Here is a 144,179-nt window from a genome sequence, read left to right as displayed (position 1 = left end):
CCCAAAAAAAAAAAAACAAAAAAACAAACAAACAAACAAACAAACAAACAAACCAAAAAAGCATGTACTGATCAACCCATGAATCACAAAAATCACCTTTCCCTCCTGAATCCGATCCCGGGCACGCACCGCAGACCTCTTCGGCGCGGAGCCAACTGCACCCACCTCCGCAAAGGGCCTCTCCCGCAGCAATCCGAGTGGGGAACTCCATCTCTCCACCAAACGAGATCGAGAGACGTCAGACAGATTGTTCCCAACCAAGACTCTTAATTCTCCCACTCTATGCTTAACCCGGTGCACCTTCACCAACACCCACAAAACAACAACTCGGCCCTCTCACTACACTCACCACTCTAAACTCAAAACCTGAATCAATCATGCCATGTATTGTATCAACAAAAAAGAACAGCTTCCGCGGTTTGAACACCAACATAAACAAGCCCAATGATCCAAAAAGAGAGGTACCCACAAGCGTGGAACAACATAAGAGAGGTACAGACACTCACATTGATTCGATGAAATCGACCACAATCGTTCCGGAGACGCATGCCCCAAACATCAAACAGATTAACCTCCAAAATTAACAAAAGCACGAAAAAGAGATGGTGATGGAATTGGACGAAGGGGGAAACCAAAAGATGCCTCGGGGAAAAGGCAAGAACGAGAGAGAGAGAAGGAGAAAAGGACGTAAAGACCCCTCCTCTTTTGAATATGACCCGTATCCCCCTCAAAATCCTACCCTAGATAGGCCAGTATACGGGTCGGAGTTTTGATCCAGATCCGAACAGAATACCATCCAGATTGTTGGTTCTGGATGGTATATATCCGAATTTGGGTCGGATTCAGAACAGATATGGCCATGGCAAGATTTATTCGGTTCTGCATCCAAACTGGGAAAATTTAAATTATAGGAACTGCTTTTTTTGAGAGAGAGAATAGGAAACATTTAATTAATCATGGATATATACAGCTCAATTAGGTGGAAGAGAAGGTGACCGTGAGTGAATAAAAAAGCAAGGGACAAGAAACCAAGAGTGGACCCAGCCACTTGCAGTCCGAAAAGCTCCATTTACAACTGACCTCAAGAAGCACATAAAAAGAATTATGGGTGTCAATGGGTAAGGTTTGACCCAGACCGGACTCCTACCAAACCCTACAGGGTCAGGGTTTGGTGATAAATAAGAAGGTCCGACTACAATCGGGGGCGACCCAAAGGGTCCGATTAATATATGGACCCAGGTGTGGTTTGTGAAATTTCATACCAAAGTTGGCCCCGATCTGAGTTCCGACAAAGATCTGAAAATTTTCAATGTAAAAAGGAAAAAAAAGTATTATTTTACTGGGTATTATCCGGGTCTGATTCATGTATCCGATTGGACCCAGGTCCGGACCTAGTAATATCATCTTAAATCAGGTTTGGGTCTGGTTCCACCTAAGTCCAAACCAAACCTGACACGTTGACACCCTAGAAAGAATCCTGCCAAGGACGAGAAGAGATCTGAGTTGGGAACAGATTTTCAATTCAATATGTTTCAGCTTTTCTACATGAAAATCAACGGATTCATGCATCTCTATTCAATAGTATCTTATCAGTATACCTATGGTGCAGACTGTGCATCTCCAAACCTTAGTGGGGTTGGGGATTATCCAAATTCCTTATGCGCAGGGCATACTTCATTCCTTTAGTGGTGGTTGCATATGTAATGCAACCAGACCACATCATATGAATATCTTTTCACTCTTTCTGTTCCAAGATTCTATGTGAAAAAGCTTCTGCTTTATGCTTGATATGTTTGTCAAAAGATGATGACAGGGTCATCACCTCCCCAACTTGAGGCACCATATATTCCCAAGATCGAGAGCTTTATTCCAATCATATTAGAAATTCAAGGATGTCCAATATGTTCTTGAAAATCTAAATTCCTAACCTCCTTGGGAGTTTCAACTTCTTCAAAACAAAATTCTCTCTCAGGTGAAAATTTGGTACACAGCAGGCTGTTAATATTTTTTAACCCTTGAAAATCCAACATATATGTTAGAAAGACGTGACAATGGCTCGTTTATGCTAATCCATGTTAAATATTTTGTGTGAGCCTAAGTATGTACATTATAAACTATTTAATGTATGTGCTCATTTAAAGTAATCTTATGCGCACTTAATGTGTTCATATGTTAATTTTTTATTTTATGATAGGCTGAATTGAAAAGAAGACAAGGTTACAAATGGGTTATGGTCCCAAAACCATATATAATAATGTTTTTTTTTCCACTTTCCTCAAGAAATAGATTGTTCCTCTCTCATGTAGATTAGAGAAGAAGAAAAAGTATTAATAGAAGTTTTGAAAGATCAAAACCCATCAAGATCTATTGACACAATGATGAATTTGAGTAGGCTTCTGCACTATGCTTTATTTTCATTTTTCCTTTTTCAATGATTCAACATCAACAAATTAAGGATAAATAAGAATTATTTTCTTAAGTTTTTCGACAATTCAAACACAGATATGATCTGGAAGGTGAAATGGGCAATGTATATAGTCACAAGAATATGTTTTTGGAATATGAATAGAGATTTGGTATGTTTTTGTTTTCCTTAAGTGTCACCATATATATGTGACCTACATGCTCGTTTTACCGCGGCTACCAGATTGGCCAATTACAATGCATTAAACAGGATCTTTTAATGCTTGAAAATTGACAGGTTAGACTTCTCATAAATATTAGAGCATCCAAAAATCTCATTTTCCCCATAAAAATATACAATCGTCTCTCGATTCCTAGCAAAAGGACCATGCCTAATGCATCAAATATGGTTCCATTTGTGAAATAAAAATCACAAATACCTAGTTCACACTCCCCTAACATATTTCCAGTAAACATATTACAGTGCCTCATATCTCTCTCTCTCTATCTCTATCTAAACTGCTATAAACATATGAAATTTCAACGTTTCACTTGGCATCAATTATAAAATGAGAACAAAAAAGGGAAATCTGAAGTGCAAACAAGTACACCAAATTCTGAAAATGACAACGTACCAATCGTCCTCTTTAGAAGGTCCTATTTTTCCTTGAAAATTTCCAGACGTATAACCTTCAGATATCCTGGTGCGTCTCTGCTCTGGAAAAAAGGAAGGCAATGAAAGTAGATACTTCCAACAAAACATAATTGGGATCTTTTCCAGTGGATTCAATACACAATTCCTGCATCATTTTTCCCTGCAACTTGCCCTCATCACATTTGGTGCGGATTCTAAATTCCTTCAAAGGTTCTGTTGAAGTTGACATGATCTCAGGACTGATCTTGTCAACTTGAAGTGATCCGTTTTGCAGCCTTGGATCCATTAATTGGTTATACAACTGATCTTGTTTCATTAGTTAAAAATAAAAACCATAGTTTTGGTATTAAATCAAGTCATAAAAATTTAAGTTGTCTCAGATGAGATAGCATAAGATAAATCCAACCTAAATGAATGTTTTACTGTTAAATTAACCTCTATCAGACAATAAAAACCTTAAGAAATATGGGCAATTACGTAAATGGCACTGACTTTGGCCCAATACCGAGATTGACCGCAAGCTAGATAATATGGCAAATCTAGCCAATTTACTGTTTACTTGACACTTTTGCCCTTTTCTGCCTGAAAGTTCAGGCACCTTGTTGGAATTCAATCATTATATGTTTTAAACTTTGTTCATCGTTTCAACCACTCTTAACTCGCTGTTCTGCCTTCAAAACATGGAATTGTGCCAAAAGAGAGTCATCTACGCTTTTGTCCATAAGAAATGTAATAGCAATAAACAAACTAAGAAAACTGCTTCCAAGCTTCTCATTAAGAAAATAAAACAAAGATTAACATAAAATGGAGTTTGGTATTTTAAAACATTACTTTCTGGCCTTGCTGAATCTGGAAGAGAACATTATCACAGCAATAAGGATTAACAAGATGGACAGGGCATATTGTAGCTTGCTGATATTTTACAACTTAATTGAAATGCAATTTAAATTTCTTTCAGTTGAACAATGGAACGAGTATCTCAAGTGCACCGCCTTTGTCATCACAACGCTTTTGGGGTGCATATGGTCTTCAAATATCTCCCATCCAGAGAGATTCTGATTCCTCCAATCTCTTCCTTGCGTTCAACTCCTTATTCCTATATCCTCAGAAGCAGCCCTTCACCTTTCTATAAATACCATCATCATGCAATCCTCTGTTGTGCAAGAAAACCACCACTTCTACTGTTTCATTCTAAAACTCTTGTTAGTGTCCTCACTCTCTTCACAAAGCAATGGCTTCCAGTTCCCTGAGCTCATCCTCATGGACACCAAAGCAGAACAAGTCCTTCGAGAGGGCGCTCGCCGTGTTCGACAAGGACACGCCTGATCGATGGAAGAATGTGGCAGCCATGGTTGGAGGAAAGACTGCAGAGGAGGTGAAGCGTCACTATGACCTCTTAATGGAGGATGTAAGCCGTATTGAATCAGGTCAGTGGTCATCCCCAAGCTACAAGTCCTCTGCAGCCAACAAGGCAAAGAACTCTGGTTTAACAGCTGATGATTGCAGGTAAACCTTTTTTTAACTCTACTCATTTCCTAACATCATGAATTCAGTTGGGTGGATGAGTCTGCTTTCCTTGCCATGGTGGCATGTATGAACATGTTATAATTCTGTTTTTGGCTTTTCATGTTACAGGCATCTGATGCAACTGAAACTGCAACGTCAATGAAAGTTGACGCTAGAAGAAGACAGTTTATATGATAAAGTGTATGGCTCCCTCTACCATCCGGTGGTTTAGATGTGTAGTTTCATGGTATGGTATAGTAAATATAGTTTGTATCGAAACCCCGTTGTCTCCCATGAGAAATGGGGTCTGTGCTTTAATGTTGTTTAGATAAGTTTGAACTTTGAACTGTAATGGTTCAACATAGACGTTATTATATATAAGTGGGAAAGTACTGTTGTTCTGGATGCCTAGAGAATTTAAGGCTTCCTTTAGTTGTATAATCTCTCTTTCTCACTCTCATGATGTGACAATCGAGTGATCGACCTTCAGCTTGTGTAACTATCATAGTACTAAATGCAACTTTCTTTTTCAATAATTATATCATGCAACACATGGATCGTGTGTATGCTTTTTATTTTTCCTTCTACCCGACTGACCATCCTTGGATTACAGGCAAATAATATCGCATAAACGACTGTGGTGTTTCGTGCCATTCATTATTTAATGTATTATCCATGCCAACAGCCGCACACAACGACCTACTGCTCTTTTATCTTTTTGAATACTGAAATCAGAAAGTATGAGTCTAACATTTAAAAACTGCAGACGGGTTTTACTCTTACCTGAAATAATTGCTAGTTGTAGTGAATGGAGAGATAGAGAGAGAGGTTTCATGATTATGGCTGCCTTTACTGTAGCTTGCAATCAATCTCCAACAGTTCCATGTGGTCTGTCCTAACTTATGGAACAAGTTTCAGTGAGGCCAAGTGAGCCACCTGATTCATAATGATTTCAGAAAGGAGAGCAAAGATGGATACAACAAGATTTCGAAATCGGTATGGACCGAGAAGGTATGCTCATACAATTAGTGAAATAAGAGGCACACTTTTGCATACATTGGCAAAAATATTTTAAAAGATTTTCAAAAGATTGAGGAGTGGACAAACTAAAAGCATACTAGAGTCAAAAGCATACCGCAGTCACACCATGCATGGTTCAAAGTAGCAGAATGGCCATGTCATTAAAAGTCAGCATTGTGGTCAAAATGTGTATCATCATCAAATAAGAGCCTTAGGCGATCTGGCTGATAAGATAATCAAAATCCGGGATCAAGTAGAAAAGAACATGAAAGACAAGAAAAAGAAAGAAAGAACAGAATCACAGAAATATATTTGGCAAATATCTAAAAAAAGAAATGCCCGATTAATTCCTAAATGAAACTCTTTTATGAAATCTTTCATTGAAAGAATATACATGGGTATCCTTCAATGTATCACTAACATTTACAACATCAGTGTACAAATTTTCTTGACTCAACGCTTGACTCAACAAAAAAGATTCTAAAAATACTTACATGCCTCGATTTGGGATAAGCCTTTGCTCAGCCCTAGCTTTGCCACTCCCTATGGTCAAGGGTTCCGCTATGAGTTTACACCGTCGTCAGCAACCATAAGTATGGCAGGCTTAGTCAGCACCACTAGGGGGCGTTTGCATGTCACGAAAAGGGGTGCCAAATCCACTGCCGCGGAAAGAGAATTGGACTCACCCTCCACGGAAACCATTTTCGCAGAAAAGGGGGGTCCCACATGCATTTTGGCTTGCTCATCGAGGGAATTCCACAGTACCATGTTTGTTTTAAAATTTTGGGCACTGCAAAAATGCATGCCCAAAATGCCCATTTTCCGTGACATGCAAACACCCCCTAAGTCTTTGATCCCGAGGGTGGTTTCTCCATCCTTCACGAAAAAATAAGCATTGACTGCTAAGTTATTTATATCTTATTTTCTAATACCATAATTGCAGAGATTATTATTAAAGTGACAGCTACAAGCAAGACCCTATCCCGGATCACCAGTGGTTAGAGCTATTCTTAAAAAGACGGTGGGACCTTGTTTTTCTCAAGATTGATACCTCATGGGATCATTACTGATGGCTTGCCCAATGTATATCCTTAGCGAATTAGGGCACTCATCTAGAGTTTGTAGGGCTGGTAAATGAGCCAAATGAACTGAACAGAGCATGTTTGGGCTGGACTCATTTACTAGTTGACCAAACTCGTGACTCGTCTCATATTCGTGTTTAGCTGAGCTAAGTTCAAGCTCAGCTTGGCTCAGTCTTGAAGGAGACAAGCCTAACACGGGCTGGCTTGTGTAAAAAAATCATGTTTTTCATACATGGAATATAAATAATTTCTATATATTATACTTGAAATATATACTTTTTATATATTAAACATAATAGTTGATATTTTATATGTATGTTTTTCATACATCATTTTCTTTATATATATATATATATATATATATATATATATATATATATATATATATATATATATATAGAGAGAGAGAGAGAGAGAGAGAGAGAGAGTAATGGGCCGGTGCTAAACCCATTTTGTGCTAAACCGCGTGCTAAATAGGTTTTTCAGGATTTTTTCATTTCATTTTTAAATTCTGACAGTACAGATGTGATCAATGTACTTGATTTTATAGGGATCTACACTTAAAGCATTTGATTCCAACACATGGGTGGGTTTTTATAAAGTTCTAAAAATCAAGGTCCAAAATCTTTGTAAATTTTTGAGGCTCCTTACATCATTTTTTTCCATCAGAATCACATGATCCAGGTGTGGATTCTTAGTAAATCGACCATGCCCAACACATTTATTGGGCCGGAACTGTGTAAAAAGCACCAGAGAAGCTCAAAAACCCATTTAGCATGCAGTTTAACACCAAAATGGGTTTAGCAAAGACTCATTTTCGTGTATATATATATATATATATACACACACACGCGCGAGCTTTTACCCAAGCTGAGCCAAACAGTCTCGACTCATTTAAAACAAACAAGCTTCTCATGGCACTCTCCAGCTATGCAAGCTGATCACGGATGAGTTCACTACAAGCCGAATTGAGCTGAGTCACGAGCTGTTTGATTCATTTACCAGCCCTAGCCGGACAGCGTATAATCAATTTTAGTTGGAGGGGGTGCTTAAATTCAGAATTGACATCCTCGTTAAGTTGGACGGGCACGAAAAAAGTTGTTTCAATCATCAACTTTACAGAGAAATGTCCTGTTTGTTTCATTCCCTTGAGATGGGAAAAGGCTGAGTTGGCAGAAAAGCTCAGTCCGACTCCTTGGATGAAACAAACATGAATAATACAAAGATGGGAATGTGGTAAGCTGACATAATTAGGTTTCACTCATCCCCTATGCCACTCCTATCTTCATACCCTCCTTATAATTTCATTGATGCAAGTTGTTTTAATCAAATCATACTTCAAGGATGTGATCTATATCATTCATTTGTTGAAGATTAGCATTTAAATTGCTAAAATCTGACTTGTGTACAGAATTTTTTAGTGATTAAAAAAATAACAGTTGACAAAAAACAACTGCGACTAAAAAAAAGTCATATTTTTTTGTTAAAAATTGCAATCCAATGGTTGAATCGACCGTGTTGAATCAATATAAGGTCAGATTTAATCAAAACAATTTGCACCATAAGATGTAAGAAGGTTATGAATATGGGGGATGACAAAGGGATGAGTGGAACCCACCACTGGCAGCTTTTCCCTCCACCCTCTTTTCATGTCATTTTTCATTCACATCTCTTCCCATCCCTCATCTATATGCTGACAGCTGTGTGGCCTCCAAGAAGGGAAAAGGTGCCTTTTCTTATTCTCATCCCTAGAGGGGCATAAGTACTCATGACGTGTATATATATATATATACCTTATTGTGTTACACACTCTTGTTTACATAAATTTAGCTTGATTTATTTTAGTATATTACAAAGTTAAGGTTTTATCATGTTTAGTACACCATAAAATTTTATTTTTATGATGGTGAAAATCAACAACTCACAATTTATGAAAATAAGGATAGTTTAAAAATAATTTAAAATGTTATATTTGAGTCAGCTTTAACGCATGAAAATAATAAATAGAACATGTTAAGTATGATCCAATGGTTAGATTTTGCTTTTGAAGCTTAGATACACGTACAATATTATCATAGAAGCATTATATATATTGAGAGAGAGAGAAATGTGTATCTTCCATATTATTTACTTCCTAAACCTCTTTAAAAGGCATATTTGTGCAAAATTTTTTTTACTTAATCCAAACCCTATAGATATGTTTATCGTTGTTTATTCATTTGAAAACTATGTTTTGGATCAAATCAATTTAACAAAAATTCTTGATTTTAGTTAATCAAATTTTTGATGCAATATATAGGGACGACAGGGGATCGAGGTGGAGGCTGGAGACAAGGTCTCCACCATCACCCCGTCTCAAAATTTTGCCCTCCATTATCAGCTTTATCCTAGCACAAGTTTTGATTTTTGTAACGACCCCAGCTCATACTATTGAAAATGCAAATTTTTTTTAGTGCGGAAAACTTTCCAGAGACCCGGGGTCCTTATAGTTTCAATTCCAACTAGATAGCCAAACACCACAAATGGACTTACAATTATCATCCAAAAGAACCAAAGCAAACATCTTTATTTATAAATCAAGAATCAATTCCAGAGACAATGTTTTACTCAACTGAAATTAAAGTAGCAACTAACTGAAACAAAAGAACTGAAAAGAACAATAGAACTAAAAGACAAAAAAAGAGTTACTCTATCCACTAGTGAAACTGTTAAGAACCAAGTGTGGCCCTTGTGGCCTTCCAGTAGCTGTCGACTTCACTGATCATCTATTCCTGTGAAAAACCAATAAAGTAGGGTATCAGAATCGAAATCCTAAGCACAACTACTTCTTAGTGAAATAGGTGAGACAAAGGGTTAATATAAGATATCATGCAATATTTTGAGAGAAATGCAACATGACATTTTATAACATTTAAGAAATTTTTTATGCATCAGTTATAAGTGTTAGGTATGTACAAACATTAAACCAGCAACAAGTAACAAAACTTCAACATGCAATAAGAAGTAAATATTACATACTCACCATCATGTAATGATTGTGGGAACATGTGATCATTGCAAAAATTTTCTGCTTTGTTCCCTCTTTTCCTTCTCTTTGCCTTTCTAGCCTCTATTCCCTTTTTGAAGGAGAAATAAAAGATAAAAAAGAAGAGAGAAGAGAAAAGAAAAGAAGAGAGAAGAAAAAAATTAGATATTAAAAAGCATATTTCATTCTTTAAATGAATTGAAATAAGATTGAAGATATAATACATTTCTAACTATGATCATAAAATATATTATAAATAATTTATATTTAAATTCAGATAAAGAATAAAACACATTTTGGTGCCTTTATAGAGTTTGAAATGAAATTAACTCTCAATATATCCTGACTATGGCCATTGATATATATTTTGAGTTAATTTCAAGTTAAACTCTGATAAAGAAAGAAAATTTCAGAAAATATGATGATTTTGAAAAGAGATCCAGTGTGGATCCAATGTTATTCCATAAAAGATAAAAATCCTAAGCATTGTCTACATTTTAACTATGGCTATCAATGTAAATCATTTGCTTAGGATTAGTTACCTCTTATTAGAATGGTGCATGTGCCATTCGTGTTTTACCATTTGTGAAATTTTTAAAATAAGAGCAAAAATGATATGAAACAAGTATTTTTATGCTCATACATTCTATTCTAATGTTGAAAAATATTTTCATTAGTATCTAATTATTACATTATTGAAATTGAAATTAAAATGATAGAATCCTAATCTAAGAAGGAATTTGATATATTACATCTTTTCTGCAAAACAGAGTTAGCACAAAGTGGAAAATCACTAAAAAACATGCATATGACTATAGTTGTCATAATGAAGAATACATGTGCAAAGTATCATCATATTTATGTTGAAATGGAAAAATGCATGTACTTAAGTATAATGCCTATATATTCTATCTATACATGGATGGAGATATTCTTACTAAAATGTGTGTAAAATGTATTTTCTGAAATGAGAATGCAAATATGCTTCTGAGCATGATGAAGCATGCAGAGGAAGGTATATAGTGAATGCATATGTTGCAAAGAATAAAACACATATATTACAGAAAAGGGAATGTAAATGTTGCATATAGTAGGTACAAAGACAGTAATAGGAGTGCTTGCTCCGATGCAAATATGGTTCCAAGATTGAATAGTAGGGGAACCATTAGGACACAAGCATATGCATACACATGGGATATTCACAACCTTTCATTGAACCAGGGCAATCCATCTTCAAATAATAAGATATCACATGGGGAATGTATATGTTGAAATTAGAGGGGCATTCATACCACTGTCATCCCAGCAGTCACTGTTTGTAAAGCTTATACCAGTGGTTCACCCATCCTGAGAGTCCTTCCTCTGTCTAAAATCAGAACCAAACTTTTATTTGGATCAACCTCTCTTGGGTAAACAATCTCAGTAGACTCTTTAGCTACAATTTGTCCACTTGCATCAGAGTTTTGTTGACATTGGATGTAATGTACTCCTGCTGTAACTATTACTTGATTTTATTTGCAACTTCGCATTTGAATTTCTGTTGGTCATTGGTGAGAACTCATATTCTGTATCTTGCGAACCAACCTTGTTACACCAATTGCCTCACTGAGACGTTTCAGAAGGATGCTGCCAATTGAAAGGTAGTTGAAAGCTTTTATAGAAAAATAGTTGAAGAAGATTGAAAGAAAAGAGCAAGATGATCCTTTCCTGCATTCTAGCAAAATTTTTAACTGACGTAATCCCTAGCATTACATTTTTAGTCGGGAGGTGCATGCTGAACCAGTAGAACCCTGTGATGCTAAAGATGCAAAGGTATACAAGATGACAAGATGCGCGGATGAAGTACTATGTTGTGATTTGTGCAAGATGCAAAAATTTTAACTTATGGCATTATAAGGTGAACTTTACAACCAAATATGTTGTATCAACGTATAGGACTTTACAGAATGCATATACAAAACTGGAATTAACAGAAAGGAATAAAAAAAAATGTGATGCAACAGTGATACTTATAACATATACACGATGACAGAAATGCAAAAGTCCAGTTAGTCGAACCCTGCATATGAGATGATTCCAGCTAATTGGATTCTTGTGGCACCATTAGCTATCATTCACGCCCCATATTACAGAGATTCTGATTCATGCTTCAGCAGACCGTGATGACTAGCATGAGACAATGCTAAACAACGTGAAGAGGATAAGAATATAGCAAGGAAAACCCTCCTAATTCTGAATAGTAATTACAGATTTTATTGCATCTAGGTTATGCTGGTATGTAACATGTGATAAAATCAGAACGAAAGACAAGATTCAAGCTATAGCAAGCAGAACACAGGAGAAGAAGCTAACACTGGGATCTAAAGATGCTAACACATAGATGGGGGTGAAGACATGAGTATACGCATACCTGGCATAATTGAATGATCAAATGATACAACAGTTGTCGTAATGATGCTGGAAATACTTGTTTGTTATCCCAATGATGAAGATCGTTGAGGTTGTTGATATGGTTGCAGCAGATGGTGTATGCTGAAGCGTATCAACCGAAATTGATATAACTTTGAAACTATCATTAAATTAGCAAGAGTCACATCCATTGGCAAATGATACATACTTTCATTCACTACAGCAGTCAGTCAATTGAACCTGCTGAGTAGGCATCAGATACATGGTTTTCTCTAAAACTTGATATGCCGATAAAGCACATTCTAGCCAACTTAACTCGTGTTCTTGTGTTGTTCCTCTTTTGAGATATCAATCTCAGATGCTTTGTTAGCCTTAATAAAGGTGCTACCTTCTGTATAGAGGGTCCTGATCGGGACACTCGAGACATATGGCAAGATCTTCATATAGTATTGGCTCACCTTCATATCAACAAAAAAGCCTCTCATTCTTGCAATTAAGAAAGCACCATTCCTTCCCCGAATGTTATTATTATATCACTCAAAGTCTTCATGGTCACTCAAAGTGTGAATGGTGACATATATGAATGTTATATAGGTAGCATACAAATGCAGTAAATGAAGATGAATGCACAACCGTATGACAACACACTTGACCAACTTCCTTCACTAACTTGGAAACTGTCAATTTTCAATAGCATGCATAGATTAGGCTAAGTTATACTTTCTGACAATGTATCAGTTAAGTCCGGTTGACTTTAAAAATATGTAAAATCTAGATGAACAACTCTATACCAGGCTAAACATATAAAGAACTAAAAGAAGAATAAGGAAATGAATGCCACAACCAGTGTTCTTATAAATTCACCTGTTCTACAGAAGCATTAAGGTCTAATGCTATGAAATCCCTCTAACAATTTTAGAAGCTTTCAGGTTTATGAAGATGATCCACCAACACATAAAGAATCAATAAAGTCTTGCTTTTGACCACGACAGAGATCATCTGCCATCGACTACTGATTTATGCCCAATATCAAGAAGCACAAGAAACACTTACCCAGTTAGCACTTTACTTAGAACACACACTCACTTCAGCAGAGTGAAATCAAGCGGTTTTGCTGGAGACACGTATTCATAATGAATGACCATAGGCATTGTATTGAAATGAAGTGTAAAAATGCATAAGATCAGATGGTAAAACATACCTGTGACCTGAGATGCAGGAAGGGCAGTGAAGGCAGGGTCTCATACTATTAATTTGGCAACAACTAGAGTCTTTTAAGTTATTTTGTGCTAGTATGTTTTCCCTAGTTCCATCTGGGTGACACTACGATATTCACAAACTTCATTGTCCAACCTATACAATGAGAAATTAGTGCTCAGTTCTGATGCAAGGACCAAACCATAATCACCCTTGGAGTCTCCCTTTTCATAGCCTGCTCTGGAGTTGTGTGTCAACATTTGGCAAATCGACCAAAAGAGAGTGGAATCGAGGGCTAAGAATGTACTACTATCAAAGGGACCGATCTTGGCAGCTAAACAAGTATAGTTCATACCATTGTGTGCATTATGCATGACATGAGAACTCTCAGTAGTTGTAGCCCACCGCCGCAGGATTCCAGCAAGGACAAAGACAAAAATTGCAATCACATAGAACATGAGAAGAGTGGTACTCTGAAACAAGCCTACAATTGGAATTGACTTCCCTTTATAAGGGTGGAACACAATGATGAAGCCGAGAATAGTTGAAAAGAAATATAAATCAACAGACGAACTGCCCCAAAGCAACTGTATGATCGCCGAGAAATTTGCAAATCACAAGATCCCTTAATATGGTTACTTCTCTAACTGTTGGCTTCTCGTTCTCTGCAATTACTCCAAGTATGAATGCAAGAGAGACAACTAATGCCATCGAAATAGCGATACGCACAGGATTTGGAGCCATTATGCCACGATTTTGTTTAGCACCATAACCTTTCTTATGCAAAAGGGGGCTATGGCTCCCATATTAACGCACAGATTCAGCAGAATGCACAAAGGTTCCTCCAGAAATATGTTAAGGGAGAGGCAGAGAGGGGATAGTTTCCAAATGGCAACACTCTCTTTGATTATTGGTTGGGAGTAATCATACCATGACAATGTTGGCGGATATTACTGAGTGGTCTACCAAATAGTATGGGATGCAAGGAAGATCAATAACACAATGAAGCAATGATGCAGCTGCAAGCAAAAATGAAATGCATTACAAATCTATACAATAATCCACAGAAGTAAATATACCTAACAGGATGCATTAAAGAGTGAGGGGAAAAGAAAAAAAAAGAGGAAGGTAACATAACAAAGGAAATGTTGTGAAGAACTAATAATCAAGCTATCGTGCAAACGTAAATGGAACAAAAATTTTATGCTAATGCTCATGAGAACGTGAAACACAAGGAGTGAATTTAGCATAGTATATGCTGATGGAAACAGAAGTAGGCAAATCAATAACATGAATCAATGAAACAAAATGGGATGTGATAGGCCCTTTAATCAAATCATGGAGACTGTTCTGCCCTGAGACTACTCTCAGATGCTATGTTCTAGTATGAACCAGTCAAATATCCTAAACAACTTTGATTTGGTGAAACAAAGATGAATTAAAATATACATGATCTATAAACAAAAAAAAATGATCAAATAGTATTAAAACAAGGGATCGGATGTAACAAACAATCAAAGGGGAAATGTGAAATCAGATGTAAATATGGAAATTCAAAGCAAATTGAAATATAAAAATGGAAAAAGAAAGAGAGAAAAGAAGAATGAAGCAAAGAAAAAGAACATAACAGAAAATGATATCAAATAAGGAGAGTAAGCAAAATCAACTTGATAGAATGAATCAGATGAGTGACATCAAGCGGATGTCTACGGTGATATTGCTATAGAGGATCAACTGTGATGTAAAACGAGGGGATGAAAGCAAGAAATAAAAAATATAAACAAGAAATCAAGATAAAAAAGGATAAGAAAACGAAAACCAAAGAAGATTACAAACAAAAAATGAAAGAAAGAAAAAAAAAAAAAAGAAACAGGAAATTAGATGTTGAAATACAATCATTCTTTTGATATTGCACTACTGTGGGTCGATTTGCTATAAGCAGATCGACATCACAACGGGTGCTTGAAGGGGGAAATGAGTAAAACTAGGAAGAATAGAACAAAAGGGAGGAGAAGGAAAGTCCTTACCGTAGCCTCAATTGTAGAATTGCTAGCTTCTTCAATCGGATGAGAAAGGAACAAAAGAAGAAAGAGAGGGGAGAAGAAGAATAAAACAAAATGATGCATAGAAGGGGGAGGGGTGAAGGCGATCCGTGAAAGAGGAAGGAAGGTGCGGGGGTGAAAAGAGGTGAGGAGGAAGAGACCTTGCAGCTTTCCTTTATAACGGAAAGTCGTTAGGAGTTTTTCAAAGGGGGTCCTTCAACTTTCAAAAATTTTGATAAAGGTGATTTTTAAAAAAAGAATTTTTCAAAGAGGGTTTTTGGTTAAAAACAAAGGATTTTAAAAGCTATCTTTTTCCGAGTTTTTGAAAGGAAAAACCTCTAAAGCAAAAAGGGAACATGAGAATTTTCTTAAAATGAGGTATTTGAAGTATTTTTGCATAAACTTTTATTTTGAGACATAAGGATTTTCAAAATGAGGCTTTTATGGAAAATACATGATTTATTTCATAAAATGAACTCTAAAATGGATCTGGATCCAAGATTTTCAGAAAATATTGGTTTTGGATCTCAAATTGAGATCAGATGCAGATAAAACATTCGATAAAATTCAAAGAATTGATTTTTTTGATTTTTTGAACAATAAGAGATCTGGGATCAGAATTGAATTTGGATATTCGATTTGGATCAGAAATTGGGTTAGAAATAAGAATTGAATATGGATTCTAGTTAAACCGAGAAATGAATGGATTTTTTTATCAGAAGTTGACCCGATTATTCAGAAGATGTGAGTCAAGGGCAAAAGGAGAATTTTTGGATTTTTTTTTAAAATTTGGGGTGTTCACAGATGCCCCTCTTTGCTGCTGAGCCGGTTGTAAGTCGAACTTAGCGGCAAATAAAACACACCAAATTTTTTTCTAAAAAAAATGCCCCAGTCAGGAGGTCTGAACTGGGTGTGAAAGAATTGTTTTTGTAAAACATTATTCTCAGGTTTGATACCTTATCCTGAAAGGTTTTGAGAAGAAACAAAATCCTCGAGAATGAAAATAGTTTGAAAAGAAGAAAATGAGGAAATCGTGATGGGACTTGGGATGAATATCCCTAAATGGTAAAAAGGAGAGATTTTGAAGAAGTCTCATGGCTGAGACAAAAAATAAGAATTTTTGAAAAGACTCAGGTTTAACCCTTAACATGGATGGGACGAAGATATTTAAAAAACTGCAATGAGACATTTTTGAAAAATACCTCGTGAGACGAGCTTCAGGCATAATCTTTTATTTGAATTGATACACAAAGCATGGATTCCTTGATGGGGGAAAACCATGATGGGACTGAGAGAAATACCTCACCAGAATGAGGCAACTCTCTCTTTTTGAAAATATAACAACGCTAGGTTGCATCAAAATAGATATTGAGCATTTATTTCATATTTTGGATAACCAAAAAATTTTGCCAATAAGATGAAATTGTAATTGATTCAAATGCTTGAAAGTGTGCATGTATGTGCAAAAGATTTTCCCTCTTTTTACCTAAAGTATTTCCTCCAAAATGAGGTTAACTTCCAGGATTCCATAGTCAGATTCAAAATTTTATGTTGTTGAGTTTCTTCAAGGAAGTTATCCATTTCCTTAATATGAATAGAGAAGAAATACTCTTAATTTCATAAAAGCAAGCAGTGAAGAGATATTGATGAAAGAATTTTGCATAAGAAAATATGATTTCTGACAATTTTGGCAGTTTGATATTTTGAGGCTTTTCCCATAATGATCTTTCTGACACTCTTTTTGAGACATTTAGCTTTCTTGGGCTTTTGGCGAGGAGTTTATTACACCATCCTTCATTTTGAAGATGTTCTGACTTTTCTTTTTTTCTGGGAAGGGTACGTCACAAACTCCTTCATCTTGGAGATGCTCTGATCCTTATTTGTCTCAGAAATTATACTAATGATATTGACTCATTGGTCAAAAAAATCTCTTGATGATAGCAGAATTCAAATATCTTTTAAGGTTTGTCGGGAGGTTCATCACAATCACCTTCATCTTGACGGTGATCTGAACTTTCCCTGGAAGGATCCGTCACAAACTCCTTTATCTTGAAGATGATCCAAATATTCTTTGACCCCGGAGGTCTAGCTCGCATATTCGTCTTCAACTTGACAACAGTTGAGAGATCTCTTTTGCAAATATTTGATTGCAGCTTAAATGAATGAGGAGATATGGATTGAGTGGATTCTTTTTTATCCCTCAGGATATTTCCACTGCCTGATTGCCAGAAAATCATCTTTAAACATGTGCCATAACTATGATCAATATTGATTCGCTTCTAGCTTTTCAACATCATTGAATATTTCTTTCGCTAATCATACCAAGGATATTTCTTACATCCTTTTGGTTGATCAACAGAGAGAAGATTTGAATTTTATCCTTTTTTGCAAAAAAAATATCACCCTTTTGAAAAGAATACTAGAGGTAATCTGAGGTGATTCTTTTGTGCAGTAAAATATTGGCCTTAACACACATTTTTAGCAAATTGGCAAATTTTTCGAGAATCCTTTGTGAAATAATTACTCAATATAGATTTTGATAGGACCTTGAGCTGAATTTCGGAAGAAATAATGTAAGACTTTTAGACTTTGAAAAACTTGACCAGTAAAAACTGGATTTGGCAGGACCAACTAAATGGATTTGGGTAAAAAGGATTTGGTAAAAGATTTTGGTGAAGGACAAGTGTTAAACTGGAATTTGAAGGACCAATTTGAGAAAATAGGAATTTTGAATGACCAATGTAAACATTGGAATTTTGAAAGACCAGTGTAAAACTAAAATTTTGAAGGACCAATTTGAGAAAATTGGAATTTTGAAGGACCAATGTAACCATTGAAATTTTGAAGGACCAATTTGAGAAAATTGAAATTTTGAAAAACCAATGTAAACATTGGAATTTTGAAGGACCAATTGGAATTTGAAGGATCAGTGTAAAACTGGAATTTTAAAGGACCAATTTGAGAAAATTGGAATTTTGAAGGACCAATATAAACATTAGAATTTTGAAGGACCAATTGGAATTTGAAGGACCAGTGCAAAACTGGAATTTTAAAGGACCAATTTGAGAAAATTGGATTTTTGAAGGACCAATGTAAACATTGAAATTTTGAAGGACCAATTGGAATTTGAAGGACTAGTGTAAAACTGGAATTTTGAAGGACCAATTTGAGAAACTTGGAATTTTGAAGGACCAATTGGAATTTGAAGGACCAATGTAAAACTGGAATTTTGAAGGACCATTTTGAGAAAATTAGAATTTTGAAGGACCAATGTAAACATTGGAATTTTGAAGGACCAGTGTAAAAACTGGATTTTAAAGACCAGTGTAAAAACTGAGATTTAGAAGACCAGTGTAAAACTGGAATTTGAAAGACCAGTGTGAAAACAGGAATTTTGAAGGAACCAACGTGAGAATTGGATTTGATGAAGGACCAGTGTTAAACTGGATTTCGAAGGACCAACGTGAGAATTGGATTTGATGAAAAACTAGTGTTAAACTGGATTTGGAGGGACCAACATGAGAATTGGATTTGATGGAAGACTAGTGTTAAACTGGATTTGGAAGGACCAACGTGAGAATTATATTTGATGAAGAACCAGTGTTAAACTGGATTTAGAAGGACCAACATGAGAATTGGATTTGATGAAGGACCAATGTTAAACTGGATTTGGAAGGACCAACATGAGAATTGGATTTGATGAAGGACCAATGTTTAACTGGACCTTGGAAGGACCAACGCGATAATTGGATTTGATGAAGGACCAGTGTTAAACTGGATTTGGAAGGACCAACATGAGAATTGGATTTTATGAAGGACCAGTGTTAAACTGGATTTGGTAGGACCAACGTGAGAATTGGATTTGATGAAGGACCAGTGTTAAACTGGATTTGGAAGGACCAATGTGAGATTTGGAATTTGTGAAGGACCAGTGTTAAATTGAATTTGGACGGACCAATGTGAGAATTAGATTTGATGAAGGACCAGTGTTAAACTGGATTTAGAAGGACCAACATGAGAATTGGATTTGATGAAGGACTAGTGTTAAATTGAATTTGGATTTGATGAAAGACCAGTGTTAAACTGGATTTGGAAGGACCAACGTGAGAATTAGATTTGATGAAGGGCCAGTGTTAAACTGGATTTAGAAGGACCAACGTGAGAATTGGATTTGATGAAGGACCAGTGTTAAACTGGATTTGGAAAGACCAACGTGAGAATTGGATTTGATGAAGGACTAGTGTTAAACAGGATTTAGAAGAACCAATGTGAGAATTGGATTTTGTGAAGGACCAGTGTTAAACTGGATTTGGAAGGACCAACGTGAGAATTGTATTTGATGAAGGACCAATGTTAAACTGGATTTGGAAAGACCAACGTGAGAATTGGATTTGATGAAGGACCAGTGTTAAACTGGATTTGAAAGGACCAACGTGAGAATTGGATTTGATGAAGGACCAGTGTTAAACTGGATTTGGAAGGACCAACGTGAGAATTGGATTTGATGAAGGACCAGTGTTAAAGTGGATTTGGAAGGACCAACGTGAGAATTGGATTTGATGAAGGACCAGTGTTTGAACTGGATTTAGAAGAACCATTATAGAAGACTACGCTGCTTCTATAAATGGTTTCATGATTATCCCTTATCCTAAGTGGGAATGAGAACCTGAGTCGGAACCCAGATTTTCGGAAGGGAAATAGTCCAACTCGAGCATTGGATCTAAAAGGGAAGTCCGAGTCGGAACCCGAGATTTCAAAAGAAAAAAGATAAAAAGGAAAAACCCGATTTTGGAAGTCAAATTTTTAAAGAAACGATTAGTTCCAACATGAGCATTGGATCCAAAAGGAAGTCCGAGTTGGAACTCGAAACTTCAAACGAAAGATGAAAGGGGAAAACCTGAGTTGGAACTCAGATCTTCAAAATAAAAGATAAAAGAAAAACCCGAGTTTGAAAACTCAAATTTTCGAAGCAACGATTGGTTCCAACTTGAGCATTGGATCCAAAAGGAAGTCCGAGTTGGAACTCGGAACTTCAAACGAAAGATAAAAGGGGAAAACCTGAGTCAAAAATGAGATCTTCAAAATAAAAGATAAAAGGAGAAAATTGAGTTTGAAAACTCGAATTTTCGGCGTAACAATTGGTCCAATGCGAGCATTAGATCCAAAAGAAAGCCCGAGTATGAACTCGGGACTCCGAAGATGAGAGATAAAAAGGAAAACCCAAGTCGAAACCTGGATTTTCAAAAGAAAAGATAAAAGGGGAAAATTGAGTTTGAAAACTCGAATTTTTGATGTAACAATTGGTCCAATGCGATCATTGGATCCAAAAGGAAGCCCGCATCGGAACTCGAAACTCCGAAGATGAAAGATTAAGGGAAAACCCGAGTCGAAACTCGGATCTCCAAAATAAAAGATAAAAAGGGGAAAATCGAGTTTGAAAACTTAACTTTTTGACGTAACAATTGGTCCAATGCGATCATTGGATCCAAAAGGAAGCCTGAGTCGAAACTCGAAACTTCGAAGATGAAAGATAAAGGGAAAAACCCGAGTCAGAACCTGGATCTTCAAAATAAAAGATAAAAGGGGAAAATTGAGTTTGAAAACTCAAATTTTTGAGGTAACAATTGGTCCAATGCGATCATTCGCTCTAAAAGAAAGCTCGAGTCGGAACTCGAAACTTTGAAAATGGAAGATTAAAAGGGAGACCTGAGTCGGAACTCGGATCTTTAAAAGAAAAGATAAAAAGGAAATTAAAAATTGATGAGAATTTAAAGAAATTATGGAAGATGATTGAGGTTTATCCCTTAACCTGAAAGGGAAGATTCAGGTTTATCGCTTAACCTGAGTGAGAAAAGATAAAATTGAGGAGAATTAACGAAATTGATAAAAGATTGATAACAATTGATGAGATTCGAGAGAATTGTGAAAAATGACTCAGGTTTGTCCATTAACCTGAAAGGGAATACTTCGAAGAATGAGCTTCAGGTTTATCCCTTAACCTGAACGGGGGAAAGAATAGAATAAAGATTGACAAAAATTGAAAGAATTAATGAAAAATCGATAAAAACTGATAAAATTAATAAATAAGGATAAAAATTAATAAGATTGACAAAAGATTAAATGAAAATTGATAAAAAATTGAGAAAAGAAAAAGTGTATTTGATCCTGCCTGCAAACAGGTTTTCAGAAAAATGAATTTTCATAAAATAATAATAAAAAATGTCCCAGTATAGCTGAGAAGGAAGAATAATATTTAAAGAAGGCTATTTGAGAAAAAATAGAAGAACTTAAAAATGGGATATTAAAAAAAAAACTTTGAAAAATTTTTTAACAAAAGAAGGAATCAGGTTGACAAAAATGATATCCCATTGCTAGGGATTGGGTCGTCACAGAAAATTGCGACAATCACATTGTTTTTCTGTGAGAAAGAATAAACGATTAGAATGTAAAAAAAATGTATTTTGAAAAGGACATCTCTTGACAAAAGAGATTTTATTGCAAAAAATGCAAAGAATAGAATCAAAAGATACACTGAAAGATAGGAAGAAATTAAAACTCGAGCTTCCTTTTGGCTCAAATTTTGCTTGAATTTAAAAGTCAAAATTAAAACTCTTTACTACGTTTCGATTGGCTCGCCTCGACTTTGTCGATGAAACTTGGGTCAAACCCAAACTCTAAGACATTGGTCTAAAAATTGAACTTCAAACGATTTTTCTACCAGTCTTAGCTGAATTTCAAAAATCTCATGAATTGACTAAAGACCAAAAATATGCGATCTTACAATTTTAAGCTTCATCCTCGGTCCAAATTGGGCGAGGCAGGGCTCTGTTTTTTCGATCATTTTGCTGCTACCGCCTTCCGTTGTTAAAAGAATGAGATGAAGAAGATGAAAGAAATGAGAACTCACACAACTTGTTAGGAGAAATAGATGAAAGATTCGAGAAAGGGTTTATGTTAGAGTTAGAAATATATAAAACATTTTATAATATGTATAAGAATATAATAATAATTTCTTTAACAGAGATCGGGGATGGGGCAGGGTGAGGTGTGGGCAAGAGTAAGTCCATCCCCACCTCCATCCTCGCACGGGTTTTGATTTTAACCATCATCCTCGAATCATTCCCTGTTTCATATCCTCCATCCATGGTTCAAATGGGGCTACGCGCGATGGGCCCCATTTTTTCCGAGTACACTGCCATCTCAAAATATATACCATTGTTTTCTTCATTGAGCTAATAATACATCTAAACATAAAAAATGCATAGAGATTAGGGTTTTCTACTAAATAATACATGTCTACTAAATAATGCATAGAGATTACGGTTTAGATTAAACAAAAAAAACTCAAGCAAATATGTTTTCTGAAGGGATCTAATATGATCTAGAACATGGTTTGTTGGTTTGCATTAAAAGGAGTTGCCGACCTCATCAGACGGTTCATGTGTAACCCATCCTTTTTCCTTTCCTTTTTTCTCCTTCCCCTCCCACCACCTCCACCTCCACCACCCACTGGTCGGGATTCCGGCAACGGGGTGGCAGCAGTGGCCATAGGGGAAGAGGAGACGACAGTGGCCTCAGAGAGAGAGAGAGAGAGAGAGAGAGAGAGAGAGAGAGAGAGAGAGAGAGAGAGAGAGAGAGAGAGAGAGAGAGAGAGAGTTGAGCCTCTTGAGTTCTGTTGGCTGATGGTGAAGATGACGTAGGAGGTGGGGAGGCCATCCATCAAAGAAGGGAGGGTGGTGTATGTTCACCCCCGATGATTCACTGAATCCCACGTCTGTGTTCAGGGGTCCCAAAAAGCACCACGTATATAAGCACATGGGGGGCGTATTCCCATGTATGTTGACATCACTCAGCATTGGAGTCTGGTTCGGTTGCAAAGACTTAAGTACCCTTTCTTGCTATTTTTGCCATAAAACGATGGTTTGAGAAAATGACAAAAATGTCCTTTATTCAAAAAAGGAAAACAAACGGTTCAAAAAAAGAACAAACATGTCTGTGATCATCGCAAAATTTTTCCTCTCGTAATGTTCTTTCTCTTTTTTCTCTTTTCCTTTCCAACCTCTATTTTCCTCCTTTTTGAAGGGAGAAAAATAAAAGAGAGAAAAGAAGAGAAAAGAGAAAAGAAAGAAGAGAAGAGAAGAGGAATTCTTTTACGGGTCTCACTTGACCTTAATTTTGAAAATATTTGAAAATAACTCGCCTCCATTTTGAAATATTTGCGGGAAAAATGGGAGACGGGATTCGCTCGTCGGTACGAGGTTCGACCGTTCCTGGCGCCTTTACCAGGGGTAATCGAACCAAGGGTCGAATTTATGCCTTTGGTTTTGCTAAGAATTTATCTAAGAAATTATTCTAAGTCTAAATGCACAAAGAATCACGCTTGTGCAAATGCAAAAATGCATGCTCTTTTGAAAGTGTTTTTGAAGAATTCCCAAGTGTTTGAGATGAATCTGATAAAGTGAAGAAATGATTTCTATCTTAGAACTTAAGATTGAAGTTCTAAGTTTTTAGAATAATCAAGAGCTTGGGAATATGAATCTGGATTTGGAAAAATGATTTTTTTTGAAGTTTTGAGATAAAAGGAATTTTCAAAGTCATAAATGGACTTTGAATTAGAAGAAAAATGGAATTGAATCACAAGGAAAGATAGAATTGGGAACTTTGATCAAAATTTAAAAAATGGAATTGATTTAAAAGTTGGATTTTCAAGATGAAATTTGAGTCCAAGATAAGGTTCAAAGTTGAATTTTTGGACTTAGGATCCGAAATGGGAACTTGATCTTGAAATCTGAATGAAGTGGAATTGGTTTGAGAAGTTGATTTAAAATATGGGATTCAAGATGGGATTTGAATCTGGAATTTTTGGAATGGAATTGGATTCAAGGTTTTGAATCCAAGATGGTTTTTGGATATGAAAATAGAGTTGGACTCTGGATCCTAATATGGAATTGGATCTGAAGTTTGAGATCCAAAGTAGAATTGGATCATGGATCCTAAGTTGGAATTGGATCTGAAATCTGAGATCCACAATAGAATTGGGTTCTGGATCCTAGAGTGGATTTGGATATGAAGTCTGAGATCCAAAGTGAAGTTTTGAGTCTGGATCCTAAGATAAATTTGGATCTGAAGTCTGAGATCCAATGTAGAGTTGGGCTCTGGATCCTAAGATGGATTTGGATCTGAAATCAGAGATCCAAAGTGAAGTTTGAGTCTGGATCCTAAGATAAATTTGGATCTGAAGTCTGAGATCCAATGTAGAGTTGGGCTCTGGATCCTAAGATGGATTTGGATCTGAAATCAGAGATCCAAAGAGAAGTTTGAGTCTGGATCCTAAGATAAATTTGGATCTGAAGTCTGAGATCCAATGTAGAGTTGGATTCTGGACCCTAAGAGTTGGAATTTGGATCTGAATCTGAGATCTCATGATAAAATGAGGGTCTGGATCCTAAATGAAGTTTGGATCTGTGATTGGAGATCCAAAGTAGAATAAGGATTTGGATACTAAATGGAATTTGGATCTATGATGGGAGATCCAAAATGGAATAGATTTTACACTTGGAAATCTGGGTCCAAGTTGAGATTAACTTTGTTTTTTTGGGTTTTGAAAGTCCAAATATGACTTTTGAAGATGGATCTGGGTTTTGAAAACCCAGATTGAACTTTAGGAAGGTTTGGATTTTGAGATTCAGAGTCAATCTCAACTTTGATTTAAAACTTGAAGAAAACTTGATTTTGAATCAAAAGATGAATCAAAAACTTCAAAGTTAGATTGAGCTTTGAAATTGGATTTTGAATTGAGTTGGAAATTTGAAGTTTTGAATATGAAATGGTTTTGGAGCTTCAAAGTCAAATTGGACTTTGAAATTGAACTTTTGAATCTTGAAATGAGATAGAATTGGATTTGAATAAGATCTGATGAAGAAGAAGAAACACTTGGGATTTTAAAAGAAGTTTTTTTTAAAAATATGATGCAATTCTATCCTATATGATGAATGAATTTGAATAAGTTTGAAATTGGAATTTTGAAAAGCTATTCCATTCTTTGAATGAATTAAAATAAGATTAAAAATATAATAAATCCTTGACTATGGTCATTGAATGTATTATATGATAATCTATATTTAAATTCAAAAGAAGAATAAAATACATTTTAGTGTTTTTATAGAATTTAAAATGAAATTAACTCTCAATATACCCTGACTATGGCCATTGGTATATGTTTTGAGTTAACCCTAAGTTAGATTCTGATAAAAGAAAGAAAATATTTTGAGAAAATATGATGAATTTTGAAAGTGGATCTAGTGTGGACCTAGTGTTATTTCGTAAAAGATAAAAAATGCTAAGTTTTGTCCACACCCTGACTATGGCCATTGATGTGGATCATCAACTTAGTATCTATTATCTTTTATGAAATGGTGCACGTGCCATTCGTGTTTTGCCATAGTGAGAATTTTTTGAGAAATAAAGAAAAATGCATGAAAACAAACAATTCATGATATTTTGCCATGCTCATTCATTCTACCTAAAACGGGAAATATAATTTCTCATTCAAATCTAGCTATTACAAGATGTGAATTTAATTTTACAACTTCAAATGATAACTTTATCCACATATTTCCTGCAAAGATTGAGTTGGTACAAGGCAACAAACAACTACAGAAAGATTTTGCAAATATTGAATTTAAGCGACAAAATATTCATGCATACAGTGTATCATGCTGATGGGAAATCAGATATTTTGAGTGCATAAGTGATGCTCTAAACTAATGAGGAAATGGATACTAAAATGCATGTTTAATATCCTAAACTAATGAGAAAATGGATATTATAATATATTAAGCTAATGAGAAGATCTATACATTTATGTATATGCATGCTACTCCTTAGGCTAATAAAAATCTGCCTGAGAATGCATATGCCATGATATCATGCCATGTATTGCATCAAAACTGTACATTTTGCAGCGAATCAGATACTGATTTTTCTTGAATTAGCATATCAACTACTTCACGTCATATCAGAAGACTGACATATAAACCGATGAACCACAGTCTTATAACAAACTCTACTAACCTTATAGAAAGATGTGAATGAAGTGGCAATTCTGGTGGACTGTCAGCAGTTGAATCAGTTTCCGCCATCCAAAAGTTTCAGACCCCTATCTCTGTTGGCCATGGATAAGGATCCTCGCCCTGTATGGAAACAAAGTTGTTAAAGGTTGTAATGTATAGTAACGAACATAGAAGTCATCTTCATTTTGAAAGAAGATCAGAGTTTATCAAAGCCAGTTGAACTTCATTCCAGCTGGGTCAACTGGGGTCAAGACACCTATAAGGGTTTTGAGTACCCATCGAACTCTTTGGTGATTCAAACTGTAACTTGAGTTGCCAAGTCCTGGTGTGGTACTCGATCTGGTACAGATCCTTTATATTTTCAGAGAGCTGCTATATGAGAGATCCGATGATTCGGTTTGGCCCAAGCTTCCCAGAGACCTTGAACAGGGGTCACCAAGATGGTTCCTAGAGATGTTCAGTGCCATAGGGCCTTTTCGTATCTCTTCCCCTTCTAGAATTTCATCTTTGGGTGTGTCAGCTGTGTATTACATCAATCAGATCACTATCACCTGTGGCAGCACATCATACATTAATATAATAAGCAATGAAAATCAGTGACAACAAAATTCTTGTATGAACCATCAATTCAAAGGATGTCTGCAGTTTGACTGGCGATGATGAAGCTTTAAGAGCATCTGTGGCCGCAGCCACTGTCTTCTTGCAGGGAAGATGTGGGGAGGTGGCAGCTGAGTCCTCGAGTGATGCATTCATCCATGTCCGATACCATCAGTGAATTTTCTAATAGAAAATATGATTTTGATGTCCTGTACGCAGATGTAAATGTGGACATGCAACTATGCCTGTGTAGGCGTCTGCAGGTGTTGGGGAGCAATCTAAACACATAAATAGCTCAACCATTTCTCCAAAATGTCATTTTGCCGATTACAAAGGAAAAGATCATCAGATTTCGCTGGAGGATACAGGATCCAGCTCGGCTATCAATACCCAATGAACTATGCAAGACCCATCGATCCTTAAAACGCACCATCCTGCCTAGCATAACTCTTGTTTGTATGAGATCGGGGTCTTATTACATGCATCTCTGGAATGCTGCTGGAATTGCTGGCAGATCTACTCTTTGTTTCAGCAACAGGGGTCATTTGCCATCATAAGCCAGGGCGGCCACATTGTCCACCATCGAGCCCAAAGGTATACGAATTTCTTGAACTAGACACTTGTGCTGCAACAAATATGTCTCCACAAGGGGATTCAGAATATTTTCCATCACATACTTATCTAGATTCGGCACCATCACCCAGGAAAGGTCAGGAAGCATCATTCTTGATTCATGAGTAAAACCTCAGAAGATCCGATTTTACAGGCCATCTCATATTGTAGACAATGTAAAACAATAAAACCACCAAACAAAGAATACAAATCCAGCCTTGTGAGATAGCATCAAATAAGCAAAGACTCTCAGGCTTGTGAATATATGATTAACACTTGATCGATGATGGATTTATCAAGTTCATGCAATCTTGTATACACAGATGTGAGGATATTACATCAAATATTAGGAATTATCATGTCAATTTACTCACCGTAACTGGATCTCATCATGAGATCAGCCCCTACCTGAGATCAAAATCTTAACGACTGACATTTCTATCAGGCAATGAAGACATAATGTTATATAAACTAATAAATGAAAACAAAAGAAATGATGAATTGAATATTTATAAAACGAGAAAGGGGTGTTGCTGATAATCTGAAGGCATGGATCCTTCAAAAATGCAGATTATGGATTTATGACAGAGCAAGGGCCATTTTCAAGGTAAATCCAATTCTGCTTTCAGAGCAATGGTAAATCAACTTTTCACGATGACTCAAAACACAGAGTCATTGACTAAAGAATCGACAAACATTTCGCAAACGAGATGAGCGACTCCCGCAAATCCGATTAATCTTCCATAGCTAAGCACATATTCGGTTTTTCATGGCTCAATAAAATACCCTTTTGCGATTCAGATGCCAACATGAAGATATTACATCAACAACGATTATATGATAGATCCAGATCAACACAAGCACGCAATGGGTTTTTGGCAGATAAATAACACATGACGCAGAGGTTTTGCATTGAGGCAACTCAAAGTTTCATGAAATCTAATGGGCAGGTTAATGAAAAAAAAAAGTTTAACAGTTCCTGCTAAATGAGCTCGATTCGATCAGACCGGTTATTATTATAAGAACCATTCCCATTATACAATCTGGGCAGAATTGTCATGAGAGAAAGAAATCTGATCACACATCGTCAAAGCAAGAAATCAACTTAAAATCAGAAAATGGGAAATCAAGAAATAAAAAAAAGGGAGGGAAACACGATATTGAAATATCTTGGATAATCCTGGTTAGAAAGGCGGTACAAAAGCAATAGGAACCCACGTAAAAAATCAGAGAAAGATCAGAAATGAGGTATCTACAGATAGGGATGTAAATGATAGAAATCAATTAAACAAAACAATAATGCATTGTAAAATATTGAATAAGAGGAGATAACGAACTCAAAATTTGTAGGAATCTACACATTCCATCGATGTTGCATGGGGGTGGGTCGATTTGTTATAGGCAAATTGATTTCACCTCGTTGCTTTACGAAAGAAAGAAAAAGAAAAGTAAAAAAATGAAGATCGAATGAAAAACAAGATGATGTTATGAGAAGGAAAAAGGGGTTTCTAGAGAGAAAAAAAAATCAAAGGGACAGGAGTTACTTACCTGTAAACGCATGTGATTCGTGGTCGACCTTCTTCGATAAAATGAACTGAAACTTAGGAAATAAGGAGAAGAAGAAGAGGAGGAAGAAGCATGAAAGAGTGGTAGAGTGGAAAACGGGTGCAGAGAGAAAGAGGGTGCCGGGGTGAGAGACGGATACCAGAGAGAAGAGATTGAGAGAATGAGGAAAAATTGAGAGGAAGAAGAAGAAGAAGTCATGCGGGGGTGAAGAGCGATGGTCTAAGCTTCTCCTCCGTGCCCTCTTTTAAAGAGAGAGAAGGAGATTCGAGAAGTTTGTTAGGGTTTGTGGCCGTTGGAGATGGGCGGCGACGGAGAGAGGGTGCGCCATGGTGAGAGAGGGTTTGGAGGATGTAGGGTTTCGGTGAGAAGAAGGTCAGGTGCGTGCAGGAGGGGTTTTTTCCCCTTTTCCTTTCTTACGAAGGATTTTACAAAACCCTAAAAAGAAAAAGTTTACCGAGGAGCCCCTTTGTTTTTCAAGATTTTATAAAGAGGGGGCTTCCGAGGCTTTTAGCAAAAAATTGATTTTTTAAGAGGTTAAACTCATTCGTTTTTCTTAAAATTGTTCCAATTTTTTGGTTTTTGTGTTATTTTTCAATTTTTTTTTGTATTTTTAGAATAAAATTCTAAAATTTTATGAGAAATCAAAGATTTAAAACTAATTTTTTTGTGTTTTTGTAAAATATTTACAAAAGAGAATTTTCTGAGAGTTTTAAAGCTATTTTGAGAAAATTTCTTCAGAAATGAGTTTGGATCCGGGTTTTGAGGAAATTTGGATTTGAAATGCTGGATTCAGATCCGGAATTGATTTTGAATACATTAATATGGAATTTAATTCAGAAAATCTGAAGAATGTCTGAAATTTAGCTTTGAAATTGTTTTGATTTTCTCAGAAAATGGAATCAGGGGCAAAAGGGTCATTTTTACAAAACTTTGAAAAATTTGGGGTGTTCATAGATGCCCCTCTTTGCTACTAAGCCGGTTGAGATCCGAGCTTAGTGGCAAAGACAACACTCCAAATTTTGAAAATGCCCCAGTCAGCAGGTCTGAACTGGGTGTGGAAGAATTATTTTGAAAATATGGTTTTTCAGGCTTAGAACCTTATCCTGAATGGTTTTGGGAAGACAAAATCCTCGAAGATGATATGATTGAGTAAAAAATGAGGAAATCGTGATGGGACTTTAGATGAAAATTCTGAAATGGTGGGAAATGAGAATTTTGACCAGGTCTCGTGGGTGAGACAAGATACTCTTTTTGGAATGATTCAGGTTTAGCCCTTAACCTGAATGGGACGAAGATATATCAAAAATGAATTTGGAAATGAGGAAAGGAATACATGAGTACCTTGATGGGACATTTTGGGAAAGGCCTTGTGAAATGAAGCTCGAGTATGGTCCTTTCTTGGAGGAATATATGAAGCATGGGTTTTTAGTGTTGTCGGGTCTCCAACGAGCCCCACAGTGATTTATAGTGTTGTCTGGTCTTCCAACAACAATTTGTAGTATTGTCGGGCCTTTCTACAGTGATTTATAGTGTTTTCGGGTTTCCTACGAGCCCCACAACGATATATAGTGTTATCCGATCTTTCAACCATGATTTGTAGTATTTTTGAGCTTTCCTACAACAATTTGTAGTATTTTTGGGTCTCCAACGAGCCCCACAACGATTTATAGTGTTATCCGGCCTTTCAACGACGATTTGTAGTGTCTTGCGCAAATCATTATAGCGATTTATAGTATTTTGGGGTCTTCAACGAGCCCCACAATGATTTATAGTGTTGTTGGATCTTACTATAGTAATTTGTAGTGTCTTCCACAAATCACTATAGCGATTTGTAGTGTTATTCAGTAAGCAAATCGTTGTAAATCGCTACCCGAATTAGGACCAACTTGTGAGGGTCATATCTCCCTAACCGGAGGTCATATTCCAAATATGTAAAAAGTGGTGTCTTCGTTATTGAGTCTAGTTTATTCCTTAAATTTTCAGCGATTTCTATTGTCATTTCATTCCCCATTTTAACAAAAAACCAGACCCCTATTATTCTGTGTTATTTGAGTTGCACAACATAGGACCCGCGTCGGGGGGGGGGAGCCCCCGGACCCCCCTCCTGCAAGAGCAAAAACTCTAAATCAGGTTCCACAACGAATCAAGTTGAACGATGCTACCCACGCTGGGAGGAGCCCCCAAACCCCCTTTCTGTAAGGGCAAAAACTCTTAATCAGGCTCCACAACGAATCAAGTTGAACGATGCTATCCACGCTGGGAGGAACCCCCAAACCCCCCTCCTGTAAGGGCAAAAACTCTGAATCAAGCCTCACAATGAATCAAGTTGAATAATGCTACCCACGCTGGGAGGAACCCTCAGACCCCCCTTCTATAAGGGTAAAAACTCTGAATCAGACTCCATAACTCTTCAAGTTGAATGATGCTACCCATGCTGGGAGGAGCCCCCAAACCCCTCTCCTGTAAGGGTAAAAACTCTGAATCAGGATCCATAACTCATTTAGTTGAATGATGCTACCCACGCTGGGATGAGCCCCCAAACCCTCCTCTTGTAAGAGTAAAACTCTTAATCAGGCTCCACAATAGTCAATGTGCAGGTCAGTGTTATCATCGCAAAATTTTTACTTTTGCGAGTCAAACTGACCTTTGAAAAAGATTTTGAAAATAACTCACCTCCATTTTAAAATGTGAGAAAATTCCGAAGAATGAGACTCGCCTGTCGGTACGAGGTTCAACCGTTCTTGGCGCCTTTACCAGGGGTAATTGAACCAATGATCAAATGTATGCTTAACTTTGATGAACTTGTCTAAATCAAGTTCTATTTCCTAAATGCACAAAGAATCAGGCATGTGCTATAAATTTCTAAAAATGCATATTTGAAAACATGATATTTGCTTCAAAGATTGGAAAATATTTGGAGATTTTTGGAAAATATAACACTTGGAAAATCGTGAACCATGGTTGAGATACTATATCTGAGAAAATGAAAATCTATTTCTGCAGAATCTAGAGGTTTTTGTGAAAATCGATTTTGAGAAATGTGAAATAACTTTGGAAAACTTGATTTCTTTGAATTCAAACTTTGAAATTGGAAATATAACTTAAAAAATCAAATTTGGAACTTGGGAAATACTTGAAATATCATGGGAAAATCAATGTTTTGAGAAAATCGATTTTTGAATAAGACTTAGAAAAATTTTGAGAAAATTGATTTTTCTGAATTGAAATTGGAATTTGCAAATGAATGAAATGAATGAATATGAATTTGAAAGACTTGATTTTGAGGATTTGAGAAAATCCTTTTTGTATTTTTGAGAAATGCAGTGCATTTTTGAAGTTAGCCTAAGAGTGTAGGTTGAATGTGGCTAATACGAAGATTACAAATCTAGGTATCATTCGTATTCTGACTATGGCCATAAATACAAATTCCACCAAGTTTGTCAACTCTATAAGAGCTATTGCACGTGTCATTCGTGTAAACCATAGTGAATTGGTAAAAATATGCATGAATTGGCATACATAGCAGTTATATATCAAAGCTTAAAACTATATGCAATGCAAATCCTAATCTATGCAGGAATTGAAATTCTTATTCCAAAATCAATTACAATTTACATCACTAATCAAATTTAAATACAGAAATTTAAAAGAAAGTAAAGTCTTCAATGTTCCTGCAAAACTAGAAAAACTGGTTAGTGAAAATATGTTGGCTTTTCTAGATTTATCCAGTAATATCTAGAAATTATTGGATTTTGCTAGACATAAGCCATTTTCCACGATTCCTTGATATAAACTTAATAAAATATGAAATAAAATAGAAGAAATATAAAAATGATGTTTGAAATTTCGAAATTAGGGTCAAAATGACCAAAATATCCCTCATAGCAAGACTATGACCTTGAAATCAAGGTTTTCAGAAAGATATTTTGTAAAATGCAAGTTTCAAAATTAAAATGAAGATAAATTAAACCAAATATGATGTTACATGATTAAAAATATGAAAACTAGGGTTTAGAATTTCGAAATTTAGGTCAAATGACCAAAATGCCCCCGATAGCAAGACTATGGCCTTGAAATCAGGGTTTTCTGAAATAGATTTTGGTAAAAACTTGAGATTTGTGATTGAAATAAACATAAAATCAAACATGAAACATCCTAATATGATTATAAACATGAACAAACCCTAAAAACACATACTTATGCACAAAAATCAAGAAATATCACAAAAAATGTGATTTTGGCAGTGTTTCAGGATCCTGCGGGGCCCTGTTTTGCAATTTGATCAATTTAGGCATCATACGGATTCCAAATTTCATACAAATTAGTACCTGCACTTGTTATGTCTTTGAAATCATATTGAAATCATAAAATTAATTTTTTGACGTTATTTTAATTCGAAAATTGCATTAAAACCCTAAAATAAGCTATTTTTAACCTAGGCCACAAACCAGTTTCAGAGTTAGACCCGAATCAGGGGTCAATCCTCCATGAAAACTTTTGAATTTTTACAAAGATAAACTAAGAAAAAAAACAAAGATTTCCCAATTTACAGATTGGAAAAAGCATCTTCGGTTAGAGAGAAACTCTTCCGGCAATATGAACTAAAATCTAACACATCTAACAGGAGTTAAAACAATTACTTAGGATTGAAAATACAGAAATAAATATCAAGCCTACTCAAAAATTCCTGAAATTTTATCAGTGAATAGTGAACAGAAAAATAATAATACTCACTTTTTACAAATCATGAATCGGATCTGTGATTTAGGATCTATGCATAACACAAATCTGATTAGGGTTTTGGTAAACTCTAACGAGTTTTAAATTTAAAATCAGATTATCTGACAAAGGAAAAATACTAAACAGATATCCAAAATTTACAAAATTTTACAGTAAATAGATCTCATCAATATGAATCCATGGCACTTTACAGATCTTGAATCGGACATCGGATAAGAAAACCCACACAAGTGCAAGTTACCCTTCTAATTTTAACAACGATTTTAAAGTTTTAAAAACCCGATTTGATGTCTGATTTTTCTGACAAAGTTCCCGAATTTCAAAACCTCTGATTTTTTTACAGTAGTTCAATTACCCATGCATGTATCACATATAAAAAAATCAGAAATTAATAGTGAATATTTTAATCCGAAACAACATGCTCTTTTATGTTCTAAACTAAGAACACACATAAATCTAATAAAATCTAATAAAACATGCATTAACTAATAAAAACAATAAAAGAAATACTAAAACAGTAAAATAAAAATTATTTCTATGTTGTAAAACATATAATAAACATGAATAAACACATAAATAAATAAAACTTAGGGAATCATTGGCTGAAATTTGATGTTACCTTTAAAAGCATGGATTTAACCCATTAAAAGGGTAAATCACATGTTTTATTGGTTAATAATGTAAAAACCAATACTAAAATTGATTCTAATGGATTAGAATCCCTGCAAACACCATAAAACAGAGTTAGATCACTTTCTTGAACCTCTCTTGAGGTTCTTGGGCTTGAATCCATGGTTTAATCCATTGAATAGATGATATTAATGGCTAAGATTGATTTAAAACTATTAAAAACCTTAAATAAAAGCTAAAAATTAAAGGAAATATTACCTTGAGGTTGCTGCAATGGAGGGAGGGCTGGAGAGGAGAGAGAAGCTCCAAGAAACCAATAGGAGAGAGATGGGGAAATCGACCCCCTATGGGTCTCTATTTATAGAATTTTTTTAGGTTTTGAAAATTGACAATTTTGAAATTTTTGGACTCTTCTAAGGGGGGCAATTTTGGGGTGGAGTTACCTATCTACCCCTAGTCTAAATTATCCTAAATAATGCCTAATTAACCCCTAACCTATCCTAGAAAATCCTCAAATGTGATGCCATTTGACATTTTCCACATTTGGTTTTTTAAAGTTCTTTAAAAACCTTTAAAAACCTTTAAAAACCTTTAAAAACACTAGTTTTAAAATCCAAACTTCAAAATGAGTTTTTAAAATAGCTTTTGACTCTTCTAAACCTCTAACACTAACCAAGGCACTGACTAACACTCGTCTAGCCCTGACTTACTCGAATATGACACCACCCCGAGTGGGCCCTACTTGAGTTTTTTCAAAAAAAAATGATTTTAAAACTTGAAATTGAGAGAGTTTTCAAAAGATTTTCAAAAGTAAACTTTGAAATTAAAATTTTTGAAATGGCATAGGGTCCTAACTGGGTCAGAACTCCTCCGGATATGGTGCCAACTGAGTGGGCCCACATCAATTTTTGAAAACTTTGAAATAAACACTGAAAACAACTTTGAAAAGGGATTAAAATCAATAATTGAATTTCAAGATTTTTGAAAATAGAGTCTCAAGCGAATTGGAACTCCGGGTTAGAGTCCTGAACTCTTAGGACTCTGAGATTTCGGATTTTAAAAGCTGAATAAAAGAGTTTTTGAAAGAATTTATCAGAAATTGGTAAAACAAGTCAAAAAAATACAGTCAGGGTTAGACTCCTAACTCGACCGAAACTATGAACTAGAGTCCTGAATTAACAAGACTCTATAAAATGACCTAAATTTTGAAAACGAATGGAAGAGATTGAAAATGGAAGTAAAACAGAACTTCAAAACAGACTCCCGACTGGATTAGGACTCTGGGACAGAGTCCTGATCGGACTGAAACTCTAGAATTTTGAGAAATTTGATAAATAAAGGAATTCAGAAGCGATACCACTTAAATGGTTCTCATCTGAAAATTGAAATCAATTGAAATTTGAATTTAAAATGAATCCAGATTGTTTTCTAAGAAAATATTTCGAAATATAAAGTCCTGGGGTTGGAAAATGATAGAACATTGAATAAAAACCCAGGTTTTAAAAATTGATTCTGAAAGAAAAGCTTTAAAATAGAATCTGGATTAAATGTTTTGAAAACAAGAGTGCTGGATCTCGATAATGAGATGTGATGACATGCAATGCTATGCAATGTGATGAAATGATATGCCGAATGCATGCAGTGATATACAACAACACATGAAATGCATGAACACTGGACGAGGGTAAAAATTTGGGGTGTTTACAGTCAGTCGTTGCTTGATGGAGCAATGTAGGATCTTCTGCTGGTTGTGCACAGAAGCAGAAAGAGAAGGGAGAGAGAGAGTGAGAGGGTTGATGTTCATGGCCTCCTCCAGGAGAGATTTCTTTCTCGGATAATCCTACAGTGCAGAGACTGAGTCTTAAATAATCATCTTCGGGGCACTTAAGTCTTTACAATCACTCCTTTTCTAGAATCCATGGAGGAGAGGGTACTTAAGTCTTTACAATCGCATCAAACTCCAATGCTAATTAATGCTGACAAACATGGCGATACGAGACGCACAAGCTTAAATACGTGGTGCTTTTTGGGACCCCCGAGCATGAGATTCCTGTTCGAGGGGGTTGGGGGGGGGGGGGGGACATATAACCTGCTTCGGATGCAGAGGAAGGGCCTGGGATTGTGGGTGGATGCAGGAGGGGATCTGCCTTGGGTGGTGATTGTAGAGGTCCGGGAAGGGACGACGAGTGGGAAGGAAAGGCGGCGGGGAGGCCGGTGGTGGCGTGGTGGTGAAGGTGGAAAGGGGAAAGGGGAAAGGGGAAAGAAGGAAGGTTGGTGTTCTCGGAGAGGTTATTCGAATTTCGCCCATTCTAGAAGAACTCTGAACGGCCAGCGGTGGCTGGGTGCAAGGTGGTGGGAGGAGGGGAAAGGGAAAAGAAGGAAAAGGAAAAAGTGGTTATATAGGAGACGTCTGGTCTCTCTTGTTGGTTCAAAATAGTTTATAGTTTACATATTTTAGTTTTCATATACACAAAAGGGTACCATTGAACCCACAGTCAGGTTATATGTGCACCCTTGGAACATGCATTGTAGCTATAATGCGTGTTCTGGGGTCCCGACTGAGCGTCGCGTGGTGCTCAATCGGGTGTACGAGGGTGCCGTATACCCGCCATACATCAGCCTGTGGGATATACGATGGTGTACGACACAGGAGGGTGGTGTATGTTCTCCCTCTATGATTCACTGAATCCCACGTCCGTGTTTGGGGGTCCGAATGAGCGCCACGTATGTAAGCACATGGGGCTCGTATTCTCGTATATGTTGACATCACATAGCATCAGAGTTTAGTGCGGTTGCAAAGACTTAAGTACCCTTTATTGTTATTCTTGCCATAAAACGACGGTTTGAGAAAATGACAAAAATGTCTTTCGTTCAAAAAAAAGGAAAACAAACGGTTCAAAAAAAGGTCAAACATGTCTTCTATCCAGAAAGTCAAGGATGATGTTGACTCTTCAAAGTCTACATAGCGAAACGAACCTTAACCGGCGATCCGATGGTGATCCGGTGAAACGAACCTGAGCCATAAAAAATGTCTGTTTGAACTTTTCGTTGTCATCTTCTTCTTCTTCCTTCTCCGTAAAACACTGTAAAACCCTTTCTCTCTCTAGAGAAGAAATCAAGGGAGGCAAAGAGCCAGCAATCAGATGGTGATCGTCATCCTCTTTCTACTAGCAGTGGCCGGAATGCTGCTCTCATCCAGCGAGCAACCGACTACGGCGGCTCCTCCTCCACCTTCGACGGACAACTACAACGAAATCTTCCTCCAGTACACCTACAACTGAGTACAACCTCCGGATTCTCCATCATGAACCTCAAGACTGCCATCAGGATGGCTGGCGACTACAGCCTGATCACGACGAAGATCATGCTCAAGGGGGCGGTGTTCGGCATCATGATTTATGAAAATAGCGTTGCGAAAAAAAAATGGCAAATCGCAAAATCGAGTAGCGATTTATGAAAATCGAGTAGCAAAAAAATAAATAAATGGCAAATCGCTATGTGATTTTCGTAAATCGCTATATTGAATAGCGATTTACAAAAAACGCGTAGAAAAAAAATGGCAAATCACTATGTGATTTTCATAAATCGCTATATCGAGTAGCGATTTACGAAAATCACGTAGCAAAAAAATGGCAAATCGCAAAATCGAGCAGCGATTTATGAAAATCGCGTAGCAAAAAAATAAATAAATGGCAAATTGCTATGTGATTTTTGTAAATCGCTATATCGAGTAGCGATTTACGAAAATCACGTAGCAACAAAAAATAAATGGCAAATCACTATGTGATTTTTGTAAATCGCTATATCGAGTAGCGATTTATGAAAATGACGTAGCGAAAAAAAATGACAAATCGCTAAATCGATTATCCATTTATGAAAATTGCGCAGCGAAAAAAATGGCAAATCGAGTAGCGATTTACGAAAATCGCAAAGCGACCCCCCCTAGAAAAAACATGGGAAAGGGTGTTACGAAAACCTCGAGCAAGAAACAACCGAAGGAAACATGAGCACCACGATTAAACAAAACACTTTATTGCTCTTTTTCGATAGTTACAAGAGGGAAAGAAAAGAAAAAATGTATACAAGGCCACAAAACTCTGAATCATGATCCACAACTCATCAAGTTGAACGATGCTACTCACGCCGGGGGGAGCCCCCAGACCCCCCTCCTGTAAGGGCAAAAACTCTGAATCAAGCTCTACAACTCATCAAGTTGAACGATGCTACAGTCAGTGTCTGCTGGATGTGCACAGAAGCAAAAAGAGAAGGGAGAGAGAGTGAGACGGTTGATTTTCATAGCCTTCTCCAGGGGGGATTCCTTTCTCGGATAATCTTGCAGTGCAAGGACTGGGTCTTAGATAACCATCTTCGAGGTACTTAAGTCTTTACAACCACTCCTTTTCTAGAATCATCATTTTTTTTGGCACCAATAGAGGAAAGGGTACTTAAGTCATTGCAATCGCATCAAACTCCAACGCTAAGTGATGCTGACAAACATGGGGATACGAGATGCACATGCTTACATACGTGGTGCTCTTTGGGACCCCCGAACATGAGATGTAGCTACCTGCCCTGTTCGGGGGGGAGGACATATAACCTGCTTCGGTACGGCACCCCTACACCCGACTGAGCGCCACACAATGCTCAGTCGGGACTCTGGAACATGCATTGTAGCTACAGTGCGTGTTCCGGGGGTGCACATGCAACACCCTCTCATTGACCCCCCTTTCCTTGGATATCAGACGTGCAGCTCTACGTTGCATGTCAACAAAATTTTGCTTTTTTTGGATTCAATGGCGGTTAAGAACCATGCTAAATACTGTTAAAGCACAAATTAATCTGATTTTACATCAGATTTTTTTGGAGTGCTCTCTCTCTCTCTCTCTATATATATATATATATATATATATATATATATATATATGAGATCTGAACCATTATATGTGTTTTAACATGCTTGATGTAGAGAAAATCGACTTTTGAATTATGTTTTTTCATGAAAAAAACATGTTTTATGAGTTAGGAAAAACTGATACCTTCATAGCCATTGTATTTAGATCACCAAAAAACCTTATCCAAAAACCGGTTCTCACTAAACAAAACCTATGGTGTTAGATGTGAGAAAAATGTCAAAAATGATAATTTTTGAGGGTGTAGAAGGAACACATTACTCTCTCTCTCTCTTCAATGTTTGTTGACTCTTTTAGTAATGTTGATGTTTATAGTTTGACTCTCTTTATATATATATATATATATATATATATATATAGAGAGAGAGAGAGAGAGAGAGAGAGAGAACCAAGCATATTAAGCATCATTTTTCCTTCTGCCCATAGGTTTTAAGTGTTTTATGATAGATCTGAACTGCTAGATATGTTTTGCATGCTCAATTTAGTGGGAATCGACTCTCGGATCATGTTTTTTCAATGAAAAAACATATTTTTTCTGAGCCAAAAAAACTGATACATGGCCATTTATTTTGGATAACCAAAAAAGACCTCTATACAGGTTAGGTTCCGGCAATCCAAAAGTCGGTTTCTACTAAACAAAGCATATAAATCACAACTACGGTGTTAGATGTGAGAGAAAATCATAAAGCTACGATTTTTAAAGGAGCCTAATCAAACCTAAGGAAAAAGGGGCCTGGATGGCATTATATACATGGTCTTATGGTCATGTGGACCGGATAGATTCTTCTATAAAGCTAATGATGACCATGTTTTGTGCTTTGACCATGGGCTTCCCCGACTGGAAGCAGATCAGGTCATGCTGAAAATGAGCGTTTTCGCTCATGCTGACATCGTGGCCATCCGATTTGCATTTTAAAAAGCTCAAAAGTCAACAAAACCACGTGGCATTCATCCAAAATGCAAACAGACGGTCACGATGTCCGACGCTCATTTTCAGCATGACCTGCTCTGCTTCCTCCGCGGCTGGTATCAGAATGAATGCAGTGTTTGTCTCCCTTTACTTTTGTACATTCCATATTCAGGCCTTTCTCGAATTTGACACTTATGCCTTAGGATGCCTATCAGCATCTCTTGCCTTTCCGTACAACTGTAAACAAAAGGTTCTCCCTTACAAGTTGACTAAAAATTCATTTTATATCGACCTCCCCATACGTCCTTTTTCAGCTAGATTAGATGCCCTTATTTTAGCTAAGGGTATCAAAGAAACTCCATCTTGCAGCAAGCTTGACACCAAGAACCACATTGAGCTGTACCAGGGCGTTCAAAATTCTCAAGGCATGGTTGCTGTTATTCAATCACTTGCACCGTTGCAACCACAGTGATGGCTTTTTTTTCTTTGATAATTGAGGAAACCCACTTCACTCATTCGCAGAACCCCATTGCCCACCAGGGAGTACACCTAGCTTTGGTCTCGCAAGGGACACACCTGTGTGTTTCAAACTGATGACATCTCGTCGACTTGGTGACATTCACGAGTCATCCCTATCAGATGAGCTGGCCCCATCTGGGCTGATGATGGTCTACGTTAGCAAAGTTGTATGCTCTTTGTTTCTCCTTGAGTATCAGTACAAGTAATACAGTTTGTCTACAAATATCCATGATTCGTGATAACAGCGACCTAGATAACAGTATCGAGTCACACAAACAGCAGACAATAGGAAGCACAATAGTGTCCATATGCACCTGGAGTAGGTTGCTCTTAAGCTTTTCGCATCCGCTCCTCTCATGGGGCGGTGCAACCATATATAGCAGCATGATGGCATTCATGGTCACACAAACAGCGTTGTATCTTCATTTTCTCCTCTCAATCTTTGTCGAGTTCTCCTCCGTTCATGTGGAATGTGTCCTTACTGATTTACACAATTTTTAATGAATCCAGTCAATTGCCAATCTAATCTAGCAGAAGTTCAATTTTATATAAAGAAACGTACCTGACAAATTTTATTGAACCCAGCCAATCACCATTCTGCTCTAGCAGTTCAAATATAAATATAAATCAAACCAACCTGAATTACACGAATTTTACTGAATCCAGACAATTACCATTATGATGTAGCAGAAGTTTATACATATATATGAACCTGTGTTGGTAAGACATTCAGACCAAGCCGGTTAACGTTAACATTCCCCTGGAAAGCAATGGTATTACCATGATAGACCTAGAAACAGCTGAGAGTCCTCTTTTCCTCATTATTTTTCACTTTTCGAATAGTGTAATACAGACCATGGGAGGCATTTTTGTTAACCGAGGGGGCAGATAAATTCTGGTGTGCAAAGGAACAAATAATTGACAAGCACTAAAATTGGATTCAACTCAGACTTATCACATAATTGAGATCCCTGCAAAGTAGACAAACACGAAAATCTTTGCTATGTCGTTCTATACAAAAATTATTAACCACCAAGATGGCACGATAAAATTTTCAAATTTGGTTTCAGAATACAAACTCTTCCTCTGATACCATGGATGGAAGCCCTGTTTCTCGCAAAGCTACAGCCGCTGTATCACTGATCCCCAGGAGATACTGCAAACGTGAAACTTCATCTGCAGGTGCATCACTGTTCAGGTAAACGCAGAAAAGATCAGCAAGCTCCTCAGGCACAGACCATGGCAGAGGTTCAGAAGGCACAGCCTTGTCACATGCTAGCATGTCATTAAGTGATGCAACCTGAAAGGAAGGGGGCAATGTGGTTAACACCTGAGATTACTTCGGAATAGCCATCACTTGTCAATCATGATGAACAAAATATTTTTACCAAAGTAAATATTTTTCTACAAGTAAATAAAGTCATGACAGTTAGAGAATAGCTAATCTGCTATAGAGAATGCCTGTCATAGTCAACCCAACTAGTGCTTTTGAGTATCAAGACTAGAATAAGTAGCCGATCCATGCTGCAATCAAATATGGGTTGCCCGCAGATGCATCTTAAATCCTAATCATAGGAGCCAACCGACAGAAGCCGTTTGAGTACCAGGTCTGACTCAAGCCTGTAATGAAATGAGAAATAGCATGCAAGAGAATGCCTCTTATAGGCTTAAAAGAACATAGTATCAAATAACACCAAGACCACTTATGGTTCAACACAAAAGCACATAAACATAGGCCACACAAGGGCCAAGAACACTTAAAATGTAGGATTTTTGTAGAAAATGCTTGATAAAACATTAGAATTACAAAAGGGAGAATACCCACACAACAAAGGAGCATAGAGCCCATGGGACACTCCCAAACGGCTAGAAATAGAGCTGTTGGGAGATCCCAACAACCCTATGGAGGGATTCCCTTAATGCCTTCAAGTCAAACTAATTTCCCAGTTTGTATAATAAAATAGAAAAAGACTGTTGCGCCCCTAATGGGCACAACCTATTACAAGATTGAAAAGATGAAAATACCCATACTGGGTATTTACCTATGTCACACGGACTCGGCTAGGATGTCAATGCACCCGTGTCGACACGCCCCGACACGGGTGCGGACACGGGGCAGACTCGGTCAACGCACCGGGCCAAGTCCATCCACTTTATAGACTCGGTCAACTTTGATCAAGCCTATTGTTGTCCATATTTAAAATTTATTTTGGATTCGGGTCGGGTCCAGATTCGGACCCGACCCGGATCCAAAATGTTTATTGGGGTCGGGGTTGAACCCTAAAGAGGCTACGGAGGGGGAGGGGCTTACGACAGACCCCTCCCCGCCGATCTTTCCCTCACTCCTTGTCCCCTTCAGTCTCGTCGGCGACCCAGACACCAGCGACCGTAGCCGCAGGCGATGCCAACCACCGGCAACCCCAGCCACTGGACCTCTCAGGTATGCCCTCCTCCCTCTTTCGTTCTTCTTCCTCTTCGTTCAGCAGAGGACGGAGCCCCCTGCCTCATTCGTGTTTTCCGGCAAGGGGCTCCCCCTGCCTCAGATTTGTTTTCCGGCAGGGGGCTGCCCCCTGCATCAGATCTATTTTCCGGTAGGGGGCTCTGCCCCCTGCCTCAGTTCTCATTCGTGTTTTCCGACAGGGGGCGAAGCCCCCTGCCTCAGTTTATTTTTCGGCAGGGGGCTCCCCTGCCTTAGATCTGTTTTCCAGTAGGGGGATGCCCCATGTGTCGGATTTGTTTTCCGGTAGGGGGCTCCGCCCCCTACCTCAGTTTATTTTTCGGCAAGGGGCGAAGCTCCCTGCCTCGTTCGTGTTTTCCGACAGGGGGCTCCCCTGCCTCAGATTTGATTTCCGGCAGGGAGCTGCCCCCTGCATCGGATATGTTTTTCGGTAGGGGGCCCCACCCCCTGCCTAAGTTTATTTTTCTACCGGGGGCGGAGCCCCCTGCCTCATTCGTGTTTTCCGACAGGGGGCGGAGGCCCCTGCCTCAGTTTATTTTCCGGCAGGGGGCTCCACCCCCTACCTCAGTCGCAGATTTTTGACTCCGCCCCCGATCTGTTTTCTGATAGGGGGCTCTCCCCCTACCTCAATTTATTTTTCTGGTAGGGGGCTGCCCCCAACCTCAATCGCAGTTTTTCGGCAGGGGGTGGAGCCCCCTACCTCTGTTATTTTCTTTCAAGCATACAGTTAGAGGGGTGGAGCTCTTGTTACTATTTTTTTGAAGTGTTTATTAACTTTATTTACATATAATTTTCTATTCAGTTTTCACTTTTCAGATATAATGACGAGTTCTAGTGGCAGCGTCAATACAGTTGGTTCAAGTTCTAACTCTGAATTAAAAGTTTCTCAACCACTTTGGAGGCTTGTGACAAAAGGGATAAAAGCTAGTGATGGTGGTGGGAATGTGTAATTTTATTGTAATCTATGTACGATTGTTTTCACGGGTTCTTATACGCGTGTGAAAGCACATATTTTGCATATTCGTGGTCAAGGAATTAGGCCATGATCTAGGGTTGACAAAGACTTGTTAAAGCAATTAAAGAAAGAACAAGAAGAAGCTGAAAAGAAGAAATTGCAGAGATGAGAAGTGATTCGATTAATCTGCCTTTTGCTATTGCTAGTGATAAATAAGAAGAGCTTTTGAAAAAAAGAAAGATGAAAGGCAATAAAACAATACAAGGATAATTCAAAAATATGGCAAGAGCAGAAATTGATAAAAAGATTGATCGATTCTTTTACTCAAGCTCAATTCCTTTTAATGTAGCTAGAAGTTCATACTGGAAAGATATGATTACATCTTTGGCAAATTCTAATTTAAGTGGTTATGTGCCTCCTAGTTCAGAAAAACTAAGAACAGTTGTTCTTGCAGAGAAAAAAAATAGAATGAAAGACTTGTTAGAGACCCAAAAATTTGCATGAAAACGACATGGAGTGTCTATTGTTTCTGATGGATGGACTGATATACAAAGGCGACCACTGATAAACTTCATTGCTTACTCACTTAATGAGTCAATCTTTTTGAAGACTGTTGACGCATCTGGAGAGTATAAGGATGCTGAATATTTAAAGAGATTATTTGTTGAAGTGATAAAAGAAGTGGGTGAAGAAAGTGTGGTGCAAATCATTACTGACAACCCTCCAGTTTGCAGTCGTGCATGAATGAATTTGACAAGTGAAGATACGTATTCACATATTTTTTGGACTTCTTGTGTAGCACTCGGTTTAAATTTGACACTTAAGAGTATATGCAATCCATCAAAAGATGATGCACATGCACGTAAAATGTGTTTATGGATTGAGAAAATAGAGCATGATGTTTGAAATATTAGAAATTTTGTTGTAAACCATCATCATCCCCTTTCTATACTTAATAGGCATTCTGATCTAAAGTTACTGAAAGTTGTTGAAACTCGTTTTGCTTCTCTCATTGTTATAATGAAAAGAATTAAGCAACTCAAGAATGCATTGATGATGATGGTGGCTGATAAAGATTGAGATTAGTATCTTACTGAAGATTATGTTAAGGCTCAAGCTATCAAAAAATGCATCTGTGATGATTTTTGGTGGGATAAAATTACATATTTTGTTGAATTTACAGAGCCTATTTGTGAAATGTTGAGAGAAGTTGACAGAGATGTACCCATGTTTCATAGAATTTATGAAATGTGGGACAATATGATTGAAAAAGTTCAAAGTATTATTTTTAAATATGAGAAGAAAGATGTTGCACTTGATGATTCAGAATTTTACAATCATGTACATTCAGTTTTAATGAGAAGATGGGATAAAAGCAATACAGCTTTGCATTGCACGGCACACTCCCTCAATCAAAAATATTATGCAAAAAAATGGTTGATAGCATGTGTTGGTCGTGTTTGTCCAAATAAAGTCCTGAGATATCAAGGAACAAAATGATATGTTTGGAAAGACTTTTTAATGATCCTCACATGTTTAAGGTTGTAAATAGTAAGTTTAGAAAGTTCTCTACTGGGAGATTTGATTCTTTAGCAACACTCATGGCAAGGGACGAAGAAGATCCCCTTAATTGGTGGGCAACATATAAATCAGAGACCAAATCTGCAACGTCTTGCAATGAAGTTGTTATCCTAACCTGCTACATCATCGTGTTGTGAAAGAAATTGGAGTACATATGCTTAAATTCACAACATTAAAAGAAACAAACTCACTAGTAAAAGAGCAGAGGATTTGGTGTATGTTCACTCTAATCTACGATTAATTTCTCGTCGCACTAAAGATAAGTATATGTACTTTTTTTTCTTTTGTATTCAAAGTTCGTATTTAAATATTTGTGTTAAAAGTTTGAAGTTAGATACTAAGTTAGTCATATTTTGATGCAGTTGTGGATCATCCAAGTATTGAGATGTAAATCCAAAAGATTTTGACTTGGAGGGAGAACATGATTTGTATCATGTTCTTCCCTCTAATTCAGATGATGAGGCAGATTTATGATAAGTTTTGTTGTTATCACACTCACAAGCTTCTTTATGTGTTATATTTTGGTAAGTTTGTATTATTACTTCAATAAAATTACTTTTTTTATTTTTGCTTTAAAATTTACAATCTTATTATTAATTTATTGTTATATATGAAATTATATATATTTTTAATATATATATATATATATATATATATATATGTATATATATATACAGCAGAGTCCCCATGTCCAAAATTTTTGAAATTGTGCCGCACCCGTACCCGCACCCATGTGACAGGTATTTACCTATTACAATGAATATATATATATATATATATATATATATATATATATATATATAAAATCTTAACAAAGCCAACCGATTGAAATTGCTCAAATGCCATTAGAACCAATCAAACCTATCTGCTCATACACTTCCCAAGGGCCCCAAGTACATGAGCTTCAACAAGTTGAGTAAAACAATGAAAAGCTCCCAGGATTCCAGCACTTTGAGAAAAAATTTTAAGGTATGTAGAAGGCAGGCTCTGAGTTGTGGGTTGAGCTTCATACCAAGATTCCACTATTTCAATGTGTGAAACAGGAAGTGTAAAAGGAGACTACGGGCCATCTATAAAGATTTATTCTAATGAGAAAAATATGCTTAGAGTGACAAATAAAAATTGTGCCCAGTAAAAACAAAAACAGTAGAAGACATTTCTATTCTAGCCTCTGGATACGTGAGAATTTCCCACAAACAAGAAATTGCAGCAAGGTGGAATGATTATCTATAAGCAAAAATATTTGGAAGAATCACATCACATGAAATGGGCTAAATACAAGATCCTGCAGATCAGAAAAGTGCAGGCCTGGTCCATGATAACAATAACAATGTTTATGTTCAACAAGGTGGCACATAAGAAACAGAAAAAGAAATTGCTTGCACAATCAACATGATGGAGCAAATGCAGCAGCACATTAGTACATGTCCTTGTCATGCCAAATTGCAAGTCATGAGAAGCTCTAGATATAGGAAAACCAGAAAGATAAATTTGCCCAAAGTTGAACTTATAAAAGAAAATTTCGTCATCTGAAAACTACAAAGGAATATTCTAGATGTCAGTGTGGGTCACTTAGTAAAAGCCCCTCATAAGTGAGAGTCTAGCAGGTAGCCTAAACAAACAAAACAATCCATAGATAAATAGCTTCAAGCATTTCTTTTCATAAAAACCGAGTGAAAGTAAAACACCATAAAAGATTGTGGCCAAGGATTGGAAATTAGCCTCTTAAAGTATTAAAATGACATTTTCCTTTCCAGATAATGCAGCAAAAATATTAGTTGCAAGTTAAAAACCAATATAAAATTGCAAAAGTATCAGTGCTCTTACCACCCCTGCCTGATTTCTCTGGCGTAGTAGGGCCACAGATTGAACAAGTGAATTTGACAACCTGTTCCTGGCAAGTTCCTGAACCACTCCTCTTGACTTTTCAACATCAAGACCAAGATCGGCTGGAATCCTTTCATACACTTCCTCTTCATCAAACTCTCCAGTTCCTGAGGAGAAAATCTCATCCACTGTTTTCTTGAAGAGATTCTCACGTAAGTTTAATGAGATCATGCTGTCCAAATCCACATTTGCTTCTTTCAGTTCTCTGACCTGCTTTATGGTGATTCTCCCTCGGCTAACAGCTGTTTCTATTGCAGCTGCCATCTTTGTTGTGGTTATACCCTTGATAACTTTTTGAGCTAACTCAGAAGGCAGACCTACCTGCTTCTGCACCTCATTCAGTTGCTCAATTCGTTCTTTGGTCAACTGCCCATCAGCCAGAATCACCCGAGCCTTTTCACTGAAAGCTTGTTCAGCTAAGTTCCTATGAACATCCACAACTTCTTTGCCATTCATTCCTAAAATTTGCCCAAGCTGATTCAATAAAAAATACTCTGAATCATCCTTCTTTGTGACGATCTGTCCCCCAAATGGTACAACAGTGACCTCCCCAGAGATGCAGTATAACAAGTATTTCCGGTACAAGTCAGATCTCTCCCTTTCTGATAGGTCATCCTTCAGCGTAATTTCTGCCTGTCCTGGTTTTCCAAGTTTCTCTTGAAGCTCTTTGTCAGGTCTTGTCTTTCTTAGTGTCTGCAGAGATTCCCATTCAGGCTCTTCTTCCTCGGTGGATTTCTGTTCTTTCTGAACTGGCTCTGATCCAGAAGCAGGGGAATCTCCCTTTACATCAGATATCATTTCTGTTACAACCACAGTGTTAAAGGTAACCATCTTCTTCAATTCTTTTGCTGCCTCAATTCCATTGCCAGCTGCCCTGGACCTCTTCGCATAGTTCATGAATGCCTTTCGCACCTGCACAATGAGAAACCAAAAAAGATGAATCACAATCTCTAAAAATGAACTTTTTAGAGCTAAATGGAAGGAGCACTAACCGCTTTGCTGACTATAGACATGGAAGCATCCTGTGTTAACCGTAAACCTTGAGAAGCCTTTCTTACTTTTGCTTTGAGGTCTTCATCATATCCATCAACACCTGCAGCAATCACATCTCTCACAACCTGCATAACAACAGCACATATATTAGAAGTTAGAATCAAGATGGGAAAATGCACAACAATCATGAACATGATTAAATCATAATAAAGAAGATCAATATATGCAAATTTTAAAGCAGACATCATCCTAGCAAATATTTTCCATAAATGTTTCATGACCAGACGATCAGGTCAATAAAAATGACTAATCAAAAACACCCGTCCAAGGGTTTCAGGAAAAGATGCTTGCATCCAGGAGCTCCTGAATTATAACAGTTCAACTAACCTTTTGTTTTTCTGAAGCAAACAAAAAATATATATATTTTTAGTAAAATTCAGTTAAAAAATTTAGTTTCACCTTTTCAAACAAGCTACCACAGATATCTGCATGTGCTGCATTAATTGTTTGTTGTGGAATGCACAGAAGAACCCGTAGCCGAAGTAAAGAAGCAACATCCTCCTCACTGAGTGCACCATCACTTACAGCAAGCAGGAGCTTCTGCCGATATATATCTGAAGAAAAATGTTGCTTGAGCCAAATGTAAAACTTAAACCAACAAACAATATAACTCAAAACCTTGCCAGTGCCCCTTCCAAGAAGTTCAAAAAGGAAAAAGCTGTCTCTGTGTACATTTTTAGACTTAACACTTTGAAGAATCCAATAGTAGTCAACACAAAATAGAAACATTTAAATATCACATGAAACTGAAGTTACAAAATAATAGGACTTTGATGTTAACCTTGACGTAATAAAAAACCATTAGCTTGCCTTAGTGTCTAGAACCATGAACAGAATTATGTTAATGGTAACTTGAACAAGCATAATGCAATGCTTTGAAAAGAAAAAACATGCATTAACACCTAAGCATCTCATTACTTTATTGTTTTTCAAAAAATACAAACACCAAGCATCTTATTACATATGAAAGGAACGTGACAACATATTAACATCACAAATAGTACACCAAAACACAACCTTTCACATAAAATGCCCAAAGTTCAAAAGGATAGCCACTTTAAAGGCAGCCTCTTTTACATTAGTTCCTAAGTTTTACTCCTGTGCTCTCACTCACTTTTCGAATCAGTTCAATAACATGAAAATTTACTTTAGTGGAGTGCTTTACACTTTCCTTATGAATTAACAATGTTAATTAATGGTAGATAGTTTACAAGGTTCATGTCATCCTCACCATGCTACCTTGATCCTTTAAAAGATACATCTTTTCTATGTAGGTCAAATATTGAGATCAACATACAGAAGAGAAATACCATAATGGGAAGCCACAAAGCTATCATAGAATGATACTAATACCCAAAGATGAATGTTCAGCAAGACAAAAGCACACAACAACAACAAAACTTTAAAAAAAATTGAGAAACCATTGATGCATGAGTGTGTGTCTGGTGTATGTGTATAAAATGTCACTATATACAATAAGAAACTATCACCATTTTTTTATATCATACGAAAACATTAATAAAGTATTTGAGCAAAATGTTTATTTTCTCAATTTTATCCTTTTCAAAGTTATCCAGATTTTTCCAAGATTTTCTAGAGAAAAATGTTTATTTTTTAAAATCTCCTAAAAATTGCCCAATAAGAAACTGTTGATATGAGCAGCAAGGGACCCTGCACATACATACACACAGGCCCACCTCATAGATTAAATCCCAACAAGCTAATAATGCATGAATTAACAAAAAAATGAAATACAAATGATAACTTGTCCTGCTAAACAGCAAAACATTGTGTAAACATAACATTATATTACCTTCATGGATTTCGCTAGCCTTCTGTGGATCAAAGCGCAACTCATCACACAGGTTTTGAAGGAATGCTGCTTTGCTTGTTGCAATCTCCAAATCACCTCGAGAAACTGCTACTGAAAGCCGTTTACGGTAGACCTTTGAGGTAACGTCAAGCATAATGGCTTCAGATTCACGCTTTCCTAAGCCAGATATATTCTTCAAATGGTTCAAAGAGCTAAGCTACACAGCAAAATAAGAAAAAAAATAAAAATAAAAGGTTAGAAAAGCATATGGTAAAAAAGGAAGCCCAATACAAAAGCATAAGAACAAATGAAAGAACTAAAAGACATTAAACTACCATAAAATGATCAATAGCCTTTAACAGGATCCCTATATATTCATCAGGAATAGAGTTCTAGATTAAGATCACAACACATGAAGGAACTTGTAACTAATAACAAAATCAATACCTGGCTTCACGGATTCAACAGCCCAAATGACCAATTGGCACAAGAAATCTGATATGAAATTATTAGAAAAAAAATATAAACTATAACTTCCAATATTTTCCAGAGCACTATTGCATAAAACTAGAAAACAAGGAGGCATTATAAGAAGTACTAACATTATAAACATCGCAAGCGCGTCCTATTCAACAAAAAAGAAAAGTAAAGCCAAAAATAGGGGGAAAGAAAGCATCAAAAGAAAGCAATTAAATTAAAAGTGAAATAGAAGTTGCATCAAACAGAAGAACACTTTAAGAATATGAAAGGATCCAAAAGAATTGAATACAATAGTAAACAGAGAGAGGCAGCATCAAATACTCATATCACAAACATTGAACAGCTTGAACTCACCTCAACTTTTATCACACTCCCAATCAAAAGCAAGAGAAAGTAGGATATCATAGCAATATATTGTACTTACCATATAGCCCACCCCATGTAGTCGGGATAAGGCTTCACTTCACGATGATGATGATCATACTTCTTACCATTCTAATCCCACTAATACTTTACAAGTTGTTGTTTGTTTTTTGACAAGCAACCACCACTTTATGACACTATCTTATTAGTGAATAAAGACTACTAAAGAAATCAGATTTCTTAAACTCTTTCTCTCTATTTTTGGAAACCTTCTCCTTGGTCATGCCACCAATTTACGCTTTATAACATTCATGTGTTACTCCACCTAATTGTATGCAAATATTAATTAGCATACCCAGGGACAACAAATTACGAATTAAATTAGAGCAATGACATTTCACTATTTCACCTTTGGAAATTCATGTAGACCGCCTACAGATGCCAAAGGCTGACAAAGGATATCCACAGCCATGGGAAGAACACAAATTATATTCCGTACAAATTAAAAAAAATTCTCATACAATAGTAGCATGAAACATGTTGATAGAACCATTTATATGACACTAAAATTTTCTACTGTACAATTCCAAAAAATAATGCATATAAAAATACCATCAAGTTGCATCAAGGCAAATGTGATTGCAGGAAATAGAAGAGTGTATAGATTACAGAATGTAAGCACATACCGCTTTGTCGTCAATGCACCCATCAGAGAAAGCCTCTGTTAAATAGGCTCGATAAAGAAGTTTCAGGTCATCTATCTTTCTGTCACCATCATATTCACCACCTAAGATACACACAAATACACAATCATGTGAAAAACTACAATTTCTCCATAATCTTCAGCATGAATAATAAAATTCAACTTTTCATATAATATTTACCCAATAAAGAAACAGGCCCAATTCCAGGAGGGAATCGACTGAATTCAGGATGGTTGGTGAACAAAATAAGCAGATTATTGAATGACAAAATCTTCTCAAGTTCATCAACAACAACTGCCTCCCTACAAAAAAACAATCAGCCTTTTCTGTTTAAAAGAATGCAGTAAGAAGGGGAAATACCTGCTACTTTAAACAACTGTGTTGTCATTGCAATGCAGTAAACAGAATATTATGTAAGAAGTCCTCACACCACAAATACTCTTGTTTATCAATAATAAATGTAAAGATGAAGAATGAAAATATTGAAACGAACCTGTTTGACCTTTGAAGGCCAACTTTATCATTCAAAGAACAATTTAGTCTATTGCATGTACAAAGTATAAACAAAGCCATGGTAGAGTGTTGCCATTTTGTAAAAGCTTACCAGTACTTGTCCAATAACACATTCATTAATCACAATCACTGATTGCATAGACTGCAGCACTGTGTTGGTATGCAAATTGCAGATTCAAGCAAAGGTTGCAGAATCACTATTCCATTGTCTATGATATAAATTATACAGTTACAAATATTTTTTATTAGGACAGTCCTAATTACAATTACAGAAAACGTGAAAAATCAAATGCCAAAGAGAGACAAAATATAAAAGAAAAACACTTTAGTCATGACCTAATAGACCAATCTGTTTTGTTCACACATGAACTTTAGTCCTTTAAGAAATACACTGACCTTTCAAGTCATTTCATTAGGATATGACCAATTGGACAAGTCCCAGAATATGCTTCTCTTCTAACTCATTCTGGGGTGCAAGTGTGTGTGCATGTATGGATGGTGAATGGATGTTTGACAAGTTCACCACATTTTCTACCTCTAAAAGAATTAGAAATAACATGGCAATTTTGAGCATTAATTGTCACCACAAAGAGCATTTCTGTAAACTATAAGGAAGCACCCTAAAGGATGTCTTATATTTACAAGATAATAACTAATAAAATGTGTCTTTAACTCTTTATAAAGTTGCATGCCTAGTGGCAATGATCAATCTGTAGAACAAAAAACAAATGTTTGACAATGGGGAACTGAGAAGTATATTGCAGGCACTAGATAGAACAGGTTGTGAGGAAGATTTGAAAAGATGAATATAAGCATGTCAATCTTTCATATCCGTGCTAGTATGCATGAATGTAACTAACCACATCTTTAGTCCAGGAAGAGGTCTAAAGCAAGGGAAGATATTGTTAAAATATATATATATATATATATATATATATAAATTATGTAATTCATTTGTAATACCTGATAGGGGTAAAATAGTCTTTTCACCATTTCTCACATATTCATTTTTTTAATATGTTTTTATTTCTTTTTGTATTTTTATTTTTATTTTTATTTTTCTTCTTATTTATTTTGTCTTCTAGGCATTGAGGGGTCCACCATATAGACGTTGGGCCCCTCCACCGGTCACAAATATGACTGTTGGAGGGGCTCCAACACCTATATGGGAGCCCCTCCTTGGGTCCTCTCTCTTGTATAAATATGGGGTTATCCCCCTTGTATTTGTATGCCTTTTTCAAGGCTCATTTCAATAAATATTCCATTATATTTTTTTCATGCTTGTGTAGCCTTTTCAGGCTTTTATATTGTCCCTTTGTGGACTTCTTGTTTGATTGCCGCAGTGCTTGTCCATTATTGGACTTTGTGAATGCTTGCGCATTCTTGGGTTACACTTCCGCCTATTTCCTTACAAATATGTCTGTCTATTTGACATAGCAGGCTGAGACCTCAGCCTCACGTTTTCATAAAAATTCAGCACAAATTTTCCAAATGGTCCCCAGCTACAAGGCGTTCTCAATGACACAATCAAACATTGTTCTAATCAAAATCATAATGGAAAGGCACCAATTACTTTTATTTAAATTTTTTCAAAGAAACAACAGGAAGAATTTTTTTTACTTTTATTAAAGACAAGAATAAAGCTTTACATTTCCAAGACAAAAATAAAGAACCAATCTCATGTCACACAACAAAAGAGAATACAGCAGGAAAAAAGGATTTCAAGCAATCAACATGCATTGTCTCCAATCATCCATAAGTTTAGCTTTTTTTTCTTTTTTAATTGATAGGCAAGCTGGTGGATAATCCTCCTAAAAGTTTTGAATCTAAGAACATTGAGATAAGATTGTGTGACTCTACCAATCCAACTAAAGTGCAGATATAAATGTGTAAATCAACAAGAAATGTGGAGTTTTATTACACAGGCAATTCTTTTGTATGCAGGCCTCCAACTCATGTATAAAGAAAAGGAATTGTGAACATACTTGCTTCGTGATCTAAACTTCACCATATTAAGTGCAGCTGAAATATTTTCTTCAACGAGCTTCCTAGTGTGCTCCCTAAGCAAATCAGCAGCAATCTGCAAAAAACAATTCAAAGAATGAAAAACACAATGTAGAAGAATAAAACAAGAGTGTTACACCTTAACACTTCAATGAAATCAAAAGGAGAAATTGACCTCGTCAGAAAGTTGATATTGCTGTTGTGCCACCCTCAAATCAATCAGCTGCTTCTCGTTGACATCTTCAGATCAGAGGCTTCAAAAATATTATTAGATGGACAAATATAGAATTTATCTGAGTAAAGTTGAAAGTTACAGAACCTTGAGTAAAAGATCACAGGGTTCACATGATCCACACAGAACTTTGAATAACAGACTAGATATTCCAGGCAATCGTTGAAAGCAAAACGACAACACAAATCAAATCTCAAAATTTCTTATTGCTAGATTACACTGAAAAGAAAAACATTATAAATAGAAACAAGTTTGGTTGGAGCTTGTCAAATTGAGCTTAAAGATGCTTCCAAACCAAAGAAAGCATATAATGCATACAGAAAAGCATGACTGCTCTAGTACTTGGATGTCTTGCTTGTTTACAATCCTCTTGCCTATTTATAAGATGAACACATGCTCAGTTTGCCTCTTCAAAAAGCAAAAGGAATTGTAAAAAATCACACAACAAATTTAAAATAAGCTAAAGGATTTGGACTTTAACCTCGGCCAATTGAACTTAGTTTCACTGCATACAGTCTTTGAGCATTATCACGGATAGCAACTTCAACCTGGAAAAAGGAGACTTTATAAGATGACAGCTATTACAAAAACCAGTAGAAGAGTTAACATAATATATGTATATAACCAAATAACCACTAGTTTTTCCCCCAGATAAGTGGATTCATCTCCTCTTTCTATTTCCACCTCTAGCATTCACTCATTCATTCTCTTCCATCTGGTACTTCTACCACTGTCACTTTCCTCTTCTAAATGGACATTACAAGATTCATTTTTGACATCCCTCTCTCACCTACTCTCAACTTCAAGTAGCCATAGCCCTTTCCACTCGTATACCCTCTTCCTACTTTCGAATGCATGAAAAAAATGTCCACATGGTAAACATAACTTGTATAAATTACGTGATAAGAAATAATGCACTATGTATTAAGTGTCGTGTAGTGCTGGACCCAGTTTGGGTCTGACCCAGACCCAAACTGGGATTGCGCATTGATGTGCTTATTGTGGCACGGATGTAAATATTGTAATCTGTTATGGGATAGCTTTGTACTTTGTAAACTAATACCTAATGTTTTAAATACAATTACCAGGCCACGATAACGCATGTTGAAATATCATGAACCTGTGCAGCCTCATAAACACCGAGTTTTCCCTCTTCTTCTACCTCTCTTCTTCTCTTACTTTTCTCTGTTGAAGATCAGGTCTGATGCAAATGTAACTTCTAACATGGTATCAGAGCAAGGTTGGATCTAGGGCTCGATATTGCTCCCAAAGGTACGACCATAGAGAAAATCTGTTTTGGTCAGGAAAATATTCTTCTCTCTGTTTTCGATATTTTCCCTCTTCCGCAACCTACATGATCGTGTTTTCTTCCAAAAGCACGATTCCTTTTCTTGTATCTATCCTCTCTTAAATCTGTTTTCGTGTTTTCATCTAAAACACTTGTTTCCCATTTAAAGGTCTGTTTGAAACCCTATCCGTGACCTATCTTCAAGCTCGAAAATTATGTTTCCTCTTTGAAACCCTAATCGTAACTCATCTCTTCCTTGTGATTCTCCTTTTAGAATCAAAACTCGTGATTGATATTATATCCCAATCAAAACTCGTGATTCCTCTTTTAGATATTGTTGTTGTGTCACCTTATTTTAAAACTTGTCGTTGATTCATCTCAAATCACGATTCATCGTGATCTTGGTTCATGCTAATCAAACACGGCATGGTCAGGTGGCTTGATTCATTAACATCGGATTAATATTCTGAATATTTACGTGATCTGATATCTGTCAAAAAAAAAAAGGGCAGCAGATCCGAATTCCGTTATAATCAGTTCTCTTCTGGGCTGAACTTAGACAGTCACGTTATCCTACAGTTTGATTAGTCATTTCATTAACCATCTCTTAGAGTATTTTCTATCTTATATTCACGTGTCTCATAATCATGAATTCTTCTTCAACCCAGTCCGGTTTGTCATCAAACTTTCTTAGCCAACTCGTTTCTGAAAAGTTAAATAATTCTAATTTTCTGACTTGGAAAAGACAGATAGTTCCCTTTATCAGGAGCCAAGATCTTTTTGGTCACCTGGATGGATCAATATCTGCCCCACCAGAGTTCATCGCAAAGGAAGAAACAGACACACAAGGGGTTGCATCTACCAAGCTTGTTCGCAACTCAGATTATGTCTCTTGGATAAGAAAGGATCAGACATTAATTGCCTACATCACATCTACTGTCTCAGGAAGTACTAGTTGTTATTCCCAACGACTGCACAACGATGGAATTGTAAAACAGGTTGACACAAACATACTCTCAGATATCTAAAGCAAGAGTTTTATTTCTCAAGCGTGAATTCCAGCTTCTTAAGAAAGGTGGTCTATCTATCATGGATTACTTGAATAAGATAAAAACTATTACAGATCAACTAGCCATTATTGGATGTGAAGTGTCGGACAAGGATAAAGTGCAACAAACATTGAATAGTTTAGGCCCAGATTATCATGTATTGGCGACATCACTGTTGTGCTTGCTCATGCTTCCCACATTTGAAGACCTCTGGGCAAAACTTCTACAATACGAAATGTCATTGAAAGGCATCGTTGAAGATTCTGGTGCTCAATCTGACTCCCAAGATGTCTTAGCCACTGGGTTCTCCTTTGGTCATGGTCGTGGAGGAAATGGCTTCAGAGGAGGAAGAGGTTGTGGTAGATTTGCAGGTCCAGGTTTGCTTCCCACACCCAATATGTCGTTCAACTCTAATGCGAATAATCAAACTCAAAGAATTGTCCTGACATGTTACCTGTGCAATAAAAACGAACATATTAAGGCACATTGTTGGTTTAATCCTCAAAATAAAGGCAAATTGCAAAACACTGAGAGCAAGAAGGAAGATAATGTTACCAAGTCTGATGGGGAGGTGAAACAACTTTTGCTGACAGCATTGTCTGGGTTACACTTGAAACAGAATGATCAAGGATCATGGTATGTTGATTCAAGAGCAACGACCCATGTTACAGGCGATGTTGGTAAGCTTTCGAACTCGGTTCCTTACTTTGGTAAAAATAGTATTGTTACTGGAGATGGATCTCACCATCACATTTCTCACATTGGTAATGCAATCATTCCTCTGTCAAAATCGTCTCTCAATTTGTCAAATGTTGTTCATGCTCCTAATATAAAAAAGAACATCATCTCTGTGTCTAAACTTGTTGATGATTCACATTCTTATGTTGAATTCACTCCCTCTTTTGTGTATGTCAAAGATCTTCAAACGAGGGAGACATTCGTTGAAGGGGAGCGAAAAGAAAATATGTACATCTTCAAGGAAGATCCATTTGCGCGTACCAGTTCAGTCTTGAAGTCTAAGTCTTTTCAGTTTGAGTCATCTAAGTCAGGTCCTGAGTCTATTTTTAATCTTTCCAATTGTAATAAGCCAAGTCTTTGGCATGATCGTCTTGGTCATTTCAGTTATTCTTTTCTTGAGAAACTTGTATCAAGCAAATTAATTCCTAAATCAAGTTTAACTCTTGAGATCAGTAATAAAAAGTGTCTCAGTTGTCAGATATGTAAGTATCATGTACTTCCTTTTGATTCTATAAATAAAAGAGCTTCAAGATCCTTTAAAATTGCTTATTCAGATGTTTGGGGTCCTGCGCCCGTATGCTCTTCTTCTGGCAACAGATATTATCTCATCTTTATTGACAGCTACTCTCGTTATACTTGGATATTCTTTATGAAGCATAAGTCTGAAACTTTTCCCATATTTCACAACTTTCATGCCTTTATTCGAAACCATTTCTCTACCAATATTCTGCATTTTCATTGTAACGGAGGTGTGAGTATACATCAAAGGATTTTACTGATTTTTTCCAAAGTAATGGAATAAAGCGTAGAGTGTCTTGTTCACATACACCACAACAAAATGAGGTTGCTGAGAGAAAGCATAGACATATTGTTGAAACGGCCATGAGCATGATGCACGACAGTAATCTTCCCATTAGTCTGTGGACAGAAGCATTCCATTCAGACGTCTATATCATAAATCGTGTGCCTATGACAGTTTTGCAAAATAGTTCACCATTCTCTTCTCTTTTCGGCATTCAACCCGATTATAATGCTCTGTGTGTGTTTGGATGCATTTGTTATGTTCATATTGATGATTCTCTCAGGAATAAATTTCAACCAAAGGTTTCCAAATTTCAACCAAAGGTTTCCAAATTTCAACCAAAGGTTTCTAAGTGTAGATTTGTGGGATATGATGATGATTATAAAGGTTATCGGTGTTATGACCCTATGACTAAGCGTGTTAAGATTTTCAGGAATGTTGTGTTTGACGAGAATAATCTTAGAGATGTATCATTTAATACCTGTCAAAGAATTCCCAGAGAAGAAGTTTATCATTCGTGAATGAATGCAGAATTATTTGCAGATGCTTATGGTGATTGCTCACCTCAGTGTACTCAAGAAACAAATTCGGCTGACCAAAATGATATTGACTCAGGTCAAGCATGTTTACCTCAATCTTGTGATCAGGTCGGTGGAGCTTCACACACTGAAGAAGGGGCAGGCCCACAATCGCATCCTATTGACAAATTTAAAGGGTATGTATATGCGCGAAGAGAAAAAGGTACTCCCCTTGCTCCTCACACTGGATCAGATACTTATGTGCATGTTGAAAATCTGAGGAGTTCAAATAGAATCAGACATCCTATTGACAGGTGGGTCAGTTACAATAATTTTTCTATGGATCTTCAACTTTTCCTGTCTCAGGTTGATAAGCATGATGAACCCATAGGGTTTCATCATGCTGTGAAATCAAACAAATGGATTGAGACCATGAATGAAGAAATGGAAGCGCTTCATGAATGTCAGACATGGGAAATCGTTGTCAGACCTCCTAACAAAAATGTTGTTGATTCCAAGTGAGTTTATAAAATCAAATACAAACCCGATGGTACTATAGAACAATACAAAGCAAGACTTGTTGCAAAGGAGTTTACACAGGAATATGGTCAGGATTATGATGAGACTTTCAGTCCCGTGATCAAAATGGGGACAATAAGAATGATATTGTCTTTAGCCGTCAAACATTGATGGACATTAAGTCAATTAGATGTCAAAAATGCATTTCTTCATGGAGACTTGAAGGAAGAAGTTTACATGGAACAACCTCCAAGATATGCTGAGGGAGACCCAAGCACATATGTATGTAGATTAAAAAGAGCCATATATAGTTTGAAGCAGGCCTCACACTCGTGGTTTGAGAGTTTCTCCTTAGAAATACAGAGGCATGGGTTCTCTAGATCTCTCTTAGACCACTCATTGTTTATCTTCAAGGATAAAGGCATAACCACCTTGTTGTTGATATATGTTGATGATATTATAGTTATAGGGAATTCAATGAATCACATTGAAGAAATAAAGGACTATTAAGTCAAAGGTTTAAGATGAAAGATTTGGGAGATTTGTGTTATTTCCTTGGTGTCGAGGTAGACAGGAAGGATGGTTACCTGACCTTGACACAACATAAATACACACTGGATTTATTGAAGAAATTTGGCATGCAAGATTGCAAGCCTTTGTCTACACTGAGTGTCTTACATCAAAAGCTCAGTTCACAGGATGGAGATTTGTACCCTGACCCTACAAGATATTGAAGTGTAGTTGGTATGCTTCAATATCTTACCTTTACTCACCCTGACATTGTTTATTCTGTTAATAAGTGTCGCAGTTCATGAATGAGCCACGAACAGGGCATGTGGATGCAATCAAGAGAATGTTGAGATACTTAAAAGGTACCATTGGAGATGGGTTGGTGTATCAGAAAAGTTAGAAAAGATGAAGCATGCATGATGTCACGATCTACAGTGATGCGGACTGGGCAGGAGATCCTGATGAAAGGAGGTCGGTTTCCGGATATTGCATCTTTCCTTGGGGAAAACCTAGTATCCTGGAACAGTAGAAAACAAAAAAGCAGTAGCTAGATCAAGCACTGAGGCTGAATATCGATCAATGGTTGTTGCAACTACTAAAGCTACTTGGACAAGACATTTGTTGAATGAATTGGAGGAACAGATCTCCAAATCTATTTTATTGTGTGACAATCAAAGTACCATTAATATATCATTTAATCATATTTTCCACAGTAAAACAAAACAGATTGAGATAGATCAACATTTCATTCGACAGAAGGTTGAAGACAAAGAGATTGAGCCTCATTTCATTCCTACAGAAGACCAGGTGTCGGATTTATTTACAAAGGGCTTGACGAAAAATAGATTTTGGTTCTTGAAGAACAAGTTGTCCATGGTTCAAGACCATGCACAACTTGAGGGAGGGTTATTAAGTGTCGTGTAGTGTTGGACCCAGTTTGGGTCTGACCTAGACCTAGACCTAGACCTAGACCTAGACCTAGACCTAGACCCAAACTGGGATTGCGCATTGACGTGCTTATTGTGGCACGAATGTAAATATTGTAATCTGTTATGGGATAGCTTTGTACTTTGTAAACTAATACCTAATGTTTTAAATATTATATACCAGGCCACGATAACGCATGTTGAAATATCGTGAACCTGTGCAGCCTCATCAACACTGAGTTTTCCCTCTTCTTCTACCTCTCTTCTTCTCTTACTTTTCTCTGTTGAATATTAGGTCTGATGCAAACGTAACTTCTAACACTATGCCTATGCAGCATCTTCAACAATTCACATTTGTTGTACTATAAAGAACAACTTATTACATACTATTATACCAAAGTCCGGCAAAAACATATTGATGAAAATGATTGTTTGCAAAATGTTAATTGCTGATATAACATCTATCCTCTGCTGTGAAAATATTTTCACAATTTTTTTATTAGAAAGAAAATTTATGTCTTTCAGTTTCAACACAACCTGAAAAGCTTTGCAGATGAGTCAAAATACATACTGACCAATGTCACCCAAAAATGATATGGTTGTCAATAAGACATGGGCATGGAGCTGGCATGCACGCAGGCGCACACACATTCATGCACATTCAAAAGATTAAGACATGTTTGAAACTTTGAACTACAAAGCGAGAATGTGCCAAATCAGTAGTATGATATGAATCTAAAAATCAATACAATACCAGTTGTTTATTCACTTGTTTTCTTTAATTTATTCAAACAGAATACAAAGATATAGTCTCAATATGAAATCATTATAACACTTGCAATTTTAGACAAAATTAATGAAACTGCAATGACAAACATGCATAAATCCAAAAAAGTAAAACAGTAAAGTCATATTTGCAAAGGGGAGTTTTCAGATAAATAAACCAAGGTAGTAAGTATCGTATTGTTACCCATATTGGTCGGGCCCAAAGTAACACGGTATTGTATCGTATCATAAACTTATCATAAATTTTTAATAAAATTTTTTAAAATACAAAAAAAATCAAGAAAAATAAAAAAAATAGCAAAAATTCTAAAAAATCATATTACATGAAACAATGATGAATTGCACAAAATACAACCATAAAATCACATATGAAGCATTTATGTATCTATGATCTGCATAAGACATCAACTATATCACAAGAACAATGCAAAATATTAAATATCTTGCAATTAAGAACATGCCACAAGACTCATACTCTAATATTACATAAACAAAAATATTATGGCAATAATTGCACTTGATTTTCAATTAGTTTTCACTCATTACTTGAGTTCTCCATTCTCATACCGGATCACCTTATGCCATCTTTGTTAGAGGAATGTGGAGCCTGATTTCTACCTTCATATAAATATTTAATTTTCGCGAACCAGGGGTTGTAGGGGGCAGCGGCCCCCAAGGAGATTTTTTTTTGAATAGTAGCTTTGTAATTCTACTCATAATAAAGATTTTTACCTTAACCCATTTTTTGAGTGAAAAAATGGTGAAAATGCACTTTTTTTACCTTAACTCACTTATTTGGGTAAAAAACAGTGGAAATGCACTTTCAATGGCCTCTAGACAAATGGAGAAGTCGGCCCTCTAAAGGTATTTAAAACCCAAAATGAAAAAAAAAACTTCCTTTTTAAAGTGTGTCGAAGGTGTATCGTATGATACATGGGTGTATCGTACGGGTACGAGTATCATATTGCAAAACCCAAAAGTAACGATACGTACAACACTAAACTAAAAAAATTGTAGTTTCTAGAAGTGTAGGTGTCAGTGTCAATGTTCTCAAGTGCGAGGACAAGGCCGGCTGGTTGAAGAGTCCAAATAAAATAGTAATAACTCAACCAACCCTTATTCATAAAAGTTTATACAATTCATCATCTTCATAAAGAAACTCAAATTCAACTTGACTCAACTACCAAGGACTAATTTTAACGCATTGAGTTTAAGAAAAAACTATTTAAGAACAGCAAAAAGGACAAGAGAGAGAGTTCAAAACAACACTTTTTCTGGGAAAAAAACATGGATCTCCTTTTAGAATTCTCAAAAATAAAGAAAGTGTATTCAATTGTAAAGACAGAAGCCAATCAATGAATCAAATAATAGCCAAGAAAAAATTGTCCAACAAGTGGAAAACAAATTCCATGTACCTGAGCATGGGTGACCTTGAAAACACGTTTCCATGGCAAAAGGAATGTTGCAGCTTCTCCAAACACTAGATTTGAAACATAAACCAACTTCTGAAATGCCTGCACTGGAACATGGACTGATGGTCAGGCACCAGTATTTGTTTTCCCAGAAAAAATCACATCAGTACATCATGTCATCAACATTCTACCGGGCAAACATCCTACCCGGCGTTGTTCAATGTCTGAATCACGATCCCCAGTTTCCAGTCTCTGCCTATAGATGTGTCTTCCTACCTATAAGCATTACAACTTACAAGGAATTGCAATCACCAACTATAAGAACATTTCCAAAGGAGTAAGTAGAACGCCATTAGCTAAAACATACCTCCATATGCACATTAGCTGCATCAGGGTCATCAATGCCCAGAGCATTTTTGAATTTGACAATCTTGTCAACTTCATCACCTCGAAGACTTTCACTCCCAGGTGGAAGGACAGATGACACAAACCTGAATGTTAAGATTTTCAGGAATGTTGTGTTTGACGAGAATAATCTTAGAGATGTATCATTTAATACCTGTCAAAGAATTCCCAGAGAAGAAGTTTATCATTCGTGAATGAATGCAGAATTATTTGCAGATGCTTATGGTGATTGCTCACCTCAGTGTACTCAAGAAACAAATTCGGCTGACCAAAATGATATTGACTCAGGTCAAGCATGTTTACCTCAATCTTGTGATCAGGTCGGTGGAGCTTCACACACTGAAGAAGGGGCAGGCCCACAATCGCATCCTATTGACAAATTTAAAGGGTATGTATATGCGCGAAGAGAAAAAGGTACTCCCCTTGCTCCTCACACTGGATCAGATACTTATGTGCATGTTGAAAATCTGAGGAGTTCAAATAGAATCAGACATCCTATTGACAGGTGGGTCAGTTACAATAATTTTTCTATGGATCTTCAACTTTTCCTGTCTCAGGTTGATAAGCATGATGAACCCATAGGGTTTCATCATGCTGTGAAATCAAACAAATGGATTGAGACCATGAATGAAGAAATGGAAGCGCTTCATGAATGTCAGACATGGGAAATCGTTGTCAGACCTCCTAACAAAAATGTTGTTGATTCCAAGTGAGTTTATAAAATCAAATACAAACCCGATGGTACTATAGAACAATACAAAGCAAGACTTGTTGCAAAGGAGTTTACACAGGAATATGGTCAGGATTATGATGAGACTTTCAGTCCCGTGATCAAAATGGGGACAATAAGAATGATATTGTCTTTAGCCGTCAAACATTGATGGACATTAAGTCAATTAGATGTCAAAAATGCATTTCTTCATGGAGACTTGAAGGAAGAAGTTTACATGGAACAACCTCCAAGATATGCTGAGGGAGACCCAAGCACATATGTATGTAGATTAAAAAGAGCCATATATAGTTTGAAGCAGGCCTCACACTCGTGGTTTGAGAGTTTCTCCTTAGAAATACAGAGGCATGGGTTCTCTAGATCTCTCTTAGACCACTCATTGTTTATCTTCAAGGATAAAGGCATAACCACCTTGTTGTTGATATATGTTGATGATATTATAGTTATAGGGAATTCAATGAATCACATTGAAGAAATAAAGGACTATTAAGTCAAAGGTTTAAGATGAAAGATTTGGGAGATTTGTGTTATTTCCTTGGTGTCGAGGTAGACAGGAAGGATGGTTACCTGACCTTGACACAACATAAATACACACTGGATTTATTGAAGAAATTTGGCATGCAAGATTGCAAGCCTTTGTCTACACTGAGTGTCTTACATCAAAAGCTCAGTTCACAGGATGGAGATTTGTACCCTGACCCTACAAGATATTGAAGTGTAGTTGGTATGCTTCAATATCTTACCTTTACTCACCCTGACATTGTTTATTCTGTTAATAAGTGTCGCAGTTCATGAATGAGCCACGAACAGGGCATGTGGATGCAATCAAGAGAATGTTGAGATACTTAAAAGGTACCATTGGAGATGGGTTGGTGTATCAGAAAAGTTAGAAAAGATGAAGCATGCATGATGTCACGATCTACAGTGATGCGGACTGGGCAGGAGATCCTGATGAAAGGAGGTCGGTTTCCGGATATTGCATCTTTCCTTGGGGAAAACCTAGTATCCTGGAACAGTAGAAAACAAAAAAGCAGTAGCTAGATCAAGCACTGAGGCTGAATATCGATCAATGGTTGTTGCAACTACTAAAGCTACTTGGACAAGACATTTGTTGAATGAATTGGAGGAACAGATCTCCAAATCTATTTTATTGTGTGACAATCAAAGTACCATTAATATATCATTTAATCATATTTTCCACAGTAAAACAAAACAGATTGAGATAGATCAACATTTCATTCGACAGAAGGTTGAAGACAAAGAGATTGAGCCTCATTTCATTCCTACAGAAGACCAGGTGTCGGATTTATTTACAAAGGGCTTGACGAAAAATAGATTTTGGTTCTTGAAGAACAAGTTGTCCATGGTTCAAGACCATGCACAACTTGAGGGAGGGTTATTAAGTGTCGTGTAGTGTTGGACCCAGTTTGGGTCTGACCTAGACCTAGACCTAGACCTAGACCTAGACCCAAACTGGGATTGCGCATTGACGTGCTTATTGTGGCACGAATGTAAATATTGTAATCTGTTATGGGATAGCTTTGTACTTTGTAAACTAATACCTAATGTTTTAAATATTATATACCAGGCCACGATAACGCATGTTGAAATATCGTGAACCTGTGCAGCCTCATCAACACTGAGTTTTCCCTCTTCTTCTACCTCTCTTCTTCTCTTACTTTTCTCTGTTGAATATTAGGTCTGATGCAAACGTAACTTCTAACACTATGCCTATGCAGCATCTTCAACAATTCACATTTGTTGTACTATAAAGAACAACTTATTACATACTATTATACCAAAGTCCGGCAAAAACATATTGATGAAAATGATTGTTTGCAAAATGTTAATTGCTGATATAACATCTATCCTCTGCTGTGAAAATATTTTCACAATTTTTTTATTAGAAAGAAAATTTATGTCTTTCAGTTTCAACACAACCTGAAAAGCTTTGCAGATGAGTCAAAATACATACTGACCAATGTCACCCAAAAATGATATGGTTGTCAATAAGACATGGGCATGGAGCTGGCATGCACGCAGGCGCACACACATTCATGCACATTCAAAAGATTAAGACATGTTTGAAACTTTGAACTACAAAGCGAGAATGTGCCAAATCAGTAGTATGATATGAATCTAAAAATCAATACAATACCAGTTGTTTATTCACTTGTTTTCTTTAATTTATTCAAACAGAATACAAAGATATAGTCTCAATATGAAATCATTATAACACTTGCAATTTTAGACAAAATTAATGAAACTGCAATGACAAACATGCATAAATCCAAAAAAGTAAAACAGTAAAGTCATATTTGCAAAGGGGAGTTTTCAGATAAATAAACCAAGGTAGTAAGTATCGTATTGTTACCCATATTGGTCGGGCCCAAAGTAACACGGTATTGTATCGTATCATAAACTTATCATAAATTTTTAATAAAATTTTTTAAAATACAAAAAAAATCAAGAAAAATAAAAAAAATAGCAAAAATTCTAAAAAATCATATTACATGAAACAATGATGAATTGCACAAAATACAACCATAAAATCACATATGAAGCATTTATGTATCTATGATCTGCATAAGACATCAACTATATCACAAGAACAATGCAAAATATTAAATATCTTGCAATTAAGAACATGCCACAAGACTCATACTCTAATATTACATAAACAAAAATATTATGGCAATAATTGCACTTGATTTTCAATTAGTTTTCACTCATTACTTGAGTTCTCCATTCTCATACCGGATCACCTTATGCCATCTTTGTTAGAGGAATGTGGAGCCTGATTTCTACCTTCATATAAATATTTAATTTTCGCGAACCAGGGGTTGTAGGGGGCAGCGGCCCCCAAGGAGATTTTTTTTTGAATAGTAGCTTTGTAATTCTACTCATAATAAAGATTTTTACCTTAACCCATTTTTTGAGTGAAAAAATGGTGAAAATGCACTTTTTTTACCTTAACTCACTTATTTGGGTAAAAAACAGTGGAAATGCACTTTCAATGGCCTCTAGACAAATGGAGAAGTCGGCCCTCTAAAGGTATTTAAAACCCAAAATGAAAAAAAAAACTTCCTTTTTAAAGTGTGTCGAAGGTGTATCGTATGATACATGGGTGTATCGTACGGGTACGAGTATCATATTGCAAAACCCAAAAGTAACGATACGTACAACACTAAACTAAAAAAATTGTAGTTTCTAGAAGTGTAGGTGTCAGTGTCAATGTTCTCAAGTGCGAGGACAAGGCCGGCTGGTTGAAGAGTCCAAATAAAATAGTAATAACTCAACCAACCCTTATTCATAAAAGTTTATACAATTCATCATCTTCATAAAGAAACTCAAATTCAACTTGACTCAACTACCAAGGACTAATTTTAACGCATTGAGTTTAAGAAAAAACTATTTAAGAACAGCAAAAAGGACAAGAGAGAGAGTTCAAAACAACACTTTTTCTGGGAAAAAAACATGGATCTCCTTTTAGAATTCTCAAAAATAAAGAAAGTGTATTCAATTGTAAAGACAGAAGCCAATCAATGAATCAAATAATAGCCAAGAAAAAATTGTCCAACAAGTGGAAAACAAATTCCATGTACCTGAGCATGGGTGACCTTGAAAACACGTTTCCATGGCAAAAGGAATGTTGCAGCTTCTCCAAACACTAGATTTGAAACATAAACCAACTTCTGAAATGCCTGCACTGGAACATGGACTGATGGTCAGGCACCAGTATTTGTTTTCCCAGAAAAAATCACATCAGTACATCATGTCATCAACATTCTACCGGGCAAACATCCTACCCGGCGTTGTTCAATGTCTGAATCACGATCCCCAGTTTCCAGTCTCTGCCTATAGATGTGTCTTCCTACCTATAAGCATTACAACTTACAAGGAATTGCAATCACCAACTATAAGAACATTTCCAAAGGAGTAAGTAGAACGCCATTAGCTAAAACATACCTCCATATGCACATTAGCTGCATCAGGGTCATCAATGCCCAGAGCATTTTTGAATTTGACAATCTTGTCAACTTCATCACCTCGAAGACTTTCACTCCCAGGTGGAAGGACAGATGACACAAACCTGAATGTTAAGATTTTCAGGAATGTTGTGTTTGACGAGAATAATCTTAGAGATGTATCATTTAATACCTGTCAAAGAATTCCCAGAGAAGAAGTTTATCATTCGTGAATGAATGCAGAATTATTTGCAGATGCTTATGGTGATTGCTCACCTCAGTGTACTCAAGAAACAAATTCGGCTGACCAAAATGATATTGACTCAGGTCAAGCATGTTTACCTCAATCTTGTGATCAGGTCGGTGGAGCTTCACACACTGAAGAAGGGGCAGGCCCACAATCGCATCCTATTGACAAATTTAAAGGGTATGTATATGCGCGAAGAGAAAAAGGTACTCCCCTTGCTCCTCACACTGGATCAGATACTTATGTGCATGTTGAAAATCTGAGGAGTTCAAATAGAATCAGACATCCTATTGACAGGTGGGTCAGTTACAATAATTTTTCTATGGATCTTCAACTTTTCCTGTCTCAGGTTGATAAGCATGATGAACCCATAGGGTTTCATCATGCTGTGAAATCAAACAAATGGATTGAGACCATGAATGAAGAAATGGAAGCGCTTCATGAATGTCAGACATGGGAAATCGTTGTCAGACCTCCTAACAAAAATGTTGTTGATTCCAAGTGAGTTTATAAAATCAAATACAAACCCGATGGTACTATAGAACAATACAAAGCAAGACTTGTTGCAAAGGAGTTTACACAGGAATATGGTCAGGATTATGATGAGACTTTCAGTCCCGTGATCAAAATGGGGACAATAAGAATGATATTGTCTTTAGCCGTCAAACATTGATGGACATTAAGTCAATTAGATGTCAAAAATGCATTTCTTCATGGAGACTTGAAGGAAGAAGTTTACATGGAACAACCTCCAAGATATGCTGAGGGAGACCCAAGCACATATGTATGTAGATTAAAAAGAGCCATATATAGTTTGAAGCAGGCCTCACACTCGTGGTTTGAGAGTTTCTCCTTAGAAATACAGAGGCATGGGTTCTCTAGATCTCTCTTAGACCACTCATTGTTTATCTTCAAGGATAAAGGCATAACCACCTTGTTGTTGATATATGTTGATGATATTATAGTTATAGGGAATTCAATGAATCACATTGAAGAAATAAAGGACTATTAAGTCAAAGGTTTAAGATGAAAGATTTGGGAGATTTGTGTTATTTCCTTGGTGTCGAGGTAGACAGGAAGGATGGTTACCTGACCTTGACACAACATAAATACACACTGGATTTATTGAAGAAATTTGGCATGCAAGATTGCAAGCCTTTGTCTACACTGAGTGTCTTACATCAAAAGCTCAGTTCACAGGATGGAGATTTGTACCCTGACCCTACAAGATATTGAAGTGTAGTTGGTATGCTTCAATATCTTACCTTTACTCACCCTGACATTGTTTATTCTGTTAATAAGTGTCGCAGTTCATGAATGAGCCACGAACAGGGCATGTGGATGCAATCAAGAGAATGTTGAGATACTTAAAAGGTACCATTGGAGATGGGTTGGTGTATCAGAAAAGTTAGAAAAGATGAAGCATGCATGATGTCACGATCTACAGTGATGCGGACTGGGCAGGAGATCCTGATGAAAGGAGGTCGGTTTCCGGATATTGCATCTTTCCTTGGGGAAAACCTAGTATCCTGGAACAGTAGAAAACAAAAAAGCAGTAGCTAGATCAAGCACTGAGGCTGAATATCGATCAATGGTTGTTGCAACTACTAAAGCTACTTGGACAAGACATTTGTTGAATGAATTGGAGGAACAGATCTCCAAATCTATTTTATTGTGTGACAATCAAAGTACCATTAATATATCATTTAATCATATTTTCCACAGTAAAACAAAACAGATTGAGATAGATCAACATTTCATTCGACAGAAGGTTGAAGACAAAGAGATTGAGCCTCATTTCATTCCTACAGAAGACCAGGTGTCGGATTTATTTACAAAGGGCTTGACGAAAAATAGATTTTGGTTCTTGAAGAACAAGTTGTCCATGGTTCAAGACCATGCACAACTTGAGGGAGGGTTATTAAGTGTCGTGTAGTGTTGGACCCAGTTTGGGTCTGACCTAGACCTAGACCTAGACCTAGACCTAGACCTAGACCTAGACCTAGACCCAAACTGGGATTGCGCATTGACGTGCTTATTGTGGCACGAATGTAAATATTGTAATCTGTTATGGGATAGCTTTGTACTTTGTAAACTAATACCTAATGTTTTAAATATTATATACCAGGCCACGATAACGCATGTTGAAATATCGTGAACCTGTGCAGCCTCATCAACACTGAGTTTTCCCTCTTCTTCTACCTCTCTTCTTCTCTTACTTTTCTCTGTTGAATATTAGGTCTGATGCAAACGTAACTTCTAACACTATGCCTATGCAGCATCTTCAACAATTCACATTTGTTGTACTATAAAGAACAACTTATTACATACTATTATACCAAAGTCCGGCAAAAACATATTGATGAAAATGATTGTTTGCAAAATGTTAATTGCTGATATAACATCTATCCTCTGCTGTGAAAATATTTTCACAATTTTTTTATTAGAAAGAAAATTTATGTCTTTCAGTTTCAACACAACCTGAAAAGCTTTGCAGATGAGTCAAAATACATACTGACCAATGTCACCCAAAAATGATATGGTTGTCAATAAGACATGGGCATGGAGCTGGCATGCACGCAGGCGCACACACATTCATGCACATTCAAAAGATTAAGACATGTTTGAAACTTTGAACTACAAAGCGAGAATGTGCCAAATCAGTAGTATGATATGAATCTAAAAATCAATACAATACCAGTTGTTTATTCACTTGTTTTCTTTAATTTATTCAAACAGAATACAAAGATATAGTCTCAATATGAAATCATTATAACACTTGCAATTTTAGACAAAATTAATGAAACTGCAATGACAAACATGCATAAATCCAAAAAAGTAAAACAGTAAAGTCATATTTGCAAAGGGGAGTTTTCAGATAAATAAACCAAGGTAGTAAGTATCGTATTGTTACCCATATTGGTCGGGCCCAAAGTAACACGGTATTGTATCGTATCATAAACTTATCATAAATTTTTAATAAAATTTTTTAAAATACAAAAAAAATCAAGAAAAATAAAAAAAATAGCAAAAATTCTAAAAAATCATATTACATGAAACAATGATGAATTGCACAAAATACAACCATAAAATCACATATGAAGCATTTATGTATCTATGATCTGCATAAGACATCAACTATATCACAAGAACAATGCAAAATATTAAATATCTTGCAATTAAGAACATGCCACAAGACTCATACTCTAATATTACATAAACAAAAATATTATGGCAATAATTGCACTTGATTTTCAATTAGTTTTCACTCATTACTTGAGTTCTCCATTCTCATACCGGATCACCTTATGCCATCTTTGTTAGAGGAATGTGGAGCCTGATTTCTACCTTCATATAAATATTTAATTTTCGCGAACCAGGGGTTGTAGGGGGCAGCGGCCCCCAAGGAGATTTTTTTTTGAATAGTAGCTTTGTAATTCTACTCATAATAAAGATTTTTACCTTAACCCATTTTTTGAGTGAAAAAATGGTGAAAATGCACTTTTTTTACCTTAACTCACTTATTTGGGTAAAAAACAGTGGAAATGCACTTTCAATGGCCTCTAGACAAATGGAGAAGTCGGCCCTCTAAAGGTATTTAAAACCCAAAATGAAAAAAAAAACTTCCTTTTTAAAGTGTGTCGAAGGTGTATCGTATGATACATGGGTGTATCGTACGGGTACGAGTATCATATTGCAAAACCCAAAAGTAACGATACGTACAACACTAAACTAAAAAAATTGTAGTTTCTAGAAGTGTAGGTGTCAGTGTCAATGTTCTCAAGTGCGAGGACAAGGCCGGCTGGTTGAAGAGTCCAAATAAAATAGTAATAACTCAACCAACCCTTATTCATAAAAGTTTATACAATTCATCATCTTCATAAAGAAACTCAAATTCAACTTGACTCAACTACCAAGGACTAATTTTAACGCATTGAGTTTAAGAAAAAACTATTTAAGAACAGCAAAAAGGACAAGAGAGAGAGTTCAAAACAACACTTTTTCTGGGAAAAAAACATGGATCTCCTTTTAGAATTCTCAAAAATAAAGAAAGTGTATTCAATTGTAAAGACAGAAGCCAATCAATGAATCAAATAATAGCCAAGAAAAAATTGTCCAACAAGTGGAAAACAAATTCCATGTACCTGAGCATGGGTGACCTTGAAAACACGTTTCCATGGCAAAAGGAATGTTGCAGCTTCTCCAAACACTAGATTTGAAACATAAACCAACTTCTGAAATGCCTGCACTGGAACATGGACTGATGGTCAGGCACCAGTATTTGTTTTCCCAGAAAAAATCACATCAGTACATCATGTCATCAACATTCTACCGGGCAAACATCCTACCCGGCGTTGTTCAATGTCTGAATCACGATCCCCAGTTTCCAGTCTCTGCCTATAGATGTGTCTTCCTACCTATAAGCATTACAACTTACAAGGAATTGCAATCACCAACTATAAGAACATTTCCAAAGGAGTAAGTAGAACGCCATTAGCTAAAACATACCTCCATATGCACATTAGCTGCATCAGGGTCATCAATGCCCAGAGCATTTTTGAATTTGACAATCTTGTCAACTTCATCACCTCGAAGACTTTCACTCCCAGGTGGAAGGACAGATGACACAAACCTGAAATGAAGTATAAGACATAAGGGTAATAGAGGACAATTAGCTGAATGGATAAACGTATAGATGATTGTTATCCAAAATTAGCTTAGACATTGCTATAGAAAATTTTGCTAGCAGCCTAGTCATGAGAGAGGTAGAGGGAACACTATGCAAACAACATTTTACCAAAAGAAACAGAATTGGTATTAAATAATGGGGTCACTAATTTTCAATTGGTATCCAACTCAAACCAGGTTTGCTTCGGGATAATTGCAGAAATATATCAGAATAATCTTGGCATGTACAGGCTGGGTCATGCAACTAGTTCCTCCGGTTTCCTAAAAATTAAAAAATGGAAGAAAAAAAGAAGCGGGGATTTAACAAAATTTCCATAAACTACATGACAAAAAAAGTTTCACACTGCATTGACATTGTTTGGTTCCGTCAATGATCATCAGCTTCTTCTAAAATCAATTAGCAACCCACCCATAAACTCAAACGAAATAAGAAGTATTCCTACCGTCTATGATGGACCTTTTTGATGGAATTATCAAAGAATGAAGTTGAAAAATAGAACAGATATATCAAACCAACCTGCTGTATAAATCGCAAAGTTTTGCATTGAATGCCTCATCCTGTTTGCTCACTCCATACCTAAAATTTTTAAAACAAGACAATGGATCGAAAACCAACACTTAGAGCCACATAACAACCATAACCACGACGAATAGCAACAATCCCAGTGAACAAACTTAGGGAAGAAAAGAGAAAACGAAGATTTCGCCGAAGAAACGAACCTCCTCGCAACCTCCTCGATGTCCTCCCTCTTCAACGACCCCGGATCCCCACAACCCGACACTGTATTATGCAAACTCACCGCCGCAGCTCCCGGCACCGCCGAGTTCACCACGAAGGCCGCCGCTCCGCCAACAGCCCCGACAGCGACAGCGCCGCCGATACCAGCGGCCTGCGTCCCCTTGACTCGATACCCTAGCGCGTAGCCAGCCGCAAGGGCGCCAGCAACCACGAAAACCGAGCCCGCGTACCGCGCCGAAGGAGGAACGGCATCGACGAGCTTCTGCAAGCCGGAGAGCTCCCGCTCTCCGCCGAATATGCCGGAACTCGACGGGGTTTTCGCCTCCGGCGGAGACTCCAACGTTGCGGAGGATGAATTGCGGGTGATGGAGAGTCTGAAACGTCGGGTAGCGGAGAAAACGGGGAGGGAATTAGGGCTTCTCTTGAGGAAAGAGTTCCGGGTGAAGGGAGAGAAGAGAAGAGGAGGAGAAGAAGTGGAAGGGATTGAAAGGAGAGAGGCGTCCATCTGTTTGCTCTTCTTCTTCTTCTTCTTCTTCAGAGAAGAGAGTGAAAGAAGAGTGAGAACGTCATCCGAATTGAGGGTTGAAGTTTGGCCTTTATAAATCCCGCCCTTCTTCTCCGACAACGGAAACTTGATCGTAAATTTTGCTCCGGCGACTTTTTTTTGGAGAAAAGATGGGTGACAAGATGGTCGCGCAGTAATCAAGCCATTGTATCCAGCTGACGCAGCCTTGGAATTTCTACGGACGTCTTCGGACAACTTGCGGAAGAAATAATATATTGTCAACACTCTATATAAGATCTCGAAAGACTTGACTTTTGTGAAATTCAATAATCAAGCAACAATTTTCGCAAGTTCAATTCGGATTGTGAAATGACGAAATTGCTGAAGGTTTTCGTGAGCAGACTGAAATGGATTCTTGACTAGATTGCTTTTGATCGGAGCAACGGGTCGGGTTTGGTTCCAACCCAGGTGAGACCAAACCCAAATCTGATTTGAGATGATGGTATCATGTTCGAACCAAGTCCAAATGATTCCACTATAATAAAAACCATATTCAGATCCTATAAGGATTTCATGAACCAGACCCTAATCATACCTGGTAAAATAATATACTTAGTTTTTTATATTAAAAAATTACAAATCTTAGTCAGAACCCGGATGGGCCTAAATCTGGTATGAAATTTCACAAATCATATCGGGTGATTCTAATTGAACCTCCTTGTTTATCACCAAACCCTTGCCCTATAAGGTTTGGTACGGGTCAGGTGAGTGTTGAACCCCGAGAAAGTTCGGATTCATATATCGAATTGTATTAAGATAATCCAATCTGCACATGTCACTATAGGCAGTAGCATCAGCTAAATTTGGGCAATGAGGGGTCATTAGATTTAGAATATCAATCATATCAAGACCCGAACTCATAAACCTATATCGGTCTATTTGTTTTCAGCCATGTCTAAACCTGAACCCGATCCGAATCAAAACAACTCTATCAAAAATCCGATTCAATTATACCAGACCAGGTACATATCCGAAACTGTTAAACTATATGAATCTACAATTGCTAGCTGTACCCGAACTCGAATTAGATTGGTTCGGGTTTGAGTTTTAATTTTAGACCTGAATTAGAATCAGGCCTGATAAAAATAGACCCGAACCCGACCCGATTAGCACCTAGTAGTAGTTTCAGCGTTCCCCTTTCGTCACCGAGAGGAAGAAAGAAACCGCAAAGAAAGGAAGAACTCGTGAGAACGGAGGATGCCTCCTTCCAGTTCTACCAGAAATCAGTCAAAGAATAAAACCCTAACCCTAGCATCCCTCCTCAAATCCAGGCTCTGCAAGCTCATCCCTCCCCTCTTCTTATTCTCCTTCCTGATCGTCGTCGCCTTCCGTTCCTCGAACCCACCGTTGTTCTTTTCCGGCAAACTCCAAGGCCCAAATTCGCAATGCCGGGTCGCCGAAAAATCCCTAGGTACGCTTCCTCCTGGGGAGAAGTACCTGTGGTTCGCTCCGCACAGTGGGTTCAGCAACCAGGTCGCGGAGCTGAAGAACGCGCTGCTGATGGCGGGGATACTCAACAGGACGCTCATCGTTCCCCCCGTGCTGGATCACCACGCCGTCACCCTCGGGAGTTGCCCTAAGTTCAGGGTCGAGAGCCCGCAGGATCTCCGATCCGCAGTGTGGCGAAGCATTGTTCGGTTGATTCGGAGTCATAGGTGAAGCCCCCTCCTTCTCTCTGAAATTTTGGATGCACTTAATTCATCCTTTTCTGCTTTATCTCAGGGTTATAATTTTGTGGGTTTTTTGTTTCCTTTTTTCAGTGAAGATTCCGATTCACAAGCGGTGTTTTGATGCGATTTGAGTGAATTGGTCGTTATGTTATTGGTTTTTTTGGTGGAGAATTGCATGACAGTTTAATTTTGTTTGATTTGTGTGAATCGGTTGTTACCATTATTGATTTCCTTGTGGAGAATTTACTTGATGGTTTAGATTTATTTTGGTCTCGAGTTTTTCGTTGTCAGAACTATGATCAATTGGTTGTCAATTATGTTCAAATTCACTAGCTGAGTCTGAAGATCTACATTTTAGGCAATTTGTAACTCTCATAAACCTCAGAATGATGCCCATTTTTTTATATCTAGCGTATTAAGCCTCTCTTTGGTTATATTGTTGTTCTCATTGCTTTCTATTCATGTTTTATGAAGCCACTTTGAGGATTTTCTTCATTATCAAACGCAGGTATATCTCAATAGCTGATATTGTTGATCTCTCATCTTTGAAATCATCTTCTTCGGTTAAAACGATCGACTTGCGAGTTTTTGTTCCGTTATGGTGCAGTGTAGATGTGAGCTTAGCTTGCACTGGTAGTCTTTGCTGTGGCATTTCTGAGGGACTATCATCGTGGGGTAGCTTTGAGCAGTGTGGATCTCTATTATCAGGTTTAGACAAGGATTTAGGTAACTGTGTTTATGGTGTAGAGGAAGATTGTAGAACAAGGATTTGGACCTACCAGCAGAATGACCGTGAGACTTTGGATTCCTTCCAGCCCAACAAAGAGATGCAAGCAAAGAAGAAGATTCTATATGTTAGAAAACGAAGGGACGTGTACAAGGCCTTGGGGCCTGGTTCCACAGCAGATATAGCCACTGTGATCTCTTTTGGAAGCCTTTTCACTGCTCCTTATAAAGGTTCTGAGCTATATATTGATATCCACGATGCCCCAAGGGATGATAGGGTACAGACATTGCTTCGTCAGATCGAGTTTCTTCCATTTGCTCCGGAAATTGTGAGTGCTGGAAAGAGTTATGCAGTGAACATGATAAAGTCTTCTTTTCTATGTGCGCAGCTTAGACTGCTAGATGGGCAGTTTAAGAACCATTGGAAGGCTACCTTTGGTGCATTGAAGGATAAGGTTCAGATCTTGAAGAGCCAGAGTGGTGGCACTGTCCACGTATTTGTTATGACTGATCTTCCCTTGGCTAATTGGACTGGGACATACTTGGGGGATTTGGCTAATGATTCTAAATTATATAGGCTCTATAGCCTGCATGAAGGAGATGAATTGGTGATACAAACTGCTCAAAAGGTCCTCGCTGCAGAACATGGCATTAGGTCTGGTTTTCTTCCAAAGACACTTGGCAAAACAACTAGAGACAACCATTGTCCTTCTCCGGCTTTACCCGACATTCTTTTGTACATTGAGGAGACAATCTGCAGTTGTGCTTCACTAGGTTTTGTTGGGACTGCAGGTTCAACAATTGCTGAGAATATAGAGCTTATGAGAAAAAATAATGTTTGCTTTAACAACCAGGAATAAAGGAATTTAAAATCCCCATGGATCCTTTTGTGATGGAAAAACATTAGTTTGATGGGAATGAATGTCTGCTTCAGGTACATTTTTTTACTGCTTTCAACTGTCTCTAATGAGAACAGTTGATAGCATTCAGTTACAGGGGAAAATGTTGGTCTTATGTGGGAGAATACCTGCCACTAGTGCTTCTGGTGCATCTTCTATTGCTGTTTGCATTAACTCTCTCTGGTGAAAAGGTGATGATATTCAGAAACTGCATGAATGGTCAGCATTTCAAGGAATTTTGTATGCTCCTTTTAATTTCACAAGACAATCCACTTCTGATATACTTGTTTGGAAGGCAACATAGAACTTCTTGGATTTGAACACTGGCATGGATTTTTATGGTAGCCTAATATTGCAGCGGTGGGGCATTCACTTCATACTATGATGTAATAGCAAAATTCAGAGATTGGAGGCACATTTGTATCTTGTCTTCTCATTGGTTCTTTTGGCAAAGTGTATCCAAAACGTTTTCATGCAATAACAATGACATAATCATCTCAGAGACCGCCTGTTTTATGCTGGTTGATAAAGCTCTTATGCATGAGCCTGTCAGATACTTGAGGGAGCACAAAAATGGTGGGTTTGCATTTTGCAGCCATAATGAACTAAAATATCAGGATGACTGTACTGTCTACGGACCATCTGAAATTTAAACTAAAAAACTGAACTGTTTGTACAAGTATTGTTATCTAATTCATCAATTTGTTCTATTCACAGATGCTAACAGGTATTATTATCATTTAATATGGTGAGTTTTACTCAACTTCATTTGTTGTTTAGTTGCAAGATGTTTGACATTATTATTTGAAATGGCTAATTTTAGTTCCTGATTGTGAATCTATACATAGGTCGAATTTGTTGATCTCTGATTGTTTGGCAGTTTGTGTGGTTTCTTTATATTGGTACTAATTTTCTTCACATGTAGTAGTCCCTGTGGTTCAGGGCTCCAGATGTTTTGGCTAATTTTACACTAATTTTACATTATAATATAATTCAATAGAACTGCCAAAGATGATGTATTTTTAGGATTATATTTACCATATGGCTTTATGTCGTGTCATCTATCAAAAATGTGAAATATCACAGTGTAGAACAAATCAGGGTCTGGGTTTGAATGCCATTGGGTAGGGGTGCAAACGGTTCAGGCCCGGAGCAGCTAAATACATTTGGGGAGTCAGATACAGTCTGATCCCGAACATCAGAAATTTGGAAACCTCGATTGAGGATCCGACCCATTTGCATCCCCACCATTGGGAGTTATTCCTCAGCTTGGCTGGGGAAGGTGAATACACAAAGGCAAACTGCAAAGCTACTGAAAAACATCACTCAAAACAGAATTATCGAACGAAATGTAATTCAATTATGAGACATCCACACTACTCTCCTATCAATTTTTAAACAAGTCTTGTGATGGTCATGCACGCTAAGGAGTTCATCTCTAACTCTCATCTTACGAGGTTCAGCGCTAGCCTTTTTTTTTTAAAGGCAAGCTGGGGTTAGGTAGACCCCTACCAGAAATCTCTTAAGCCCCATGTGGCAGAGGGATTCGAACCTGGGCCTTCAGCTTGGCAGAGGACCCCGCTTACCACATGGGATACCACCTCGGTGGTTCATCTCTAACCCTTTTCTAATGTACTCCAAGCCATCGTATATAGTAGAGTTCTAAAAATGTGAATTCCACAGTATAATAGACTATATAACTTCATTTGATTTTTTTTTCATATTTAACCTGTGGAAACCTGTTGCCGGTATCCCCAACCCCAGGGCTTATGCTTGCACAAGTGGGTAGCACCTGCAGGAATTGAACCCTGACTGCCTGCTTGACAACCCAAGCCCTTTCCAACTATGCCAACTTCTTTGGGGTCAAACTTCATTTGATTGAACATCATGAATACTTAAAGCCAAATCGAGATTTAGGAGTAAGAATATCCCTAAAGAGCTTCCCTTTAGTGTTAAAGAGTGTAACCAGTTCTGCAGTCCAATATCCAAATTCAGGTTATCAAAAGCTTAGTTACTAGAAAGTGAAATGGATACAGGATGCATGAGTGTTAAAAAGTACTATGAAGCATGAAGTGAGATTAGTTTTGAAAGTCATTATGTGAAGTGAAAAAGGAAACTTGAAGGAAACAAAGGGAAAACAAGTGGAAAGCAGGGGAAAAGTGAGGGGAAAACGAAAATAATAAATAATAAAATGAAAGTTAAAAAGACAAAGGAAGAAATGAGAGAAGCCAGTGAGAAATGAAAAGAATGCAAGAGGAAAGAGATTTGAAAAGTAGGTGGGAAAAGCGCTTCCCACAAATGGAAAGCAAGTTTCTCCCACTTCACCCTTTTGAGAGAAGGGGGAAGCCCGGCGTTTTCCACTTCAGAAACACGCTTACCACAGTAACTAACACCACGAAAAAAAATTACTCAGATTATTTGAAAATAAGTACATTTTCAAGCCCACTAGACCTTTTTTCAAATGGTGCTGAAGTTTTACGTGGAAAGCATGATATCACGTGGAACACGTAATTGGGACTTCCGTCAAACTATAACTCATACCCAGAGGTGAACAATCACATTGATGGCATTCTTTGGCATTTTCACTCATCTCTGCTCTTTAACCATGACCTCGACAACATTGTCCAAAATCATTCGAGTAAAAAATTCTCACTTGTTTGGAATGAATGAAAAGGTCTATCTTTCATATTTCGTTACAAAATTTTCATCTCTTTTTTCACATTTTCATGAGAGGAGATCCAGGGAGCAGAAATTTGCAAAACCTCCATCTTGGATCCGACCCATTTGCATCTCCACCATTGGGAGTTATTCCCCAGTTTCGCTGCAAAAGGTGAATACACAGGCAAACTACAAAGCTACTGAAAAATGTGAAAAAAAGATGCTTGAGAGAAAAAAAATAAGATACCAATCGCTTCAAATAAAAGAAACGTTGGAAAAGCTATCACATAAACATGTTCACCGTTTGCTAATTCAGGTAATATGATAAGATTCTCGAACTCCAACTTCAATCCTACCCCCTACTTCCCCGTTTTGCCTATAAACCAGGTAATTGAGGAATGAACCATTTATCAGATACTTGGTGCAGGAGAGAATAAGTTACTCTGGAGACAAAAAATGGATGCCTGTTTGCGCATTTTTGGTAACAACCTGGAGCTCTCCAGCAGTATATTGCTGCGCAGAGGTCCATGTTACCCTCCTCTGTAAATGCGAATAGGCACAGTAATCTACTTCATATACATCCGTGTCCTTCTTGAATGCAGCAACAGCAACCCCAACTCCTTCACCTGCACACAAATGGGCATCAGATGAGAGAGAGAGAGAGAGAGAGAGCATGAAGCAAGACCCAGTGCATCACAAACAGAAAAACAGATTGCTCACCATGCACACAAATGAGCAACAGATGAGAGAGAGAGAGAGCATGAAGCAAGACCAAGTGTATCACAAACAGAAAAACAGATTGCTCACCATGCGAGATGAGCAACAGATTTTCTCGAGGATATTTATCTGCAAGAGCAACAATTACATTCCTATATCTCTCCCTTGCACTTCTTACTTCTTCCTCCCACTTCGGCGGCTGCAAGAATTTTACAAGAAAATGTTGGGGTAAGCCCTCAATAGCATTCAAATTCTTCCATGCAGAACTGCAAACTCAACCCAAAGATTCTATTGCAGAATCGAAATAAAATTGGTTCCTGAACTACCTATAATACAAATCTACTATTACTCGACACCCTGCGCTATTCGATCACATGACATCCGAGATATTCAGTCTAAATCAACCCTAAATTAGGAGATTCCTATTCGTCAGGTTAAGATGTCTTCAAGCCTATTCTAGACCATCACCTTCTAATCTGGCCTGAATCACCCAAGTTCTCCCCTAGTCAAGCCCCATTTTCTAAAATTGTTCAAGTGCTAAATGAGATGAAATTACAAATAGAGAACCGATGCTTGAAAGAAAAAAAAAGGATACAAAAGAAAACCTCATGGTACACAGGCTCTACTGAGTGATCCATTGTCCCAGCTGGTATAATGGTTTCGATCTCAGAAATGTCGAGAAACCACTTCCCATCTTTCGGTGGAGCTTCAATCATTGCTTCCCTGCTCATTATCTCACAGAGTCCATATTCTATTGAAACCTGTAAGCACGTCAAATTGACCAGACAATGTCAAAAGTAAGTTCATGCCATAACTGTAGGAATCTGTTCGAGTGCAACTTCCAATAATTCACCAAGTTGAGAAACATGTTTATCCTGGCAGTAGACCACAGATTTGATCTCAAAGGTCCTAAATGAATTAGCTTATTTTCTGAATATTTTTAACCTATTGAATGTAGTCCAAAGATAATAATCTTATTTTGTTAACAATGCCAAAATCACTGTAGTTGCTTACTAGTATAATCTTGTTTCAGTGGTCAATTCCGGACATTTCATCATAAGGTTTAGGTAGCCACTCAAATAAGAAGTATATATCAACAAACAATTGTGACGGTATCAGTGGAAACAAAATAAAATTTGAATTCTAAAATGGGGAAAACAAAGCACATATATTCCAACAAGAATGTAATATGAAAAGTCATCATTGGACTTGCTGAAAACAAAATTGCAAGTAATATTCTGATTTCTGAATGTAAGAATAGATTAATCATACACATCTCATCTACAGTTTTGAATTTGATCATTAAATTCCTTTGAAAATGATACAACCTTAAAAATCATCACCAGGAAAACTGATTCCTAATCACAACCAATGACTTGGATAAAACCGTATAACAACAGCACAGCTAGAAATCATTGCCAAATATGGAAAACAATACCAAATACTTGGAGCAAGAGCACCACTATGTATTAATTGCAAAGTATGCCTACAATAATCATGATCATGACACAATCACAAGAAAAAAAGAATGGAATCTCTTAGTAGTTTAAAGAATAAAAAAGATTCAATGAACTCCAAACCCTAATCAAAAGGCTCAGTTCAATCAATAGCAATATTTGACAAGGAACATAAGAATAACTTGTAGTAGATGAGCATCATTTTCTTTATCAACCCTCACTTCCACTCAAACTCCAAAGCATCAAGAAGAACACATCAGAAAATGGATCACCTTGTTGAAGTTCAATCTTCTCTTTAAGCCTAAACTCGTTGACCTGGAATTGGCCATCACAAAGATCAAAGCCAATGGCCTTATCTCCAGCCTTACTCATCCAAAACCAAGTCTTTTACCTCTTCAACGTCCCACTGCATGGATCCTACTTCTGTCCTAATCTTAACTAAGATGTAGGCATTCCATCTAATTCACATCCATTCAAATTCTTAACCATTTGGATTATGAACCTTTTCTTAAACACCTACCAAGTTTGCTGCGAGATCATGACCGTATATTATTGTACAGTGTACACCAAACCATTCAAAGCCTGAGTTTTTCATCTTTGAGCGACGACCTTGGCCAAAACAGACTTTTAAACTTCTAAATCCAACTTCTAGCAATACAGAGCCCTAAAAGGATTCGTTCTCAACCATCCTGCCTACGTCAATTAAATGATCACTAACTGGACCCATCCAATTTCCAACCATGAAAAACCCTTAACTTTTCCCTAGGAATAACGTTGAGAAAAAAAATCTATCCAACAACCAGCCACCTGAAACCTGATTTTCACAACTAAGCACTTTTTTACCAATAAAATCCAAATGTCAACATTAAAATCAATAAGATAAATCGGCAAAGGAATATACAAACTGTTCTATTTCATTTCATTCAATACAATCCTTACTTCCAATTTCTTCACATTTTTCCTAGGCCTTATGAGAAACTCATCAATGCACTCGCCTGATTTTGAACCCTGATCAACACAATGGCCATTATAGCATTCCATCAATTGAGAGCGATTCAAAATCCTCTTTTGAGGGTACGTTTCAATTGAGGGAACGAGGCGGAGCAGAAATCCGATTCCAGTAAATCCTTACCTTATTTTTCAACCGCAAAGAAGAATTCAGTGGAATAGGATTCCAAATTCCACTAAATTCCTTGAATCCAAACACTCTTACAACAATCCAATCATCCTAACAACCTAGCAAAAACAACAACATCAAATTCCTCAAATTACAAACCCTAGCGCCAGATTTAACTAGGGAAAGGGAAAACAAAGAAAGGAAAAAAGAAGGAACATCTCAACGAGATCCATCACAACTCCACAAAATCCGGAACCCTAACCCGAAATGCATGCCACTTACCTTGACCCTGGAGGGGTCGATGACGGCATTCTGGCTGGTGATCTCCGCCGGGTCGTCGACGACGGCGCAGAGCGCGGTGACGGCCTCGGCGGCCGTCTGGAGGCACCGAAGGAAGGGGGAGACGAAGACCCTGTGGATCTGGATCCCTTCTCTCCTGATCCTCTTTCCGGTGCACCACGCCCTGATCTTCCCGGCGTCGATGAGAGGCGGATCCCACGGCCGGTCGGCGTTCGGCAACCACAGCGGCTCAAAGTTGTCGATACGATCTCCGTGCCTCATGAACACCACGTTCTGGACGAACTCTGAGCCTCCACCTCCTGCTAGGGTTTCAGAGACATCCATCGTTCCTCCTTCTAGCTTGTTTGGTTTCAGAGGAGAAATGGGGTTCTCTTTCCTTCTGAAGCGTGGATCTCAGGCACAGGGAAGGGGACGACCTTATTTATAGGTCTGTGGGCCCCAGTGACAGGTCCAAAAGCGGACGTTACATCAAAAACGTCATTGGCCAATATGATAATGGGGAAATCGTAAAGAGGATTCATTGCAGGAGCCGCGACCTCATATATCTTGGACGTCGTTGACATTTATGAATTTATATAAGTTAACGGTTTCAGGTACATATTAGATTAAATATAAATGGGTCGGGTGGTAAATAAACATGTTTTTAATCCAGTCTAAGAATTAAACCTAAATCCAACCTAATTTGATTTTAGGTTCGAGTTCAAATTTCAGTATCACTGAAAAATGTAGACCCATATAACTTAACAGGTTTGATTAGTTTTAACGTTTGATTTGGGATGACTGGCCATTGTATTTTTAACATATTACATTGCATATATATATATATATATATATATATTAAAAGCAATTTGGGGTTAGGGAGAGCTCACAGGTACCACTGGGGTTTGAACGTGCAACATCCCAAGAGACGTGCACTCACAGCTCCTACCAATTCATTTCATGCTTATGTTATGTGAAAGTAACGTGTGACACATAATAAGTCATATATATGCATTAAAAGCTATTTGATTATACGAAGACCCATTGTTAACGTCCCATCACAAGGAAAAGTCCACTCACAACTCCTATCAATCACGCAGACCCAATTGCATGCTTATATTGTATGAACGCGAAGTTTGGGCCACAAGCCTTGACGTGACATTTTATGAAACTTGCCTTTATGAGCTGAGGATAGATGAGGTGCAATCACATTGTACATCCAAAATGTGTCGCTGCATTGACTACGATTATTGGCAATACTCTCCTTAAGGGTGTAACTAGGCAGTTTAAGTCCCGTTCAAGTCTGTTTTGTTAAACCCCTTTTTTAAGAAAACAAGTTTAAAAAAATTGAACTCAATCCTAAAATATTTTGATTTGAGTTTTGAGTTAGAGCCTTTCTTTTTATATTTACATGAAAAACATACAAGTCGCTATCCTGACAACGTAAAACTTTGCGGGCTTACCCCTTGCTCACAAGGAGTTTCCACTCTTTGGCTTGTACAAGGGTTGACACTCATAGGTCTCATACCACTATGCCAAACCCCTTTGGAGGGGTTAGAGGTAAACACCTATCAATTAATGGATTTGGGTACAAATCAGATTGAGTATAAGTGGGTCAAATTTTAAGATTGACTAGTTTTCTCATTGGGTTTAAGAAATTAGACCCAAGATAATGGATTTGGGTACAAATCAGATTTAATATAAGTGGGTCAAATTTTAAACTGACTAGTTTTTTTGTTGGGTTTGAAAAATTAGGCCCAAACCAGCCCAATTTGATTTGGGTTTGGGTACAAACAAAATTGCAGGCTGACATGGGTTAATGAGTTCATATAATTAGGTCAGATATAAACTAGTTGGGTGCCCCAAAGGGGTTTGGCATAGTGGGATGCGACCTAGGCTACTAGGCATGTGGTTTAGGTTCAAATCTCATGGGTGCCGCCCCTTGTGCAAGCCGAAGCGTGGTCACTCCCTGGGAGCAAGGAGTAAGCCCACAAAGTTTTATGCTATCAAGACGAGGATCGTAAGTACAGCAAGCAAAGCCAACACAGTTAGGTCTCTGATCCTAAGAGCGGTTTCTCCGTGTAAATATCAAAAACAAAAAACTAGTTGGGGTCTCAAACCGGCCTGCTTTTCAATTGCCTCGTATATATCCTTTAACATGACATGATTATATATTTACAAACTCACTTGTAAATCGCAAAGCGTTCAAAGATCACTATTCTAGAACACACCAATATTCAAAATTGAAGAGAGCATTACTTGAAGTGAGTTTGGGTTTTAGGTTTGGTTTAGTCTGGGTGGTGAGTTGGTTAAGGTTCAGGCTCGATATAAACCGGGTTCAAGTTTAGTTAATCATGTACACATTGCGTAAAAACACTTACAAAAAGGTTTAAGTTTATATTTTCCTTGGCGAAAAAAATGAACTTTGCTAAGACAAGTGTAGATCCCATATAAGCTTGTTAAGTTCAAGCAGGTCAGATGTACCCAACCCACTTGCGCTTATGCTATTAAATGCTTCTTCATCTTAAGGGACATGTATTTCATGCACTTTTCTTTGAAAAAGGCCTTTTTCGCAGGAAATGAGGCCTATTTCCTAAGAGGACATGTCTTTCATGCCCTTCTTGTAAAAGAAGGCCGAGAGGGCTTCGGTTAAATGGAGTAAAGAGACATTTTTCCTATCAAAACAGATTCACCCCTGCATTCACGGGAAAGTACTCCCCATCTCCAGGTTCCCTTTCAATGACAAGTGATTTTTCTTGGGTGAAGGTGTAATAAATGTCCCATAGTGGGGTTGAAAGAAACATCGAGAGAAACATGTGGTGGGACCCACAAAATAAAATACAAAAAGTTTCTTTTATGTCAAAATGAGGTTCACACCTCTCCATGAAAAAACATTGCTTTTGGATGTGAGAAAAATAATACAAAATGAAAAATTCATACGGATTTTTTTACCCTTCCAAACAAGATAGACTCTTGGTTAAGAGAGGTTTTTAAAAAGTACACTTTTTGATAAGAAAAATTTTGTGAGCCCTCTCCATCTCACCACCATCACTGCCTACTACCATCCATCTTACCACCACCACCACCCACCATCACCTACCTCTTCGAAAACCGCCCTCCACACGATTTTTCATCATCCTATCACACACCTCTCAAAAAACTGCATTAGAGAAGTTTCACCACCACCATCTTACCATGATTTTTCACCATCATTCATCTCACCAACACCCACCTCTCGAAAAATTGCCCTCCCTACCATCCATCACCACCCACCTCCCAAAAAACGGTATCAAAGAAGCTCCACTACTATCACCTGGAATTTCTTCCACCATCACCCACCTCTCAAAAACACATGTCAAAGAAGCTTAATCTGTAATGATCGCAAACTGACCCTAAAAAACATTGGATTTTTTTTAGAACGAATAAATGATTTTAAAACACTGCGAAAAGATAACCCACAGATCCAGAACATATTACAAATTTCATATCCACCAACCTAACATACATACCAAAACATAAATATATTCAATTCATAAATTTAAATTTAATTTAATTAACTTAATAGACCAAAATTCAAGTTCAATAAGTTATAAAAAACATAAAATTTCTATAACAGTTAGAATCTGTGCCACCAAATCATAAATCTTCGTCCTCTCCAGTAAGTCAGTCTTGTCATCACTTTGTTCAACTAAGACTAAGTTTAAGCACCTAAAAAGGTTTTTAAAAATGGGCAAGAATTGACGTTCTCGTACGAGACCCTCTTAAAATCCAACATTAAGGAATGAAGCATATATCAAATCAAACATAAGTTTAAAAATGCTTTAAAGCATAACTCATACCTAAAACAGGCTTGCAATATAAATCAAAGTAATTCAGACAGTTAAAATCATATGCTACACAACCCATTGTGAATGCATGAACCAATGCAACTTTCATGAATGGTTTTTTAATTTAATTATCAAACATTGCTTTTGAATGCATGATGTCTTTTTGAAATTATGTTGTAGTTTTGAAAAGATTTTTTTTCATGAAGAACATGTGAAAACCAGACATCAAATAATAAAAACTGGCTCTCACTAGTGGTAGAGACCGGGTCGAACTCAGAGAACGAGAATATTTCATATTCAAACAAACAATTAAACTATTCTTTATTGCCGAAAATGAAAAGTACGAAGAAAAGTAAACTACTTGGCTATTACAATGAATGAATACCCTACGCAGAGGGCTTAAAAGACTTTATTTATAAATCCAGAATTAAATTCCTAAATTCTAAAATAAAAGCAAAAAAACTTCTATTCTTGTGCTTCTGTGTCACTCGATCACTTCTGCTCCACTCCTGTGTGATCCTGCACAAGTCACACGAACACGAGCAGTACAAGAGATAGAAATAGAAACTAAAAACATGAAAGAACTCATGAAAGAAATATACATGACAAATTTATATGAAAATGATTTCTGAGTAAATCTAACTACTAACTAATTACAAACTAATTAACACTGCTAATTATCGTACTTAACTAACAACTAATTAATATTCAATTAACTAAGTAAATCTAGTAACTAAGTAATCTAATTACAAAACAACTAATCAATGCTAATTATTTCACTTAACAACTAACTAATTGCCTAACTAACAACTAACATTACCAGTGAAATTCAGTTTTAAAAATCAACACACCCATGAAAATCACTTTTAAAAAGCACATTGTGAAACTCAATTGTAAAAACAAACACTTGCTGTGAAATTCAGTTTTAGAAATAACACAGGCCCGTGAAAATTTGTTTTAAAAACCAATAGCCTGTGAAATGGGTTTCAGTTGAGAAAATGCTCAGCCGTGAAAATGAATTGGTGTGAAGATGGACTGCCGAATTTCACAACGTATGCAAGGGGAACTCTGGCAGCTACAAGGGGATTCTGGCAGGTAGCTTTGATTGCAGATTTCGGTTGGCAGAGGGTTTCATTTGCAGTGAATGATGATCAGGTGCTCAATCGTGAAGACGTTCAAAAACAAGCCTGCCGTTAGATGAAGCTCAGGTGTCGTGAATGATGTTCATGGGTGCCGGATGATTAGGCCAACGGATGTATGTAACGTGAATATGGGTGATTTCGGTGATCAGGAGGTTCCTACGAATGCAAATTGGTTTAAGAATCAAGCTGTCGTGAACAGAGATTTCACGATAGCTATTTCACGATGATGAAAAACTGATATTCACAGCAAATCAAATACAGATGCAAATCAAAACATTGTCGTGAACATTCAACAACAATGATTGCAATGTATTTCACGGTGAACGAGAGATTCATCGTGAAATTTGATTCCGGCAGATCAGGGGATTGAATCTGGCAGCCAGTAGAGGAAAGAGGATTCCGGCTAATCTAATTTAATTTCTGGCCGATCCAATCGTTCACAGCAGCAAACGAATTTGTCTGATGCGATGGAGGTTCCAGCAAATAGAAATACTTTCTCGGTGAGCTGCAGAGGGAACCCAACAGACAGAAGGGATTTCGGTGAATGATTCTGGTTGGCTGAAGCAGATAGGATCTTGGTCGATCAAGTCTGATTCCAACAGATCCGGATTCAGGCAAATGATTTCACGGTGAACCTGATATGAGGATGTTGTTGGCTATATGCAATGGAATGAATTCACGATGCAGGAAAAGATGCGATGAAATAAAATTGTAAGTAGTAAATGTAAAAATGCATAAGAAATGAACTAAAGGAACAAATACAAAATGCAAACTCAAAAGAAGAAAAACCGTGAAAACTAAAAGGAGAAGAAAGAGAGGATACGAGGAGAAGAAAGAAAAGAAGTAGAGAAGAAGAAGAAAGAAGCTACTTACGGATTTGGTTGGGGAAAGAATGGTCGCTCCTTTTCCATCGCCGATCCCGTTGAGAGAGTCTACCAGTGAAAGAGAGGTTGAGGGAAAGAGGAGGGGGAAATAAAAGGCAAGAGAAGTCGGTCGAGAGAGGGGTTGGGAAGAAGAGGGGAGAACTTAACAATGGAGGACAACCCCTCTCAAACCCTACATGGGTTATTTAAAGAGAGGGGTTTTTAGAAAATGGCTCACTTATTTTCTAAAATTCCTAAAAAAAGGTTTTCTACAAAAATGTTTTCTAAAAACTCCAAAGACCTATACTATTTACTAAACTACTAAGACTTTCTAAAAAAACTATTTCGCCAGTTTATTTTTTCGAATTAAAAATCTAAATCCTAAAGAAAATATCACTAACTAACTCCTAAATGACCTAAATCGCCAAATTAACTCACAATTTATGCTTTTTCCAATTTTAAATTTTTCGCGCATTTTCTCAAAACTAACGATAAATGTGGAAATTTAATGCGATTATTCATCGAATCATGCATGAATTAATATGATAAAATGTTGAAATAAATGCATGATCAATGCATGCCCATACTTAATGCAACACATTTAAGTTTCATCTTATATAAAATACGTGAATACTAAAAACATGTCAAATCTCGAGGTCCAAGTAGTTCTCAGTTTGTATCTTATCACACAATTGTATTTTATTAATTGAGTCTCATACATGTTCGACGTCAGAAATCATCCCCTAATATTGAGATGACAAGGGTATCGTCATTCTGACACCACTTTCTTGGGGTACCAATAACTACAGTTGAGTCAGACAACACTACCTCTAGACAATATGGTGAAAGTTTTTTACAACCATGGCTATGAACACAAACCACTCATCGGGTTCTAGGCATAAACAATGCACGCAACGTTCAGTATCCTCACTGTCCTCCATAACCGTCATCAATGGATCTCATCATTTCAGAGGGCAATCAAGAAAGAACAATTAATTACAATGTTTTGGTCTCTTATATCATTCTTAATTAATTAAGGGTTCTTCATACAAGAACAATATGAAAATCAACATGCATTATCCGACGGGCCTTTACTCTTGTTAATTTTAACAATGTAATACTTATGCTAATTTGAAATTAACTCAAAAGCATTATAAAATAATATAGTAATACATTCATACCTGCAGATACTAAAAATGGGTCAAATCTCGAGGTCCAAAGCAGTTCTCAGTTTGTATGTTATCACACAATTGTATTTTATTAACTAGGTTTCACAGTTGTTCTTCGTTCGACATCGAGAATCATCACCCTAAATCAAAACATTAGGAATTATTACCAAATGTAGAGACAACAAGAGCATCATCACCCTGACCCCACTTTTTTGGTATACCAATAACTGCACTTGAGTCAGACAGTACTACCTCCATACAATGTGGTGGAAGTTTTCTACGGCCATGACTAAAAATATGAACCACTTATCGAGTTCTTAGGGTAAACAATGCACACGACGTTCAAAATATTCACGATCTCCGATAACCGTCATCAATGGAACCCTTCATTTCAAAGGAAAACCAAGAAAAAATAATTAAATACACTATTTGGTCTCTTATATTGTTCTTAATTAATTAAGGGCTATTCACACAAGATCAATATGCAAATCAACACACATTATCTGATAGGCCTTTACCCCCATTCATTTTAACAATGTAATACTTATGCTACTTCTAAATTAACTCAAAAGCATAAAATAATATAGCAATGCATTCATAATTTCTTATTATAAGAACAACACAGAAGCATCTGGCCTTCAGAACCCCACAAGTGGTTCAACCAAAACCATTATACAATTTAATACACTTAAATAACATTACAAACTTAAGTGAACACCAAACTCATAAAATTAAGAGAATACCAGTTTGTATTCACATTAATTTCACCTAAAACAAAAATACTGATGCATATTTGTGAAAAACAAGTTTTGAATGCACATCTTGATAAAAATTGAATTTATGACTCAGGCAAAAATCTGATTGATATATGACTGAAAACCATATTTTTATATAAGACCTGGATCAACATTTTACTTTAATTAAATTTCAACCTAAATTGTTTCATAAAACTTGGAAAATCATATTTAAACCCACTCTTAAACTCTCAAGTCAAAGCTTTTTCAATCAGATTCTGGAATAAGTAGTTTAGTTTTAAGATCAGCCCAAAGGTTAATTTCCTAGTGGTGAAGAACAATTAGATTTTTGTCCAGTCACTTAAATTTCAAATTTGTATTACATTCAGAACTTTAAGTTTCGACTTAAGTTTAACATCAAAGTACAAATTCTGATTATTGAGCTGCATCCAACGTGTACCTAATTTAAAACCCACGTGAATAACTGAAGTCATATCTATTTCCTTTTCATGGGGTTAAAAAAAGAATCAAAATAAAAAACTAACGGAAAATAGATCCTACCAAGAAAAACACAAACTCAATTTAAACTAAATCTCAAACAAAAGGCCAGTTGAAACAAATAGACTGAACTCAATAAAAGAAAAATGCAGATTAAGTTGAAGTCGATAAATCTGATCCAAATTTTTTTTTTTACATCAGGTTTCTTTTATATAGAAATTCAGATTTTTGGGCCCATCAAACCCTATCAAAGAAACAATATTTGAATCAGCAGGAAAAATCAAGGTTTGATAAACCAAAAGTCTATGAATAGAAACACTAATTTTGATTTTTCTCAAACTTGTGTTTGATTCAACCCACACAATCTCTTTATTCATCGGATTACTAGAGAGAATCTCGTACATTTTGTTATGGGACTAACTGAGAAGAAGATGAAGAAGGAGATGATGAAGAAGAAGAAGAGGCGCAGGGTTAGCTGCTCCTGTACCACCCTCTTTTTTAAGATCGATAACCCTGGCCTTGCCCTCGCTCTCGTTACCCTTCTCTTCCTTTCTATCGTCATCATCTCTTTATCGTTGTTGACAACTTCCTCTCTGTTATCCTCTCTCTCAAAACACATTGCTTTGTTTTGAGAGAGAGTGAGAGAGAGAGTCTCACCTCTATAATAACTTGACATAGGGGAGTCCTTTTGGAGAGGGTGGTGTGTGTTCACCCCTGAAGATGCATTGAATGGCACAGTGCGTGTTTGGGGGTCCGAATGAGCGCCACGTATGTAAGCACATGGGGCTCATATTCTTGTGTGTATCGACATCGCTTAGCATCAGAGTTCAGTGCGGTTGCAAAGACTTAAGTACCCTTTCTTGCTATTCTTGTCATGAAATGACGGTTCAAGAAAATGAAAAAAAATCCTCCATTCAAAAAAAGGGAAACAACGGTTCGAAAAAAGGACAAAAATGTCCTTTCATCCAGAAAGTCGAGGATGATGTTGACTCTTCAAAGTCTAAACAACGAAACGAACCTTTCTGTTTGAACTTTTCATCGTCATCTTCTTCTTCTTCCTTCTCCGTGAAACACTATAAACCCTCTCTCTCTCTCTCTAGAGAAGAAATTAAGGGACGCAAAGAGTCGGTGGTCCGATAGTGATCATCATCCTCTTTCTGCTAGCAGTGGCCCTCGTCCAACGAGCAACCAACTGTGGCAGCCCTCCACCGCCTTCGAGGGACACCTACAACAAAATCTTCCTCCAATACACCTACAACAAAGTCTTTCAAAGTACAATCCATCTACCTCCTACGTTGGCAATACTTCTGTCAGGGCTATGCCTTTCAGGCCACCCTAACGTTGCTCAACACGGGCATCGGGAATGACACATTCCTCTCCGACTTCCCCATCACGGACCTCAAGACTGCCATCGGGACGGCTGACTACTACAATTTGATCACGGCAAAGATCGTGCTCAAGGGGGCGGTGTTCGACATCACGATTTACGAAAATCGCATAGCACAAAAAAAATGGCAAATCACAAAATCGTGTAGCAATTTATGAAAACCGCATAGCAAAAAACAAATAAATAAATGGCAAATCGCTATGCAATTTTCGTAAATCGCTATATCAAGTAGTGATTTACGAAACTCGCGTAGCGAAAAAATGGCAAATCTATAAATCGAGTAGCGATTTGTGAAAATCACGTAGCAAAAAAATAAACAAACAAACAGAAAATTGTGGGAAAGGGTGTTACGAAAACCTCGAGCAAGAAACAACCGAAGGAAACATATGAGAGCCATGATCAAACAAAACACGACCCGCGCTGGGGGGAACCCTCGGACCCCCTCCTATAAGGGCAAAAAATCTGAATCAGGCTCTACAACTCATCAAGTTGAACCATGCTACAGTCAGTATGCAGGTCAGTTGGTGCTTGATGGAGCAGTGTAGGATTGTCTGTTGGATGTGCACAGAGGCGGAGAGAGAGAGAGAGAGAGAGAGAGAGAGAGAGAGAGAGAGTTGAGAGGGTTGATGTTCATGGCCTTTTTCAGGGGGGATTCCTTCTCTCGAATAATCTTGCAGTGCAAGGGCTGGGTCTTAAATAACCATCTTCGGGGTACTTAAGTCTTTGCAACCGCTCATTTTCTAGAATCATCATTTTTATGGCACCCATGGAGGAAAGGGTACTTAAGTCTTTGCAACTGCACTGGACTCTGACCCTAACTGATGCTGACAAACATGGGGATACGAGCTACACGTGCTTACATATGTGGCGCTCATTGGGAGCCCCGAACACGAGATGTAGCTTACAGTCGTCTTTTGGGGGGAGGGGGGACATATAACCTCCTTCGGTCCTTTGGAGGAAAAGGACTTCCCAAAAAGATGTCTCACCAGATTTCTTTTTTTCTTAAATTCCTATATATTTTATCCTTTAGTGACTTTCTTAATAATTTAAGCTAAGCCTATGTCCTAGTTAGAATATAATTGCTTAATTAAACCACCCTTAGGTACATGTGGGCCTTGGATTTTATCCTCGGTCTATGATCCACTAAAGGTTCCAAAACTTGCGTTAGACCTATAATATATATTATTTATTATATTAAACCAAATAGCAAAAAATATTATTAAGTAAAAATATTATTTATTATTTTTTTTAAATCCAAAATTTTAAGAGATATTACACCATCACCATCCCCTCCTCTTTCTCTCTCACTTTTTTTAAGATTTTTTATTTTATTTTTCTCATACTACCAAACAAGTGATTTTTTTTTTATTTTAGAAAATATATCAGATCAAAACTTCTCATAGGCAAAAGTTTCTTTTCCTATAAAAATTGTTCTTGCTTCCAAACGTGCTTGTAACAGACCTCTTTTCTCTCGTGAAAAAGTTTTCGCATGGTTAGGAAAAGTGCATAATTGTTTTCCATGAGAGAATGACTACTTTTTGGTCCTTCTTCTCCCCGCTCTTCCTCCAAAATGAATTAATTAGCATTGTCACTTGCTCACACTTTCTCGCAAGCGAACTTTGGGCTGGTAAATGAAGTGAGTGGCTCATGACTCAAACTCTGTTTGGCTCATCACGGTTGATATACCTAGCAATCTGAATTGGGAGCAGCTCGTTTAGCTTAAACAAGTCAAGCTGGAACGTAGGGCATTCAGCTCGGCTCGGCCTTTTGTACTTTTCTTTTATATATTTACTTCTCTATTTTCATGTTTCATATTTGCTTGTTCTTGAGATTTTCTTGAAAAAAACCAAAACCTTTTTTTGTTTATTAGGAGATTTTACCTTGCCCAGAAAAATCCTGATATCCGAATTTGTGACATTAAGCCTAGTTAGATGTGGTATGAAATGTTGTCAGGTCCAATTGGGTTGTAGATACGCTTGGATTTTATCTACATGGATTGGGTTACCCACACACCAGCGCAAATTAGGTGATCTGTCAAATCACTTTAAGCAAGTGATTTGACATCTTTACCCTCCATTGATTCATCTCATTTTGAGAAGGTGGATCACCTGATCTGCTCTCCCACACACACTAGGGACCCAAATGGGTCGGATATAGGATGGAGTTATGCAATTTTTAGTTGTTTCTGATTGGATTCTCATCTGAACCCCCATGTATTTAGCTGTTCCGGATCCGAACCGTTTGCATCCCTAACACATGCACATGCACACACAGAAGTCATGTGCATGCACAATGCATATGGTTCCTTTAATCTTCGGGCCTAAAACCAAGCTTGGATCATATCTGGGACAGAACATGATCCACACTATTTACAGAGTCCCAAGCACACACCATAATTGGTAAAACAAAATCCACATTTTTAGGTCACCCACCCTGGCCGAAACCAACAAACCAAAACACTAAGCATGACTGAGCTCTAGAAATCAGTGAAAAGGGGGAGCCTTTTAAACGTAAGAGGGGGTTGCGTCAAGGGGATCCTCTCTCTCTTTTGCTCTTTATTTTTGGCAATAAAGGCTTTGTCAGTAATGTTAAAGGTTGTATTTTTCGTGGATGTCGGGTCTCAAGTGGAATTTGCATCTCACACTTATTTTTTGTGAACGACATCATGGGTTTGGGGAGGCTATGGATGAAAATATGTTGGTATTATGGATCATTCTAAGATATTTTGGAAAGATTTCAAGATTACATGTCAATAGGGCGAAGAGTCATGTGGTTGTTATGAATGACCCTTTCAGGATGGTGTAAGTGAGAGTGGCAAGCATTTTTTAATGTGGATTGGGGTTCTTGCCGCTTGACTACTTAGGTCTCCCACTTCACTTGAGAGTCGCACATGAAATGCATTGGAGTAAGGTGGACTGGATATGTGCCAAGGTTCAATCATGTGTGGCTCGAGTTTTATCTAGGGCCGGCCACATTAATTTGGTGCATCATGGTGAATCACTTTTTACAGATTTTTATCATTCTAAAAAAAATTTAAAAAACGCTGGTCACTATTTTTCAAAATTTCATATGAAATGAGAATGTCAAACGATGTTTCGAGGCCATTGGTGCATTGGGAGGTCATTTGCCAACAACTAGAGTTTGGTGGCCTCGGCACACATAACTTATGTTGTTTCAACAAGGCCTTAATCTAGTGATGGTTATGGGTGATTTGTAGAAGAGAGGGTATGATATCCACTATTTTTTCAAAAAAATATGATTTGGCAAATTGGCTATGGAATTGGGTAGAATCTTATCAGTGAAAGTGGAGGGTCAGGTAATTTGGAAGGGTTGGGTGCTGGTTATTACCAATTTTTCTTACTTTGTTAGGGTGAATATCAGTGATGGGTACAATATCCTATTTTGGCATGAGGTTTGGAGGGGTGAGCGACCTTTGCGTGAGGGCATACCCCCACTTGTACATTACTGCTCGAAAAAAATACGGTAGGGTGCACGAGTTTTGGTCACCCTTGAAATGAATGGGACAATATCTTGAGACGGCTGAAGTTGCTTTCACTCAATGGACGCTCCTCATGGCTGATTTAGAGTCCAAATATTTGACACAAGAACCTGACCGGTTGCATTGGACACTAACTAATGACAGGGAATTCAGCACATCGCTCGTCTACAAGGCGTTGTCTATTACTTCGATGCAGTGGTTGCCCAAAAATTTGCTTTGGAGGGGTGGGCTGCCACTATGAGGTTCATTGATGGGTTGGCTCATTTTTTCAAGACAGAATCAAATAAGAAATCAGATTGAAGGGTTTTCAAATATGCAGCAGATGCACTCTTTACCTTTGCAGCGAGGAATCAACTAAGCACTTGTTTTGGGAGTGTTCATTTGTTTGTCACTTGTTACACCAAGCCTGGGGAGACTTTTGTAACAGCTGAAAAACACTTTTGTGTTCTTATCGCGCAACATATGCAAGCAAAGGGGTGAAAGTGAAAGTTCCTGTGGCGTGCATAGGTGTTGACGGTCTGATGTCTAATATGGTGGGAGCGTAACCAGCTCATTTTTCGCAACTCTTTCACTTCCACGAGGAACTGAGATGGGAGCTGACCTGCAGGGTGCACAGGAGATGGCCGAACCAACCAACGGACTGGGTTGGTCACAACAGAATTTTCTGCTGTGTTGTTTTGTCTTTACGGTTCAATGGTTGTTTACAGGGAGTTTAATCCCTTGCTATACTCTATTTTGGTATGTGTTTGATCACACTCAATTCATTATACTGCTTATCTTCTGATTCAATATGAATATGTTACTATCTAAAAAAGAAATCAAAGCACAAACATAAGACCTGATGTAACGTGGTTCGGCCCAGGGTGGTGCCAATGCCCAAGACAACTCTCTCTCTCTCTCTCTCTCTCTCTCTCATCACCCGAGTGAGAAGAGTAGCAAGGAAAATGAAAATACAAAAATAAGTCAAGAATTCAAATGAGAGGGAAAGTTCAAGAGATGCTTGATTCTTCTGAAATCACGCAACTCTCTGAATTGCTTTAATTTTATCTTCCTTATCTGAACTTTCCATTTTACCATGACTCCCAACTTATCTGATCTTTCCAATCCTGCACGTACCTCGGTATCTATAACCATATCGACTAACAAGTCCAACCTTTTGGGTCTAGAAATTGAAGCATATCATCATCAGAAGCAGCAGCAGCTAGGGCTGTCAACCCGACCCATTAGGGTGTATCAGGTAAAAATCATAACCCAAACCCTGCCTAGAGGTTGGGTTGAGGTCAACCGGAATATTATTCGGGTCGGCTCTTTTTATGTCCATACCCGGAATTAGAGTTCCGGTCTGCGATACAAAACCAACCTGTTGATAGTCCAGTAGCAGCAAAAACAAAAAGCCTTGTACGCTTGACTTGGGCTTTACAACCCCTGTTTCACCTTTTAATTTTACTGGAAAACATAACCCTTGCAAAATTAACTAGGCAAGCCTACGAAGCAGATAAGTTAGGGCACGTTTGGAAGAGAGAAAAACTCTCATAGAAAAAGAAAGTTTTGCCTACGAGAGTTTTTGATATGAAAAGTTTTACGCTTGTTTGTGTCGCATGAGAAAAACAAAGTAGAAAAATATGAAAAAATGAGAGAGAAGAGGAGGAGGAGGAAGAGGGTACTGGGTGGTGGAGAGTGTAAAAATAAAAATTTCCTTTTAGGAAACATTACTCCACCCCCATGGAGGAATGTTTCTTCTCAAAAAGTGTACTTTAAAAAAAACTCTCAATAAAAAACTCTCTCACCAACAGGCTCGGCTTGTTTGGTAGGAGCTGTTAGTGCACCTCACCAGGTGTTGGGACGTTGCAAGTTCAAAACCCAATGGTTGTGTAATTGGTGGGAGTCTGCCTAACCCCAGGGGTCGCCATTTTGCATCACTTTTCCTGCATTTTTCTCGCTTCCAAACATGTCATAAAAGAACTACCAACTGAAAGTCCGTGGGCGGAGTGGGCCCCACTTGCTAAAAAGTAGACAAAGCAAAGAAGAAACATGTACCTTGTCGTGTGTTGAAAAGAACAAAGGAGATCTTTGGTTAGGTGGGGGGTGATGTGTGATCCTCTAAAAACTGTGTTTATATTTGAAAGGAATTTAAAGCATGTCTCCTTGAAAATGGCCAAATTACCTCCTAAAAAATAAAATAGTGAAAGCCCAATGAAAAGTGTTTTGAGAGATTTGTGGGTAACATTTTTGTCAAATAAGAAGTTTAATTATCAAAACCATCCAAATCACACTACCTGCCAACAATGTTTATTGGCCGTTGGATCGCATGCTGACAAGGAGTTAAAGTATAATCACGGATATCCAGGGTCACAACAGCTAAAACCGCCATCAACGGCTTCTCCCATGGAGCTGATAGTCAAGATGGAGAATTGGTCAAGGACAGAAATGACCACCATCACTGTTCAGGAAAATGTTGTCCCTTCAATTTTTATAAGGGACCCAATTGTTTTTTCCCTTTTTATAATCCAATGGAAAAAACCCTCCATCACTGATCGACCTCACATTGCCTGGCCTCCAGTTGAAAAAAACCCTTGAGCTCTCCCCTGTCCAATAGGAAGTACACCCAGCTTCGACCTTGCAGCAAGGGATGTCACCCATGAGTTTTGAACTTGTGAGGTCTCATCAACTTGGTGACATTCACATGTCGCCCCTATGAGCGGAGCCATTGTGGGATTATAAAGGACCCAATAGTCTCTCAATTTAGACTAACCTTAGGTTAAGGATAGACTAGGTGACTCGAGCTATTGCAGGTTGCTTTCATCTTTACGTAGAAAGACTCCAAATATTTCCGGGTTATAGTGTTGGATTGACACGAGAAGTTAACTAAGATAGTGTGGATCAATAGATAGCCCAAATTGGATCTTGGTGCGGGACCTAGTTGAGTCAGTCAATGTATCTTCTAATCAACCAAGTCAAGCAAGGCTCACTGAGTCAATCTGAGTGAGTGCACTACTAGCTCAGAACCACAGATTGGGGTAATGCCTAAGAATGATTATGCGAGAATATTGATATCGAATGAACTTTAACCAAAGTTGTGTTAGGTCTATATAACCAAGCCTTATGAACTGCCCAGGTTGACCTGACTCTCTCTTTGTACTTTGCTATAACCTACAAGCACTCAACATGACCCAAATCTTTGACCCGTTTCTTAGTACTATGGTTTAAGCTTGTGGGTGATCACTATAAAATGTCGAATTCTAGTATTCTGGTAGTTAGGTTCATTCTGGTCTTAAGCTGAGAATTTTTGCAGTGAAATTTGTAATCCTATCCTCAAAATTCCTCTCGCTTGACATTAGCCCATAGATCAGCTAAATGACAGACCAAGAAGTCTACCGACGGACTCTTAACAAAAAGATTAAAGACTTCATTACTCCATGATAATATTTTACTCAACCTAACAAACATGACTATTATACAATAAATAATTAATAATGGAAAAGGCAGCACGTGGTACGGTGGTAGGATTATTGCCATGAACTTGTCTCTCTCTCTTAAATATTGTCTAAAGTCTAAATTATAGCAAGAGTGCATCATAAGTCATCTATATGAAGCCAATGCTAGTCTGATTGGTAAAATCATGTGAGCGGGGCCAACACGCAAAAGCAGTTAGGTCGTTAGTCTACATTGCAACGTGGGAATGGGGTGCCATTTTTTCTCTATAAAAGGCTACCATATCCTCAGCAAGATTCAACACACTCTTTAGTAGTTTCTATAGTAGTTGTTGTAAGCCATGGCTTCCTCTCCCATTAGAATTCCTTTCCTTCTGTTCCTTTTCTACTTGTTAATATCCCAACTTCTTCTTTCTCCCGTGTGCTTCTGCTTCTACACGAGGCATTTTCCACTGTCGGCTACACGAAAACATTGGTTGCCTGCCGGTGCAACGTGGTATGGAAATCCTTGGGGAGATGGAAGTGAAGGTAATTTCATATGAGTTTCATATCTGGGGGAAAACAACCATTTGTATTTCCCTTGGGCATCACAGACAGCATGACCAACATACTATTTGTATAGCAGAAACATTTGGTGAAAAACATTAAGTTGGCAACTTCATGCATGGCCACGTTCACAACTCTATCTTACAATACAGAGGACAATACAATCAGTATATTATTATATATTTCTCGCTCTAAACGTTGATTAGCCCTTCAGACACACACACACAGAGAGAGAGAGAGGGAGAGAGTCATTCTCTTCATATATATTATGCACTAGAGAATCATTCTTTCTTATACATCATGAACATAATATTGATGGGAAGTTGACACGCAAACAAGTCATTCTCTTCATATATATTATGCACTAGAGAATCATTCTTTCTTATACATTATGCACATAATATTGATGGGCAGTTGACACACACACACACAGTCATTCTTCCTTATATATTATGCACATAAGATAGGGAATAAGTAGTAGTTATATTATTAAAGGGGAATAGGTAACAAGCAAAATATATTGTTTGTCCTTTTATATATATATAATCTCTCTCTCTATAACTGGAATACTAAAGAAAAGTATAGTTTATGCATGAAACATGATACCTGAAGATTGGAATTATACCTGTTGCAGGTGGAGCTTGTGGGTATGGATATGCGGTGGGGCAAGCTCCTTTCTCTTCAATGATAGCAGCTGGTGGGCCTTCTCTCTACAAGGCGGGCAAAGGATGTGGTGCATGCTATCAGGTTTCACTTATCATTTACAACTGCAAGCAATTTTGTTTATCATCTCAACTTACCATAGATTTGCACTCTATGGAAAATAATTAAGTTCTTGGTTAATCTGTGCTAGATCTTTGGGGGACTACATAGTGCACTACCATAATGGAAAGTCCTAGAATATTGTGACATTTAAACTTTGTTATATATTGATCTGAATGTGTAGGTGAGGTGTACGCACCACCCCTCATGCTCAGGTAAACCAGTGACTGTGGTGATAGCAGATGAGTGCCCTGGTTGCCTCTCTGAGGCCTTCCATTTTGATCTCAGTGGCATCGCTTTTGGCGCCATGGCCCTACCTGGCAAAGCAGACCAATTGAGAAACGCAGGCACTTTGCCCATACAATATGCAAGGTATTTGCTCTTCTTAAAGGCCCGTGCTCACTTTTTTGCCTTGCATGTAGTCTTACATGTATGGGTACATATTTGCTAAATCGATTGCTAATACACTCACACACACATACATACGTATATATATATATATATATATATATATATATATATATATATATATATATATATATATATATATATATATATATATATATAGAGAGAGAGAGAGAGAGAGAGAGAGAGAGAGAGAGAGAGTGGGGAATATGTGTCTACCGTGGGAGAATGAGGTTTTCAGAGTGTATTTTGCGAAATCTGACCCCATAGATGTGTCCAACATAGTCAATTTGCTAGAAAATGACACTTGGATCATGTTTTTCCATGAAAAACATGAATTTTTAAGCTTGAATATTTAAAAAATTTGTAGACCATCGATTTTCAAACCTTATAAAAGCCTAATAGGCACGGATCGGAGTATTCATTACTCTCTCTCTCTCTAAATAAATAAATAAATACAATATTTATTTATTTCTTGGTACAGTTGATTGCACCCAGTATGTGGTAGGTCCTCTGGATTTACTTACGATCTGTTGGATATCTTATGCATCCAACTCTACTGGTTTGATGTACCTTTATTTATTCAGTAATTCAAAGTAAAGAGTGTATTTTAGATAATGTGATTTTGATGTGTAAACAAATTTTTTAAGAACTCCAAAAAATGAACTGTTCCATAGTGTGCAAATTTTTTCAACTGAAAAAAGTGGAACAGAGTTTGCAAGCAACTCCATCGAATCATGTTTCCTAGTAAACAACCACGATAAGCACATGTATGAGGTTATACTGTGTGGATAAGGGTCATGCCTGAGATTTTCTACTAGAATGTATGGTACTATCGATAGTTATATATAAACATATATCACGTTACACACCCCTATTATATCAAACTCTGGATGGTTAACACTATGCAACCCCTCTCTCCATACATTGAAAAGATATTGAAAGGTGAACCAGTATCACAATTCTAATTCTCTGGAAAATCTCGTGATATATTTGAATTAAAAAATTTACTTTTAAGAATATCTGGGAAAATATTGGCATATATATAATCTAAAACATATAACATGTGTAATACTATATAAAATTAATATTACAAAACAAAATATAAAAACTGTTTTTACCATGTTCATATCGTGATAAGACGGACATTTTCAAAATAATGATATTTTGAAAGTACCATTTTTTGGGGAACTTATTGGCCTTTGAAATATCATAAAAAATTATGCTAAAAAATATCATAAAAATTTAGCCGATATTTGTCAAATAGGGTGAAACCCTAGCCAAGCCCACGCTGCTCATAGGCAGGAAGGTCAACGTAAGGGCCTTTATGTACTTAAAAAAGCAGGACTTTTTGAGTTCCCCAAAAGGTAACCCTTCAAAGCGATTGTTTGGTTCACCTTTGATCACGCAGCCAATTTCTTATTCTTTTCCCAGACCTGTCTCTGTCTCTGCTGGGACCTACAACTCTCATCTCTCTCAGTTGTGAAAGTTGAACAAGTTCATGAACTCCACTTCTAGTGTGGGCCTCATCTGGAGTTTGACCGAGTTCATGAACTCTAAAGTTTCTATATTCTTAAACAAACTAGGATCGATCTTGTACAGTCCCTTATACTTGTTTTTCTTACTTTGGTGGTAGAGTGCCCTGTGAATATACTGGCAAGAAGGTGGCCTTCCATGTGGATCAGGGTTCTAACCCCTACTACTTCTCGGTTGTGATTGAGTTCGAGAATGGTGATGGCGATCTCGCCACTGTCGGCCTGCAAGACTCTAGGATGGACTCGTCCTCCAATAGGTGGCTGCAAATGGAGCAGTCATGGGGTGCCAATTGGAGGCTCAATGCTGGCTATGTTCTACAAGCTCCATTTTCAATTCGCCTGACCTCTCTAAACTCTGGGAGGACCTTGGTGGCACGCCATGTGATTCCAGCAGGATGGAGCCCTGGTGCAACCTACTACTCTGTTGTCAACTATGGTTACTAAGTTCATCTCAAGCCAAATGTTTGCAAGTAGCACTCTCCCTATAGCCTTGTGTGCTAATGAGAGGAGTTCTAGATGTTATGCTGCTGTTCAACTTCTCCTAAATAATAGAACTAATGGTTAAAAGGATATTAGACTCTCTCTCTCTCTCTCTCTCTCTCTCTCTCTCTCTCTCTCTCTCTCTCTCTAACGTGAGAAAGGACCCTGAAGAGTCGATCATTCTTTTAGATATCAATTGGTGGTTGTTACTTGACCCTCCAAGATCAAATGCCTATAGGGCTGCAAATCTATTTTAAGGCCACTAGGATTTGGCCTCTTATTGAATGAACTCACTGGACGGCACAAAATTCTTTACCATACGTATAAAAGAAAGAAAGAAAATGGTACATTATTCAACGAAAGAATGCATCATGTTCACAAAGTAAATAATTGGAGAAAAGAGAAGCCAAGTGGTCGTTTCAAAGCCAAGAAATTTTAGGCCCAGGTTTTACCAACTTTATCTTGTGTCATGAATAGCCTAATTGATGGAGTTGACATCCATGTCTCCATTTGAGCGCAACTCATGAATAAAACAGTGTTGCGTGTATAAAGCAAAACTCATGTTTTTTTTTTCTTTTCTTTGTTAAAATATACTAGCCAACTATCAAGGCGATAACATGTACTTTTGTTTCAGTGCAACTCTTTACCACAAGATCTAGGCACACGTCCACATCCAACGGCCCCATAGTGAAGGCCGCCTGCCCAAATGGTTGATTCCCTTAAATATTTTCTGCACAACCTGTTTATAGCTTCAAACATACAAATGGGCGCATAGCTATACAGCAATGAGCAATCTTCGAAGCACATCCTGGCATCCTGCATAGATTTACTGTGTAATACACACACACGAGCAATAAGATGACATTACCTTTAGACAAACAAGAAGCTAGCAGGACTTAAAACGTTTTTTGTGTGGTAACAGATAAGTTGATTGATGTTCCTGAACTGTCGAAAGGAAAATGGGCAGGAAGATGAAAGGTTCACGCAAACTCAGAGCTTCAATGTTAGACAAACCAAAAAAGAGACAACAGCAGTGCATGAATGAATGCATGTGTGCGTGTACCACTGTTAAGACTAAACAATTGAAGGATCCCATTTTTATCAAAATTGTGAACTTCGGATAAATGCTCACCAGCACCATCAAAAAGAAGAAAAGTCCTTTTATTTTCCAAGGGGAACTTGAAATGCCATTGTAGTTCACGCAACATACAGAAAGGTGGGGAAGAAAAAAAACAATCATGATTTGATCGTAAGACTGATACAGAAGGCACAATTTACAGAAATTTCAACGCCTGCCTGATGCCACTGATTCTGCAGAGAATAAATATTTCACTCGGGAAAGAACGGAATCATGATTGGGATCATATGGATGGTTCTTTGAAGGAATTTCCAAGATTGCAGGAACTGGCTTGTTGTAGCTGTCGACCAGAAACCTTATCATATTTGCAACCTAAACAAGCACACACACACAGAGAACATCACGAAACAGCGAGAAACAGATCCTTCACAGATCATAAGAGGAAGGCAATTTCTATCAAACTCCAGTCCAAATCCTTGTGACTCGAGGCTCTAAGAAGTAACTTTCCTGGTGCAAACATAAGCAGTTTTAAAAATGCACTCTTTGCCTTGAATGCTTGAGACCATCTTTCTAGTACAAAAGTAAACAGTTTTAAAAATGCAACACAATCAAAATGATAAGCATCAAACATCTCAACTATGCGAAACACAAAATTATCACATAAATTCTCAACAGTGACAATCTTTTTTTTTTGAAAGGCAAGCTGGGGTTAGGCAAACCCCTACCAGATATCTCTTAGGCCCCATGTGGCCAGAGGGATTCGAACCTGGGCCTTCAGCTTGGCACAGGACCCCGCTTACCACATGGGATACCACCTTGGTGGTACAGTGACACAATCTTGCTACTCCTCTTCTCTTCCACAATTTCAAGGGGGCCATATATAACCTGCCAACCTATTAACTCATGTAGACTCTTCATGACATTTAGACAAAGGAAGTCATTTTTATTATTTCCCAAGGTCTTCACTTTTTTACACATGGCAGCATGAGACACAAACACACAAACTAGACATCACTTAGAATATCTTGCAGACTTCAATAAGAAATTCAATAAAGGTATTGTCACAAGAAATCCAAAATGCTAGCAACAATCTCATGATATTTTTGTGATCTTCAAAACAAAATTTAGTTTTTTAAAGTTTCATATTCCCCAAAAAAGTTTCCACTTTTTCCCATTTTCCTTTTAAAAGTTGGAATCTTTTCCTGATGTTAACTCAAGACTTCTCTTTTCTTTCAATAAAAATTGGTTTCCTGATTTTAGTCAGATCATACATACATGTATGTATGTTCACATATTTATTTGTGCACATATATCTCAAAAATTTCAGGCATCAACTGCGCATGCCCATGGTAAGGGAGCTTTTCCAATGGGCATCTTCATGCTTCTGTTGAATTAGGAACATCATGGTGAATGAAGTTGAAAGTATGACCAACTTAATTTGAATTTTGCTACCGTAAAACAAACAGAGAGCATGTTCTGAACATACATCAACAGATGCAAATAGAACAATGTCAAGTGGCTCCTTGCTCTCTTTAGTGAAACATGCTGAACAAAGGGAAACTTGTTGCACAAAGAGGAATCCATCTCTGAGTCAACAGAATTATATGTTCTTCCAATGTTAAACCTTGAAACTTTGGAAATCTATAACTAGGTGATTAGGGGATGAAAATTTGGTTTCCATTAGTAATTTAAGGCATCATAGTTCGAAAGCGATGCAGGAACTATTTCTAAAACATCTTGGAAAAGTGATTAGAACGTACTGTACTATCACATACCAGCAATTTTAGGGTTGTTAACTGTAATCTAATTGTAGTACATAATGCAATATTAGTGCCTGGGATCATTGTAGGGAAACTTGTAAAGAAGCACTCAAATATAGGTAACAATCAAGTCTACTAAGGACTTGATAAGAGTAATCACTCACAAAGTGCACCAAGGCACATAAATATCACAAAATGCACTAAGATACACACATAAAAATATCAGCTTTTTATTAGGAAGAATGCTCTCAAAAAGCATGAAATACAAAGGGGCATCAGCCCATTATTTATATACTAGAGATGGCTGGCTAGCCATTGGGCCAGCTTCCAACGGCTCTAAATAGAGCCGTTGGGAGCTGCCCAGCAAGTTGATAGTTTGATGTCACATAGGGGAGATAAATAGTCTTCTTTAAGTACTCTTCACGGACAAAGTAGCAGTCCATTTCTATATGCTTAGTTCGATCATGAAATATGTGATTCCGAGCTATGTATATGAAACTCTTGTTATCACAATATAATCTTGTAGGATTCTGAAGATAAACTTTCATATCTGAAATAAGTTGTTTGAGCCACATGATCTCCATGTCAGCTTCTGTGGATGATAAAGATATTTTTTGTTGCTTTTTTCACTTCCGCGAAATCAAGGATTCCTCTAGAAATACATAGAAACCAGTTGCTGAGCGCCTGCTATTTGGATCCCCTCCCCAATCAGCATCTGAGTAAGCAATGAGATCTAATGAAAAAGAAGATGATAGAAAAACTCCCTTATTGATGGTGCATTTAATATATTTGATGATTCTCATGACTGCACTCATACGAGCTCTCATGACTGCACCCATATGAGCTAATGTAGGAGCATGTTGAAACTGACTGGCCACATGGACAGCATGAGCTAAAAATTTGTTGATAAATGAATCTCAATCTGTTGAACATTACTTGTCAAGTCATGTTCTATGATCTAGTTTGATCTTGTAGTCCAAATAATCCCATACCATGACATGTTTGGGATAGTAGCAATTAGTGAAAAAAAAAATACTTGTACAAACTACCGAAGTGAACCCATCTCCGATAGTCCAAAAATGAAAAGAATTGTAATATTCTGAACCATTCATAAACATCACAGCAAATATATCAGGTCTTGTAATACTTAGATACATAAGAGATCCAACCAGTTGTCTGAAGAGTTGGATTATCTAAAGGAACCCCATCATCAGCTCGCATCTTCGTTCCAACAATCTCTGGAGTATCAACAACTTTGTTATCTGATAATCCTAACTTGTCAATGTCTAAAGCAAATTTTGTTTGTGACAATATATATCCTATGGTAGAATATGACGCTTCTATTCCAAGAAAGTACGTTAGAAAACCAATATCGGTCATTTCAAAAGTGTTTTTTAAAAACAGTTTTGCTTTTTTAATTTCTTCCTTGTGACTCCATGTAATCAACATATCATCAACATATAGAAGAAGAATTACAATACCTGCAGTATAACATGGTTTGAAACCATATTCAGTAATAACATTGTCAAATGTATCAAACCAGGCTTTAGATGTTTGTTTGAGCCCATTCAGAGCTTTTCTTAATCTAAGCACCTTGCTTTTAGAAACCATCAATCCGAGTGGAACATCCATATATACTTCCTTATTATGTTTGCCATTTAAAAAGGTATTCTTAACATCCATTTGAAATATATTCCAATTTTTAACAGTGGCAATAGTAATAAGAGTTCTAACAGTGATCATCCTAGCAACAGGAGCAAAGGTCTCTTCATAATTTACTCCATACTCCTGAGAATATCCTTTGGCAACTAACCTAACTTTATGTCTTTCCAAGGACCCATCACTCTTGATCTTGACTTTGAAGAACCATCTACACCCTATGGTTTTATTCCCAGGTGGTAAATTTAGGATTTCCCAAGTGTTGGCACCTTCAAGTGCATTTAGTTCCATACACATGGCTTTTTCCCATTCAGAAAGATCTTTGGCTTCATTGTAACAGGAGGGTTCAAAGTATGATTGGATGGCTAAAAGACATGCTCTATGTTAAAGAGATAAGGAGTCATAAGAACAAATCTATTTGGAATCCTTGGAGTTCGCTCAGATCTACGAATGACAGTTTGTTCAGGTGGAGCTTCTAATGATTCGTGAACATCTTGATTTAGATTTTCAATGGATATGTTCCTATTTCTTCTAGTGTATACTATTGGTTCAACCGTTGTTCGAGCCTCAATAGAAAACTCCATAAAAGTTTCCTGATTATCATAATGATCATCACACCCATAATTAGAAAGTAATTTAAACAAGAAAGAGTAATGAACATTTGCATTTTGTGACATACATCCTTCAAATCCACTTTCATTTTCAACAAAGTTAACATTCCTTGAAACATAGAGTTTATTATTTTTGACATCATAACATTTATACCCTTTTTGTGATTTAGAATAACCAAAGAAATCACAAGGAATAGCCTTGGAAAATAGTTTGTCTCATTTATCATTCAAAACATAACACTTACAACAAAAAATTCTAAGCCTTTCATAATCAGGTTCATATTTAAACAGTTTTTCAAAGATAATTTCACTTGATAGAGATTTTGAAGGCATCATATTTATAAGATATACTGAAGTTATGGCAGCTTCGGCCCAAAACTTTTTGAGAACATTCCTAGAAATAAGTAGTGTCCTTGTAGTCTCTATAATATGTCTAAGTTTCCTTTCTGAAATTTCGTTTTGTTGTGGTGTTCTAGAACACGATCTCTGGTGCAAAATCCCTTCATTTTCTAAGAATTGTTTGAAATCATTTGATAAATAATCACCCCAGAGTCCGTTCTTAAGATTTTAATCTTGCTTTCAAATTGAGTTTTGATCATGTTATGATAGTTTTTTAAGGATGCAAACACATCGGATTTAAATTTAAGAAGATAAATCCAACAGTATCTAGTATAATTATCAATGAACACAACATAGTAGGAGAAGCCTCATTTTGAAAGAATAGGAGCAGGACCCCACACATCCGAATGAACCAACTCAAAAGGCATGGAGGAGTAAAATGTGTAATGAAGTGCCGGATGAAGTCTCCAAGAGCAAAACAAGAGAGCACGCACATACACAAATAGCCACTAATGGGCAAAAGAACAACACAACCACTTAAAGTGGTAAGGCACCCAAAAGAAGAGGAAAAATATATATTCCACTCAAAAGGCTTCAAAGAAGCATACTTTACAATGGGGAGAAACCCCTTTATTTATAGACAAAAGAGGAGGCCTTGGAAGGGCTCCTAGAGGGACGTTGGAGCCCTTCCAACGGTCATAAATATGACCGTTGGATGCTCCAACGTCCCCCTAGGTGGGGCCCATTCCAAGGTGGAAAAGGAAAAGAATAAAGAAAATAAAAAAGAAAGAAAAAAAGGAAATAAAAGAAAAGGAGAAAAAATACAATATGCGATAAGAAGTAAAAAAACTGTTTTACCCCTATATGGGTCTATTTACAAAAGATATAAATATATATATATTTATATATGTAGATAGACACATAGACATATATATAATTAATATATATATGTGTATGTGTCGTGATCTATATATATAAATATATATATGTACAACATATTTTAACACCCCCCCTCAAACACATGGTGAGATCACCGAGAGTTTGCTAAGGAGAAAGAAGAAACGAGGCGATGGCAAAGCTTTGGTGAAGAAGTCCGCCAACTGGTACTCGGTTGGAACATAAGGCAATTGAATGGTGCCTCGTAGGAACTCATCACGAACATAATGGCAATCCATCTCAATGTGCTTTGTTCTTTCATGAAAGGTGTGATTGCTGGCAATGTAGATAGAGCTCTTGTTGTCGCAGCACAGCTTTGAGGGAGTTGAGAATGAGACCCCCATATCTTTAAGCAAACTTCTTAACCATACGATCTCCGTGGTGGTAGTGGCCATCGCACGATACTCTGCTTCAGTAGAAGAGAGTGAAACTTTCTGTTGCTTCTTACACCTCCAAGAGATAAGTGACTCTCCAAGAAACACACAATACCCTGTGGTAGAAATACGATCATCGGGGTTACCACCCCAATCAGAGTCAGTATAAGCAAGTAAAGTAAGAGGTGAAGAAGAGGGTAAGAATAATCCTTTTGTTATGGTGCCTTTCAGATATCTGATAATTCTCATGACAGCAGCCATGTGAATGGTGGAGGGAGCAGTCTGAAATTGACTTGCACTATGAACTGCATGAGAAATATCGGGCCTAGTGATGGATAAGTATGTGAGCGACCCAATCAATTGACGATAAGGTGTGGGATCAGCTAAAGGAGTGCCATCACTAGCTCTCATCTTGGCATTGATTATTTCAGGCGTCTCCACCTTCTTGTCATCAGTCAGTCCAGATCTGTCAATAATGTCGGAGGCAAGCTTCATCTGAGAGAGGACATACCCTTTGGGAGAGTATGCAACTTCAATACCTAAAAAATATCTTAGATAACCAAGATCAGACATATCAAAATTTTCTTTGAGAATATTCTTAATAAGGTTAATACCTCTCTTATCATTACCTGTGATAATCATGTCATCAACATATAATAACAGAATTGTAATGTGATCATTAGAATTTTTAACAAACAAAGCAGTATCAGTATAACATGAGGAGAAACCATTATCAAGAACTACTTTGCTAAAAAGATCATACCAAGCTTTAGGTGCTTGTTTAAGACCATAGAGAGCTTTATTTAACTTTAGAATATTTCCTTTACCAATATCAAGACCTGGCGGAGGATCCATAAGCACTTCTTCATATAAATTTCCATTTAAAAAAGCGTTTTTAACGTCAAGTTGATATATAGGTCATTGTTTAATGGAGGCTAAGGCAATTAAAGTTCTCACACTAGTCATCCTAGCTACGAGAGCAAAGGTTTCCTCATAATCAATTCCATATTCTTGGGCATAGCCTTTTGCAACCAAACGAGCTTTGTATCTCTCAAGAGATCCATCACACTTAGTTTTAACTTTATATACCCATCTACACCCAATTGCCTTTTTTCCTAATGGTTGGGGAATAATACTCCAAGTTTGAGCTTTGTTAAGAGCCTCTAATTCAACTTTCATTGCTTCAATCCAATGTGGATGATCTTTAGCTTCTTTAAAGGAAGTAGGCTCATGATATGAATGAATTAACATGAGACAAGCCCTATAATTAGGTGAGAAAGATTCATAAGATACAAATTTTTGTGGAGGTCTACTATTACGAGAAGATCTCCTAGGTGCATTAATAGGTTCTTCTAATGAGAGATCTTGAGAATATCTTTCAAGAGCAGGTTGATGTTCAATTCCTGACCGCCGGGTATATACATTCATTTCATTAAGATTCTCAACTTGAGAATCATTACCATGCTGAAGTATATCATTATGATGGGAGATGCCATCACAAGTATTATCGCAAGTACTTGAATCTGGTGTTTCAATTCTAGGAGCAAGATCAAATAGGAAGGAATAGTCAAGGTTTTCTCTAGATGTGTGAACATCAAATCCATTTTGTTCTTCAAGAAAATTTACATTTCTTGATATATAGAGTTTATTATTTCGAGTGTCATAGCATCTATAACCTTTTTGATTTTCACCATATCCAATGAATGCACATTCAATAACTTTAGGTGATAGTTTATCTTGTCCTTGAACAAGCACAAAACATTTACATCCAAATATCCTTAATCTATTAAAATCTGGAGTAATTTTGAATAATTTTTCAAAAGGTGATACATTTTTTAAAGAAGCAGAGGGCATACGATTGATTAAATATGTTGCGGTAAGAAGAGCTTCGGCCCAAAAGTTTTTAGGAACATTTTTAGAAACAAGAAGTGTTCTTGTAGTTTCAATTAAATGTCTATGTTTTCTTTCCGCAAGACCATTTTGTTGTGGGGTTTTAGGACAAGATCGTTGATGTAAAATTCCATTTGTTTTGAAATAATTTTGAAAATCTTTAGACATGTATTCTCCTCCAGAGTCGGATCTAAATATAGCTATATTGTTTTGAAATTGGTTTTGAATAAGAATATGAAATTCTTTAAAATTATTAAAGACATCGGATTTATTTTTAATAATGTATACCCATGTATATCTAGTAAAGTCATCAACAAAACTAACATAGTAAGAGTAGCCTCCCTTGGACAGAACGGGTGCCGGTCCCCATACATCGGAATGCACAAGCTCAAAAGGTCTTTTTGACACAAAATTACTATGAGAATACGGAAGCGAATGAATTTTTCCAAGGATACAATCATTGCATGTGAATGTATTTGTATTACAAAATTTTTCTAAAAAAGGAAAGAGATACAATTTAGAAACACTAGGATGTCCAAGTCTTTTATGCCAAGTCTCAATATCTTTGGATTGAACATGATTACAAAATGATTTGGTTGGCAATGACAAAAAATCCATATAATAAAGATCCCCTCTTCTATGGCCTTGCCCAATCCGCTTCCCAGACCGGAGATCCTGCACATAGCAATGGGTAGGTGAAAAAGTGACATTACATTCAAAATCGGTAATTTGGGAAACCGAAAATAGATTTAAATTAAGTTTTGGAATAATTCGAATTTTGGGAACAAAAAATTCTTTGTTTTCATTATAAGTTTTCTCAAGATTCCCAATGCCTTCAACATCCAAGGATGTTCCATCGGCAGTGGAGACAAAAGATTTAAATTTGTTGAGACTTGTTTTTGATAAGAGTGATGCATTCGGAGTCATATGAAAGGAGGCACCAGAATCAAGAATCCAAGAGGTCATACCTGGGAAGGAGGAGATAGCGGCGCCGGAAGTGGATGGTGTAGAAGAAAACTGAGAGGAGCTCATCTTCATGAATTGTTGAAGAGTTTCGGTAAGATGAGCAAGAGACTCTTTTATGTCACCATCTTTCTTTGAGTCTTCATTTGGAGGAGCTTCACCAACGGAGGCCACCTTCTTTTTAAATCTTGGGCAATCCGGACGAATATGGCCCGGTTCATTACAATTATGGCAAATGATTTTCCTTCCTCCACCACCATTATTTTTGAAGAAATGAGGTGGTTTGTATGGCCTTACATTGTTGTCGGGTCTAGATACGGCATGAACTTCATCAACATCTCGTTTTAATGCCAAACGAGTCTCTTCTTGACATAAGTCGGCCAAAATATCACTTAGAGGAGTAGAGGCCCTATGGAGAAGGGATCCTCTAAGTTGCTCAAATTCGGGGCGAAGCCCATGAATAAATTGGAAAAATCTTTCTTTTTCCATTTGCTCTTGCCTCATAGCAATAGCACTACCTTCCCATTGGGGTTCGAGAAGGACAAGTTCATCCCATAAAGAAGATAGGGCACTATAGTAGTCCCTAATACTCATATCACCTTGTTTAGTAGCTCTTACCTTTTCTTGTAGGAAGAAATGCCTAGCAAGGTCTCTTTGAGTGTACATGCCTTTCATAAAGAATCAAGCTTCATTAGCCTTCTTGAATTTGGCGAGATTTGCACAAATCTTTAATTCAACATTGTTCATGAACCATGCTAAAATTTTAGCATGCTCACTTTCCCAATCTTCTAATTTAGAAGAGTAATCAAGAATAGCCTTCTCTTTTTCCTCTTCGTTCAAAGCTTTTTCCTCATTACCTTCAAGCTTAGTCAACTTCAATTGTGGTTCCAGAATGGTTCCACATACATAACCCCAAAGTTTTTTACCTTTGAGATTGTTTTCCATGGCGGCCGCCCACATGCGATAATTGGTCCCATCCAATTTGAATGAGAGGTCGATTTTTGCATCCTTGTTGGCCATTTGTAGAAGAGGAATATAAATGCACGAAAGAGAAGGATATTACTTGTCAAAAGAAGATCCGATGAAGCTTTATCAACCAAGGCTCTGATACCATGTAATGAAGTGCCGGATGAAGTCTCCAAGAGCAAAACAAGAGAGCACGCACATACACAAATAGCCACTAATGGGCAAAAGAACAACACAACCACTTAAAGTGGTAAGGCACCCAAAAGAAGAGGAAAAATATATATTCCACTCAAAAGGCTTCAAAGAAGCATACTTTACAATGGGGAGAAACCCCTTTATTTATAGACAAAAGAGGAGGCCTTGGAAGGGCTCCTAGAGGGACGTTGGAGCCCTTCCAACGGTCATAAATATGACCGTTGGATGCTCCAACGTCCCCCTAGGTGGGGCCCATTCCAAGGTGGAAAAGGAAAAGAATAAAGAAAATAAAAAAGAAAGAAAAAAAGGAAATAAAAGAAAAGGAGAAAAAATACAATATGCGATAAGAAGTAAAAAGACTGTTTTACCCCTATATGGGTCTATTTACAAAAGATATAAATATATATATATTTATATATGTAGATAGACACATAGACATATATATAATTAATATATATATATATGTGTATGTGTCGTGATCTATATATATAAATATATATATGTACAACATATTTTAACAAAATGTCCTTTGTCTAAAAGGTAAAGATATCATTTTCTCAAGTATGCATTCATTGCATTCAAAATTGTCTTTGCAAAAGTCCTTAGTAATAGGTACAAAATTTAATTTCCTTACATTTGGATATCTTTTGATATCTTTTGTTTGGACAATATTACAAAAAATTCTTTTGGAATATAAAGAGAGTTCATGTAGTAAAGATCTCCTTGCCTAGAACCTTCCCCAATCAATTTCCTGGACTGACGATCATGCACCCAACATTTGTTTGATGAGAATACGATATCACATCCGTGATCCGAGATTTGAGAGACGAAAAGTAAGTTAAGATGTAATTTTGGTATGAATCTAACTTTTGGAATATAAAACTTGTTATGTTTTGTCAAATCATTTTTAAAATTTTCAACACCTTTTATTTCTAAAGAAGTTTCATCGGCGGTAAAAACAAAAGATGCATTTGAGTTAGGTTGACATTCGGATAGAATAGACTTATGTGGGGTCATATGAAATGCAGCTTCGACGTCTAGAAGCCAAGAGCATATACTGGGAGTTGAGGAAGATGCAATGGCCGCCCACGATGTAGATCGTTTGAGCAATAGTTGTAATACTTCTGTCAATTGTGACAATAATTTGGAGAGATCCTTGAGGCTTACAATGTCTTCTTCTTGCTTTGACGGAGCCACAACAACCCTTTTTCATAAGGTCTATAGTCTTTTTTTAATCTAGGACATTGAGGTTTAGTGTGACCGGGCTCATGATAATTGTGACATTACTTTGTGTTCCCCCCTATTTTGATTTTTATTGAAGTGAGGGGGCCTATAATGCTTATATAATTTCTCGGTTTGGAAGCGACGAGAGCACAATCATCTCCTTGATTGTTACTAGGTGTAGCAAGAACACTATTACTTTTACACATATTAAGTCTAATTTCTTCTCCATTAAGCTTAGTGAGGATTTCATGAATAGGAGGAGGTGATGAGGAAGATAGCAAAGAAGCCCTAGGTTGTTCAAATTTGGGTCTCAAACCATAAAGAAAGGCAAAAAATCTATCTTCTTCAACTCGAGCCCTTCTCATCTCAATAAACTTTCCTTCCCATTTTGGTTAAAATTGAGCGAGTTAAGTCCAAGCGAAAGGCAATTCCATGAAGTAGACTCTAACATTCTTATCTCCTTGTTTGATGTTTCTAGCTTTTTCTTAAAGGTAATACTTATGAGCCATATCTTTTTTGGTGAACATGCCTTTAAGATATTTGCATGCCTCACTTACCTTTTTGTAGCATAAAAGATTTGAGGCAATCTTGGTCTCAACGCCACTTAGCATCCAAGATAAGATTTTAGCATTTTTCATGTTCCATTCATCCAACTTTTTATAATATTCCTCCATTGCTTTTTCTCTCTTTTCCTTCTAAATTCGCCTCGACACCATTTTTGCATATAGTAATTTTAGGAGTAGGTTCAAATATAGTACCTTTAACGTACCCCCATAATCCTTGACCTTTTATGAATGTCTCCAAGTGTCCCGCCCAAATGATGTAGTTGCTACCGTCAAGTTTGAACGGTGAAACAAAGTTGGAGTTGCTTGAGTTGTGAGACGAGAATTCAGCTATGTTGAAGAGAAAGAAACCACGATCCAACGAATGACATAAAGATCACCAACGCACTTTACGAGGCAGCCTCCACGAGTGAATACAAGCAAATCGCTCAATGGCTCTAATACCATGTAAAGAAGCACTAGAATATTGGTAACAATCAAGTCTACTAAGGACTTGATAAAAGTAATCACTCACAAAATGCACTAAGGCACATAAATATCACAAAATGCACTACGGTACACACATAAAAATATCAGCTTTTTATTAGGAAGAATGCTCTAAAAAAGCATGAAATACAAAGGGGCATCAGCCCATTATTTATACATTAGAGATGGCTGGCTAGCCGTTGGGCCAGCTTCCAACTACTCTAAATAGAGTCGTTGGGAGCTGCCCAACGGTTAGTCAACCCGGTCAAAAAGGAGGAAAAATAAAAAGGAAGAGAAATAAAAAATAAAATTACAAAAAAAAAGATAAGATTACAACCACCTATATAAGAAATATATTTGAGAATATATATATATATATATATATATTGTCAAGCATACACGTTTGTACAAGAAATGACATGAAATTCTAACAAAACTCAAATTCAGACAAACATAAAACTTTCATAGCTTGTTTTATGAACTGCATGAACAAATGAAAAAGAATGCTAAAAGAGATGCATACATCTTAAAAGTGATGAACTTACATATTGGCTAATCAACACAATAGCAATATCCTCCTTTGTGGTGAACTCTTTGAAGGCATCTTCAATTGCTTTTACCGTTGTTTCTAGAAAACAAAATAACAATTCAATAAGCAACAGAAAATCTCTCTCCCCGTGTGTGTATTAAAAGTTCCTTCCCAGGTTATTGATTGACCACGACAAGCTACTAGTTCAAATAGATTCTATCATGAGTACTGAGACTTATGCAGTGTATAAAGCCAAATAACTTCTTAAAAGTCTTTTCTTTTTACTCAAATACCAGACTAATCTTTATTTAATCTTTATTTAGATTAGGATAAAAGCTTTGAGACATGCAGAAACAAACATGCAAATCCCAGTTTAGGGTATTTCTGTAACAAACAGGAAAGTAGCAGTGATATAATTTTCATGTCAATAGCCAGTAGATTCTCAATTCAAACAAGAATCAGAGTCAATGAATCCAACATCAGATAAGTGTTCTGACATCATGTCCTGCCAATAGTGTTTATATTTCTTTTTTCCATCTTTTTGCAATACACCAGCATGAAAACAGAACGTGGACAATGTTGAGGAACGTAGTATATTATAGCATTTTTATGTGTACTTTTGAGTTTTATGTTGAATATCTCATTATTTATAGGGGTAAACTTGTACTTTTGAGTTTTATGTTGTAAGAGTCAAAGTTAGCAGTCTATTTCTGTCCTTTTTCTAATAGTTTGTTAGCAAAGTGGGGTCGACCTTTTATATTGTTGTAACTCTTTTTCTTTTGTTACTCGATGAAAGTTTTTTTCTTCATTGCTCATCTCTCTCTTCATTCTTCTGGAGTTCCTTCTTGGTTTGATATGGTATCAGAGTAATAACAAATCAAGTGGGTGACTATGTCAATGGGACACACCATTTTGGTGGCATGTCCCCCATGACACTTTCGGACACGTGGACACTAACACCGACAAGTATGACCAATATTTCAATATTATTTTAAAGTTTTTGAGTATTATTTCAATAAAAATCATTTTTAATATTAAAATCAATGTTGTAAGTATCGTATCATATCATTACTATGGAAAATATTGATATGATACATATCATTACTATGCAGAATATCGATACGATATACACTCGCATAACGAAATGAGTGTGTATCGTATCTGCATCGTACGATACAGGGTCAACGCACTTAAAAAAACCCAAATTGTAATTTTACAGTTTTGGGTTTTAAAAACCTCTTGAGGGCCAACTCCCACATTTGTGTAGAAGCCATTAGAGAGGTATTTCCGTACCCCTAGGACTCGTGAGAGCGATTTGGGGGCCAATCCATGCACAAGGGAGAAAGCTTTTGCATTTTGTTCAAGTAAGAGTGCATTTTCACCATTTTTTCAATCAATAAAATAGATTAAAGTAAAAAAAAAACTATTCTTTGCTTCTTATTGAGTTTTTTGGGGGGGAAGATGGCATCAAATGATCCGACATGACAATGGGGCACTCAAGTAATGAGTGAAAACCAATTGAAAATTGAGTGCAACTATTGTCATACTGTTTTTTCGGATGGTATCTTTCGATTGAAGCATCATTTAGCCGAGACATGTCTCAATGTTGTGGCTTGGGTGTCAACAAATTTGTTGGATGCCATAAAATGGCAATGTCAGCAATTACTCACTGGTTTAGGAGAAAAAAGATAAGTGAGACAGAAATGAGGAATATGCAGCCCTGAGAGGATGAAGATGAGCTCCCTACTTCTGATCCTACAGCCCCTAGCATAGCATCATAAGTACAAATTTCTATAGCGAAGGGAAAATGTGTGATTGGTGCTAGTAGCAGTGTCGCGGGCACATAAAGAAGATGAGGAGAAAAAAGAGTAAGAGAGAGTTCTTCAAGATGAAGTAGATCTAGAGACTCTATTAGGAGTTTTTTCTTCTTCTAAGACTGCCCTTAAGGCGCAATCCGACATTCAAACAGCTATAACTCCTCAACATTTAGTTGGGCAGGCGAATGTAGCGGTTGAGAGATGGTTCTATAATCTGCATTGCTTTCAATGTCGCAAATTCTTTTCATTTTCAGACCATGGCAGATGCCATAACCACTATCGAGCCTAGATATAAAATGTCTTCATATCATGGTTTGAGAGAAATTTTTTATATATTAATGTGAATGAAGGCATATTGTGATGAGATAAGGCAGTCATGGAGAAAAACTTGGTGTAGCATCATGGCAAATGGGTGGACGGACAGAAAGTCAAGGACCTTAATAAATTTTCTTGTCTATTGTCCCAAAGAAACTATGTTTTTTAAGTTAATTGATTTGTCTGATACGCCCAAGACAACATATGTATTGCTCAGGGTATTTGATCAGGTTGTGAAAGAGGTTCAACTTCAAAATATTGTTCAATTCATAACTTATAATGTAGCAAATTATAAGGCAACAAGAAAAAAATTGGCAAAAAATTATAGGTCACCTTTGGACCTAGTGTGTTGTCCATTGCATAGACCTCATGCTTGAAGACATCAACAACATGGATGAGAAGAAGCACACAATTGAATGTTGCCAAGAAGTTACTAAATTTACTTACAATCATGTATCGATTTTGAACTTGATGAGAAAGTAAACTAGTGGTGTTGAGTTGATTCGTAATGCAATTACTAGATTTGCTACAAATTTTTTAACAGTGCAAAGTTTAGCAAAGAATATAACTGCACTAAAAAAATGTTTTCATCAGATCGATGGATTGCATATCCCTATGCACAAAAAAGAAAGTCGAGAGAAATTATAGATATTGTATTCAAAAGTGAATTTTGGGATTCATGTGTAAAGTTGTTGAGAATCATTATACCTTTGATGAAGGTGCTTCGATTGGTTGACAGTAAAGACATACTAGCTATGGGTTATCTCTATGAGACCATGGATAAGGCAAAAGAGGCTATTACAGATAATTTAAATGAGAAAAAAAATGTGCATCCCTATATGGAACATCATTGATCATAGGTGGACTCGGCAATTTTATGAACCTCTTCATGCTATAACATATTATTTAAATCATTCATTTAGATACTCTCTTACATTAAAAAATGGACGGGAAAGTCAACAAGGGACTCTTGGATTGCATTGAAAGGATGAACCCTGATTATGGGGTTCAAGATCAAATTCATAAGGAAATAAAAATTTATAATAATGCATTATATGATGAGAGAGAATTGTTTACGGTGGTTTGGACATATTCGGCGAAGGCCTAATGATGCTCCAGTTAGAAGGATGGAGAAATGGGAAGATATATTAGTTAAAAGAGGTCGGGGTAGGCCTAGGAAGACATGGATGGAGGTGATAGGAAAGGATATGAATGCTTTGAACCTCACCGAGGACATGGCATTGGATAGAAATGATTGGAGGAGAAGGATTCATGTGGAAGACCCAAAATGATTTTCTTTTTTGGTTCATATTGCCGACCCCAATTGTTTTGAGATGAAGGCGTAGTTGTTGTTGTTGTATTATATGATATGGGAACTTGCAGTAGTGTGAAATCGTGCCACGATGCTTCTAGGGTAATTTTGTACAAAGGTTGCTTACAGACAGAGTGTGAATAAGACAAATCTCAGGCTAACTAGTGTGTGTGTGTACATGTTTGTTGAAACAACCATACTTGAATCTACAATGAGGTAATTTGTCTTCCGCCTCAGATCAAGATTTCCCACTCCAGCCAACAAGAATCCAGTGACAGTGTCCTACATAAACAACAAGAATAAAACTACTAAATAGATGCAATTTATCATATCCAAGGCATAAAAGTTGTACATCAATGCAATGATTATGCATATCATTCCACTCTATTTGTGAAATCCACATATTTCAAAGAGTATGCAATGACAAACGAATAATTATTAAAGTATTTGCAAGATAAAAAAAACACATTCTCTTCAGCATTAGGTTGTCTTGTACCATGGGTTGTCTTGGTACCACTTCACATTAGGTTGCCTTGTACCACTTTTGACATATGCAAATGCTAGGTTGAGAAAAACGAGATACTTTAGCACATAAAACACTGTTTGCCCCCTCAAATTGCATCAAAGAAACCATTCCTTTGAGAACACAAACCAAAACCTTAACCTTTTTGAACCACACCATATTAATTTTTTCAAATCGTCCACCATTTGCCTAACTAAATATCTTAAATATGATCAAAACAAATGATATAAATAGAAATAGCTTAGGTATGATATTCTTCAAAATGTAAAATGAAAAGAGTTTTTCCACAACTCTTTATTTGATCCAGAAGCTCACTCTTTCTCTTTTTTCTTTTCTTTTCTTTTCTTTTTTTGAGATAAATACACATGAGCTCGTTGGACCCCTCTTGTTTATGTTGTAACATGTAGCAATTGGCTGTCAATTATATAATACTCCTTACCCTTTGTTCGGCCTTCACACTTCCTTATTAATTGTATGACTAAGTTAGCCAACTAGGTTCATACTAGTCCACCTAGCTTCCAGCACCAACTTAGACTAGTAGTAGTTGCTGGCTGACATCACAGTCATCTAAGCACCTTGGTGCACATTTTGAAATGTCTTTAATGGCTGACTACTCATGTAGGTGGAACCATAAAACAGTTACAACTAGGTTTTCAAATGCCAACTCCAAATAAAACTACACAATGCAAAAAAAACTTGCAACCATGATACGGAACACATCTAATCCCAAAGAAACAGCCAATCATTTCATTGAAACCAAATGAGTTTTACACAGTTGATCATATGGCTAAGAGAGGAAGACGCCAATAAAATAACAATGTCGTACATGTTTTGACATGTGATATTAACATAGTCACATCTTCTTTTCGTGAGGCTGCACGTATCCAGCAAAAACATACATCATGACCATATCTATGCAGCAGGACCTAGCAATTTGTAATATAAATTTATCAAATAAGATCAGCTGGAACTTGGACACAACTAAAAGAAAATGCACGGATCAAATAAGATCATGGTACAAGACAAATAAAACAAGGAACTAGAAAATTTTTTAGCAGAAAGGCATAGCATAAAGAGAGCAACACATATTATCATCCCAGAAAGCTTACATGCATACCTCATCAGCAATCATAGCAATAAGAGCCGAGTTGCTAGTAGGAATCTGAGCTCTGTTTGCCATTGAACTCTTTTATTTGTTAACCTGCTGTGAGAACAAGCAGCTATCCAATTACTCATCCCATGTATAGAACCAAAAGTTTAAAGATATGTAGCAGAAACAATGACCCAATTGAGTGAAACAAAAGTAAATCAACCAATGTCAACTACCGAGGAAAAAAACACATTATATGCTCATAAACCAAGTTAAGTAACAGGGTGAAAGCATGAATTAATAAAAGCAGTGCCTAACACATCATAATACACTAACCAAGGGAAATAAAACTAGCAATACAAAACTATTTGCATTTGAACACAACTTTTCTCAATAAATGGGTGCATCTAAATACCCACTAAACAATGTCCTCCTACCATCTCTTATATATACAGTTGTGTCCCCGTACCCGCATTTTTTAAAATTGTCATGTTGTACCCTCTGTACCCGTACCCATGTGACATAGGATTAGATGTGTCTTGTATCATGGTTGCAAGTTTTTTTTGCATTGTGTAGTTTTATTTGGAGTTGGCATTTGAAGACCTAGTTGTAACTGTTTTATGGTTCTACCTACATGAGTAGTCAGCCATTAAAGACATTTCAAAATGATCACCAAGGTGCTTAGATGACTGTGATGTCAGCCAGCAACTACTACTGGTCCAAGTTGGTGTTGGAAGCTAAGTGGACGAGCATGGACCTAGTTGGCTAACTTAGTCATAAAATGAATAAGGAAGTGGGAAGGCAGAGGAAAGGGTAAGGAGTATTATATAATTCACAGCCAATTGCTACATGTTACAACATAAACAGGAGGGGTTCAATGAGCTCATGTGTATTTATCTCAAAAAAATGGAAAGAAAGAAAGAAAGAGCAAGCTTATGTATCAAATCAAGAGTTGTGGAAAAACTCTTTCATTTTACATTTTGAAGAGTATCATAACTAAGCTATTTTTATTTATATCATTTGTTTCAATCATGTTTAAGATATTTAGTTAGTCAAATGGTGGAAAATTTGAAAGAATTACTATGTTGTGGTTAAAAAAGGCTAAGGTTTTGGTTTGTGTTTCTCAGAAAAATGGTTTCTTTGATGCATTTTGAGGGGGGGGGGGGGGGGGGGGGTATGTGCTAAAGTATCTCATTTTCTCAACCTAGCATTTGCATATGGCAAAAGTGGTACAGGGCAACCTAATGTGAAATGGTATCAAGACAACCCATGGTACAAGGCAACCTAATGCGAGCAAGTACCGCCTAATGTAGGTTCAATTGGTGGATGGAGATCAAGATTTAGGGTCATGACATGCAAGCAGGTCCTTAATGAATATGATTATCATGTTTATTTAGGTATTTGTTGTGAAGTCCATGACATGCAATCCTATTTGCAGGTCTGTATTGAATATGGTTATCATGTTGTTTATGTAGGTATGAACCAAGGAAGTACATGAACTGGGTTAACTTGGCATTTCATAGTTTTTGCATACTCATAATTAGTGTAGAGGTCAGATGTTACCATGATGGATGGATGCCAAAGGCAGTAGTGCTTTTCTAATAAAGGATAAATGCATACATCTATACTTTTTTTTGTTTGTATAGCACCTATACAACTATTGAATGGTTTTATGGATTTCAGTTAACAAAACACTACATTGAACCTGGGGAATATGTCATTTGCTATGCTTTGTAGTTCGTACTCTGAAAAAAAAGATAGTATTGTCTATCAAGCCAAGAAGGAACTCTAAAAGAATGAAGAGAGAGAGGTGCAATGAAGAAAGAAACTTTCATTGAGTAACAAAAGAAAGAGTTACAACAATATAAGAGGTCAACCCCCTTTCTCTAACAAACTATTAGAAAAAGGACAGAAATAGACTTTTAACTTTGATTCTTACAACATAAAACTCAAAAGTACAAGTTTACACCTATAAATAATGAAACATACAAGAAGGGGGCAACACACATAGAAACGTTGTAGTATATTACATTCCTTATCACTCCCCCTCAAACTTGAGATAATGCAAGAGGAATCATCCCAAGTTTGAAAAGGAATAACGTAAAATGAGGAGTAAGACTTAGGGAACACATGCAATTTGCTCCTTAGAGCTCACATGCTCCAACAAAATAATCTCGTCTTCATATGCCCTCCTAGTAAAGTAACAATCTATCTAAATATGATTTGTCCTTACATGGAACTCTGGATTTTTTTGCAATATGGATAGTATTCATGTTATCGCAATACAAGGAGGTTCTTCCATGCATGTGTACCCTTAGCTCTCTCAATAACCACCTGAACCAAATAATCTTAGTTGTAACATGAGCCATAGCTCTATACTCTGCCTCAGCCATAGATAAAGCAACTCTTTCTTACTCTTCCATGAGATCAAAGAGCCCCCAATAAAAACACAAAGCCCTGTGGTAAAGAGGAGATCCCGAGTATGTTAAGTTGTACATGTATATATATATATGTATATGTATATATATTGTCATACATATATATTTGTTTCATATTATACATATATATTCATATATATGTGTATATATATGTTATTTATAATGATGTAATAGGTAATACCCTCTAGGGGTATTTTCGTCTTTTTGTAATAGATGATGTCCACTAGGAACAGTTTTGCTTTTTATTTTTCTTATTTTATTTTTTATTTTCCCTTTATTGCATTATAGGGGCTTTATGGTCATTGGGACCATAGAGTTGTTGGGAGCTCCCAATGACTTTAGGCCTTGGGTCCTTTTATATATAATGGCACTACTTGTGCCCATTTTTCTTAATGCTTCTCTTAAGCATTTATGCTCAATAAAGATGAACATTTTTTATGTTTTGTGTTTTTCTATTTAGTTCCTTGATGTCTTTTAAGCACTTAGTGCTTGTGTTATTTCTCTTTGTTGGCTATTGTATTGTCCCATACTGGGCTTGTGCTTGTGCACATTGTGATTGCGATCTTGTAAGCCCTTTGTGGCATTGTTTTTGCATTTTTCGCTATTTAATTACAGAGTGGACCCTCCAAAATCGACATCACAAAAAGCCCTAAGATTTATAGAAGAAGATGCTGAAAAAAATATTCCATACGACATGGTGTCCCTCACATATCTAATGATACTGAGTACAACAAGATGCACTGATCTGGGAGAACTCATGAATTGGCTAACCACATGGACAACATAAGTAATATCTGAATTAGATATAATCAAGTATATCAAGCTCCTAACCAATTGTCAATATATAACTGGGTTTTCTAACTCTACCCCATCTATAGCCCTCAACTTGGCATTTGCTTCTATAGGAGAATCTACTCTCTTAGAATCATCTGCCAACCTTGCTTTCACAACAAGATCAGTTGCTACTTATGTTGTGACAAATAAAGCCGTCATTTAGACTATACTACTTTCAAACCAAGGAAATATTTCGACTTTCCCAAAATTTTCATTTCAAAGATACTAGCCAATTTCTTCTTCGCATCCTCTAGCTTTTGCAAGTCATCACATGTAATAACCATATCATCCACATATAATAGCAATACACCTTCCTCTGAAATAGGATGAAACAAACAAGGTGAAATCATGATAGCTTTGCTCGAATCAAAGGACTTGACTGCTGCACTAAACTTTTCAAACCATGCTCTTGATGTGTACTTGAGTCCATATAAAGCTCTTCTCAACCTACATACTCACATCTGAGCCAACATAGCCTTGTGACAACTCCATGTACACTACATCATCTAAATCACCATTCAAGAATGTGTTCTTCACATCCAATTGCCACAAGTTCCATTGCCTTATGACAAGCACTGCCAACAAAGTTCTTGTAGTGGTCATATGAGCAACTAGCGCAAATGTTTCAACAAAATCAATCCCAAATTGTTGACCATAACCCTTGGCCACCCGTCTTCTCTTATATCTTTCAATTGACTCATTTGCCTTAGTCTTTATTTTTAAAAACCCATTTACACCCAACCACATTTTGGAAACCCATTCACAAGTTCTCATGCATACATCATCTCTAGTGCATTCAACTCTCAAGTCTCAAACCATTACATGTTGTCACTCATCTTTAGAAGTTGCCTATGCATAAGAATTAGAATCAACATAGGAGTTAATTAAAGCCAAGAATGCACGATGCTTAGGAGAAAAAGATTCATAAGACACAAAACGAGTAGAAGAAACAAAATTTCAAGAACTACACGTACCTAATGAGGAGGAGATATAGGATCTTGAACCGTGTGGTTAGAATAGGCTGGAAGGGGTCAGAATTGGCCTATGGAATCTTTGGCTCTCTCTGCTCAATTTAATCTATAAAAAGTATATTCTAAATACCCTCTTGTCTCTTATCATAGGTTTGACCAAACCTATTATCAGGGATTTGATACTTAAGTTGAATATTAGTATTCCTATCAACACTTTCTTCTACTGGAAATGACACAAAAAATGAAAAATCAACCTGAGTCTCCTTTTCATCCTTAGATTGAGAAAAATATGGCATATGGTAATGAAAGATCACATGTCTACATATCCAAATCTTCTTTCCAACTGGATCATAGCATTTATAACCTTCCTGCCCATCACAAAACCTCAAGAAACAAGATTTCACAGCTAGAGGAGAAAATTTATCTCTACAATGCTTAACTTAACAAAACAAGCGCAACCAAATATTCTTAACAACTTATGATTTGGAACAACACCATACAATTTTTGATAAGGAGAGATACCTTTAAGTAACAGAATCAGGGCTATTGTAATGTCAATAAGAGACCCCCACGCTGAAGGAATTCTCCCCCCCCCCCCATATCGCAAAATCTCAGCATATTTTCGAACATTAATAAACCCCAATTTAGAATTGCAAACCCGATCAGTCGACCAAATTTCCACACAGACATTGCAAAAAGTGGGAAAAACATCATTCCCTTGCCTTGTCGATGTACCAGACGAGGAAAACCAACAGCCTTGCGGTGAGAACTAACAACCATCGTAATGTCAATAACAAAACCCCAAACTGAAGGATTACTATTTCAACAACAGCCATCGCAAAATCTAGTCATATGACGAACGATGATAACCCCTAATTCAGAATCAAATCGCATGGACAATCCGCATTTCGGCAATATTATGATCTACATGAACTCATTGATGATTTTTACAAAGAAAAAACAACCCATTCTGAACACCAAACTATCCATCCCCACATACATAAACCACACGGAAGAAACACTCCTCGCACTGATAAACATGCAAACTATCTTGGAAACAGCCCAAAAAACAAAAAACATTAAGAACGAAATAAAGTAAATCAAACCCTAATGCATGTTCGTTTCGTCAGAAAGTTTGAAACCCTAGAACGCCCCGATCGAGGGAAAACCATCTGATCGAAACCACAGCGCGAATCGATCGATGGGACAACTTTTCCTCATGATAATCAAACACACGAAAATCCACAAAATCTCGATTAGAAGACTAAGAAGACAGATAAATAGAACCGATCGCACCTCGCTTTGAAGCTTCTTCCTTTCTCCTCGATCCTCCTGCCCAGAGAGAGAAGGCTGCGTGTCTTATATATAAGCAAAAAAAAAAAAAAAGTAATTTACGGGAAACTGCTCTACTGAAAGCTATTGACAATACCATTCAAATATTTGAGTTAATTAGATTTAACCTCCTCTTTATCGTGATCTGTTTCAGATGCCCAGCTGAGGTATAGGAAACATTGTTAAAATCGATTTTTCCAAACATAATGACAAAATCGGACCAAATCGAGTCGAATCATTTTTTCAAAATGGATTGATTTTAAGATTATTTTTTAAAGCATATAAAGTGAATTTATTCTAGGTACAATCAGCCTAATTCATGTCAGTTAGGCAAAAAATCAAACTATTTTTTAGAATTTTGTTTCTTTTTTTATAATGAGGAACCCTCACGAACCAGAGGCAAATTCTCACAAGTTGGGGTCCCACGACCACTCTGCCTTACGTGACCCACCTCCGAAGGCCACAGACACATCAGTGTACTAGCAGGGTTTGATGATGCATCTTCAACTCAACACCTTCACAACCACAGAGTTTTACGTTTCCAGAATCCTAGGAGTGGTTTCTCCTTGTAAACATAAAAAAAACTGCGGTGTGGGATCAGCACTATAATGAAAAATATTGCTAAAAATTGCCTGAAAGTTTAAAATTGTTATTTCTCATGAGATTTTTCAAAATATCATGATATTTATGAAAAAACATAAATAATGCGATTTAAACAACATATTTATGTTTTAAACGGCTATTTATGGTGAAAAAACCTTGTATTTTTATTTTTAAATCAGTCTTATTAATGTTTTTTTATAAAAAAAAATAAAAATTTTATTTATTGCCAAGATTTTGCAAAAAAAAAATAGATTTATGAAAAAATTTCAAATTCTCGCAAGTTTTTGAAAAACGTGATTTTTGCCATTTTTAACATTTGTCACTGTGATCAGCACATACAAAAAAAAACAGTAGAAGGAACTTATTATTTGATCATTAAGTTTTCTTTTGGTTTTAATGTCCTAACAATGAGCTTCATCCGGCGGTTTAGAAAATCAACCCTCAAATTCTTAAACTGGCAAAAGATTGCGGGACAGTAGGGATGGCAGTGGACCAGGGCGGGGGGACAAGGTCTCCACCCCCGCCCAGTTTCAAAATCCGAACCTCCATCCCTGCCTTCATCTCTGCATGGGGATGGATTTTAACCTCCGCCTCCATCCCTGATCCAAACAAGGGCAAGGCGGGGCAGGACTCCGTTGTTTCCCCGATCCACTGCCGTCCCTACGGGTCAATATATATATATATATAGAGAGAGAGAGAGAGAGAGAACATTTATCATTCAACATTACCAAAATACATCCAACCGAATATTGGATAAGAGAGGAACATAAGAGTAAGACAGCCACCATCTAGATGGTGACTCTGCACAGTTCAGAGTACAAGTAGATCCAAACCCCGTCTCTACTATGTAATTTAAGAGTCAGATACACATCAAACATAACCCGCTGACGTAGCTTTCCAAAATTGAATTTGATGCCCCTGAAAAATATATTGTTTCTTTCAGTCCATATCACCCACCATGCTGAAAACAACCATACCCGCCACATTAATCTCCTTTTTTTCGTAAACTCATGGGACCAAACAAGAGGTCACGAATAACAGAACTCGAACGCGTTTGAACCGCGGGTGCACCCCAAGTTTGAAAGAATAGATCTAAAACTACCGGGCAAAACCAAAATAGGTGAGTCGTGTTTTGGGTTAGACCCCATCCGCCGGTTTTGTTTTTAGTAACATTCCGGTCTTGTTCTCATTGTAACAAGGGGTGGGGGGGAGAGAACGGTCTTTCACCATTCCACAAGCATGATGGATGCGCGTTGCCTCAGCGTTTCACGCGAAACTCACGATCAAACACCCCCTAATGGGCTCACTACCTAGGAAGTAAAACCTGTCACAAAGATTCAGCCATGTGACGCGGGTTCAACTCACAAGTTCGAGAAGTTTAAAAAAACCAGATACAAGTTCATTGGACTTTTTAATTTTTTTATCAGTAATATTAAAAAGAATGTTTTTTTATTGAAATAACACTAAAAATATAAAAAATAATATCAAAATATTCACCATTCCTGTCAATTTCTATATTCTCATGTATGCTCGTGTCTCTGAGGACACTCCATCAATATGACGTGTCCTTGTGTCATTTCCAATGTCTTTCATTTTTTTTTTTATGTTTTTTGCATATTATTAAATTTAAAATATACTAATTAATTAAAAAAACAATAATAACAACATTTTTGAAATGTCCCAAGAGTAGACCTTGCTCAGAAATTCCTGAAACCAAGATTTGTGACTAAGTTTTCAACCATTATACCACATTTAAGTGGCATTCTTGTTTGCATGGAAGTAGCAGCCAAATATTGATTTAATTAAACAATGATATTAAGGAGTTTTGGATGATTTATTTACCGTGTTAGTAAGTTTAACCATAATTGGTACATTATAAGACTCAAACTTCAAAACAAGGAAAAAACAATTTTTCATAAAATAAACATGATTTAAAAATGACTTGAACTAACTTTAGCACATGGAAATAACAAATGGATCATATTAAATATTGTGTGAAGGTTAACAGTTTCTTTTGGAGATCAAAATTTACTAAAATCAAGCGTACTCGTATAAGTTATGATAGTTTTTGCACAACACACTCACCCTTTAGACAAAGTAAAACACTCTCACTTTTTATTAGTATTGGCAGCGTATGATGACATTAGGGATGAAAATGGTTTACATTTTGGATCACAAATAAAAATGGTTCAGATTTTGGATCACAAAATACAATGAAGAGTTGGATCAGATAGAATCCGAAATGTTTAAAATTTGCAGAAAACTCTCCTTGAATCCGATCCTTTTCAACTCTAAATGACATAAAATGGGTTATTAATGGTATTCTCCTCGGTGGGCATGGGCACCTTAAGGGCACGTTTGATGGCTTGTCCCACGAAAGATGCCGAAAATCTTGTTTTTAACAAACATTGGAAGCGGCGGATACGCGGAACACCGTCTGCCACATACACACATATACATATATATATATATATGTCTGCTAGTTTCGTTCCACCCACCCTCTTTAAAAAAAAATACGGACGGGGAATGAGTTGCCTATTCTAATGGCAAGCGGAACTAGGGTTTTGGCTATTGTTTTTGGGGTGAGATTTCTTCTTCTGGTCGCAAGTGGAACTAGGGTTTCTTCGATTTTTGGGGTTTTGAGTTGGGTGACTGTTTTTTAAACAAGAAATTGGTGAATTGGGGATTTGTGGTTTCGTGGTTGCTGGTGTGTTTTGTCATTCTCAGACATTTCTTGTTCAACTTCTCATATGAATTGAGTATTTTCTGTATTGAGGTGTTCTTGTTCTAAATATTTTTTTGGTCTGGATCTAGGGTCACATTTTGGTTTTGAGTTCTTAATTATGTTACCTAACTCTCTTCCAAGACGTTTATACAAAGTTTTGTCTTACCTCCAACCTTGATTCGATGGTCTCAGTCGAGTTATCGATGGAGGTAGAACAAATTCGATCTTTAATGATAAACTGCAACTTAATGTCCAAAATATCAATGTGGTATTGAAATGCGAATTTTGGATGTTAAGCAGAGCAAAAAAATTCTTGTAAGATCAGTTGCTTGGGTTTGTATTGGTTTTAATCTCTGCAAATGGTGGACTTAGTTAGGAATTCTCGCTCTCTTCAACAAACCTCTTCTATTCTCCAACAGGTTTTGTCTAGTTATCGCTTGCATACCATGACTCTAATTTCTGTTATAACATACGAGACATTGCAAGATTTAGAAACCAACAATTCTGTTTCAAGTGATTACAGTAAGATGAAACTTCCAGATCTACAAGTTTCTAATGAGAATGAACGCATGGTTTCTCAGTATTTTTGTTATGGCACACAATAATTTGGATTCAAAGAGCTCAGAGTTCTGAGAGCTTTGCCAATTAGAGCAATGAGAATCATGTTGACTCTAATATTGTCATCCATGAGATGCAGAAAAAAAACAATGAAGTTAGTGACATGAGGAACAATTATGTAGGTGGGTTGCCCAAGAATACCTTGGTTCAGTTTGTGATCATTATAAACATCAATTGTGCAACAACAAATAGTTGATATGTACATGAAGAGTATGAACCAATTCGGTTTGAGATCAATGTAATCAATTATGTTGCAAGTCATAATATCCACCAATTTTTTTTTCTTACTTAGATCTAGTTTGAGATTTATATTTGAAGCTAAAATCTATAATTTTTTGATAAACTTTCTTAATTAGATCTAATAAGATACTAATTAAAGCATTTATATATAAAAATATGTCAATTCATATCTTTTTCAAATTATCCAATTTTTAAAACAATTTGTAGTTGTCAAATCAAAATCCATGTCTATATTCAAAGTTAAAATTCATAATAAACATGTTCAAACATTCTTATGGTTGGGCAGATGGGGTCATACAATTCAAAATGAAGTAATCCGACCCATTATCCATGACTGTCCAAGTTGCCCACACATCATTATCAAACAATGGACATTTGAAACACAACATCAAGTACCGATCAAACAAATGCCAAACTCGAAACAAATAAAATCAACTTTTTGTTTCATCTTTTTTGTTTATTTCGTCCCTGAACAAGCCATCAAACATGCCCTAAGGGTTTTACCAATAAGAGGCCAGCCAAGGTGCGGTTGGTGATGGCGGGTTCTCTTGGATTATTTAAAAAAAAGGTTATTAAAAGAAAAGAATAAAAATGCCATTGTGTATCAATGTCATCAAAATCGGTCTAAAGTAGTTGATTCTGTTCAAGTGAATGCCTTAATTAAATGAAATAGTGGTCAGTCAAGCCATTTCTAAAAATCACCACCTTGGGGTCACTCGCCTGGCTAGCAAGGCAGATGTGAAGGCAAGGCATTGAGTTAAAGACGCACGATCAAACCCCACCAGCACACATGTGTGTCCCTAGCTTTTAGAGGTCAGCCACTTAAGGCAGAATGGTTGCTAGGCCTCACCCAGCGAGAGTTGCCTCGCTGAAGCAAGAGTTCCTCGTCATAAAAAAAAATTTCTAAAAATCAATTGATTTTTGCCCTAACTGACATGAATTAGTCTGACTGTACCTAGAATCAAAGACACTTATGTGTTTTAAAAAATAATCTAAAAAACTAAAATTAAATAAAATAACTATTTAAATTAACCCGATTCAAAAACGATTCGACTCGATTTGGACCGATTTTGTCATTTTTTTTGGGAAAACCTATTTTTATTTTTAACAATGTTTCCTATTCATCATCCGGGCTTCCGAAACAGATCAAGATAATAAGAAGAGGTTAAATGTAATAACTCAAATATTAAGAGTGTTATTGTCAAATTCTGCCAGCAGAGCAGCTTCCCGTAAATTAACGCTTTTTGTTTTGGGCTTATATATAAGACACGCAACCCTCTCTCTCTCTCTCTCTCTGCGCGGGAGGATCGAGGAGAAAGGGAAGAAGCTTCAAGCCCTAATCAAGTGAGGTACGATCGGTTATATTTTCCCCTCTTCTTAGTCTTCTAATCCAGAGACTGTGGATTTTCATGTGTTTGATTATCACGAGGAAAGGCGTCCCATCGATGGTTTAGCGCTAGGGTTTCGATCGGATGGTTTTCCCTCGATCGGGGGCGTTCTAGGGTTTCAAACTTTCTGACGAAACGAACATGCATTAGGGTTTGATTTTCTTTAACTTTCATTTTTAATGTTTTTGGGTTGTGGGCTGTGGGCTGTTTCCAAGATAGTTTGCATGTTTATCAGTGCGATGAGTGTTTCTTCCGTGTGGTTGATGTATGTGGGGAGGGGTAGTTTGGTGTTCAGAACGGTGAACACGGGTTATTTTTTCTTGGTAAAAGTCATCAGCGAGTTCATGTAGATCACAATGCTGCCGAAATTCAGTTTGTCCATGGGGTTTGATTATGAATTAGAGGACATTACGATGGTTGTTAGTTCTCACCGCAAGGCTGATGGTTTTCCTCGTCTGGTACATGGACAAGGCAAGAGAGTGCTATTTTTCCCACTTTTTGCAATGTTTGTGTGGAAATTTGGTCAACTGATCGGGTTTGCGATTCTGAGTTGGGGTTTATTAATGTTCGTAAATATGCTGAGCTTTTGCGACGTTGGGGGTGGAAAAGAAATCCTTCAGCGTGGGGGTCTTCTTATTGACACTACAATCGCGCCCTGATTCTCGGTTCTCACACTGTAAGCTACTGATTTATTTGACCAGCAGATTTGGACAACACAAGGAAATGAAATAAGTTGGGTTTCTCTTCCCACGTGGTTGTGGAAATTTGGTTTGTTGTTGGTGTTTGTGATACTGAATTAGGTTCTTAATATTCGTAGTATGCTGAGATTCTGTGATAGCTGGTGTGAAAAAGGAAAACCTTCAGTGTGGAGTTTTCTTATCTTCACAATGGTGGCTCTGGTTCTTTGGATACACGAATCTGCTACTGGTTTCTATCATTGGCAGTTTTTAAATGACACGAGGGAATGCAATTTCCCAGTGTTTGTGTTTGGAAATTTGGTTTGGTGGTCAGGTTTGATTCTGAATTAGGTGTTCCGATTGTTCTAGACTTCTAGTATGCTGAGATTCTGTGATTGCCAAGCTGAAAAAAAAGCCATTCGGTTTGGAGTTCTGTTATTACACTATGGTGGCTCTGGTTCTTTGGATACATCGGGCTATTGGTTTCTTTGATTGGTACTTTAAAATGACACGAGGAATGGAATTCTTGCATTATTTACTATGGTGTATGTGGAAATTTGCTTTGACTATGGGGTTTGCGGCTTTGAATTAGGGGTTCTTAATGTTTGTAACATAGTCACAAATATCGGCAAGAAAAAAAATTCCCTTTTATTACATGACATATTAACAATATGGCTTCTTTTTATTATCTTTCGATTAAAAAACATTTTTTTAATAAACCGCTAACCGATAGGCAAAACGAAGCCCATCGGAGTTGGCTGAAAGCTGGACACTTTGATGGTTTTTTATAAGCGTGGAGGGAGGAATCCTCTTCACACACCCATCAATATAGGACGATTTTGCATGGCCCCATTCAAAACCAGTGGCAAATGAGCATTACAAATTAATGCATATACACTAAACCGATGAGAATATGAGGGTATTTTACACTTTAGTCACCCACCAATCTCTCTCTCTCTCTCTCAAAAAGATAGGCATTGACATCTATTGTGATGCCCATATACCTAATTTCCTCTTATTCCTCTACCCAACTCCTTCCCTAATACTCTACTACCTTCCCACCATCTCTATATCCCTCAGTACCAAAAGCACCACAATCAAACACTCTGCCCAATGGAGAGGAGGCCGATTGTGGCAATGATCATGGAGGCCACAATTAGGGTTGGATGCATAATTTTACTGTGGATGGCTTACAGTAGATTTGTTTCTGTTTATTATTGTCATTTTCATTTTTCTGGCTCACTTTCATTCCTCTTTTTTTCTTTAAAAAAATGAAAAAGCGAGTTATAAGCTATTACTTATCTTTGTTATTAGTTATTACTTTGTTAAATACATTTTAGGAAGTGTAAAAAATATATTTTCATGTTTTATTGTTTCTGCCTATCGGTTTATTGTAAAATATATTTTTTCATTCCTTTTAAAACTTGCCGAAATTTTCCTGAGAAAAACACTTTTTAAAATATCCCCAAATTTTCTCTTGCTGAGAAATTCATGAGAACGATATTTGTGACTATGATTTGTAATATTCTGGGATATGTGATAGCCAGGGTGAAAAAGAAATCCTTCAGTGTGGGCTTTCTGTATTTGTATTATAACTGCTACATTTCTTTGTTCCCACCACCAGGCAACTGGTTTCTTTTATTGGTAGTTTTGGATGAGGGAATGAAATTTCCCAGTATCTACCATCTTGGTTGCTGTGGATGTATGGTGGGAATATGGGGTACAAAGCAGAGTTGCCCATCGGGAAAGCGGGGAGTGGGGCACTTCCAAAATTTTAGGAAGCGGGACTTAGAAGCAAATCAGGAATGGTCTCGTAAGCGACCTAGGAAGCGAACCGGAAATGACATAGGAAGCGAAAAAAGTAAGGAAAATAGAAAAAACACAAAAAAATAAAAAAGTAAGGGGAAGTAAGCTTCCCCTAAATGGGAAGCGTGCTTCCCAAATTTTTCTGGTGCTTCCTTGCACATTTCGGAAGCACCACATTTCGCGCTTCCGAAACGCTCTTTGGGGAAGCACGCTTCCCCATATTGCATGGCGCTTCTGGTAACTCTGGTACAAAGAATTATTTGGTTTTGTACCCTCAACAATGAGGTCCTTTTTCTTATTTTTAATGTTTTTATTTTTTTCGATATTTGTGGTTTTCTTCCTAATTGCATTTTTTGACAAGTATTTGGTGTGTTGTTAAGTCTGAGTTCATAGGTTATTTGTTCTGTTTGTTGCCATGCTTTTTTGGTTTGTTGGTTTATTCATTTATTTGCCTTTGTTAAAATTTTTGTTCATCTATGTTAGGTGCTGCTGAAATCCCTGGAAGCTGTTGTCTGGAGTGACTATCATAAAACATCTTTGTTCTTAAAAATCTTTGATCATGTTTGGACGTGCACCAAGGAAAAGTGATAACACCAGATACTATGAAATCCTCGGCGTTTCGAAAAATGCAAGCCAAGATGAGCTTAAGAAGGCCTATAGGAAGGCTGCTATAAAGAATCACCCAGATAAAGGAGGAGATCCTGAGAAGGTGAATGCATACTTGACAATTGTGCATTTTTTTTATCTTTATGAAGGAGGGCTTAACTTTGATTCAGAAATATGTCAAGTTGGTTCTGTTATTGGCTGACACAGTGACTCAGATTTTGATTACTCTTCTCGTCACACATAAGATTGAATATAGCATTCACCCAAGTTTGTACTGGAGTCAAGATAATTTCATTATCAGTTTTCAGACTGATGATGCCTTTGTTCACTTTGATTCTTGTCTAAGTTCTGCTCTGGTTACTTGTGTCTCTAGCTTGGCTCGTCTAGAACATTTACATATTAATTGGAGGTTTGCCATTGAGTCTTGGCCTGAGCTGGCCCTTAGCTCATCTCATTTTGATGTCTTAAGGCTTGACTGGCCTCAAGATTCTGACTACCATCTAGGTGCTTTTGGTTATTAACGGAAGTTATAGAAGTTCTGCTGTTACACAAGAAAATAGGTTATAGGTATGCTGAATGTTGTGAGGTATTAAAGGTTGGACCTTTTGGCTTCCAGTTTCATTTGAAGTTTTTGACATTACAACTACAGGTGTGGTATATTTTTGTATCTTGCTCGGGTAGATTGTATTATTTCTGATGTTTATAATCATTGGTATTTAAATGGGGGTAGAAATGCCTTTCATATTAGCCTATTAATATTTGTTGGGTTCAGTTCAAAGAATTGGCTCAGGCGTATGAGGTTCTCAGCGATCCTGATAAGAGGGAAATTTATGATCAATATGGAGAAGATGCACTTAAAGAGGGGATGGGAGGAGGTGGTGCTTCCCATAACCCCTTTGATATTTTTGAGTCATTCTTTGGTGCAGGCTTTGGTGGTGAGTTTTATTTCTCCTACCATTTCTATTTATGTTCCAATTTCCTCTTTGGTAATGTATTTTTGATGTATAATGTATCTTGGATTGATCAGGTGGTAGCTCAAGAGGGAGGAGGCAAAAGCAGGGTGATGATGTTGTACATACTCTGAAGGTTTCTCTTGAGGACTTATACAATGGAACTTCTAAGAAGCTGTCCTTGTCAAGAAATGTTCTCTGTCCCAAATGTAAAGGGTATGCCTTTTAAAGCTTTACATACCTCTGCTTTGTGCACAGAGTTTTGGTTAGGATTACATATTGACAGGATCCAAAACATTTCTATGATTTCTCTATGAATCTTTGAAGTAATCTAGATGCTTTGAGGCATTCTAGGTGGAGTTCTGGAAATAAAATGTATGACTTACGGAGTAAGACAATGACCTACATGATTCCTAATATTTTGATTTTATGTTGATATTTCTATTCAGTATCAATGTTAGTTAATAATAACTAATTCAATAATTCCTATTTAGGAATCTTGGGAAAAAAGGGTGTGGCAACTAGATCTCAAATTTGGAACTTACATCAGTTTCCTACCGTTTTTGGAATGATAGTTCAATGCACTTGTTTGCATAGGCTATCCTGTGTACTCCAGAGTCTAGAATCTCCAGCACTGCTGGTGCTGCAAACTTGTGGTGTTACTGTCTGGACTCTGGACAGCAAGAACTGCCAGTCCCTAATTCTGGTACAACCTTGGCCTGAGGCCTTCTCATTGCCCTAAATAGCCGAATGATGCAGGTTAGGGTCCCAAACTCAAACTCTGCTGCTATATTCGGCTGGAATGCCAGGAGGCTTGATGTTGCTGACTCATTGCTATCTGTTTTTGACTTTGCCAATTTTGGTAAATGCTGAAGTTTATTACAGTTTCCCATTTGACTAGTTTTATTCTATCTTTTACTTCCGTAAAGCCTCATTGTCAGATTAGTTTGACTGAAAAATCTTGGAGGTTTAAATTTACATTTTCCATCAGATAATTTGTGTTCTGTATGAAAATCATACAGATTTTAATAGTGGCAATGTATTTAAAGAGAAACTCCTAGTGAGTGAAAACACCCTTGTTGGCGCCCCTTGTTTTTTTCACTTGGCAAACATTGTTTGTTGGGATAATGGAGGGTGTCTCCTCTCATCCCTCAATACTTTTATTTGATTTTATTTTTATTATGTAACTGATCCTACTTGTTAATTTAAACTAATTGATGCTTTTATGGGCTCCCAAGGCATCCTGTATTTTATGACTCTGGACCCTCCTGCTTCCTGTCCTCCTGGTTACACTGATAAGTGATAAGTAATACCACAGGGTCTTAAAATTTCTTTTATTTATTTATTTTTTAATGGTAGACTTTGTGTTGCTCAAACTAGTGACATGCTTTTTAGCTAGTTAGCTTTCATTTTTCAGGCAGGTGTCTGTCTTATTGGATATTATTTCTTTTGTTATCACTTTTTCAATTATATCAGTGGCAAGATGGCGTTCTGCTTACTCTATGTAACCTCTGATATGTCTGTTTCAGAAAGGGCTCAAAGAGTGGTGCATCAGGGAGATGTTCAGGATGTCAAGGCTCTGGGATGAAGGTCTCTATTAGACAACTTGGACCAGGCATGATCCAGCAGATGCAGCATGTTTGCCCTGAGTGCAGAGGCGCAGGTGTGTCTTTAGGCCACTGGTTCTTCTTTAGTGCTCCCTTTGTTTTAAATCATGTTTTACGAGTGAAAAGTAAATGCTCTCTGCAGGTGAAGTTATAAGTGAGAAAGACAGATGTGGACAATGCAAAGGAGAAAAAGTTGTTCAGGAGAAGAAGGTGCTGGAGGTGCATGTCGAGAAAGGGATGCAACATGGTCAGAAGATTGTATTCCAGGGTGAAGCTAATGAAGCAGTAAGCCCAGTTTCTTATGCTCCCAGAACTGAAACTTATCCATGCGACATTATCTTATTTTGCATGAGGTTCCATTGTCTGCTTTTTTAATAGCTTATGATTTTCCTTAGATTATTTTTGTCTTGTGGCTTCTTGGTCTTGGGCATTGCATTTAAATCTGCATGTCATCTTCTAGCTATGTGGAGAATTTGAAATCACTAGGGGGACTCCTTTTGAGGAGAAAGTTGGCTCCCTTAATGTGTTTCCCTCACTTGTGTTCTACTTGACAACGTGATGTAGTAGTGGTCATGTGATTTAACATCAATGTAACATGAATAAATAAACGAATAAGCATCCATGTGCATGCCCAATTATGCATGCATCTATTCTGTCCTCTCTTGCTTGCAAGACAACTTTGAATAGTTGCTGGGAAAACCTTTCCAAGGAGAGTTATGTCTGCCTGAATGCTTTTCTATGTCAAGGAGAAAGAAAAATCACTTTGACATATTCAAATGGCAAATAATGTGTCTCTTTATGATATTATTGGAGTAGCAATCCAGTGGATAAATTATGGTTAGAGCTTATGTTAATGAGTTGGTACTGATACTTTGAAATGACACATCTTTTTGAAAGTGATTGAATTGTATTTGTCACTACTGCATATTATGGTTTCATTTTTAAAATTTAAAAAATTATATATTTCCAGGCTCTTGTAAAAACACTAAGATCTGGTAAACAGTATCATGCAATGTGCTCTATTGAACTGCTTTTTCTATTTACTGTGATATAAGTAAACCCTTTGATTGTTCAAAATCATGTCACTTTCTGTTATATCTGATGTATTTGTTATTTTTTCCCTGCAGCGATATATCATATTACAAGCGTATTTGTCTTAGAATATTTCTATTGGAATTTTCAACCGAATTTTGTGGTCATTTTGTATTGTTGATGCGTGTACCATTTAAAATCATCATGTATCAGTCTTTTCGGTGCGCATAGAATAAATGTTGTCTATTGACCTAGCTATCTTCACCCTTTTTCCCCTCCTGGTTCACTTTCCTGTGATCATTATGTCATCTTCTGCATTTGAAAGGTTCTAAGCTCTTAGGTATTGTGAAACTTAGTTCTTTTTGAGCAACACCTAGTTGTCATGAGACTGCATCTCTTTCATGTTATCCTTTGTTTTCACCTCCCTATGAAGCGTTTGTTTTGTCTCCCTCCTCCCTCCGCAGTTGGAGAATCAGTTACATTTTGGAACCGCCTGTTACTTAGCAATGCTTGGTTGCTTTGAAATTTTAATAACTGGTTTGTGTAATAAAAGCTGCTTGCTGGTATCATTGCAACAATACATGCGAGGTTTCCTTCTTGGCAACCATCTTGCTTTTTGCAATCAGTAGTGTTTAATATCTTTCTATTTGATTCATGCAGCCTGACACAGTTACAGGAGATATTGCATTCGTCCTGCAACTGAAAGAGCATGCAAAGTTTAAACGGAAGGTTGATGATCTCTTTGTGGAACACTCTCTCACCTTGACAGAGGCCCTTTGTGGTTTTCAGTTTGCCCTCACTCATCTTGATGGCAGACAATTACTTATTAAATCAAACCCAGGAGAAATTATCAAGCCGGGTAAGAATCCTACTTTGAAACCACAATGGCATGTTAGTCCATGATCTGGAGCAAACTTTATTGTGACCTTGTTTGAACTTTGAACTAAAGCTTCTTGGTTACAGTTATTGATTAGGTTTATGCTCACAAATCGCTGCCTTTTTGTTTGAAACCTTTCTCGTCTTAAGACTCTGGAAACTATCAGAAAGAATGCCACGCTTTGACAAAAATAAAATTCTTGTAAATTTGATGCTGTGTAACAGTCCCCCATTGTACATTCAAGATGTCATACAATCCGTACTCATATACACGTGTATAGAATTTTGCAGCACTTGTCAGGCATTATGCTATCTAGTTATTGCGATTATCTCATAGTTTATTCAGATTCTTCTGTGACTAAGATCTATAAGCTTACTTCTTTCATTTTATTAGGCATCTCTTATCTTTTCTTCTATCATATGATTTGCAGGCCAATACAAAGCTATCAATGACGAGGGAATGCCACACTACCAAAGGCCATTCATGAAGGGCCGGTTGTACATCCACTTCAATGTAGACTTCCCAGATTCTGGCGTCCTTTCACTGGACCAGTGCCGGACTCTGGAGGGCATTCTACCACCAAGGTCAAACAACCGCCTGTCAGACATGGAATTGGATGAGTGCGAGGAGACTACACTGCATGATGTGAACATTGATGACGAGATGAGAAGAAAGCCGCAGCAGCAACAGCAAGAAGCATACGATGAGGATGAAGAGGCATCTGGCCCACGTGTTCAGTGCGCACAGCAGTGATTCCTTAATTGCTTGCCAAATGATTGGGGTAATGTTTGCTTCTCGATTTTTGTGGACCCATTATTGGTTCAGTGTATGATCTAGAATACTTCTTAAGCTTCGTATTTCGTAGTTTCTCCTTCCTTTTTCTCTCTTTGGTTATTTTGTTGGTTCGTTTGGAGTTGCTATTCCCTTTTCGTGGCATGAATGACATGGTGTTGTTCGGGTCCTTACATCCAAGTATGGCTCTTATTTGTGTTTCTGATTCAAAGGGCTCTCAGCATTAGAATTTTAGAGCATTTGATGTCATATTTAGGAAGTTCATTGTGGAAATGCACAACAAAAAGATCCTGACTCATGGAATCCGACTTTATAATGACTAATATGACTAGTGTAACAACGAATACATGCATCTCTCTCTCCCTCTCTCTCTCTACACACACAAACATATTATGTGCTACGGTTGGCTGCATGTACAATCAACCTCGAATAAAATGGTTGCAAGTTGTTTCAAATTAGTCAAATCCCATTAGATGTATTCATCATGGTTTATCCCTTTGTATTGTTTTTTTTTCGATGAAAAAGCATTATTTTTCAGGTCATCAAAATTTGGTGTTTATTGCCACTGATATTTGTGTTGCCAAATTAATCCTGCATACACGGCGATACTGGCTAAATGAAACATTAGGTGACACTTGCATGGTTAAAAAAAAAGAAACACAACCACCCCTCTCCACACACACGATTGCCCGTAACAGTGGACGGGCAATCGTCCCCCCCTCCCCACACACACGATTGCCCATGAGGCCATAACAGTGCACGGGCAATCGTGGAACGAGTTTGTTAATCTGTGATTTTGGCCATGGACCTTGACTGCCACTAATGATCTGGGCGGAAAACAGGTTTTAGTGACTGTTGCCAAAGTCTGACCTAACGTTAAATTGACAGTCTTAATGCTGAACGTTAGTCCAGCGTTGGATTGACCACCGCTAATGTGTTGGGCAGAAAAGGAAAATTGACTAAAGTGATTTGACATCTTTACCGTCCATTTCTTCATCCCACAAGGTCCTCATGGTCCTTGTGGACGTTGAGGATGCCAAATCACTTCTAAAAGTTATTTGGCTGATCGCTTGTTCTGCTCGGAAATTAGCGGCGGTCATGACTGCTGCTAATTTTTGTTTTTACTTAATTTTTTTTATGTTGATGCGCACACTATCAGTGGCGGAAAATGGTCCGATAACAATAGACAGCTTCTCTCTCTCTCTCTCTCTATATATATATATATTAGTAATGATAGGGTACTCACGGAGTACCTACTCACTTAATAAAAGCTTTAGATTTTCAAATTTGTTGAACTTTTTTTTGTTGTTGATCAGACCCTATATATATATATATATGATATACAAACATTATTTAGTAAAAAACAACTTTTGGATCATGTGATTATATCATACAATTAGGTCTTTTAAGACCTTTAAAAATCAATGGCTTACACTGTATAAAA

At 37.1% G+C, this 144,179-nt stretch overlaps 7 protein-coding genes and 1 long non-coding RNA gene across 10 annotated transcripts in view; 4 read left to right on the top strand and 4 right to left on the bottom strand.

Annotated features, from left to right (window-relative positions):
* Nucleotides 1-610, bottom strand: part of LOC149819466 (uncharacterized) — a 1,149-nt gene extending 539 nt beyond the window's left edge. Inside the window, exons 1-2 of one of the 2 annotated variants that reach the window (XR_016427364.1) lie at nucleotides 507-597; nucleotides 97-366 (exon numbers count right to left, since the gene is read on the bottom strand). This is a non-coding gene — a long non-coding RNA (uncharacterized LOC149819466). Of the gene's footprint in view, nucleotides 1-96; nucleotides 367-506 lie in introns of both variants that reach the window. The other variant, XR_016427363.1, reaches the window with a different exon arrangement.
* A 3,605-nt stretch (nucleotides 611-4,215) lies between these two features.
* LOC149819465 (protein RADIALIS-like 4) lies at nucleotides 4,216-5,141 on the top strand. The gene is made up of 2 exons (XM_089984405.1): nucleotides 4,216-4,564; nucleotides 4,694-5,141. The coding sequence occupies exons 1-2, from the start codon at nucleotides 4,290-4,292 to the stop codon at nucleotides 4,725-4,727; spliced, it is 309 nt and encodes a 102-aa protein (XP_089840531.1). The 5' UTR covers nucleotides 4,216-4,289; the 3' UTR covers nucleotides 4,728-5,141.
* Nucleotides 5,142-41,684: 36,543 nt separating this feature from the next.
* LOC149819464 (protein TIC110, chloroplastic-like) lies at nucleotides 41,685-74,830 on the bottom strand. Its single transcript, XM_089985892.1, has 21 exons — nucleotides 74,246-74,830; nucleotides 74,043-74,102; nucleotides 73,346-73,469; nucleotides 73,186-73,254; nucleotides 72,982-73,080; nucleotides 68,591-68,782; nucleotides 68,415-68,499; nucleotides 68,227-68,330; nucleotides 63,854-64,045; nucleotides 63,678-63,762; nucleotides 63,490-63,593; nucleotides 55,420-55,486; nucleotides 54,882-54,946; nucleotides 54,688-54,782; nucleotides 52,370-52,491; nucleotides 52,172-52,272; nucleotides 50,643-50,859; nucleotides 49,229-49,383; nucleotides 48,769-48,894; nucleotides 47,717-48,688; nucleotides 41,685-42,195 (listed from the first exon to the last, which is right to left on the bottom strand). The coding sequence occupies exons 1-21, from the start codon at nucleotides 74,767-74,769 to the stop codon at nucleotides 41,962-41,964; spliced, it is 3,792 nt and encodes a 1,263-aa protein (XP_089842018.1). The 5' UTR covers nucleotides 74,770-74,830; the 3' UTR covers nucleotides 41,685-41,961.
* Nucleotides 74,831-76,026: 1,196 nt separating this feature from the next.
* On the top strand, nucleotides 76,027-78,085 carry LOC149819463 (O-fucosyltransferase 30-like). The gene is made up of 2 exons (XM_089986411.1): nucleotides 76,027-76,484; nucleotides 77,008-78,085. Exons 1-2 carry the CDS (start codon nucleotides 76,027-76,029, stop codon nucleotides 78,083-78,085), a joined length of 1,536 nt encoding a protein of 511 aa, XP_089842537.1.
* Nucleotides 78,086-81,036: 2,951 nt separating this feature from the next.
* On the bottom strand, nucleotides 81,037-84,762 carry LOC149819462 (uncharacterized). Its single transcript, XM_089985891.1, has 4 exons — nucleotides 84,356-84,762; nucleotides 82,105-82,260; nucleotides 81,590-81,698; nucleotides 81,037-81,408 (listed from the first exon to the last, which is right to left on the bottom strand). Exons 1-4 carry the CDS (start codon nucleotides 84,695-84,697, stop codon nucleotides 81,221-81,223), a joined length of 795 nt encoding a protein of 264 aa, XP_089842017.1. The 5' UTR covers nucleotides 84,698-84,762; the 3' UTR covers nucleotides 81,037-81,220.
* Nucleotides 84,763-101,243: 16,481 nt separating this feature from the next.
* LOC149819461 (expansin-B15-like) lies at nucleotides 101,244-104,594 on the top strand. The gene is made up of 4 exons (XM_089986410.1): nucleotides 101,244-101,430; nucleotides 102,083-102,195; nucleotides 102,395-102,582; nucleotides 104,252-104,594. Exons 1-4 carry the CDS (start codon nucleotides 101,244-101,246, stop codon nucleotides 104,592-104,594), a joined length of 831 nt encoding a protein of 276 aa, XP_089842536.1.
* A 1,195-nt stretch (nucleotides 104,595-105,789) lies between these two features.
* On the bottom strand, nucleotides 105,790-128,821 carry LOC149819460 (V-type proton ATPase subunit F-like). Of its 2 annotated transcripts, none has more exons than XM_089985096.1 (5): nucleotides 128,779-128,821; nucleotides 123,267-123,350; nucleotides 121,827-121,908; nucleotides 118,199-118,281; nucleotides 105,790-106,080 (listed from the first exon to the last, which is right to left on the bottom strand). In XM_089985096.1, exons 2-5 carry the CDS (start codon nucleotides 123,327-123,329, stop codon nucleotides 105,916-105,918), a joined length of 393 nt encoding a protein of 130 aa, XP_089841222.1. In that variant the 5' UTR covers nucleotides 123,330-123,350; nucleotides 128,779-128,821; the 3' UTR covers nucleotides 105,790-105,915. The 2 variants fall into 2 exon arrangements, with proteins under 2 accessions (XP_089841222.1, XP_089841223.1); XM_089985097.1 differs by having other exon boundaries at nucleotides 123,267-123,353; nucleotides 128,779-128,820.
* A 5,455-nt stretch (nucleotides 128,822-134,276) lies between these two features.
* LOC149819459 (dnaJ protein homolog 2-like) lies at nucleotides 134,277-142,946 on the top strand. The gene is made up of 8 exons (XM_089984376.1): nucleotides 134,277-134,349; nucleotides 137,355-137,580; nucleotides 138,250-138,412; nucleotides 138,505-138,643; nucleotides 139,957-140,090; nucleotides 140,177-140,319; nucleotides 141,727-141,925; nucleotides 142,374-142,946. The coding sequence occupies exons 2-8, from the start codon at nucleotides 137,431-137,433 to the stop codon at nucleotides 142,694-142,696; spliced, it is 1,251 nt and encodes a 416-aa protein (XP_089840502.1). The 5' UTR covers nucleotides 134,277-134,349; nucleotides 137,355-137,430; the 3' UTR covers nucleotides 142,697-142,946.
* Nucleotides 142,947-144,179: the final 1,233 nt, after the last annotated feature.

This window comes from Nuphar pumila, chromosome 13 (genome assembly GCF_984573655.1).
Source record: "Nuphar pumila chromosome 13, dmNupPumi1.hap1.1, whole genome shotgun sequence".
Lineage (NCBI taxonomy): Eukaryota > Viridiplantae > Streptophyta > Magnoliopsida > Nymphaeales > Nymphaeaceae > Nuphar > Nuphar pumila.
Note: the sequence above shows the minus strand (reverse complement) of the source record. Positions and strands in the feature narration are given on the sequence as shown.

What these genes read in the sequence shown, in the direction of transcription:
- LOC149819465 (XM_089984405.1), top strand. Translation starts at nt 4,290, where the DNA reads ATGGCTTCCAGTTCCCTGAGCTCATCCTCATGGACACCAAAGCAGAAC. An exon ending in TTAACAGCTGATGATTGCAG is followed by an intron (nt 4,565 to 4,693) that starts GTAAACCTTTTT and finishes TTCATGTTACAG; the next exon opens with GCATCTGATGCAACTGAAAC.
- LOC149819464 (XM_089985892.1), bottom strand. Translation starts at nt 74,769, where the DNA reads ATGGACGCCTCTCTCCTTTCAATCCCTTCCACTTCTTCTCCTCCTCTT. An exon ending in CTTTGCGATTTATACAGCAG is followed by an intron (nt 73,470 to 74,042) that starts GTTGGTTTGATA and finishes ACTTCATTTCAG; the next exon opens with GTTTGTGTCATCTGTCCTTC. An exon ending in CAGCTAATGTGCATATGGAG is followed by an intron (nt 63,763 to 63,853) that starts GTATGTTTTAGC and finishes TAATGCTTATAG; the next exon opens with GTAGGAAGACACATCTATAG.
- LOC149819463 (XM_089986411.1), top strand. Translation starts at nt 76,027, where the DNA reads ATGCCTCCTTCCAGTTCTACCAGAAATCAGTCAAAGAATAAAACCCTA. An exon ending in CGGTTGATTCGGAGTCATAG is followed by an intron (nt 76,485 to 77,007) that starts GTGAAGCCCCCT and finishes TATCAAACGCAG; the next exon opens with GTATATCTCAATAGCTGATA.
- LOC149819462 (XM_089985891.1), bottom strand. Translation starts at nt 84,697, where the DNA reads ATGGATGTCTCTGAAACCCTAGCAGGAGGTGGAGGCTCAGAGTTCGTC. An exon ending in TCGACCCCTCCAGGGTCAAG is followed by an intron (nt 82,261 to 84,355) that starts GTAAGTGGCATG and finishes ACGTGCTTACAG; the next exon opens with GTTTCAATAGAATATGGACT. An exon ending in TCTGTTGCTCATCTCGCATG is followed by an intron (nt 81,409 to 81,589) that starts GTGAGCAATCTG and finishes ATTTGTGTGCAG; the next exon opens with GTGAAGGAGTTGGGGTTGCT.
- LOC149819461 (XM_089986410.1), top strand. Translation starts at nt 101,244, where the DNA reads ATGGCTTCCTCTCCCATTAGAATTCCTTTCCTTCTGTTCCTTTTCTAC. An exon ending in TTGGGGAGATGGAAGTGAAG is followed by an intron (nt 101,431 to 102,082) that starts GTAATTTCATAT and finishes TACCTGTTGCAG; the next exon opens with GTGGAGCTTGTGGGTATGGA. An exon ending in TTGCCCATACAATATGCAAG is followed by an intron (nt 102,583 to 104,251) that starts GTATTTGCTCTT and finishes CTTTGGTGGTAG; the next exon opens with AGTGCCCTGTGAATATACTG.
- LOC149819460 (XM_089985096.1), bottom strand. Translation starts at nt 123,329, where the DNA reads ATGGCAAACAGAGCTCAGATTCCTACTAGCAACTCGGCTCTTATTGCT. An exon ending in TTGCTATGATTGCTGATGAG is followed by an intron (nt 121,909 to 123,266) that starts GTATGCATGTAA and finishes TTGTTTATGTAG; the next exon opens with GACACTGTCACTGGATTCTT. An exon ending in TTGTGTTGATTAGCCAATAT is followed by an intron (nt 106,081 to 118,198) that starts GTAAGTTCATCA and finishes GTGCTTGTTTAG; the next exon opens with GTTGCAAATATGATAAGGTT.
- LOC149819459 (XM_089984376.1), top strand. Translation starts at nt 137,431, where the DNA reads ATGTTTGGACGTGCACCAAGGAAAAGTGATAACACCAGATACTATGAA. An exon ending in CCCTGAGTGCAGAGGCGCAG is followed by an intron (nt 140,091 to 140,176) that starts GTGTGTCTTTAG and finishes TGCTCTCTGCAG; the next exon opens with GTGAAGTTATAAGTGAGAAA. An exon ending in AGGGTGAAGCTAATGAAGCA is followed by an intron (nt 140,320 to 141,726) that starts GTAAGCCCAGTT and finishes TGATTCATGCAG; the next exon opens with CCTGACACAGTTACAGGAGA.